This window comes from Bos indicus x Bos taurus, chromosome 9 (assembly GCF_003369695.1).
Source record: "Bos indicus x Bos taurus breed Angus x Brahman F1 hybrid chromosome 9, Bos_hybrid_MaternalHap_v2.0, whole genome shotgun sequence".
Lineage (NCBI taxonomy): Eukaryota > Metazoa > Chordata > Mammalia > Artiodactyla > Bovidae > Bos > Bos indicus x Bos taurus.
The window spans coordinates 33,756,815-33,900,993 of record NC_040084.1 but is presented as its reverse complement, the minus strand read 5'-3'; the positions used below and the strand labels follow the sequence as shown (position 1 = coordinate 33,900,993).

At 38.5% G+C, this 144,179-nt stretch overlaps 1 protein-coding gene across 1 annotated transcript; it reads left to right on the top strand.

The window, feature by feature from the left end:
• Positions 1-38,697: 38,697 nt before the first annotated feature.
• RFX6 (regulatory factor X6) lies at positions 38,698-91,861 on the top strand. Its single transcript, XM_027551135.1, has 19 exons — positions 38,698-38,965; positions 39,228-39,384; positions 42,094-42,217; positions 43,948-44,009; positions 57,546-57,623; positions 58,691-58,718; positions 68,695-68,802; positions 72,562-72,639; positions 72,757-72,870; positions 74,957-75,006; positions 77,355-77,514; positions 78,668-78,812; positions 80,108-80,217; positions 81,183-81,300; positions 82,747-82,869; positions 83,677-83,883; positions 85,293-85,805; positions 87,099-87,311; positions 90,430-91,861. The coding sequence occupies exons 1-19, from the start codon at positions 38,746-38,748 to the stop codon at positions 90,603-90,605; spliced, it is 2,784 nt and encodes a 927-aa protein (XP_027406936.1). The 5' UTR covers positions 38,698-38,745; the 3' UTR covers positions 90,606-91,861.
• The last annotated feature ends 52,318 nt before the right edge of the window (positions 91,862-144,179 follow it).

Genomic DNA, 144,179 nt, shown 5'->3' with positions numbered 1-144,179 from the left:
CCACTAAGTATGTGGTAAATATTATTTTTAATGAGGTGTGGCTGAAACATTTATTTTGAGCGTCATGGTTCTGTCTTGGTGTTTACCTAACAATAGCATAATATGTCCATCTTGGAAAATGCAAAAGATCAAACATTTGGCTTCAAAGACAGTAAAGGACAAACAGGAAAAGAACAATCATTGACAGTTTGCAACTTTTGAACTCTGTCACTCTCTCTTACTTGGTGTGTTTCCACACATCACTTTCATGCTTAGTTTAAAACTACTAGAACTTGCTTTAGTAAACAAGACATGATAAAAGCATTTTCTTTTGATTATGAAGTAAACCAAAAATTTAAACTCCACTTAAGAAAATTATCTTCCAGGAGATACAAGAAAAACAAAAAGCTTGTGAGTTAGAGTTTCAATGAATGATAGAATGCTAGCAAGAGAGGTGTCTGATGACTTCCTAGTTCAAGTACTAGGAAGATCGGGAGGAGAATTTTATGTGAGCAACTAGAGCCTGGAGAATCCCAGGGACGGGGGAGCCTAGTGGGCTGCTGTCTATGGGGTCTCACAGAGTCGGACACGACTGAAGTGACTTAGCAGCAGCAGCAGCAGCAGAGGAAGAGAAAAAATAAAATCTCCAGGTCAATGCTTCCCAAACTTACTTAAGATGTTAATAGTTGTCCTTTGATAAAAGGATTTTTATTTAATTAAATGGGAAACTTTGAGTTAGACTAAGTAAGCATCAGTTCAGTTCAGTTCAGTTCATTTCAGTCACTCAGTCGTGTCCGACTCTTTGTGACCCCATGAATCACAGCACGCCAGGCCTTCCTGTCCATCACCAACTCCTGGAGTTCACTCAGACTCACGTCCATCGAGTCAGTGATGCCATCCAGCCATCTCATCCTCTGTCACCCCCTTCTCCTCTTGCCCCCAATCCCTCCCAGCATCAGAGTCTTTTCCAATGAGTCAACTCTTCGCATGAGGTGGCCAAAGTACTGGAGTTTCAGCTTCAGCATCATTCCTTACAAAGAAATCCCAGGGCTGATCTCCTTCAGAATGGACTGGTTGGATCTCCTTGCAGTCCAAGGGACTCTCAAGAGTCTTCTCCAACACCACAGTTCAAAAGCATCAATTCTTCAGCACTCAGCCTTCTTCACAGTCCAACTCTCACATCCATACATGACCACAGGAAAAACCATAGCCTTGACTAGACAGATCTTTGTTGGCAAAGTAATGTCTCTGCTTTTCAATATGCTATCTAGGTTGGTCATAACTTTACTTCCAAGGAGTAAGCGTCTTTTAATTTCATGGCTGCAGTCACCATCTGCAGTGATTTTGGAGCCCAAAAAAATAAAGTCTGACACTGTTTCCACTGTTTCCCCATCTATTTCCTATGAAGTGATGGGAACAGATGCCATGATCCTCATTTTCTGAATGTTGAGCTTTAAGCCAACTTTTTTTTTTCATTTACTTTTTTATTTTATTTTATTTATTTATTTTTTTAATTTTATTTTATTTTTAAACTTTACATAATTGTAAGCCAACTTTTTCACTCTCCACTTTCACTTTCATCAAGAGGATTTTTAGTTCCTCTTCACTTTCTGCCATAAGGGTGGTATCATCTGCATATCTGAGGTTATTGATATTTCTCCTGGCAATCTTGATTCCAGCTTGTGTTTCTTCCAGCCCAGCATTTCTCATGATGTACTCTGCATATAAGTTAAATAAGCAGGGTGACAATATACAGCCTTGACGTACTCCTTTGCCTATTTGGAACCAGTCTATTGTTCCATGTCCAGTTCTAACTGTTGCTTCCTGACCTGCATACAAATTTCTCAAGAAGCAGATCAGGTGGTCTGGTATTCCCATCTCTTTCAGAATTTTCCACAGTTTATTGTGATCCACACAGTCAAAGGCTTTGGCATAGTCAATAAAGCAGAAATAGATGTTTTTCTGGAACTCTCTTGCTTTTTCCATGATCCAGCGGATGTTGGCAATTTGATCTCTGGTTCCTCTGCCCTTTCTAAAACCAGCTTGAACATCAAGAAGTTCACAGTTCACATATTGCTGAAGCCTGGTTTGGAGAATTTGGAGCATTACTTTACTAGCTTGTGAGATGAGTGCAATTGTGCAGTAGTTTGAGCATTCTTTGGCATTGCCTTTCTTTGGGATTGGAATGAAAACTGACCTTTTCCAGTCCTGTGGCCACTGCTGAGTTTTCCAAATTTGTTGGCATATTGAGTGCAGCACTTTCACAGCATCGTCTTTCAGGATTTGGAATAGCTCAACTGGAATTCCATCACCTTCACTAGCTTTGTTCGTAGTGATGCTTTCTAAGGCCCACTTGACTTCACATTCCAGAATGTCTGGCTCTAGGTCAGTGATCACACCATCGTGATTATCTGGGTCGTGAAGATCTTTTTTGTACAGTTCTTCTGTGTATTCTTGACATCTCTTCTTAATATCTTCTGCTTCTGTCAGGTCCATACCATTTCTGTCCTTTATCGAGCCCAACTTAGCATGAAATGTTCCCTTGGTATCTCTAATTTTCTTGAAGAGATCTCTAGTCTTTCCCATTCTGTTGTTTTCCTCTATTTCTTTGCATTGATCGTTGGAGAAGGCTTTCTTATCTCTTCTTGCTATTCTTTGGAACTCTGCATTCAGATGCTTATATCTTTCCTTTTCTCCTCCCTTGCCCCAGCCAAGTTCTCTGATTTCTCAGCCTTTACCCTAGAGAGGTACAGACATACAGAAATATCATTTATAAAATGCACCTGCTAAGTACTTTGTCCATTTGAAAATAGGGTTGTTCTTTTTCTTAAGGTTTCTTTATAAATTCTGCTACATATATGAATTAAAATTATTTTATAACACTCTATATCTTGTCTTCTCAAACCTCTCTCTGTTGTTAGTCTCTAGAATATTGGAGAAAAATAATGTCCCATTTAGGTTAGAATGACGAGTTCAAGGAAACAACTTCATGGGTAAGTCAGGAAAAGATGGTTCTTTTGTTGCTAAACTGAAGTTTCCATAGATACCAACTTCAAAAATGAAGTCTCATTTTCCATAAATGCCACAATGAGACTGAAGCTGCAGATTTATTTGAACGCTGTAGTTTGGCACTGGGTTAGATATTTGCTGGTTTCACTTCATCTTTAGGATATTTAGTCAGAATTGACTCCTAGGATAAAACATAGACCATCAGTTGTCAATGCAGGAGATGTAAGAGACACAGGTTCAATCCCTGGGTGGGGAAGATCCCTGGGTGGGGAAGAAGGGATCTTCTTCATTATTTTTGCCTGGAAAATCCCATGAACAGAGGAGCCTGGAGGGCTATAGTCCATAGCGTCAAAAAGAGTGGAAAAGTAGGACACAAGTGAAGCAACTTAGCACACACACAGGCTTGCAAGCAAAACATAAGAATCAACGAAGGCAGAGATGAAATTCTGTCTCCACCATCTAATAGTTGAATGAAACTAGCTAAGTAACTTAATTCCTCACTTCTCTTATCTGTAAACAGAGCTAATAATATCGACCTAATACCAGAGCACCTGACTTGCCTCTTTAGAAACCTATATGCAGGTCAGGAAGCAACAGTTAGAACTGGACATGGAACAACAGACTGGTTCCAAATAGGCAAAGGAGTATGTCAAGGCTGTATATTGTCACCCTGCTTATTTAACTTATATGCAGAGTACATCATGAGAAACGCTGGGCTGGAGGAAGCACAAGCTGGAATCAAGATTGCCGGGAGAAATATCAATAACCTCAGATATGCAGATGATACCACCCTTATGGCAGAAAGTGAAGAGGAACTAAAAATCCTCTTGATGAAAGTGAAAGTGGAGAGTGAAAAAGTTGGCTTAAAGCTCAACATTCAGAAAACGAAGATCATGGCATCTGTTCCCATCACTTCATAGGAAATAGATGGGGAAACAGTGGAAACAGTGTCAGACTTTATTTTTTTGGGCTCCAAAATCACTGCAGATGGTGACTGCAGCCATGAAATTAAAAGACGCTTACTCCTTGGAAGTAAAGTTATGACCAACCTAGATAGCATATTGAAAAGCAGAGACATTACTTTGCCAACAAAGATCTGTCTAGTCAAGGCTATGGTTTTTCCTGTGGTCATGTATGGATGTGAGAGTTGGACTGTGAAGAAGGCTGAGTGCCGAAGAATTGATGCTTTTGAACTGTGGTGTTGGAGAAGACTCTTGAGAATCCCTTGGACTGCAAGGAGATCCAACCAGTCCATTCTGAAGGAGATCAGCCCTGGGATTTCTTTGGAGGGAATGATGCTGAAGCTGAAACTCCAGTACTTTGGCCACCTCATGAGAAGAGTTGAGGCCTGGTGTGGTGGGATTCATGGGGTAGCAGAGTCGGACACGACTGGGCAACTGAACTGAAATGAACTGAGGGTTGCTATGAGAATTTGTTGTTGTTGTTCACTCGCTCAGTTGTTTCTGATTCTTTGCAACCTCATGGACTGCAGCATGCCAGGCTTCCCTGTCCTTAACCATCTCCCAGAGCTTGCTCAAACTCATGTCCATTGAGTCAGTGATGCCATCCAACCATTTCATCCTCTGTTGTCCCCTTCTTCCCCTGCCTTCAATTTTTCCAAGCATCCGGGTCTTTTCTAATGAGTCAGCTCTTCACATCAGGTGGCCAAAGTATTGGAGCTTCAGCTTCAGCATCAGTCTTTCCAATGAATATTCAGGACTGATTTCCTTTATGACTGATCTCCTTGCAGTCCAAGGGACTCTAAAGAGTCTTCTCCAACACCACAATTCAAAAGCATCAATTCTTTAACGCTCAGCCTTCTTACCAAATTTGAAGAGCACCTAATTTAGCACCTGGCACTTGTAGTTGCTGCTGCTGCCGCTGCTAAGTCACTACAGTCATGTCCGACTCTGTGCAACCCCATAGGTGGTAGCCTACCAGGCTCCCGGGTCCCTGGGATTCTCCAGGCAAGAACACTGGAGTGGGTTGCCATTTCCTTTTCCAGTGCATGAAAGTGAAAAGTGAAAGTGAAGTCGCTCAGTCGTGTCCGACTCTTAGTGACCCCATGGACTGCAGCCCACCAGGCTCCTCCGTCCGTGGGATTTTCCAGGCAAGAGTAGGGTGCCATTGCCTTCTCCGCCTGTAGTTGCTAAATAGCTACTATTAGTGAAAGAAGTAGAGTCAGATTCTATCGTATTTTTGACATGTGGATCAGACACAGGCACTTTTTCTTTATTTCTATTTTGTAATTCACTGTCAAAGTACTGGGTCCAAAATTGAGATGAGACATTGATTTAAAGTCCACTAAGCAGCCCAGAGGCAAGACACTGACCTTCCAGTGACTGTACCTTCCTCCTGGAGCTCTAAAGTTCATATTCTAAGCTGAACCCAATCTTTTTTTTTTTATGGTTATTTTGAATACTTAAAAAAAGTTATTTGTAAATTTTGAAAAAAAATTTCCATTAATAAGAGATTTTGTAATACGGTAGGGAAGTTCTTTATTCGTAGGCTTTTTTTTTTTTTTTAAGTCAGGAACAAGGCTTGTGACATCCTAGAAAAATATTGTTCAACATCCCCACCTACTGGTAACTCTAAATAATGTTATTCAATTAGTGAAAACTGAAAATTCTTACTTTTAAAGAAATAAAGTACTACTAATAATAATGATTAACATATACTAAGCGCTTTAAGGTTGTGGAGAACTTATCAAGAATTTTATGAAAGGGCAAGTGATAGAATAATAAACTATTTTTTGGATTGAGTCAATATAACCTAAGGAAGAAATAATAATTTTCAACATTATCATTAGGCAAGAGGACAAATCACGGACTCAATCCAAAGCAGGATTTTGGGTCCACATCATCTTATGTGTGCAAAACCACACAGCCTCCTAAATGACCTCTCAGCCTCCAGTTTTTTCCCCAGGTGTATCCATGCAGTACTGTGACATGTATTTTCTCATACAGATTAAAAACAAAGGAAAAAAGCTACTGGATGGACACTTTCAGCAGCAGCAGCATTCCATCCTGATTAGAATTAGAGCTCATAGACTGGGGGAAATGGGAGATAGGGAAAGATTGTGATGCAGATAATGAGACCCTGGAACTTAGCCTGAGCCTGGTGCTGTAAGGGGATGATACATTTTGGAATCTGGGGAGAGAGGGAGTGTATTTTACAAGTGAGAGGCATGTAAGTAATCTGTGGTCACAGAATGGACTGTAGTGCTTGTCATACATTTTTTGACACTTGTCACCAAGAGATGGCATGTGAGATCCATGGCCCCTCTCCTTGAATCTTGGCTGGTTCTAGAATTTTTTTGATTGATACAATATCACAGAAGTGACACAATGCAAATTTCCAGGCCCAAGTCTTTAGAAATGGGCACTTCTTGATTCTTGGAATAGTCTGGGAGCTCTGAGGCTCCATGTAAGACTCTCACACCAATATTACCCTATATGTATAATTGTTCTTTTCATGGTGATTCTATGGTTCGATACAAGCACCAGATTTCTTAACAAAGCATTATAGTGTATCTGTTGAATATCTAGTTTGAAATACATTATTAATTATCTTTCTTTTAAATATGTGTATACTTATCTCTGAACTTCTCTAGTAAAGTGAGTATTACAAAATATTTCTTATAACAATGGGATGTGGAGGTATGGGTTCATAGGGCTGAGAGCCACTGGTACAAGTGTGTATAACACAGACCCTTTGCTGGTAGGAGGTCTAGCAAGCTTGCTATTGTATTGATAAGACTGTGAACCTTTAAATCAAGCCAGGCTGGATTCGATCCTGATTCCTCATTTACTAACCATGAGACCTCAGGCAAGTAACTTAAATTCTTTGAATATCAGTTTTTTCATCTGTAAAAAACTCATGTTTTCCTCTATCTCATAGGATCAGTGAGGATAAAACCATGTAACAAAGTACTTAACACAGTGGTCACCACATTCGTGTTTGGTATGCATGTTTGTGTGTGCTAAGTTGCTTCATTGGGTCCGACTCTTCGAGACTCTATGCACTGTAGCCCCCCAGCATCCTCAGTCCATGGGATTCTCTAGGCAAGGATACTGGAGTGGGTTGCCGTGTCCTCTTCCAGGGAATCTTCCCGACCCAGGGATTGAATCCAGCTTTCCTGAGTCTTCTGCGTCTCAGGCAGATTCTTCACCACTGAGCCACAAGGGAAGCCCTGGTATACAATGTAGTATTATTAAAACTCCCAAAGTTTATTAATCCCTATAATGAATACTGAATACCAATTATAAGCAAAATGCTATGTACTGTTAATGATACAGATATTGACAAATGTTTTGTATTTATTCTTTCATTCCCGAGGAACCTGTGTCTCCATTCTGGCTTAAAGGATTCAACGTGCTGTCCTTCTACTGTCTGTTTTTTTTCCAAGTACAAACAATTCTACCCCTTTCAGTTTATCCTAGTTATTTCTTCTGGATCTTGAATTTGCATTCAAATATATCAAAATCTTAGTTTGGGGATTTTTTTGTATTTCCTTTTCTCTCATTCTCCATAGTCTCATTAGCATCTCTTATTTCCCTGCTGGACATCAGGACTACACACAGGTGAATGTGAGGTTCAGCTCTCTATGTCATCAGTCTGTGCACAGAAGAGATCACTCTGTTGTGTGAGGCTAGGCAGCCTGCTTCCTCAGCAAGTCTGGGTGTGTCCTCTTAAGGCAAGAATCAAAGTGCATCCCTGAGAAGGAGGGAGCCTTGCTTCCTACAAAAGGGTAGGGTTTTTCACAAAGCTACCCCTACAGAGAGGGCTTCATGCCTGCTGCTCATAGAATGAAGCAGGGAAAACATCATATCCTTCCATTCTCTGGCACAATGAATCTGAAAACTTCAGAATGTCATGAATTTGAAAAAAATGACTTCACAATCTTAACTTTTAAGTTAAACTCAGGATTACATTATCCAGGACATGTATTCATATCCCTACAGATTTTCATTTTCTAGCTTAAAAATTTGGGCTCATTCCCATCAAAGTGGATGATAAAATAATTGAAAGTCTAACATATGCCTGCAGTTGGCACCATGGAATTACTTTTTCACTCTATAGGCTTGTAATTATCAACATACCGGAACAGGGTCAAAACAGAAATCATCCTTACTATGACCCTGACTCTACTCAAGTCCATCTTTTTACCTTAATCACTTCCTGTCTCAACTATTGGTATTTCTTTTTTTATTTATGGTCTTATTTGATCCTTTTATTTCTAACTAAGTGAATGCTGAAGGCAGCTGGTAATTCATAGATTATTTAATGGAAACTCTTTGCAGGAGAATTTTCCATTAGTTTAATTCTCCTTACGTGATCCTCCACCAAGTCATATAATGACCTTGACGATTTGCCTAGAATTTCTGGAGGGACCAATTGACTTTTATGTCTCCTATGTCTCCCTTCAGAATTAACTCATGATTAGAAACAGATAATCAACCACCTTTTTAGTAGTTACAGTAGCTATGCTGTGAGGATGAAGTGGCTATTTATTCTGTTCATAAAAGTGACGCTTATTTCACATTTACTCTAAGTTTGTGACTAGGTTTAATATACACTTTGCTTTTACGTCAGATTTTATGTTGCCTTACTTGTTAATGAATTAAGTTTCTAGAGATGTGAACAAACAGAAATTACTGATAGATCAACCTAAGATGTGTAATGGTATGTAATTGTGTGTTTTCCATGTTAGTGTAAATGTTACTGTAGTGTACTTTACTACTGTGCCATTTAATTTTTTAAGTTGTATTATTTTCAAAGTGGTAGATTTTCTGATTTACTTTTATGCATACAATTTATGTTGAAAGACATATTGTTAAAATTCAACATAGTTGACTTACCGTGTATATAGATATACATTTTTAGTACTACAGAGTTTAGGAAAATGATCCATAAGGCTTTGTATTTGAAACATTAATCACTTGATGTTTTTAGCTGTTTTGATTTTATAAAGTTAATATCAAAGCCACTTTTTTGCTTCTCTTTCTCTGATTAATTCCTCCTCCCCTTCACCTTTATTTATTTATTTTAACCTGAAATGCATGATTCTTTGTTTGTTTGCCAACATGATTAGCAGTTTTCATCCAAGGATAAAAATGGGTTCTATCACCTTTATATGTATCTTGCATTTTTAACGCTATAGTTTATACTTCTTTATTTTATGTAGAAAGTAAAAATTCTCTTGAAATTTCACTTCACATCATCTGTGCATGTGTGCATGGACTCCTCTGTCCATGGGATTCTCCAGGCAAGAATACTAGAGTGGGTTTCCATTTTCTCCTCCAGGGGATCTTCTCAACCCAGGGATCAAACTTGTGTCTCTTACATCTCCTGCATTGGCAGGTGGGTTGTTTACCGTTAGTGCCACCTGGGAAACCCTCAAATCATCTATATATGGCTTATCAAAAAGATAACATATGTAACATGCTTTCTGATACAATAATTTTTTTCTATCTTTTATTTAAATATTACAAAAATTTTTTACAATGTTGTGTTGGTTTCTGCCATACAACAAAGCAAATCAGACGTAATTATACATACATCTCCTCCCTCCTTAGCTTCCCTCCTCTCCCCGCATCCCATCCTTCCAGGTCATCACAGAGAGCCAGACTGGGCTTCCTGTGCTATACAGCAACATCTCACCAGCTTTCCACGTTTCCATCTTACATCTGATAATGTGTGTGTGTGTGTATATATATATATAGAGAGAGAGAGATAGAGAGAGAGAGAGAGAGAGATGCTACTTTCTCCATTCGTCCCACTCTCTCCCTCCCTGACTGTGTCCACAAATCCATTGTCTACATGTGTGTCTCCATTTCTTCCCTGCAAATAGATTGATCAGTACCATCTTTCTAGATTTCATATATATGTGTTAGTATACTATATTTGGAGAAGGCAATGGCACCCCACTCCGGCTCTTGCCTGGAAAATCCCATGGACAGAGGAGCCTGGTAGGCTGCAGTCCATGGGGTCACTAAGAGTCGGACACGACTGAGCGACTTCACTTTCACTTTTCACTTTCATGCATTGGAGAAGGAAATGGCAACCCACTCCAGTGTTCTTGCCTGGAGAATCCCAGGGACGGAGGAGCCTGGTGGGCTGCCGTCTATGGGGTCGCACAGAGTCAGACACGACTGAAGTGACTTAGCAGCATACTATATTTTTTGGTTTTCTCTTTCTGATTTACTTCACTCTTTATAACAAGCTCTAGGTTCATCCACCTCATTAGAATGGGCTCAAATTCATTCTTTTTTATGGCTGAGTAATGTTCTATTATATATATGTACCATATCTTCTTTATTCATTCATCTGTTGACAGACATCTTGGTTGCTTCCATGTTCCGGCTATGGTAAACAATGTTATTATAAACATTGAGGTACATGTGTCTTCTGTGATTATGGTTTTCTCAGGGTATATGCCTAGTAGTAGGGTTGCTGGGTCATATGGTTGATTTATTCCTAGGTTTTTTTAAAAGGAATCTCCATACTCTTCTCCATAATGGCTGTATCAGTTTGCATTCCCACCAACAGTATAGGAGGGTTACCTTTCCTCCACATCCTTTCCAGCATTTATTGTTTGTAGATTTTTTTGATGATGGCCTTTCTGACTGGTGTGAGATGATACATCATTGTAGTTTTGATTTGCATTTCTCTAATAATTAGTGATGTTGAATGTCTTTTTATATGTTTATTAGTCATCTGTATGTCTTCTTTGGAGAAATGTCTGTTTAGCTCTTCTGCCCATTTTGTGATCCTGCTGTTTTCCTAATATTGAGCTGTATGAGCTGCTTATATATTCTAGAGATTAATCCTTTGTCAGTTGTTTCATTTGCAATTATTTTCTCACTTTCTGAGGGCTTTTAATTTTGTTTATTATTTCCTTGACTTCCTACTTTTGCATTCCAGTTCCCTGTAATGAAAAGGACATCTTTTGGGGGTGTAAGTTCTAGAAGGTCTTGTAGGTCTTCATAGAACCGTTCAACTTCAGCTTCTTCAGCGTTACAGGTCAGGGCATAGACTTGGATTACTGTGACACTGAATGGTTTGCCTTGGAAACGAACAGAGATTGTTCTGTAGTTTTTGAGATTGCATCCAAGTACTGCATTTCGGACTCTTTTGTTGACTACAATGGCTACTCCACTTCTTCTAAGGGATTCTTGCCCACAGTAGTAGATATAATGGTCATCTGAATTAAATTCACCCATTCCAGTCCATTTTAGTTCACTGATTCCTAAAATGTCGACATTCACTCTTGCCATCTCCTGTTTGACCACTTTCAATTTGCCTTGATCTGTGGACCTAACATTCCCGGTTCCTATACAATATTGCTCTTTACAGCATCGGACTTTACTTCTATCACCAGTCACATCCACAACTTGGTGTTGTTTTTGCTTTGGCTCCATCTCTTCATTCTTTCTGGAGTTATTTCTCCACTGATCTCCAGTAGCATATTGGACATCTACTGACCTGGTGAGTTCACCTTTCAGTGTCCTATCTTTTTGCCTTTTTATACTCTTCATGGGGTTCTCAAGGCAAGAATACTAAAGTGGTTTGCCATTCCCTTCTCCAGTGGACTACATTCTGTCAGACCTCTCCACCATGACCCACCCATCTTGGGTGGCCCCACACGGCATGGCTCATAGTTTCATTGAGTTAGATAAGGCTGTGGTCCATGTGGTCAGATTGGTAGTCTTCTGTGATTGTGGTTTTCAGTCTGTCTGCCAGATGTTCAAGCTGGTTTTAGAAAAGGCAGAGGAACCAGAGATCAAATTGCCAACATCCGCTGGATTGTGAAAAAAGCAAGAGAGTTCCAGAAAAACGTCTATTTCTGCTTTATTGACTACGTCAAAGCCTTTGACTGTGTGGATCCCAATAAACTGAAAAATTCTGAAAGAGATGGGAATACCAGACCATCTGACCTGTCTCTTGAGAAACCTATATGCAGGTCAGGAAGCTACAGTTAGAACTGGACATGGAACTGGTTCCAAATAGGAAAAGGAGTACGTCAAGGCTGTATATTGTCACCCTGTGTATTTAACTTATATGCAGAGTACATCATGGGAAACTCTGGGCTGGATGAAGCACAAGCTGGAATCAAGATTGCCGGGAGATATATCAATAACCTCAGATATGCAGATGACACCACCCTTATGGCAGAAAGTGAAGAGCCTCTTGATGAAAGTGAAAGAGGAGAGTGAAAAAGTTGGCTTAAAGCTCAACATTCAGAAAATGAAGATCATGGCATCTGTTCCCATCACTTCATGGGAAATAGATGGGGAAATAGTGGAAACAGTGTCAGACTTTATTTCCGGGGGCTCCAAAATCACTGCTGACGGTGACTGCAGTCATGAAATTAAAAGACTCTTACTCCTTGGAAGGAAAGTTATGACCAACCTAGATAACATGTTGAAAAGCAGAGACATTACTTTGCCAACAAAGGTCCGTCTAGTGAAGGCTATGGTTTTTCCTGTGGTCATGTATGGATGTGAGAGTTGGACTGTGAAGAAAGCTGAGCACCAAAGAATTGATGCTTTTGAACTGTGGTGTTGGAGAAGACTCTTGAGAGTGCCTTGGACTGCAAGGAGATCCAACCAGTCCATTCTGAAGGAGATCAGCCTTGGGATTTCTTTGGAAGGAATGATGCTAAAGCTGAAACTCCAGTACTTTGGCCACCTCATGCGAAGAGTTGACTCATTGGAAAAGACTCTGATGCTGGGAGGGATTGGAGGCAGGAGGAGAAGGGGATGCCAGAGGATGCGATGGCTGGATGGCATCACTGACTTGATGGATGTGAGTCTGAGTGAACTCCAGGAGTTGGTGATGGACAGGGAGGCCTGGTGTGCTGTGATTCATGGGGTCGCAGAGTTGGACACACTGAACTGTAACTGCCCTCTGATGGATAAGGATAAGAGGCTTATGGAAGCTTCCTGATGGGAGAGACTGACTAAGGGTGAAACTGGGTCTTGTTCTGATGGGTGGGGCCATGCTCAGTAAGTCTTTAACCCAATTTTCTGTTGGAGGGTGGGGCTTTGTTTCCTCCCTGTTATTTACCTGGGGCCAAACTATGGTGGAGGTAGTGAAGATAATTGGGACCTCCTTCAAAAGATCCCACGCATGTACTACTACACTCACTGCCCCCAACCCTGCAGCAGGCCACCACCAACCCACGCCTCCACTGGAGACTCCTGGACACTCCTGGGCAAGTCTGGGTCAGTCTCTTGTGGGGCCACTGCTCCTTTCTCCTGGGTCCTGGTGCACTCTGGGTCCAGGGTTCTGTTTGTGCCCTCCAAGAGTCTATTTCCCCAGTCCTGTGTAAGTTCTGGCAGCTCCATGGTGGGATTAATGGCAACCTCCTCCAAGAGGGCTTATGCCGTACCCAAGTCTGCTGCACCCAGAGCCCCTGCCCCTGCGGCAGTCTACTGCTGACCTGTACCCCCACACAGATGCTCAAATGCAGTTCTGTCTGTCTCTGGGTCCTGGTGCGTGCAAGGTTTGTTTGAGCTCTCTGAGCATTTCTGGTGGGAATGGGGTTTGATTTTAAACACAAATTCACCCCTCCTACCATCTTACTGGGGCATCTCCTTAGCCCCTGGAAGTGGGATACCTCCTCAAAGTTGCTCCAGCCCTGTGCAGCCACCACTCCAGCGTTTACCATCTTGCTGGGGCTTCTCTGACCTTGGACGTGGGGTGAACAACAGTACGTGAATCGTGAACTTCCAGATTTTCAAGCTGGTTTTAGAAAAGGCAGAGGAACCAGAGATCAAATTGCCAGCATCCTCTGGATCATCGAAAAGCAAGAGAATTCCAGAAAAACATCTATTTCTGCTTTATTGACTACGTCAAAGCCTTTGACTGTGTGGATCACAACAAACTGTGGAAAATTCTGAAAGAGATGGGAATACCAGACCACCTGACCTGTCTCTTGAGAACTGTGTATGCAGGTCAGGAAGCAACAGTTAGAACTGGACATGGAACAACAGACTGGTTCCAAATAGGAAAAGGAGTATGTCAAGGCTGTATATTGTCACCCTGCTTATTTAACTTATATGCAGAGTACATCATGAGAAACGCTGGGCTGGAGGAAGCACAAGCTGGAATCAAGATTGCTGGGAGAAATATCAATAACCTCAGATATGCAGATGACACCACCCTTATGGCAGAAAGTGAAGAGGAACTAAAGAGCCTCTTGATGAAAATGAAAGAGGAGAGTGAAAAAGAAAAAGTTGGCTTAAAACTCAACATTCAGAAACCTAAGATCATGGCATCTGGTCCCATCACTTCATGACAAATAGATGGGGAAACAGTAGGAACAGTGACAGACTTTATTTTGGGGGGCTCCAAAATCACTGCAGATGATGACTGCAGCCATGAAATTAAAAGATGCTTAGTCCTTGGAAGGAAAGTTATGACCAGCCTAGACAGCATTTTAAAAAACAGAAACATTATTTTCTCAACAAAGGTCTATCTAGTCAAAGCTATGGTTTTTCCAGTAGTCATGTATGGATGTGAGAGTTAGACTATAAAGAAGCTGAGCACCGAAGAACTGATGCTTTTGAACTGTGGTGTTGGAGTAGACTCTTGAGAATCTCTTGGACTGCAAGGAGATCCAACCAGTCCATCCTAAAGGAGATCAGCCCTGAATATTCCTTGGAAGGACTGATGCTGAAGGTGAAACTCCAATATTTTGGCCACCTGATGGGAAGAACTGACTTATTGGAAAAGATCCTGATCCTGGGAAAGATTGAGGGCGGGAGGAGAAAGGGAGGACAGAGGATGAGATGGCTGGATGGTATCACTGACTCAATGGACATGAGTTTGAGTAAACTCTGGAGGTTGGTGATGGACAGGGAGGCCTGGCGTGCTGCAATCCAGGGGGTTGCAAAGAGTCAGACACAACTGAGCAACTGAACTGAACTGATTGTTTCCTTTGCTGTGAAAAAGCTTTTAAGTTTAATTAGGTCCATTTGTTTATTTTTGTTTTTATTTCCATTACTCTAGGAGGTGGGTCACATAGAATTGCTGTGATTTGTGATGAGAAGCATACTGCTTGTGTTTTCCTCTAAGAGCGTTATAGTGTCTGACATTACACTTAAGTCTTTAATCCATTTGAGTTTATTTTTGTGTATGGTGTTAGGAAGTGTTCTAGTTTCCGTCTTTTGCATGTAGTTGTCCAGTTTTTCCAGCACCACTTATTTATTGAAGAGGCAATCTTTTCTCCATTGTATATTCTTGACTCCTTTGTCAAAGATAAAGCACCCATAGGTGTATAAGTTTATCTCTGGGCCTTCTCTCTCATCCCATCGGTCTACATTTCTCTTTCTGTGCCAATACCATACTCTCTTGATGGCTGTAACTTTGTAGTACAGTCTGAAGTCAGGAAGGTTGATTCCTTCAGCTCCATTTTTTTCTTTGTCAAGATTGCTTTGGCTATTTGAGGTCTTATGTGTTTCCATGAAAATTGTGAAAATTTTGTTCTAATTCTGTGAAAAATACTATTGATAGTTTGATAGAGATTGCCTTGAATCTGTAGATTGCTTTGGATAATATAGTGATTTTCACAATACTGAGTCTTTCAATCCAAGGACATTGCATGTCTCTCCATGTGCTGTGTCATCTTTGATTTCTTTCATCAATGTCTTAGAGTTTTCTGCATATAGGTCTTTCATCTCTTTAGGTAGGTTTATTCCTAGGTATTTTATTCTTTTTTGTTTCAATGGTGAATGGAATTGTTTCCTTCTCTTTCCAAGTTTTCATTGTTATTGTATAAGAGTGCACGGGATTTCTGTATGTTAATTTTATATCCTGTGACTTCACTATTTTCATTGAATAACTAGTAATTTTCTCGGAGAAGGCAATGGCACCCCACTCCAGTACTCTTGCCTGGAAAATCCCATGGACGGAGGAACCTGGTAGGCTGCAGTCCATGGGGTCGCTAAGAGTAGGACACGACTGAGCGACTTCACTTTCACTTTTCACTTTCATGATTGGAAAAGGAAATGGCAACCCACTCCAGTGTTCTTGCCTGGAGAATCCCAGGGACGGGGGTGCCTGGTGGGCTGCCGTCTATGAGGTTGCACAGAGTCGGACACAACTGAAGTGACTTAGCAGCAGCAGCAGCAGTAATTTTCTGGTGGAACATTTAGGATTTTCTATGTATAGTAATTGATGCTTTTGAACTGTGGTGTTGGAGAAGACTCTTGAGAGTCCCTTGGACTGCAAGGAGGTCCAACCAGTCCATTCTGAAGGAGATCAGCCCTGGAATTTCTTTGGAAGGGATGATGCTGAAGCTGAAACTCCAGTACTTTGGCCACCTCATGCAAAGAGTTGACTCATTGGAAAAGACCCTGATGCTGGGAGGGATTCGGGGCAGGAGGAGAAGGGGACGCCAGAGGATGAGATGGCTGGATGGCATCACTGACTCGAAGGACGTGAGTCTGAGTGAACTCCGGGAGTTGGTGATGGACAGGGAGGCCTGGTGTGCTGTGATTCATGGGGTCGCAAAGAGTCGGACACGACTGAGTGACTGATCTGATCTGATGTATAGTATCATGTCATCTGCTAATAGTGAGAGTTTTACTACTTCTTTTCCAATCTGGATTCCTTTTATTTCTTTTTCTTCTCTGATTGCCATGGCTAGGACTTCCAAAACTATGTTAAATAATAGTGGCAAGAGTGGGCACCCTTGTCTTATTCCTGATTTTAGAGGAAATGCTTTCAGTTTTTCACCATAGAGAATAAAGTTTGCTGTGAGTTTGTCTTATATGGCCTTTATTATGTTGAGGTAGGTTCCTTCTATGCCTACTTTCTGAAGAGTTTTTATCATAAATGGGCTTTGAATTTTGTGAAGGCTTTCTCTGCATCTTTTGAGATGATCATATAGTTTTTATCTTTCAGTTTGTTGATGGGGTTGATTTGCACATATTGAAGAATCCTTGTATCCCTGGGATAAATCCCACTTGATCATGGTGTATGATCCCTTTAATGTGTTGTTGGATTCTGTTTACTAGAATTTTGTTGAGGATTTTTGCATGTATGTTCATCAGGGATATTGGCCTGTAATTTTCTTTTTTGATGATATGTTTTCTCTGGTGGCTCAGACAGTAAAGAATCTGTCTGCAATGCAGGAGACTCAGGTTCAATCCTTGGGTCAGGAATATTCTCTGGAGAAGGGAATGGCTACCCACTCTAGTATTCTTGCCTGGAGAATTCCATGACAGAGGAGCATGGCAGTATCAGGGTGATGGTGGCCTTATAGAATGAGTTTGGAGTTTTCCTTCCTCTGCAATTTTCTGGAAAAGTTTGAGCAGGATAGGTATTAGTTCATCTCAAAACTTGGTAGAATTTGCCTGTGAAGCCATCTGGTCCTGGACTTTTCTTTGTTGGAAGATTTTTTATCAGTTTTGATTTAAGTGCTTATGATTGGCCTGTTCATGATTTCTGTTTCTTCCTTGTTCAGTTTTAGAAGGTTGTACTTTTCTAAGAACTTTTCCATTTCTTCCAGGTTTGTATAATAATTATTAAATTATTTCATTCAAATTTAAATTATGTCTTATAATAATCAAAAATACTCCACATGTAGTATTCTATTCATTTAATAGCATTCACTAGTTGACTATGGAAATGAAGACATTATCCCATGACTTCATAAGGAGCTAGAGAAAGATCTAGCAACTTCTTGGTACTAACTTTTCTATTCTTCAAAGCAGAGAACATGCAGGCGGTGCCAGGCATTGGTAACAGTGTATAGTGATATACATGCTAACAGACAGACTGTTTCCAACAGAGTGTCCCCAAGGGAAAGTATTGATTCCCCTCAGTCTCTTTTAGGGCATTCAGAGTGTCTTGTCTGCTTCCTTCTGTCTGTGAGAAGATTCACCTGTTTACCCTAGAGTGTTGGATATAACATTATCATTTTCTACATGTACCATGGTGTGAAAAAAATAGGAAAGCACTGTTGAGACTATTGAGAGATTGTGATCACCTTCTTATTCTTCAGCCTCCATATGTGTTATTATTATATTATTATTCCTCCATATGTGTTCCCGTCTCCTTTCTCCAACTCTCTCCTCCCTATTGTCATTCTAAATGAGCTGGTGCTAAATCAAATCCAGTTCACAGATCCTTTGTTATGTCTCTAAGGTTTTAGACTGTGGCTTAGGCTGAGAGATATTTTCCTCCCTCATATCTTCACAAAGCAAATCTTCCTTTTCTTGATGTGAGAAATTTATGACAGTATGTCGATAAATCTATTTCATGCAGTGATTCCCCAGTTATCTGTATATTTCACATATACTTCAGGTAATTCTGGTGCAGATGGTCCAACTTCAAGAAGTGCCATTTTAAACCTTACATTAGATCTAACAACCTATCTCTTCTTTTGGCCTAATATTTACTTACTTATTACGTTATCCCATTGTTATTTATCCTTTACTGGCACCCAAAAGCAATGTGTCATGGAAAGAGCAACATTTACTCAGCTCCTCCAATTGATAGATTGTTCCGTAAAGATGATGTATTGGTCTCAAAAGCTTTCAAACAGAATGAGGGATGAGGAATAAATATATTGTACACACAGTCTTAGAACCACAACTTGCAGTTAGTAGGCATAGTATCCACTCCACTCAGTGACAAGTTACAAAATTAGTGATTTAAGCAAAACTAATCTTGTTTAACTTGAGGAAATTACATGAGTTCTGAAAAGAGTTATTGATTTCAGTATTACATTAAACAGCAATGTATTTCATCAAAAGTACTAGTGATTATTAGTGAAATGATGATATACAATAAAGTTATTGTAATCAATATATTCACATGTTAATTTTATAAAATACAAAAATGGAAAGGTTGAGAAAAAATAAAAGCCTCAATCTTCAATATTCATGGAACAGAAATTCTAAATAAAGGAATCATTTAGCTTGTATGTCACAACTGGGCAATGATAAACAGAAAGTATACTAAGCATGCTGCTGCTGCTGCTGCTGCTGCTGCTAAGGCGCTTCAGTCGTGTCCGACTCTGTGCGACCCCAGAGACGGCGGCCCACCAGGCTCCCCCGTCCTTGGGATTCTCCAGGCAAGAACACTGGAGTGGGTTGCCATTTCCTTCTCCAATGCATGAAAGGGAAAAGTGAAAGTGAAGTCGCTCAGTCATGTCCAACTCTTAGCGACCCCATGGACTGTAGCCCACCAGGCTCCTCCATCCATGGGATTTTCCAGGCAAGAGTACTGGAGTGGGGTGCCATTGCCTTCTCCAATACTAAGTATACTATTGAACTAAGTATACTATTGATTTTTTAAAAAAATATAAGGACAAAATTATGATATATCATGTATCCTACCTTAAATTTTAGATTATTTAATTTCTTCAAAATTGTCCATGACAGTATATATAACATGACTGAAAATTCATACTTACAATGTAATCTTTTAATTATTTGTCTTGTTTTGATGAGAATATTAGGACTAAAAAGCATTTCTGGTTTTGCCCATTTCTCCCAAGTTAAACACTGATATGACATGAAGTTGTTTACTATCTTCATTTTTGGATTTTTTTGAATTAAAGTATAGTTGATTCCCAATGCTGTGTTAGTTTCAGGTGTACAGCAAAGCAATTCAGATATATATATATCTGAATTTATATATCTGAATATATATATACATATATTATATATATATATATCTGCATATATACATATCTGAATACATATATTTTTCAAATTCTTTTCCATATAGGTTATTACAAGATATTGAATATACCTCCCTGTGATATACAGTAGGTCCTTGTTTATCCATTTTATATATAGTAGTTTGTATCTGTTAATCCCAAGCTCCTAATTTATCTGTCCTTCTCCCTTTTCCCTTCTGGTAATTATAAGTTTGTTCTGTGTGTCTGTGAGTCTGTTTCTGTTTTGTAAATAAGGTCTTTTGTATCATTTTTTTTTTTGAAGATTCCACATATAAGTGATACTTACCTTTCTCTGCCCAACATATTTCTCTTATGTGATCATCTCTAAGTCCATCCATGTTGCTGCAAATGGCATTATTTTATTCTTTTTTTATGGTTAGTGATATTCCACTACATATACACATACACACACATACATACACATAACACATCTTCTTTATCCATTCATATGTTGATGGGTGCTTAGGTTGTTTCCATGTCTGGGCTATTAGTAAATAATACTGCTGTTAACATTGGGGTACATTATCTTTTTGAATTAATTTTCATCTTCTCTGGATACAGGCCCAGGAGTGAGATTATTGGATCGTATATGGTAACTCTATTATTAAGTTTTTTAAGGAACCTGCGCTGTTCTCCATACTCGCTTCACCAACTTACTTTCCCACCAACAGTGTAAAAGGTTTCCCTTTTCTCCACACCTTCCCCAGTGTTTATTATTTGTAGACTTTTTGATAATGCCTATTCTGACTGATTATCTGGGTCGTGAAGCTCTTTTTTGTACAGTTGTTCTATGTATAAGAATACACCTCTTCTTAATATCTTCTGCTTCTGTTAGGTCCCTACAATTTCTGTTCTTTATCGAGCCCATCTTTGCATGAAATGTTCCCTTGGTATCTCTAATTTTGTTGAAGAGATATCTAGTCTTTCCCATTCTGTTGTTTTCCTCTATTTCTTTGCATTGATCCCTGAGGAAGGCTTTCTTATCTCTCCTTGCTATTCTTTGGAACTCTGCATTCAGATGCTTGTATCTTTCCTTTTCTCCTTTGCTTTTCACTTCTCTTCTTTCCACAGCTATTTGTAAGGCCTCCTCAGACAGCCATTTTGCTTTTTTGCATTTCTTTTCCATGGGGATGGTCTTGATCCCTGCCTCCTGTACAATGTAACGAACTTCTGTCCATAGTTCATCAGGCACTCTGTCTATCAGATCTGGTCCCTTAAATCTATTTCTCACTTCCACTGTATAATCATAAGGGATTTGATTTAGGTCGTACCTGAATGGTCTAGTGGTTTTCCCTACTTTCTTCACTTTAAGTCTGAATTTGGCAATAAGGAGTTCATGGTCTGAGCCACAGTCACCTCCCGGTCTTGTTTTTGCTGACTGTATAGAGCTTCTCCATCTTTGGCTGCAAAGAATATAATCAATCTGATTTTGATGTTGACCATCTGGTGAGTTCCATGTGTAGAGTCTTCTCGTGTTGTTGGAAGAGGGTGTTTGCTATGACCAGTTCGTTCTCTTGGCAAAACTCTATTAGCTTTTGCCCTGCTTCATTCTGTACTCCAAGGCCAAATTTGCCTGTTACTCCAGGTGTTTCTTGACTTCCTACTTTTGCATTCCAGTTCCCAATAATGAAAAGGACATCTTTTTGGGGTGTTAATTCTAAAAGTTTTGTAGGTCTTCATAGAAGAAGCAGAAGCAGAAGATGTTAAGAAGAGGTGACAAGAATACACAGAAGAACTGTACAAAAAAGATCTTCATGACACAGATAATCACAATGGTGTGATCACTGACCTAGAGCCAGACATTCTGGAATGTGAAGTCAAGTGGGCCTTAGAAAGCATCACTACGAACAAAGCTAGTGAAGGTGATGGAATTCCAGTTGAGCTATTCCAAATCCTGAAAGATGATGCTGTGAAAGTGCTGCACTCAATATGCCAGCAAATTTGGAAAACTCAGCAGTGGCCACAGGACTGGAAAAGGTCAGTTTTTATTCCAATCTCGAAGAAAGGCAATGCCAAAGAATGCTCAAACTACCGCACAATTGCACTCATCTCACACACTAGTAAAGTAATGCTCAAAATTCTCCAAGCCAGGCTTCAGCAATACGTGAACCATGAACTTTCAGATGTTCAAGCTGGTTTTAGAAAAGGCAGAGGAACCAGAGATCAAATTGCCAACATCCGCTGGATCATGAAAAAAGCAAGAGAGTTCCAGAAAAGCATCTATTTCTGCTTTATTGACTATAACGAAGCCTTTGACTGTGTGGATCACAATAAACTGTGGAAAATTCTGAAAGAGATGGGAATACCAGACCACCTGACCTGCCTCTTGAGAAACCTATATGCATGTCAGGAAGCAACAGTTAGAACTGGACATGGAACAACAGACTGGTTCCAAATAGGAAAAGGAGTACTTCAAGGCTGTATATTGTCACCCTGCTTATTTAACTTCTATGCAGAGTACATCATGAGAAACACTGGGCTGGAGGAAGCACAAGCTGGAATCAAGATTGCCGGGAGAAATATCAATCACCTCAGATATGCAGATGACACCACCCTTATGGCAGAAAGTGAAGAGGAACTCAAAAGCCTCTTGATGAAAGTGAAAGAGGAGAGTGAAAAAGTTGGCTTAAACTCAACATTCAGAAAACAAAGGTCATGGCATCAGGTCCCATCACTTCATGGGAAATAGATGGGGAAACAGTGGAAACAGTGTCAGACTTTATTTTTGGGGGCTCCAAAATCACTGCAGATGGTGACTGCAGCCATGAGATTAAAAGATGCTTACTCCTTGGAAGGAAAGTGATGACCACCCTAGATAGCATATTCAAAAGCAGAGATATTACTTTGCCAACAAAGGTCTGTCTAGTCAGGGCTATGGTTTTTCCAGTGGTCATGTATGGATGTGAGAGTTGGACTGTGAAGAAAGCTGAGCGCCAAAGAATTGATGCTTTTGAACTGTGGTGTTGAAGAAGACTCTTGAGAGTCCCTTGGACTGCAAAGAGGTCCAACCAGTCCATCCTAAAGGAGATCAGTCCTGGGTGTTTATTGGAAGGACTGATGCTAAAGCTGAAACTCCAGTACTTGGGCCACCTCATGCAAAGGGTTGACTCATTGGAAAAGACCCTGATGCTGGGAGGGATTGGGGGCAGGAGGAGAAGGGGACGACAGAAGATGAGAAAGCTGGATGGCATCACCAACTCTATGGACATGAGTTTGAGTGGACTCCGGGAGTTGGTGATGGACAGGGAGACTGGCGTGCTGCAATTCATGGGGTCGCAAAGAGTCAGATACAACTGAGCAACTGAACTAAACTGAACTGATTCTGACTAATGTGAGGTGATACCTCATTGTAGTTTTGATTTGCATGTCTCCAATTATAATAGCAATTTTGAGCATCTTTTCATGTACCCATTGTCCATCTGTATATCTTCTTCAGAGAAATGTCTATTTAGGTTTTCTGCCCATTTTTTGATTGGGTTACTTGGTTTTCTTGTTATTGAGCTCTATGGGCTGTTTGTATATTTTGGAAATTAAGCCCCTGTCTTTCACATTGTTTGTGAATTTTTTCTTCCTTTCTGTAGAGTGTCTTTTTCGTTTATGGTTTATTTGGCTGTGCAAAAGCTTATAAGTTTGATTAGGTCCCATTTGTTTATTTTTGCTTTTATTTATTTTTTTGCCCTGGGGCACTTTATTGTCTTCATTTTATTTACTACACATTATATTTTGAAAGTAAATGTTGACTAAATAACATATTTTTACATAATTTATTTATCTGAAATAATAGGCACTTCAGCTGCAAGGCCACTAGGAAAATGTGTGGTAAGTATAATACTGTAACAAAAAGTTTTCAAATGAATAGAGTTTGTTTAGCCCTCAAACGTGCTTAATTTATTCAGAGGGTTTAGTGTGCACACTTATATTTTTCTGCATATATCCATAGAGTGTGTCTCTGTACAGACTGTTCACTTTGAAGAAGCAAGTGCAGAATTTGCTGGTTTTGGGGATGGAAGGAGATGTGCCTCTGAAAATTATATTCCACTTGTAGCCAGAAACTTTACAGAGCTGTTTTACTGTACTGGGCACTCCATATTGTTTCTCTGGAAAATGGGATGCATATGTAGATCTCTCTGTGTGTTTAGTGTGAATTTCCTTAAAAAGTCAAGTAAAAAAATAAAATATGTATAGTTTGCATATGTAGACTTGTAATGGTTATTTTTCATTTGATGTTTTTGTGTATATTTTTGAATTTAATCTTTATTTGAACTTTTTGAAGTAAGTTTTATTACTCAAAATCTCCCTCACCTTTGAGTTCTATTCTTCCCTATCTTAAAAAGAATACACACAAACCAAAACCCCATGAAAACCAAATAATAAAAATTGGTCCACATATACTAGCCAAATCGCTTTTCCCATGCGCTACTGCTACTTCTAAAGTATCTAAAAGTTCAACCAACTTTTGGTGATATGCAAAGCTATAACCAATCCATCATTAAATCAGCGAGTTTTTGATGTGTAGCAAACCACCCCAAACTTTACTGGCTTAAAGCCACAATAGTTTATTAGTGCACAAATTTATAGGTCAACTATTTGGGTTGAGCTCAGCTGGGCTGGACTTCATTGAGACTCACTCATGAAGCTTCACTCAACTGGCAACTTAGCTGGAGACTAGTTACCTCAGAATGGCTTCTTTTGGATCACTTACATGTCTAGCAGTTGGTTCTTGTTATTAATTAATTCTGGGTGTCACTGGAGTGATGGGTCTGACGTGTCTCCAGCAGGCTAGCCTGGGCTTGGCCATGTGGTGTTGTTTTAAGGTTTCCAGCATCATCAGGAGAAGTGGAGATTCAATATATATTAAGTGCTTTTCAAGTCTCTGTTTGCATGTTTGCTAATAGATATGTTCAGACTCAACATAGGAGGGGATTTCCCAAAGGCATGAATGGAGAATTCATGAATCATTAGGAGCTAATACCGTAAAAATTCTATCACCATCACCATGTATGCATCCTCAATATGTTCTTGAATCACTCCTTTCTTTTCTGTTTTCACTGCCATTTTCCTAGTCCAGACCTTTGTTTTATCACCTGGAATAGCAATCCTCATTTCCGAGAAAATAGACCTTAAAATAAAGAATATTACAAGAGATAAGGAAGGGCACTACATAATGATCAAGGGGAAGACATGTTATGTCTTCCTCTTCCAAGAGGAAGACATAACAATTGTAAATATCTATGCACCCAACATAGGAGCACCTCAATACATAAGACAAACACTAACAGACATAAAAGGAGAAACTGACAGTAATACAATAATAGTAGGAGATTTTAACACCCACTCACACCAATGGACAGATCATCAAAACAGAAAATTAATAAGGAAACACAAGTCTTAAATGACACATTAGATGAGATGGATCTCATTGATATCTTCAGGACATTCCATCCAAATGCAGGAGAATACACCTTCTTCTCAAATGCACATGGAACATTCTCCAGGATAGACCACATCTTGGGTTACAAATCAAACCTCAGTAGATTTAAGAAAATTGAAATTGTACCATGCATCTTCTCTGACCACAGTGCTATGGGACTAGATATCAATTACAAGAAAAAAACTGTAAGAAACACAAACACGTGGTGATTAAACAACATGTTTCTAAATAACCAACAAGTTAATGAAGAACTCAAAAGGGAAATCAAAAAACTCCTAGAAACAAATGACAATGAAAACATGACAACTTAAAACCTTTGAGTACAGTGAAAGCAGTTCTAAAAGGGAAGTTTATAGCAATACAATCCTACTTCACGAAACAAGAAAAACATCAAATAGACAACCTAACTTCACATCTAAAACAAGTGGAAAAAGAACAACAACAAAAACCAAAATTAGTATAAGGAAAGAAATCATGAAGGTCTGAGCAGAAATAAACAAAAAAGAAATGAAAGAAACAATAGCAAAGATTAATAAAACCAAAAGCTGGTTCTTTGAGAAGATAAACAAAATTGACAAACCTTTAGCCAGACTCATCAAGAAAAAAAGAGAGAAGAATCAAATCAACAAAATTAGAAATGAAGAAGGAGAGGTTACAATAGACAATGCAGAAATACAAAGGATTATAGGAGACTATTATGAACAACCATATGGCAATAAAATTGATAAACTGAAAGAATGGACAGATTCTTAGAAAAGTTCAATTTTCCAAGACTGAACCAGGAAGAAATAGAAATTATGAACAACCCAATTGCAAGCACTGAAATTGAAACTGTGATCAAAAATCTCCCAAAAAACAAAAGCCCAGGACCAGATGGCTTCACAAGAGAATTCTATCAAACATTTAGAGAAGAGCTAATGCCTATCCTTGTAAAACTCTTTCAAAAAATTGCAGAGGAAGGAACACTTCCAAACTCACCCTATGAGGCCACCATCACCCTGATATGAAAATCAGACAAAGACAACACAAAAAAAGAAAACTACAGCCCAATATCACTGATTAACATAGATGCAAAAATCCTCATCAAAATTTTAGCAAACAGAATTCAGCAAAACATCAAGAAGCTCATACACCATGATCAAGTTGGGTTGCATCCTTTCATCCAGGGATGCAAGGATTCTTCAATATACACAAATCAATGTTATACACCATATTAACAAATTGAAATATAAAAACCGTATGATAATCTCAATGGATACAGAAAAAGCCTTTGACAAAATTCAGCACCCATTTATGATCAAAACTCTTCAAAAAATGGGCGTATAAGGAACCTACCTCAACATAGTTAAGGCCATATATGATAAGCCTACAGCAAACATTATTCTCAATGGTGAAAAACTGAAAGCATTCCACTTAAGATCAGGAACAAGACAAGAGTGTCCAATTTTGCCACTATTATTCAACATAGTTCTGGAAGTCCTAGCTACAGCAATCAGAGAAGAAAAAGAAATAAAAGGAATCCAGATCGGAAAAGAAGTAAAGCTCTCACTCTTTGCAGATGAAATGATACTGTACATAAGAAACCCTAAAGATAGTATCAGAAAATTATTTGAGCTAATCAATGAATTTAGCAAAGTTTCAGGATACAAAATCAATACACAAATCAATTGCATTTCTATATACTAATAATGAAAAATCAGAAAGAGAAATTAAGGAATTGATCCCATTCACTATTACAACAAAAAGAATAAAAGATCTAGGAATAAACTCACCTAAGGAGACAAAAGAACTGTATACAATTATAAGACACTAATGAAAGAAATAAAAGATGACATAAACAGATGGAGAGACATTCCATGTTCCTGGGTAGGAAGAATCAATATTGAGAAAATGACTATCCAACCAAATACAATCTGCTGGTTCAATGAGATCCCTATCAAATTACCAATGGCATTTTTCACAGAACTAGAACAAAAAGTTTCACAATTCTTATGGAAACACAAAAGACCCCGAATAGCCAAAGCAGTTTTGAGAAAGAAGCATGGAACTGGAGGAATCAACCTTCCTGACTTCAGATTATACTACAAAGCTACAGTCATCAAGACAGTACGGTATGGCACAAAAACAGAAATATAGACCAAAGGAACAAGACAGAAAGCCAAGAAATAAACCCATGCACCTATGGGTACCTTATTTTTTATTAAGGAGGCAAAAATATACAATGGGGCAAAGACAGCCTCTTCAATAAATGGTGCTGGAAAAACTGGACAGCTACATGTAAAAGAATGAAATTAGAACACTTCCTAACACCATACACAAAGACAAACTCAAAATGGATTAAAGACCTAAAGACCAGAAACTATAAAACTCTTAGAGGAAAACATAGGCAGAACACTCAATGACATAAATCAAAGCAAGATCCTCTATGACCCACCTCCTAGGGTAACAGAAATAAAAACAAAAGTAAACAAATGGGACCTGATTAAACATAAAAGATTTTGAACAGCAAAGGAAACTAAGCAAGGTGAAAAGACAACCCTCAGAATGGGAGAAAATAATAGCAAATGAAACAACTGACAAAGGATTAATTTCCAAAATATACAAGCAGCTCATACAACTCAATACCAGAAAAACAAACAACCCAATCAAAAAGTGGGAAAAAGACCTAAACAGACATTTCTCCAAAGAAGACATACAGATGGCTAACAGACCCATGAAAAGATGCTCAACATTGCTCACTATTCAGTTCAGTTCAGTTCAGTCACTCAGTCGTGTCCGACTCTTTGTGACCCCATGAATCGCAGCACGCCATGCCTCCCTGTCCATCACCAACTCCCGGAGTTCACTCAGACTCACGTCCATCGAGTCAGTGATGCCATCCAGCCATCTCATCCTCTGGTGTCCCTTTCTCCTCCTGCCCCCAACTATTAGAGAAATGCAAATCAAAACTACAATGAGATATCACCTCACACCGGTCAGAATGGCCATCATCAAAAAGTCTACACACAATAAATGCTGGAGAGGGTGTGGAGAAAAGGGAATACTCTTAGATTGTTGGTGGGAATGTAAATTGATACAGCCACTATGGAAGATGGTATGGAGATTCCTTAAAAACTAGTAATAAAATCACCATATGACCCAGGAATCCCACTCCTAGGTGTACACCTGAGAAAACCAAAATTGAAAAAGACACACGTATCCCATTATTTATTGCAGCACTATTTACAACAGCTAGAACATGGAAGCAACCTAGATGTCCATCAACAGATGAATGGATAAAGAAGTTGTGGTCCATATACACAATGGAATATTACTCAGCCATAAAAATGAACACATTTGAGTCAGTTCTAATGAGGTGGCTGAAACTAGAATCTATTATACAGAGTGAAGTAAGTCAGAAAGAGAAAGATAAATATCATATTCTAATGTATATATATGGAATCTAGAAAAATGGTACTGAAGCATTTATTTACAGGGCAACAATGGAGAAACAGACATAGAGAATAGACTTATGGACATGGGGAGAGGGGAGGAGAGGGTGAGATGTATGAAAAGAGTAACATGGAAACTTACATTACTGTATGTAAAATGGATAGACAACCGGCATTTGCTGTGTGGCTCAGGAAACTCAAACAGGGGCTCTGTATCAACCTAGAGGAGTGGGTTGGGGTGAGAGTTGGGAGGGAGGTTCAAAAGGGAGGGGATATATGTATATCTATGGCTGATTCCCATCACTTCATGGGAAATAGATGGGGAAACAGTGGAAACAGTGTCAGACTTTATTTTGGGGGGCTCCAAAATCACTACAGATGGTGACTGAAGCCATGAAATTAAAAGACACTTACTCCTTGGAAGGAAAGTTATGACCAACCTAGACAGCATATTCAAAAGCAGAGACATTACTTTGTCAACAAAGGTCCATCTAATCAAGGCTATGGTTTTTCCTGTGGTCATGTATGGATGTGAAAGTTGGACTGTGAAGAAGGCTGAGTGCTGAAGAATTGATGCTTTTGAACTGTGGTGTTGGAGAAGACTCTTGAGAGTCCCTTGGACTGCAAGGAGATCCAACCAGTCCATTCTGAAGGAGATCAGCCCTGGGATTTCTTTGGAAGGAATGATGCTAAAGCTGAAACTCCAGTACTTTGGCCACCTCATGCGAAGAGTTGACTCATTGGAAAAGACCCTGATGCTGGGAGGGATTGGGGGCAGGAGGAGAAGGGGACGCCAGAGGATGAGATGGCTGGATGGCATCACTGATTCGATGGACGTGAGTCTGAGTAAACTCCGGGAATTGGTGATAAACAGGAAGGCCTGGCGTGCTGCGATTCACGGGGTCGCCAAGAGTCGGACACGACTGAGCAACTGAACTGAACTGATGGCTGATTCATGTTGAGGCTTGACAGAAAACAACAAAATTCTGTAAAGTAATTATCCTTCAATAAAAATAAATAAAATTTTTTAAAAACATAGGTCAACTTTTACTAAAGATAAAATTTACCCTGCTTCAAAAAAGTTTTTTTGAAACAGTTTTGATCTAGAAAAAAATAGAGTAACGTAACATGTATCTATGTACTGTCTATCCTGGCATTTTTACCTTTCCAAACTACATATTGAATAAGAAATAAGCATATTTGCAGGATTTATAGTATGGAGAGTTACAAGGCAAGAAGAACAACCCTAAGGAAAATCTAGGGACATGTCTAGACACTTGAATGTGGTTGAGAAGCACTCTCTCAGTAGAGTCACTTCTGGTTCAGGACTGAGTTATTAGCTCTTAACCTCAATTCAAGCTTAATCACATCTTTGGAATGATAGTGGTAAAAGAGTTAACTGTTATTTACAAAATTGTCTGGTAACTGTCTTTGGCAGTAGCTACAGTGAGTTCTGGCTCAGAGTCAAACAAGAAGCTGAGTGACTATTTTACATAGAAAATACCTTTTATTTTCCTTCATAGTTCCTAAAAACTGCAACCAGGAAAATAACATTTCTTTTTCATGCAAGACCTGTCACGAGGCAATGTTAATCCTTCCTTTAAATAATATTGCATGCTAAGTCACTTCAGTCGTGTCCAACTCTTTGCAACCCTATGGACTGTAGCCCACCAGGCTCCTCTGTCCACAGGATTCTCCAAGCAAGAATACTGGAGTGGGTTGCTATGCCCTTCTCCTGGGCATCTTTCCAATCCAGGGATTGAACCCTGGTCTATCGCATTGTGGGAGGTCTCCTGCATTGCAGGAGGATTCTTCATGGACTGAGCCCCCAGGGAAGCCCTTAAATAAGTAGTGTGTGCATGCCAAGTTGCTTCAGTTATGTCTGACTCTTTGTGACCCCATGGACTGTAGCCCACTAGGCTCCTCTGTCCATGGGATTCTCCAGGCAAAGATACTGAAGTGGGTTGCCATTTCCTCTTCTGGGGCTCTTCCCAACCCAGGAATGGAACTGATGTCTCATGTCTTCTGCATTGGCAGGTGGGTTCTTTATGACTACCACTACCTGGAGACATTAAATAAATTAAATGGAGATCAAATAACATTTTGTTGTTGTTGTTCAGTCACTTAGTCATGTTCAACTCTTTGCCACATGGACTGCAGCATGCCAGGCTTCCCTGTCCTTCACCATCTCCCTAAGCTTGCTCAAACTCATGTCCATTGAGCCGGTGATGCCATCCAACCATTTCGTCCTCTGGCGTCCCTTTCTCCTGCCTTCATTGTTTCCCAGCAAAAGTGTCTTTTCTAATGAGTTGCATCAGGTGGCCAGAGTTTTGGAGCTTCAGCTTCAGCATCAGTCCTTCCAATGTATATACAGGATTGATTTCGTTTAGGATTGACTGGTTTGATCTCCTTATGGTAATTCTGCAAGGAACTCTCAAGAGCTTTCTCCAGCACCACAGTTCAAAAGCATCCTCAGCCTTCTTTATGGTCCAACTCTCACTTCCATACATGACTATTGGAAAAACCTTAGCTTTGACTACATGAACATTTTCAGCAAAGTGATGTCTCTGCATTTTAATATGCTGTCTAGGTTGGCCATAGCTTTTCTTCCAAGGAGCAAGCGTCTTTTAATTTTATGGCTATAGTCGCCATCTGAGGTGATTTTGGAGCCCAAGAAAATAAAGTCTGTCATGGTTTCCATTGTTTCCCCATCTATTTGCCTTGAAATGCAAATGCCATGATCTTGGTTTTTTGAATATTGAGTTTCAAGCCAGTTTTTTCACTCTTCTCTTTCACTTTCATCAAGAGGCTCTTTAGTTCCTCTTCACTTTCTGCCATAAAGGTGGTGTTATCTGCATATCTGACGTTATTGATATTTCTCCCGGCAATATTGATTCCAGCTTGTGCTTCATCCAGCCCAGCATTTCGCATGATGTACTCTGCATATAAGTTAAATAAGCAGGATGACAATATATTGCCTTGACGTACTCCTTTCCTAATTTGGAACCAGCGTGTTGTTCCATGTCCAGTTCTAACTGTTGCTTCTTGACCTGCATACAGGTTTTGCAGGAGGCAGGTAAAGTGGTCTGGTATTCCCATCTCTTTAAGAATTCCCAGTTTGTTGTGTTCCACACAGTAAAAAGCTTTAGCATAGTCAATGAAGCAGAGTAGATGTTTTTTTCTGCAATTCTCTTGCTTTCTCTATAATCCAATGGATGTTGGCAATTTGATAACATTAGTATCTGCCATTTACCTTATTTCCAAGGGCACATTCTCTTTCCCAGTCCTGATCACTGCTCAGATGAAATCTCGTTATAGTTTTCTTGAACCCCCTTACTTGGATTTTTCCCAATTAATTGGCATCTTATATTGATTTGCAATTGTGAAAAAAAAAAAGTGGTTCTGCCTACATGTAAAGAGGAGTAATCTACAATGTTCTAACCAACTGGACATATCCTTTTTCTTTTTTTTTCTATTTTTTATTTAAATATTGAAAAAAAATTTTACACTGTTGTGTTGGTGTCTGACTCTTCGCAACCCCATGGACTGCAGCCCACCAGGATCCTCCATCCATGGGATTTTCCAGGCAAGAGTACTGGAGTGGGGTGCCATCGCCTTCTCCAGTTTCTGCCATAGAACAATGCAAATCAGCCGTAATTACACATACATCCCCTTCCTCTGTAGCCTCCCTCCCCTCTCCCCCAGCGCATCCCTCTAGGTTATCACAGAGCCCCAGACTGGACTTTCCGTGCTGCACAGCAACTTCTCACCAGCTATCCATCTTATTTCTGATAGTGTATATATGTTGATGCTACTTCCTTCATTCATCCCACTCTCTCCCTCCCCTACTGTGTCTACAAGTCCATTCTCCATATCTCTGTCTCCATCCTTTCCCTGCAAATAGATTCATCAATATCGCTTCTCTAAATTCCATACAGAAGTCAATGGCACCCCACTCCAGTGCTTTGCCTGGAAAATCCCATGGATGGAGGAGCCTGGTGGGCTGCAGTCCATGGGGTCACTGGGAGTCGGACCCGACTGAGCAACTTCACTTTCACTTTTCACTTTCATGCATTGGAGAAGGAAATGGCAACCCACTCCAGTGTTCTTGCCTGGAGAATCCCAGGGATGGGGGAGCCTGGTGGCTGCCGTCTATGGGGTCACACAGAGTCAGACACGACTGAAGTGACTTAGCAGCAGCATCAGCAGTGTTAATATACTATAATTGTTTTTCCCTTTCTGACATACCTCACTGTTTAACAGGCTCTAGGTCCATCCACTTCACTAGAGCTGACTCAAATTCATTCTTTTTTATGGCTAACATTCCACTGTCTATATGTACCACATCTTCCTTATCCACTCATCTGTTGATGGACATTTAGGTTGCTTCCATGTCCTGGCTATTGTAAGCAATGCTGCTATGGTCAGTGAGGCACATGTGTCTTTTGATTATGGTTTTCTCAGAGTATATGCCCTCAATGGGACATATTATCTCTTTGTTGTTTTTACTGACTCCCTCAATCCTCTCAACCATTTCTTGACCCTTCTTTTTCTTTCTTTCTCTCCTCCATGTTCTTTGTTTTCTAGTACTTCTTTCTCATCCTACATGCAATAAGGACAAGAAAGAAAGAGAGAGAGGAAGTGATGAAGGAAGGAGGGAAGGAAGAGAAAAAGGAAGGTAGGAAGGAAAGAAGAAATAAGATTAACCTGGCATAATCAAGACTGAAGGACAAAGGAATTAAACTTGAAGAAATATGTAGACATAATTGATTGAAATCTATAGGACGGTAGCTAAAGAAATAGCTCATATTTTAAGAATAAGCCTGGGAAGTTTTTCCAAACTTTCAGTTTTCTTCATAGCAAATTTTGGATTAAATAGTCATTGTTATCTGGTAAGGTATCCTTATAACACTGAACTTGCCTATTTAAATTTTTTTCTTTATTGAGATAAAATCCACCATTTTAACCATTTTGAAGTATATGATTCAGTGTTTTTTTTTTTTTTTTAGCATATTCACAATGTTGTGCAACCAACTCTACTAATTCCAGAATGTTTTCATTACCCACAAAGGAAACCCTATATACGTTAAGCAGTCACTTCCCAATACCCCACCTCCAGTCACTCACAATCACTAATCTACTTTCTATCTTTATGGAATTGTTTATTCTGGACATTTCATATAGATGGACTCATACAATATGTGGCCTTTATATTTGACTTCATTCATTTACCATTAGATTTTCAATTTTCACCCATATTGTAGTATATATAAGTTCTTCGTTATTTTTATAGCTAAGTATGATTCCTTTGAATGAATATGCCACATTTTATTAATCTACTCCATAGTGATAGACACTGGGTGGTATCTGCTTTGACTATTATGCATAATTTTGCTACAAACATTTGTATTTATGTTTTGGTGTTTTCTGTTTTCTGTTCTTTTGGGTAAATATATCAGAATGGAATTATTGGGTCATATAGTAGCTCCATGATATGACATGACATGAGTTTGAGCAAACTCTGGGAGATAACGACAGGAAAACCTGGTGTGCTGCAGTCCACGGGGTCACAAAGAGTTGGGCGTGACTTAGCAACTGAACAACCACGAAGAGTAGCTTCATGTTTAAATATTAGAGGGACTGCCAAACTGTTTTCTACAATAGCTGCATTTTACATGCTCACCAGCAATGTATGAGACTTTCAGTTTCTCTATATCTTACTTTCCTTTTCCTTTAAAAAATTATAACCATCCTAATGGGAGTAAAGTGCTATCTCATTGTGGTTTTGATTTGCATTTCCCTAAGGATAATGATGTTGAACATCCTTTCATGTGCTTATTGGACACTGGTTTACTTTCTTTGGAGAAATGTCTATTCAAATCTTTGGTCCGTCTATAAATTGGGCTACTATCTTTTCATTGTTGAGTTATAACAATTATTCAGATATTTGGGGTACTAGATCTTTATCAGGTAAGTGATTTTAAACGTTCTGTCATTCCATGTGTTTTCACTTTCTTGATAGTGTGTTCCTTGATGTACACATTTTAGTGCAGTTCATCTTTTTCTGTTTGTTGCTGTGCTTTTGGTATTCTATTTAAGAAATATATGCTTACTCTAAGGTCATGAAGATTTACACTTAGATTTCCTTTTAAGAGTTGTACAGTTTTAGCTCTTATATTTAGGTCTCTGATTCATTTTGAGTTAATATTTGTATATATTAAAAGTGTGAAGAAGAGCATCAAATTCAAAGCCCAGAAAGAGTCTGGGCAAGGAGCAAAATGTTTCTCAGAATCATTCTGCAATGAAAGAGAAAATTTCTTTTTCTTTTTTGCCTATGGTGCTAAAAAAGATCTAAAGTTTCAGAAAAAAAACTATTAGATACCTTTTATTGTGCTTAACTGTTCCAGTCACTGTCATAATAAAGAACACACCTAGGTTCTTTTTCACGATATTTTATTTAATTCTTACATCTGTGCTATAGTGTGGTATCTTATGTTGGCAGAACATGAGTCAAGCAGTCATCTACAAATGTGATTTTTAAGACACAGTTTTGAGAAGAAACAAGGGATGGGGCAGGACAGAGAAGAGGAAGAAGCCAAATAAGAATGTGTTTCCACAACCTAGATGTCCATCAACAGATGAATGGATAAGGAAGTTGTGGTACATATACACAATGGAATATTACTCAACTATAAAAAGGAATGCATTTGAGTTAGTTCTAATGAGGTGGAGGAACCTAGAGCCTATTATACAAAGTGAAGTTAAGTCAGAAAAAGACAAATATCATGTATTAACACATGTATATGGAATCTAGATAGTACTGGCGATCCTACTTGCAGGGCAGGAAAGAAGACATGGACATTTTGGACACAGTTGGGGGAAGGAGAGGGTGGGATGATATGAAAGAATAGCATTGAAACATATACATCACCATATGCAAAAGAGAAGACAGTGGGAGTTCGATGGATGATGCAGGGAACCCAAAGCCAGTGCTCTCTGACAACTTAGAGGGGTGGGATGGGGAGGAAAGTGGGAGGCTTTCAAGAGGGAGGGGGCATATGGATACCTAATGCGGATTCATGTTGAAGTATGGCAAAAACCATCATAATATTGTAAACTGATTATCCTTTAATTTAAAAAGCTAATAAAAAAAAAGGAAAAAAAAAAAAAAAAAAACAGGCTTCCAGAAATAGTCCAGCAGATGATGCTTCAGCCTGATCCCACAGAGGAACTTTGGATTGTAAACTGCAGCTTGTATTTATCCACCACGAGGTCAATGAGCTAGGCTTTTATTTTCCTTAATCATCAGTCATTGGCTAAGGGCTATCCAGGGGATGTATAAACACTGAGGTACTGGGGCTCTGCCTATGGGCAAAGGTGGTCTGGTAGCCAAGGGCAGTTCCTCCAAAGAAGAGTCTCAGGTACCTTCAGGTGGTGGGTGGTAGAGCTGGTTACTGGAAACAAAAGGAAGTTGAAGCTGGAGAAAGGGTGGTTCAAAAATGTAAGGGGGACCCAAGAGGATCTGAGAAAGCACCCATGGGTCTGCTACAGATAGTTACTATTTCTTCCAGTTTAGAGAGAAAGGAACAGAAAGGTTAAGTGCCCAGAGTCACTAGGAGAATGAGTACCAGTGTATCTGACTCCAAATTCCTTTCCCCTTTAATGTGGTACCTCCAGTCATGAAGATACGCTCATTTGGGAACTTTCAAGAATCTTCTTTCTCGTATATCGCTGGGCTGTTTTATTCAAACAGTAAACTTTTTCAGGTATTCTTTGAGATCTGTAATGCATACAGAATTCTGTATGTGTGTGTATGTGAGTGTATGTGTGTGTATGTGAGTGTATGCATGTGCTTTTATCTTCTGGGAAGAGAATCTATGGCTTATGCAAGTTTCTTAAAGGAATATAAGAAACAAAATGTTTAGAAGCATTATTTTAAAAGATCATTTTCTATATTTACCTATTTTCCTGCCTAGGATTTTTTTTTTTACTTGCTTATCAGTCTTATGTCTCTAAATCATTGTTCTTAGGAGCTCAAATTATAATAATCACAAATGGCAATTTAGGATGATAAAGCTTTTTATTTCCCTTCTCAGAGCACCACTCTTATTGCGTCTGAGAGGGATTGGTATGAACTCTTTTTTAAACATTTGATATAATTCAGCATTCAAGTCCTCTTGTCTTAGGCTTTTATTGTTGGAAATGTTTTTATTACTGATTCAATTTCTTTACTTATGGTAAGTCTTTCAGGTTTTTATTTCTGACCAGTAGCACACAGAACTTACATATTATTTTGTTAGGGGGAAAGAGTTTACTTAAAGCAAAAATTCACTTGGGGCCTTAAATGGTTTGTGTTTCGCTGATCAATTCAACTGGATAATTGCCAGATATTCACTTAGTGTCCGTATGACATACACACACACATACAACCTGGCCATCAAGTGATATTTTTAAAAAGCTATTTTTAAATCCTAGTAATTTTCCTTGAATGTTTTTCTTCTGATTATGTGATACAAGTGGACAGAGTCTTTCTGTGTACACTTAACCACTAGGACTTCTTTATAGAGTGAGTCTGAGGGTGTTTCTGTAAAGAAGGGACATGCTAAACTTTAGCATTGTAGGGCTGAGCCCCATGGACTGAGAAAACTCTGAGGCTTTGCAGAGAGGGGGTACTGGGTAGAGGAGACTGATACTGAAGGTTGTAGGGAGTGATGGTGGTATAGACTTAAAGCTTTGGGTACCTGGATAGATGGATTGCCCCAACCTAGATCCAGGCTCTGGAGGTACCAGAAGAAAATCTCTGACAGAGAAGTGGTGACTTTCCCATAAGTTATGCTGAAAAATGGGTAAGGGTCAAATACACTCATAATCTTAGCCACTTTGACAAAGTAATACTCTTAGATTGTTTTACTCCTGCCTATAATCCACCCTTCAGCCATCCACCACTTTGGGTCCCATTTTGCTTTTTCCATGTTATATTTGGATATAATATAGTTCAATATTGTTAAATTTCAGGAGTGATCTATCTTACTAATGTTCTAAATGAGGATGGCAGGCTGCAGGTTGTGGTGAAAAAGTGTGAATGAAAGCAAGATATTTGCTCTCTCTGGAGAGCACCAAACATATAGATAGTAAGCACAGGGCAATATCTGTCAAAAGAACAGAAGATGGAAGGAAGGAAGGATTCTGTGTCAATGGGGCAACACATAGCCCAAGTCTACTGATTTCTTCTTAAAGAGAGAACAAGATATTTTCCCCCATACACGACTATCTCGGCATTTTAGATTGGAAATGAAATGTGGCAATCTCATTTTTTCATTTCCGCAATGGTCCATTGCACTACCACCAGGTACGAGGGGTGAGGAATCGTCAGGGACGCGTTTAAATTACAAAATATGTAGAGACTGGATGCATCTTTTCCTCTAAGCTCAGAGCCAGATCCCCAGAGCGCAGAGAGGCAGGCATTCTGCGCTGGGGAGCAAGGCAGTCTCGCCACTTGTGGGCCGAGATGGCGTCTGTCCCGGTCACTGAGAAGACCCCTCACCACCCCCCGCCCCCCACAGCCCAGGATTACTCTGGGAATAAATCAACCCAGGCCATGTTATGCAAAGACTGAGCGGTGCTCTGAGGTCCCCGTCTTCCGGCCTGGGCGTGCAGATTCAGGGCTGTCCCCTGAAGCATCCTTGATGTCATCTGAGAATAGAGGTGGGGAGAGTTGCTTCTCCCCTCCCTCGGCATCCTCCCCGCCACCCCCTGCACCCCCGCCACCCCGAGATGACAGTGTCGCTTTCTTGGTTCTTTGGAGAGCTTTGGGTGTGAAAAGTGTCCTCAGTCACAGCTCAAGATGGGAGAAGAGGAAACAGAGGGAAGGAGATGTGGGGAAAGGGACTTCATTGCTCAGGCCTGACTCGCGCAGGTGAGGAAGTGAGTTCTGAGCAGAGCATCTGTCAGGATGGCAGACAGGTGGAGACAGGCAGTCCCGCCTCGGCCCACCCGGTTCCCTGGGCGGTCAGAGCTGCACCTGGGCCGGGCCTTCCTTCTCCGCGACGCCCGGGGGATCCCGAGCCGCGGCCTCCGTCTCCGCCCCAGCGGCCCCGGGTCCGCAGCCCCGCCCCGCCCCGCCCCGCCCCGGCCTCCCGGCTCCGCTGGGCGCCGGTCGACCGCCGGGCGCCCAAGTCTCGGCGGCCAGGAGGATGGCCAAGCTCCCGGAGCTGGAAGACGCCTTCCTGCAGGCGCAGGCTTCTCCCCCGGTTTCTCCCGAAGTCCAGGAGTGTTGTGTGCAGCTCCTGGGCAAGGGTTTGCTCGTTTACCCCGAAGAACGGGTGTACCTGGCGGCCGAAGCGCAGCCGGGGCGCGCGCTGGGCAGCGGGGAGAAAGCGGACGACCCGGAGCTGCCCGGGGGAGTTAAATCCGGTGAGTGCTCTGCCCTCCCGGGACGTGACTGGGACTCGGATGTAGTTTTAAAAGGGCCTCCAATAATAAAGATAAACACATCGCAAACGTACATGTGTTTCCCCTAGGAAAATGCTGGTCGAATAGAAATTAAGTCAAAGGGATTTTGTATAACTCCTCCGAACCCCCATAGGCCACCCCGTTTGACCCCAAGATACATTTAGAGCTAATTAATTGATTTTATATTCTGTTTTCCTTTATCATCTTTTCAACTGGCAATCAGAAATGCATTTAAGCAATGGTAACTTTTCCTCCGAAGAAGAGGATGCGGATAATCCAGACAGCAAAACTAAAGCAACCGATCCACACCTCTCACAGAAGAAAACCATCACGCAGATTATGAAGGATAAAAAGAAGCAGACCCAGCTCACCCTGCAGTGGTAAGGCTCCCTCAAGGGTACCTATAACACCTGTTGAATTTTTAAAGTCAGTATATTCAGATTCTTTGCTTTTCTCCACTTGGTTTTCAAACTTTCTTGGAGGAGTTTAAAAGACCAATTAGAAATTCATCCAAAAATTGTTTTCACTGAATGTTTCGTATAGAGACATATCCTGGTACGGGTGAAAAATGATCTGCAATGCAAATAAAAATCATCACTTTGTTCACTATTGGCTAACTTCTTTGTAATTTCTTTGTTGTAGTTTCATTATTGTAATTTCTTTGAATGTAAGCAATAATGAATTTTTAATAACTTATTTGTTCAACATGCAATCAACTCATAAACTTTTATGTTTATAAAACATGAATCTTAAAAATAACTTAAAAAGAGGAAGGATCTTAACATTACCTTTTACTATAGAGCGCAAATTCAAAATTGTGTATCAATTGTGTATCAGTTCAGCCATATGATGAAATATGTTTGAACTAGAAGACATAGATCAATCAGTTAAAATGGTGCTATTAACTTAAATAAATATTCAACTATTTTAAAAGTAGCTTTTATATATGATTTATTACAGTGAATATCACTAATTAGATTTTGTGGAAAATCTTCTAAAACCAAGAGTTTATCAATAGGCTCTCTAAGGTCCTACAGAACCTTTTATAATATTGTTTCAAAAGGAGGAGGAATCTAAAGTAGAAACATAATATTAAACTTCCCTATGTAGGGTAAAGAAATTTCCTCCCAAATTCCAAATAGGATGCAAATAAGTTAAAATGTCTATTTGCTGATAAGTTACACAATCTGTTTATATGTAAAATGTGATCTAAATCTTAGAAAAATACAATAGAAAAATCAGTATCTTAATAAAAACTAGTACATTTTATTTCATTTAAACATTGAATTATAATTTGCATATACTAAATGTTTGTGATTGTGTCCTTAATTCTTCCAAACATTTGAAGTACAACCTTAATATCCTTCTAAAATTATGGCTAATCTATCGAAGTTGATGTCTCATTTATTAGTTAAGAATATACTAGAGCAATAAATAATTGAGCTAACTATCTTAAATATTTAGGAAACAGCTATTTTCTTTAGGTTAATTGGGGCAAAAAGGTTTTGACTTCAGATATATTATGAAGGTTTTTTGAATGATCACTTCCATTCAATTTGAGTGAATGGAAACAAATTTGGGTTTTTATTTTATAAATATAAATACATTACAATTAAAGAAAAAAGTCATATCCAAAATTAAGATTGTATTTATGTCTAGGATTAGTCAGTATTTTGAAGACAAAAACAATGCCAACACCGGGTGAAAAAGTGGACATTATATGTGTCATTTAAATATAGTTTAAATAGTTGAGTATTTCTCAGTAATTTTCATATGTTTTGAGGCTATAAAATGTCATCATTTTTGTTTGAACTTTCCACACTCTCACCCCCTCCCAAAGAGATATATAGTTTTTAAAAAACCTAGTGGAGTTATTCACCTTTTGATAATTTTCCCTTACGATTACAGATTATAGTGGGGATGTTAAAAATTAGAATTAAAAATTAAAGTGAAAAAATCTGCCTGAGTAGCTTCAATTTTCACTCTTAGCTAGGTGTTTGGTTTTATGTATGCAGATTTTACTTGGATTTCCATCTTTCTGTGACAAAGGATAAAAGGAACCAAATCCCAGGAAACACATCTTGTAGCTTTCATCTCACGCACCTTGGGAACATGTTAAATCAGAGATCTTGAAGAGTTTCACTCAGTTTTAACCTAAATGTATATTCTATATTGCATTGCTCTTGTATAGTAGTAATTATGATTTTACTGTACATAAAAAGAATGTAAGTAAATTTTAGCCATTATTATCTACTGAAAGGGTAGAAGAATTGAGAGTAGAATCCACAAGTTCTGATTTCTTGATGGCTGTTCAGGTATTTGTAACACTTAAATATATGTTATTACATTTATATAAATTGTGTGCAGTTGCAATTGCTGGTATCCAAATTAAGTGGAATTATTTATAAATTTTCAAAGATTATATGATTATGTTTATAATATAGAACTGAATTTAGTGTCATGTTTGGTGGCATCTATAGAGAATAACATTATGTTTTGTGAGTACAGGATCTTTTAGGTAATTATAAGTACTGATTACAGCAAAAAAGGGTAGATAGAAATAAATCGGTACTATTTCAAACTTAAAGTTAATGTATTCTTATGTATTTTGCAAATAAATGTGTCACCATACTTCCCCAACTATTCAATGTTCAGAGCCAGTTTGTGAGTGAGTAAGAGATTGTAGGCATTCGCCAACCTGAAGCCTCTCAAGAATGTTATTTTAAAAATCCATCACCTTCAATTTCACTATTCATATTTGGTTATCACAGAGCAAAGCCTGATGAACAGTGAAGATTTACTCAGAAGTAAGGCTTATTTGGGCACGTGGACCAGGCAGAAGTGATTTTGTCTTAGCCATGGGTGTTTTAACTGCACTAACAGGTGTTCATTGAGGTTCTTGTTCTTCTAACTTTAATCCTTGTGATTATATTTTCAATATTATCCAGAATAAAAGAAGTCTACTTATGTCTGCTCATGAACACATTTATATAGAGTCTGTGTTCAAAAGGAGCATTAAAACAATGTGAGGGGGAAGGAAAGAAGAAATAAAGAAAAGGTTTGAACTAATTCTTTGCCCTTTTTCTTAGGCTTGAAGAGAATTACATTGTATGTGAAGGAGTTTGCTTACCACGGTGCATCCTTTATGCACACTATTTAGATTTCTGCAGGAAAGAGAAATTAGAGCCAGCCTGCGCGGCCACCTTTGGAAAGGTAAATAACACATTTTGACTATACTGCCTTACAACTAAAGTCATATGAGGCAGACAGTATGGAAACAAACTTAACTGTTCAAGTTTTCTTACAGAATATTAAGAAATCTGTTTGTAAATGAAATCTCTTAAGGACTGCATTTGAAACTACTCTATGTTTAATGTAGATTTTACCTACTATGTGTTTTACCTTGAACTGTAATTCTATATGTTTTAAATATTAGAACCCTGGCTACCAGATTTAATGTGACCTTAAAAGAAGCTTCAGATAAGTTCCATTCCCTTCAAAGAGGGATACATTAAAAAGAATGATATGGCCTGTACTGAGAAGCAAAATTAAGTGGAAATGACAAGTATCTTGTTAATATAATTGGTGATTGCATTTATTCTATCTCATAAACAGTTCTCTTAATTCTCCATTTGCTCTTATGTATATTTATACCCCAAACTCCCGAGATGTTGTGACAGGATTGGTTAAATTTCTCTCCTTTAAAAACATTCCTTTTTACTGAACCTGTGTGGTTAGGATGGGAATCGCTATAACTGATTGCTACTGTATTTACATACATGGGACTCATTTTAGGAATTTGGAAACAGTATCTATCTCTTGAGAAAGTCTTGTTTTTTGAGATTCTTGTCCTGCTCTATTGTCTTAAAAAATCTCAGATATCCCAGAAAAATTGGAACTTTAGATCTCAACTATTACATCTCTTATCAACTGAAATCCAAATTCTAACCTGTAGAGGGACTCATTGTATTAGAAAATAATGATGACTATCGTCTGGCTTCTCAGTTTTTTTTTTTAATAAAATAATTTATGAATTTATTTTGAAAACTTATCTGTTTACAGCACACAGTATGATAAGGGCATGGTAATCCAGTGATTTTGGTTCCAGCCTAGGCTCTAATTTGTTGGGAGACCTGAAAAGCACTTAACCTCCTGAAAACTCAGTTCACTCATTCTATAAAATGAGGAGGTTGCATAAGACGACTTCTAATATCCATTTTAGCTGTAATATTTTACTAGGCCTCCTTATGATAGTAATTCTTAACTGTTTGGGGCGCCATGAAACACTGAAGATATGATAAGAACTACAGAACCAGTCCTCAAGAAATTGATGCACATTAAAGCATAAAGTCTGCCATGGAGTCTTTAGAAGATCATGTCTAGATCTCCTAAGATTCAGGTTAAAAGTGCTGTTTTATGCAGAAGAGATTTTTGTTCATGACTCAAGCACTAATTTTTAGTCAGTTTAGAGAAAAAGAATTTAAAACACTGAAATTTGAAACCAAAGAAAAGAAAAAATTTAAAACACTGCTGTGGAGATCTGGTAAGACAAAGAAAATTTCCATGTCCTTTCAGAGCTGGAGATAGATATTTAATTTGGGTGAATCTCTGCAAAGAATTACTATAAAGAAACTCAAAATTTCCCACAAAGTATATAAATAAAGTAATAATTGTTCTAGTAATAATATCAAGCAAGAGCACATATTGGTATAATCTGCTTTGGAAATTGAGAAAAGGGCAATGGAACAATATCATCAAAAAAAAAATACCTCTCTCCCTGTGCAGATGTGTCATTATGTATCAATATGTGTATGACATTATTTTTTCCAGACTAAATATTTACTCAAAGCTCAACATTTGTTTTCTAGAATTAATTGATCATGGGAGGCTTGCAATAGAACCCCACACCTTCTAAAAACTAAAGTAATTGACTTTCTTTTCAGACAATTCGTCAAAAATTTCCCCTCTTGACGACTCGGCGGCTCGGAACAAGAGGCCATTCAAAGTAAGGCACATGAATAAGCGCATTTCAGATCTGTACACATGGTACCTTATACATGAGGACTAACACAGTGTGAAACAAGGATTGTCTTTATCGGTGAATAGAACTAGGTATTCTCTTCTTGATAAAGCAGAGAACTGCTTTACTAACTATTAAGACCTAAAAAGAAAAAAATAAATGGATTTTAGAATAATGTTTAAAAAGCTAAATTTACACAGAAAAATCATTTTTTTCTGGTGAAATAATCTTTATTTTATTTTACATTATTATTTAATTTTGGCTGTACAGGATCTTTGTTGCTCTCGGGCTTTTCTCTAGCGAGTGGGGGCTACTCTGCAGCTGTGGTGCACAGGCTTCTCATTGCGGTGGGCTCACTTGTTGCAGAACACAGACTCGAGGGTGCATGGGCTTCAGTAGCTGTGGTTCCTGGGCTCTAAAGCACAGACTCAATAGGTGTAGTGCACAGGCTGTTGCTCCATGTCATGTGGGATCTTCTCAGACCAGGAATCGAACTTGTGTCTCCTGCATGGGCAGGCGGACTCTATACCACTGAGCCACCAGGGAAGTCCTCTGGTGGAATAATCTAAATGAATCATTTTTACAACCTTAAAGCCATGGCTGAAGGTACCAGCATCATGAAAAGGAAATGCAAATGGATGCCTAAGTGACTGGGTGGAATCCACACACTTCCAAAGAGCAGGAAGGGGAGGGAGGGATTGAACATGGTCCAGGTTCTTCCTCTGTTTTTTTTTTCCCAGATAATAATTTATTTATATCGCCCTGTTTTCCATTCAAGACAAATGACAGGCACAAATGACTCAATGGAAATATAAATATAAAATGAACAGTCACGTTTTCTCTCTGTTGATAACGTTAGCTTTTGCTTATCTCCTGTGACAATCTCTGCAGAACCTTCAGCTACAGGTTCCTGTTCATCCATTATTTCTTTTGTCCACCATTTTTTTTTAGTTTTTCCTTTCCTAATGTCTACAAACATATTCAGATCTCTTCTGTGTTGATAAAAATAAAATTATCTCAAACCTGCTATACTCTTCAATATTGCTGTTATTTTTCTTCTCTTTGCTATTTCTTGAGAGTAGCTATCTGTTCACTTACCTTACCACTGATCACATACCTCTGTCTCGTCCATTTCTTTACCTGGACAAAAACTCAATGGCTCGTTTTTACTGTTGCTGATCTTCCTAGGCACCTGTCTAGAGTTTGAATCCACTGATAATGTCCTCTTAAAATAAATAAATGCATAAAGCTTCCTCTATGGCCTTTCTGTCACACCACTATCAAGTCTTTTTCCCTCTTCTGCCGTTTATTTTCCAGTTTATCCAGTGTCTCTTTCTGCCCTAACATCTAGTCCAGCGTAGTCCAAAAAAATCCAAAATTTTCTAGAAGCCACGTTAAAAAAGTAAGATGAGACAGATGAGATTGATTTTAATATTTTTTTAAGCCAACATATCCAAAACATGATAATTTGACCATATAAAAAATAAAATTATTGATGAGATATTTTACATTCTTTCTTTTCTACCAGTGTTTGAGATCCCATGTGTATTTTATAGCTACACTACATAGCAATTCAGACTAGTCACATTTCAGATGGCTCAGTAATAGACATGTGATCTGTGGCTATTCTCTTGGCTAGCTCAGCCTTAGTCATTTGCCGAAAAAATAGATACTATTTTATTATGAATTCTCTTGAATCTGTGTCTCTCTCCATTCATACTTTCAAAACCTGACCTTGACCCTGTCTTTCTAGTCTGTTCAGTACAGTTCTCATCTTGACCTTGTGAAGTTCAGATTCAATCTTTTCTCTGTCATCCTCAGACACTTTCACCTGCTCTTGACAAACTTTTCTAACTTCGACATTAAAGGCCCATTACGATTTAGTGCCAAACCATTTTCTTACCTTATTATCTGCTCCTCACTTTTCAGCATGCAGCCTGTGCTCTCACCAGTTTATTGATCACTTAGTTCCCTTTGCTTCCCTCTCAACTGCCACTGTTTTGTTCTTACTGTCTTCCTCCATGGAAGATCTCCTTTTCCCTAGAAGGGAACGGAACCCCTATCCGTTTAAAAGAATGTCTCCTGAACTTCCTCTTCTTTTGAATCTTTTCTTTGCCTCTTGACATTTTGTAGGCTTTTTCTTTGCACCCTCATGGGAGAAGGCAATGGCACCCCACTCCAGTGCTCTTGCCTGGAAAATCCCATGGATGGAGGAGCCTGGTGGGCTGCAGCCCATGAAGTCGCTAAGAGTCGGACATGACTGAGTGACTTGACTTTCACTTTTCACTTTCATGCATTGGAGAAGGAAATGGCAACCCACTCCAGTATTCTTGCCTGGAGAATCCCAGGGACAGGGGAGCCTGGTGGGCTGCCGTCTATGGGGTTGCACAGAGTCGGATACGACTGAAGTGATTTAGCAGCAGCAGCAGCAGTTTTTGATACCTATCCTAGTGGGAAATTAACTTATCTCCTCCTCTCAAAAGATAGTGTTTTGAAGATAGAGACTTTGTCTCACCCATTCTTGTATTCTTCCTGTGGTCTGCTATGTAATAGATTGGACTCCCCTGGTGAAAGTGAAAGTTGCTCAGTCATGTCCGACTCTTTGCAACCCCATGGACTGTTCAGTCCATGGAATTCTCCAGGCCAGAATACTGGAATTGGTAGTATTCTCCTTCTTCAGGGGATCTTCAAGCCTGGGATTGAACCCAGATCTTCCGCATTGTAGGTGGATTCCTTACCAGCTGAGCCACAAGAGAAGCCCAGGATTCCTTGCTGGATCAGTGGTAAGGAATCCACTGGCCAATGCAGGAGATGTGGGTTTGATCCCTGGGTTGGGTAGACCCCTCAGAGAAGGAAATAGTGACCCACTTGAGTATACTTTCCTGGGAAATCCCATGGACAGAGGAGTCTGGTGGGCTACAGTTGAAGGGGTAGCAGAAGAGTCGGACACAACTTAGCAACAAAACAAAAACAATATAATAGATTATCAATTAATATCTATTTCACTGATTCCTGTTAATGTTAATAGTATTGTGACCTGAGAAATGAAATGCCAGATTGAAAAAGACAAAGTTGGCTCATTCCTTCTAACCAAATCAGCTTTTTTTCAAAGTTGAATCAGTTTAACTGGCTAATTTCTACTGAATTTGATTCCTGCTGAACTGTGTAGGGAGATAAAAGATTAAATAGTGTTTGAGGTAAATAGACAGTGGAAAAAGAGGCTAAGCAATGCAGAGAAATCCTCTTCACGGGGTCTACAAGAGGACAAGCAGGCAGGCTGCAGAGAAAGTCAATTAATCCTAGAAGGAGCCTTTAGGATTAGGAATGAATCATTAACCTTGTCCATTGTGACAGTGAGGCTCCCGTGTGTAGGTTTATGTTGTAAAACAATATGTAGTGACTTCAGGGAGTTTGTTTGGTATCTAACAGCTGATGCCCAAGAGCATAGCATTAACAATTTGAATTTGTTCCTACTTTGCTGATATGCCATTTGCTTTTTATAAATTGCATATTATACTTTTGGTACTTGATATCATGGGGACATTTTTTTCTTTGTATCAGCTAAGTATGTTGAAAGATATGGCAAGCTGTAGAGTTTGTGTATTTTGTCATTGTTCATATTTTGATGTAATTATTCTTAGTGAGATGATTTTCCTGACTTTTTCATTTCCAAGAAATACTCTTAGACTTTTTTTTAATCTTAGAAGATAATATATCAAGAGGTAGAGTCACCTAGTGGTCAGGATTATGAGGTTTAAAGTTGAACAAATCTGAGCTTTAATCCCATATTCCCATATATAACTGGGTGAGTTGTTCAGCTTTTTATCAAGAAATTGGCTATGCCATTAGCTATTGGATTTGGTATGAGAATTAAATGAAAAAAGTATAGAAATGAATGGAGACATGAATATGCTTTCAACCTCACTATCCTTAATAGTAAAGAATTATTATTAATAGTAATATGAAATTAATAATATATTATTCACAGTGCATCCAAAAATCAGCAATGCAACTAAAAGTTATTACTTATCGAGCACTACACACACATGCACACATACACACTCACTCTCTAATCTTTACGATGACAATACAAGATTGGAATTACTGTGTTTTGCAAAGGAGGAAACTGCAGTTCAAAGATCACTGACTTGCCCAAGGCCATGTAGGTACTATAACATAAAAATGTTGGCATTTAAATCAAGGTTTATTTGGCTCTAAAGTTTGTGCTTTAACAACTGATAAAATTTCTTCTCTCCAATATGTCATATCAAAAAGTTGTATAATTGAACTTTTGAGATTTTGAGGTATACATTTTATTTATTTTTTCTGATATAGCAGTTGTAAATGTTCATTAATATATTAGACTCTTCTTCAAAGAGCTAACAACATTTCTCAAGCATCAAAATAAGGCATTTAAAATTATTTTATATTTATTTAGACATATTTTTGTTTTCTATAAAAGCAAATTTGTAGCACAAACAGTTTTACATTCTGCTTTGAATTTTTGTCCAAAATTTCTCTATGTTGGCATATTATCTTTATAATCATCGTTTCTACTGGCTGTTTAATATTTCAAAAATTTGCCTTTTATGAAAAAATATTTTTATGTGTTTGGAAATGTGAAAAATTGATGAAACAAATATAAATGAAGAAGTAAGCATGTTTTGGAGAAACAAGATTTATAATTTCTCCCAATTTTACTAGTAATTTTGGAAAACTTTTTGTTGTCATTTTTATAATAGTGCCCAGAATGTATAATCATTAAATATCTATTAAATTATTTCTAACATATGAATAAATTTAGTATTAATTTATTTATAAGTAAATAAATAATAAACACAGTCCTCCGTCCTTCCATTCACTCTCACCATCTCCTTCCTGCCAAGGAAACTAACAATCCCAATGGCAGTTTCTGCATGTTCTCAATACCAGTATAAAAACTGACTTTGCTTTTGAGGTTTTTTTCTCTCTTCTCTTTGATTCACCACCAATGTCAATAATATACTTTGATTTTCTTTCCTGTGCAAAATTTTTAAATTTAGATTTTGAATAAATAGAAATGGATCAAAATTCTATAGGTACAAAGAATGTTTAATGAAAAGTAATTTCTGCCTATTTTATATCATGAAAGTATTATTTTGAATATAGTATATTATGGATTTTTATTGATTACAAAGCATGGTGCTAAAGAGTTTTAGACAATAGTAAAATAGGGTACATACTGTCAAAAAACTTTCACTATTAATATTCATGTATTCAGTAAACATTTTACTGTGTGTCCTGGTGCTGACTAAGCCCTAGAGATACAATGATTAGCAAAAGAGTCTGTGTCCCACCCTTGCTCAAAACCGCTCAGCAGGATAAGGGAAAAGACAGGGGAGCCCACTGAGCAGATTTCATGAGACTTCATGCACACAGTAAACTGTTTGATTTGAAGTTACATTTTAATTTCTTGTAGACTTTGATCAGTCAAATCTTGGTTTTCAGACATGACAGATAAAAGCTATTATCTTATTTATTAGTAGTGATTTAGTGGGTTAATAAAACTGATATGGCAGCTGCTCTTATCATAGTAAGTTATTGCAAGGCCCTGAACAGCTTAATCCCATCATTTCCTTATCAGTTATCATTTGTCTAATGTAAACTAACATCAGGGCTACTAGCTCAGTGGGAACATATGTTTCAGGAATTCTATATAATGACAAAATGGAAAAGAAGACTTATAGGTGTAGGTATAAACTGATCATCAAATGAAGGAAAGTATTGGACACAAAGTAAATATTTTAGTACTAAAAACAGGAGCAATAATTTCATTTGTCCTATTAAAATATAACGCACTCACTTTAAAATGTGGACATAAAAATTAATGAATAATTTTTCATCATTCCTAAAATGTAAATGATGTCTGTCACCTAATACAAGGCAAAGGACAGTTGATGCTAATGAATGAACCCAATTTTGTTAATCACAAGGACTACTTGTATTATGCAAATGTTTTATTAGCTAAATTAGGTAATCATACCCAGGATTCTTAAGCAGTCATCATATATCTTTTAGGATAAAAATGGATAAAAATCATATAGGGAGAAAGAACTGTGAAATATTTGGAAATAGAGTAACCTACAGGATAGGCATTGTCTATTGGTATATAAGTTAAAAAAACTATTTATCCCATAGTGAGGCAAACCTCACTTTTTTATTCAACATTTACCTGTATGTATTCTGATTATGTTAGAATATTTCTGGCAAATATTTCCTAGCAAGATTTATTTTAGGGTAATATTTTAACAACAAATAATGATATAAAATGTTGCAAGTGAGATGAAAAAATTCACATATGTTTTGTTTGAAATTACTCTCCCTTGTTTATGAGTTTTATCTTCAGCTGTTAGGAAGACAGAGAGCTGCTCAATTATCTCTCTCAAAGACACTAAATCATCACTCAGATGATAATATGTTCCTAGTTAGACTAAAAGGAAGATTAAAGGGGAAAGATTATTTTACTGGCACTAGAAGAAACTGGATATGAAGTGTGCTAAAGCATTACAATGGTCATTGCAAAATATTGAGATTTATATTTCTAGCAATTTCTAGCCTTTTCACCTCAATACACTGACTGTCATGTCCTTTATATACATTGTTCAGATATACAACTTTTGTTCAACTCCAATATTTTACCAGTAACCTGAAAAGGCACAGTCTTAGAAAGCAGTTATTGAAAACTATTGGCTTTAAGAAAATGTGTGTTTTATCAGTTTCTAGATTTCTAGCAGAACACATTGACTGGTCCAATAAATGAGGATTTTTCTATACATTAATTTCTAAAGGGGAATACAATGAAGGGAAAGATAAAATTCCCTTCCTCTAAATCTTACTGGTCAGTAGGAGAGAGAAGCTGTGTGTGCTCATACCAGTAGTACGAGATACAAAGCTACATGGGATAACTGACCAAGAGTTCGAAGGACAGAGAAATTAATTTTACCTAAGATACCGTGCAAAACTTGCTTGAATCATGGATAACAAGTGAGGACGTGTAGGAAGAAGGCATTCCCAGAGCAGAGCTCAACAAGATAAAAGCACGAAGGGAGGAAAGCACACATTCTTTAAGGAAAGCAAGGAACTCAGAAAGAGAGAAATTGTCTTTATTATTATTCAGTATAAATAGCTACCACCTATTAAGCGACTATTACATGTAAAGAACTTTACGTATACTTCACCTTGAATTTCCACAGCAGCCTGCAAGTAAAGTAATATTTATTTTACTTTACTTTATAGGTAAACTATATATTCAATAAATGTAATAGTTTATTATTATTATTCACAAAAGTGAAAGTGAAGCCTCTCGGTTGTGTCTGACTCTTTACGACCCCATGGACTGTAGCCTACGAGGCTCCTCCATCCATGGGATTCTCCAGGCAAGAATACTAGAGTGGGTTGCCATTTCCTTCTCCAAGAGATCTTCCCGACCCAGGGATTGAACCCGGGTCTCCCTAAATCATTCAGTACTTGTGGTAGAGTTAAAGGAATTAGTCAATTTCCTCACGTCACATTAGACAAGAGATTTTAAAATCTCTATCAAATTTTAAATTGTGCTGTGTTTAAGTGTATGATACTGTATGCATGCCCTTTATTAACAAATTCTTGTTTTTAACATTTTCTTTATGATATATTGTTATTTTTAACTTTTTTCATGTGATGAATTTATTTATTCAACAAATGTTTATTACCTTTATAGGGAGCTTATATTCTAGAGGGTATGTTTGTTTACATATAGAATTTCAAATATGAAACATTCAGACCAATGGTATTGTTCTTAATGATTCAAGTTAGCTATTAATTCTTAATGATTAATGCTGAAGTTGGAGAGGGAATGTGTCTGCTGAGTGCAAGCGTGTTTGAACTATATTTCATCTAAGAATTTCTAATTATAAATTAAATTAAGATGCAGTGTAATTTTGTATCATGAGTATGGAGGGAACATGATCTCACAGAGAGTGCTCTGTGGAGCTTCGGGTTTGAATTTTGTCTTCAAACTCATAACCTTTCACACAACTCATTCAAAAAAATCACATAACCTTTTTGAACTTTGCTTTGAAATGGAAATATTACTTTATCTGCAGGCTGCTGTGGAATTTTGAGGTGAAGTATAGGTAAAATTCTTTACATGTAATAGTTGCTCAATAAGTGGTAACTGTTTATACTCGTATTGACTATCACCTGCTTCAGTTTTAACACATGTTAGTTTGCAATTCTTTCTTTGCATGCTTCCCCCCGCCCCACAAGACTACCCACTCCCCCAGGGCGGAAACCCTCATCAGTATCTTTTTGAATCGTTAGCTCCTAGCACACAGTAAGCCTTGGATACATGTTTGAAAGAGTGTTCACTCTTTCACTAGTTCCTTGTTGGCCAGCATATTTATAAGGTTGTGCTCATGTAACATGCTCAAGTACATCAACATGTCTCAATTATGAGACATTGCTAATGAGAAAAGGGCTGGCTGCTTCTCCCTTCTAGAGTCTTCAGGTGTCAATGTATATCTGGTTGATGGTGTCATTTATATGTGACCTATGAATAAAATACATTACTTAAAAGATTTTTTTTTAGATATAACATCTTGATTCTCATTGTAGGTGGAGGTATTAAATACTTCTATTTTTAAGGATGTGTGTGTGCTTAGTTGCTCAGTTGTGTCCGACTCTTTGCGACCCCATGGACTGTAGTGAGCCAGGCTCCTCTGTCCATGGGGATTCTCCAGGCAAGAATACTGGAGTGAGTTGCCATGCCCTCTTCCAGGAGATCTTCCTGACCCAGGGATCGAACCCAGGTCTCCCGCATTGCAGGTGGATTTTTTACCATCTGAGCAACCAGGGAAACCCATTTTTAAAGGTATTCTGTCTTAATGATGAGAAGGGAGGAAGCAAAATAATAGCTGTTTTATAAAAATAAGGAACAAATGAATTGTGTAATAAAAATATCCTTTCCTTAAAAATATAAAGTAAAAAAAGAATTACAAATCCGTTAGTATTTTGGGGGGTCCTAAAGGATGTTGCAATTTTTACAAAAAGTGATCATCAAGTGATATTTTTAAATGGAAGTAAAGTTTGCCTAAGGGTTTTTCAGTGTGGTCGCTGCTCTGTGACTGGCAGGCAGCTGGGCTCAAGAAGCCATGAACCAGGGTGAAATGCAGAAACATATAGGTTCCTGGTTGATTATCCAGGTCTGGTTTTTAATCATTGTGTTGACAGCTCACACGGTGGTCAGGATACAGTGTGCCAGCTAATATTTGCTGAACTCATGGTTATCCCTTTGATTTGTCTTACAAATGTTGTCTACCACATGTGAAGGCAAGTAGTTTCTTCTCAGTTTACATGGCAAAACATTTCATCATGGTGTAATATTACTTACATGTTGAAAAAAGGATTATAAATGAGAAACAAGAAGATCAAATTATATAAAAGAATGAGTGCTGAGTGCTAAGTTGCTTCCATTATGTCTGATTCTTTGTGACCCTATGGACTGTAGCATCCCAGGTTCCCTGTCCATGGGATTCTCTAAGCAAGACTACTAACTAGAGTGGGTTGCTATGTTCTTCTCCAGGGCATCTTCCCAACCCAGGGACTGAACCCATGTCTCTTAGTCTCCTGCATTGACAGGGGGATTTTTTTTTACCACTAGCACCACCTGGAAGATCAATCAGCTTTAAACCAATGCTTACTATGTATTGCTTCAGACAGTGGCTACAATGATGTTTGTATTAATTCATTTTTAATTGGAGTATAATTGATTTACAATGCTGTGTTAGTGAAGTTATTTGAACTGTGGCATCTATAGAGCAAAGAGCAAGCTTTGCAAAAGATCGTGAAATTGCAGTTTATTTTCACTGTAATAGTTTCTCTTGTTCTCAGGCATCTCTTGCTTTATTTAACCCAATACAAAGTCATTTTCTTTTGGTATCTTAGTTCTAAAACCTAATAAAAGAAAAATAGTTATAATTATTTCAGACTTATGTTCACTAATCCTAATATGCTTGGCTGAATGTCATCTAAATATGTCCATTTGTTATGGTTTTTAGGTATTTACCTTATTATTTTCTATTACTATAGCTGATTTTGGTAATGTCTTTATCTATGATTTAAATAGTTTTCTTCTTTTAGCTTCTAATTAGAGACAAATGAACTCAAAATTTTGGAGTTTGCTTAAGTTTCATATTTCCTTCATTTCTCTCTTTGTCCCAATATACCATAGAGGTGCTTTTCCCTTATCTACCAGAGGGTTATTTTCTTACTGTAAAAATGGAGCTTATTCTCTTTAGGTTAATAGACTGATTTTGTTTTTCTTCCAAAACTGAAGGCTTGAACGCTTATTCCAAGTCTGCTACACTCATAACATATCTTCACTACCTTGATCAAATAGAACAGCTCTTTCTGAAGCATTTCTTATTATAATTATGTATTTTTTTCATATTTAGAAACACTTTCTTTTTCATCTCAAATGGCCCAGCGTCATTAGAGGCATCTTCTCTACCATCATACTGCCCTTGAAACCTAATGGGTGAGAAGCCATCTCTGGGACTCACATTTACAGAGGGCTCTGTTTCTGCCCTCTTTCAGCTGGTCTCCTCAGGAGACAAGGAATTCACAGCCCACATGGATGTGCCCACCTGGAGACCACATGCCCCTTCCAGCCCACATTTTAAGTCCATGGGGCCCAAGAACTCCAAACGGCCTCAGGCCTGCCTCCTGGGCCTATGTAGGCCTCTTCCTTCATCCATCCTCAAGAGACGTAGACCTCCTGGGCTGCTCGGGGGCACCTGTTCAGGTGTGTGTGAGGGTGGAACTTGGATGTGGAGGTTGGAGTGGTCTCGAGCAGCCCCTCACAGTGAACAGAGGAGCAGAGGCTGGGGGAGAAGTGAGGTGGGGATGGCTCTTCTCACACCACCATGTTTCCTCATGGAACTTCAGGAGGCCAGGCATTCTACATTCAGACCTACCTGCCAGATCATTATGGCGGTATGCTGTCACGACAGGACAGGGACATTTTGTTTCACAGTGTGTTCACTCGATTTATCTATTTTAAGTAATTAGGTATAAGGCCTGTGGGCCTCCATTTGTACTCTTGTCCTGAGACTTGAAAACATTTAAGGTTAGAGTTGCTCTGCCAAGTCCCATCTTTATTATTGAGGTCAGCAAAGGGGCCTTGAAGCATAGATCCTCCATTGTCTTCTCCACTTCAAACTCAGATGGCAATGCTAAGAAATGAATTTTTTAAATATGATTACACTGAAGTCTACTGGAAGCCCCCTTATCCTTTTATTTCATTCCTTCCCTAATTTTAGATGAATGCAAATTGAAATGGTAGATAACCAAATATTTGATGGTGCTACATGGTAGGCAGAGAAGGGAAGGGAAAGTGAAGGCAGAAATGAGCAGACTTTGGCCACCCTCACTAAATACCCGCTGTCCGATTGGTGTTTGTGGCCCGTGTGTAGCATTTGTACTTGAGTGTAAAGTAAGTCAGGATTCTGCAGTTGAGGAGAATGGGGTACAACTTGAGATTCCATGGGATGCTACATTTGCCTGTGTCTCCAGTTCCATGGAGAAGGCAATGGCACCCCAGTCCAGTACTCTTGCCTGGAAAATCCCATGGATGGAGGAGCCTGGTGCACTGCAGTCCATGGGGTCGCTAAGAGTCACACACGACTGAGCGACTTCACTTTCACTTTTCACTTTCATGCATTGGAGAAGGAAATGGCAACCCACTCCAGTGTTCTTGCCTGGAGAATCCCAGGGATGGTGGAGCCTGTTGGGCTGCCGTCTATGGGGTCGCACAGAGTCGGACACGACTGAAGCGACTTAGCAGCAGCAGCAGCCGGTTCCATAGAGACACTGATAACAAACTGTTCACACTGTTAATTCCATGTTTCATATTTCCACTGATTCATCACATAGTTGTTTTCTCCCCACTGTTGCACAAAAACTTGAAGTGAAAATGACAGTGAATTGGGCTTTTCACTCCTCCTGAGGAAAATAACTTTTAAAGGGTCATATGCTTTTGTACATATTCTTATACATGACATCATTGTCTTCCCCACACATAAAGTCATATTCTTCTCCATTCAATAAATGTACTACGAAGAGGACCCACTGTTTTCTGTTTCAGTTGACCACATTCAAATTGAACCAAGCAATTTGTAGATCGTTACACTGGATATACTTAGAGCCAGTGTCTACATTTACAAATTTAAGTGCCTACAGTTAAATGCCTGCAATTACATTTTTTTTTCTTTTTATGCCTTTTGAAACCTAATTTTTTAGAGGTTTGAGGGGATTGGCAGTAGATGATTTTCCTTCTTTTTCAAGCTTAGAGCCAGAAATAGGACCATAAGTTGGGTTCAGTTCAGTTCAGTTCAGTTCAGTCACTCAGTCATGTCCGACTCTTTGCAACCCTATGAATCACAGCACGCCAGGCCCCATCACCAACTCCCGGAGTTCACTCAAACTCATGTCCATTGAGTCAGCGATGCCATCCAGCCATCTCATCCTCTGTCGTCCCCTTCTCCTTCTGCCCCCAATCCCTCCCAGCATCAGGGTCCTTTCCAATGAGTCAACTCTTCGCATGAGGTGGCCAAAAGTACTGGAGTTTCAGCTCTCAGCATCAGTCCTTTCAGTGAACACCCAGGACTGATCTCCTTTAGGATGGACTGGTTGGGTCTCCTTGCAGTCCAAGGGACTCTCAAGAGTCCTCTCCAACACCACAGTTCAAAAGCATCAATTCTTCAGCACTCAACTTTCTTCACAGTCCAACTCTCACATCCATACATGACCACTGGAAAAACCATAGCCTTGACTAGACAGATCTTTGTTGGCAAAGTAATGTCTCTGCTTTTCAATATGCTATCTAGGTTGGAAATAACTTTCCTTCCAAGGAGTAAGCGTCTTATAATAATCATGGCTGCAATCACCATCTGCAGTGATTTTGGAGCCCCCCAAAATAAAGTCTGACACTGTTTCCACTGTTTCCCCATCTATTTCTCATGAAGTGATGGGGCCAGATGCCATGATCTTCATTTTCTGAATATTGAGCTTTAAGCCAACTTTTTCACTCTCCTCTTTCACTTTCATCAAGAGGCTTTTTAGTTCCTCTTCACTTTCTGCCATAAGGGTAGTGTCATCTACGTATCTGAGGTTATTGATATTTCTCCCGGCAGTCTTGATTCCAGCTTGTGCTTCTTCCAGCCCAGCATTTCTCATGATGTACTCTGCATAGAAGTTAAATAAGCAGGGTGATGTACTCCTCTTTCTATTTAGAACCAGTCTGTTGTTCCATGTCCAGTTCTAACAGTTGCTTCCTGATAGTTACTGTTAAAGAAGGATTAAACACATTAAGATGTTACTTGAAAAAAGTCGGGAGAGGAAGATGATGATCAAGCGACTGCAGTTCTTATCTGTGATTCACTTCAATTCTACTTTAGTTTTCCACTTCAAAAAACTATATTAACACAGAGCTGGTTCTTGTTCTAGGTATCATTATTATGGGATTGGCATCAAAGAGAGTAGTGCATATTACCACTCCGTTTATTCTGGAAAAGGCCTGACAAGGTAGAGTCCTGCTATCTTCAAGACAAGTTCTCTGAATGTCTTTAAATAATATATATTGAATAAAATGACTTGCTAACTTTGCTTATTGAAATGTTTTCCTTTAAGCATCAGACCTTAATTTTAACTTTGTACGGACACTTACAATGACTGGGCAATTTATATAATTTGCAGTCATTAATGAGAAATTACTGGTGAGCCAGGTGTCCCAGAGAGATGTAAAAGAGAAACCAGGGAAGCAGAATTACTTTTAAATTAATATTTGCTTCTAAGGCTAAATTGATTTTCAAGCTAGATTCAATAAAATAAAGGCAGAAAATGTATTTTTTTCTATGTGATAACCTGCTTTAAAGATGCTTTGGCCAGTATCTTATGAGAATGAAAAGCTTATTCATCTCTAGTCACATATGCTCTGATATACCAGCTTACTTTAGTACGATAAAGCTTCTGACCCCAGCTACTGAGTCTCTGTGAAGGAAAAAATACAAACGAATATAAAGAACATGTTGCTCTAATCTGCCATCAACTCTCAGGAGGATGTTATTGACAAGTAAGGTGGCATTGAATGAAACCAGTGATAATATGCAATTATTATTTTTTAAAAATTAGAACTCTAAACGATTAGATCTGCATCTGAAATTTCTTTATGGTATGATTTACCAAGAACTGCTCTTAACTCTTAAAAGAATGATTTATTTTTAAAAGTAAGATATCTTGTGGAAAAGCAAATAACTTTAGTCACCTAAGTCATACTAAGATGAAACTCAGATACTATAGAGAACATTATGGCAGCTTATTAACCACTGCTTGCTGTGAAGTGAAAATACAGGCTAGAACACACAATGCTTCGTATTATGTGCCTTCCTTGTCTCAATTCTTACCTGACTGCTCAATATCCTTTATTCTGCTTTCCCTTAGAGGCTTGGGTCCCTTTGAAAATCAAACACATTTCTCTAGATTTATTTCACTAGTCGTGGTGTAGTTACTACTTTTGTAGGTCCTCTGCATTTCCTTGATAGCTATAACTGTATATGTATTTTTAATTACTGAAAAATGTTCTTATTTTTAAGGTTTTCTGGAAGCAAGCTGAAGAATGAGGTAAGAATTATTTTCATTTATATTATATATCGCTATAACATGTATTACAAGCTTAACAATAGGGTTATTCATCCTTATTAGCAAATATAGAAATAAATGTTATTTATTAAGAGTCCCTTGAATGGCTGAGCACTTCAGACAGAGTTAAATTAGATTTGGGGCAATTAACGATTCTTTACATGGACCTACTGAACCTCCAATTAACCTAGCAGGGGGAATTTTTCAATTATTCTCACCTAGTATTAGATACTAGAAAGAGTATTTTTTAAAAGACCACCATTGATCCAAAAAATTTTTATTTAAATTTTAAAAAGCCTAAAGCTGAGGATATGGAAAAAACTGGTGTTTGGAGTATATATACCTATTTAGACAAAACCTTTAATAGTTGTCAAGAACCCAAATGTTACGCTGTGATGTTTTACCGTGTATGTGTGTGATGTTGCTTCTCTCTTCTGCACTGGGGGTGATGGCAGGGTGTGGCAGAGGTGGGAGGTAAGGAGAAAGGGCCCACCACACACACAGCACACACTTTCTCACCCAACACACACTTTCTCTGTAGACTCCCCTCCCCCTTCTCACTCCCAACCAAAGAACAGGTCAACAAACTGACTTTATCTAAATGACTTAAACTACCATTAGAGACTGCATGGCTAATTAGGCACATGATCACGTCTTCATTATCCTCAAGTTAACTAATCATTAAAGGAGGTGCCACAGAACCCTGGGCCCATGACAGTGTGTTGTGTGGTCCATCTGGACCTGAGGTAAATTGTAACTCCATTAGTTTGGTGAAATGATGCAAACATATTAAGAAATAATATAAAAACCCCCAATCTTCTGAAATGGCCAATTTCTTCCCACAAGTGCTTTTAATACAGTTAATGGCTAATTACATAATAAAATCCTCCAGATTGCTTTTTTATCAATGAAATAATAGCTCTTTATTAGATAAACAGTTGTGAAAGTGCAAAAATATTGACTTAGAAATACACTTCAGTTGACTGAAGTTTATGTCAATAGGGAGTTTAAATCATTTCTCTCAGGTGTTCCTTCTACTGTTTTGAAGAGCTGGTGGTACCATCAGTCCATTAGCTGGTACAGCATGCAGGTGGCAAGCCTCGCTTTATCAAGTAAAAGAAAAATTTTTCTCATGTCTACTTCTTCCTCCTTAGAAGAGCACAATAAAAACTCGGGTATAGATTTTGTTAATAAAGTAAAAATAAATTTTCAATTATCCTATACAGCCTATTTTTCTAAAGCTACCTGAAGCAATAATAGAGTATAATTATTGTGATTATTATATAAATGAGCACAGTTAAGGGCTGTCTAAAAGCTCGAAAATATTCTTTTTGTTGTTCAGTCACTAAGTCATGTCTGACTTTTTGTGACCCCATGGACTGCAGCGTGCCAGACTTCCCTGTCCCTCACTATCTCCTGGTTGCTCAAACTTATGTTTATTGAGTCAGTGATGTCATCCAACCATCTCATCCTCTGTTGCCCCCTTCTCCTCTTGCCCTCAATCTTTCCCAGCATCAGGGTCTTTTCCAATGAGTCTAAATACTTTAAAAAAATTATGATAAGATATGTGTTTAACAAAGTTGAAATTTTTTAAAATTGTTTTGTATTTGGAGTGACCAACCATCAGTTTGCTTAGGATGTGAGACTTTCAGTGCAAATCTTCATATCCTTCAGGTCATTTAAGCATTAAGAATGGTGAGGTAGGGAAAATAGGTAATAATATTGCCAATTTACAGCTAAGGAAACTGAGATGTATTTGTTTTCTTACAAATTCAAAATAAAATTCTATTTTTTAAACCCATGGTTGAAATGTTAATTAATAGATATGTGGTATTATAGGTATGTGGGAACAAAATTGTGAATGGATAAGTTTGATCCTATATAGTGTAGCAGAAAAATGTACCTTGAGCAAGTAATCATAACTAATCATAAAGAGTGTCTTGAGGGTTAACCTAGTATAAGTGATTAAGGACATTTCCTACAGGAAGTAACATTTAAAGATAGAACTGAGATAAGTAGGATTTTAGAGGAGGAGAAGAGTGGTCCAGACAGATGGAACATAGATTAGGATTTCTCAGCCTTAGTACCACTGACATTTTAGGCCAGATAATTCTGTGTAGTGGGAGATGTCCTGTGCATTTGTAGGATATTTCAACATCACAGAGTCTCTGGTTTCTATCCATCAGATCCAATAGCTCTCCCTCCACCTCACTGTGAAAACCAAAAATGTCTCTGATGTTGTCAAATATTAAAAACCAGCAAACAGGAAGGCAAACAAAAGGAGCATCATGCTATAGATACATGGATAGTCTGGATAAGAAAATATCCAAATAAGGATAAAAGCCCAAAGGATGGAGAGAAATGACTGATTTTAGCCAGGAAGTACTGGAAGAGAAACTAGTAGAAAGAATAGAAAGATGAAGGGCTCAGTTTGGAACTTGCTATATTTTATGTTGTGTCCGACTCTTTGTGACCTCATGGACTGTGGCCTGCCAGGTTCCTCTGTCCATAGAATTCTCCAGGCAAGAATACTGAAGTGGGTAGCCATTCCCTTCTCCAGGGGATCTTCCCGACCCAGGGAATGAACCCAAATCTCTTGCATTGCAAGCAGATTCTTTACTGTCTGAGCCACCAGGGAAGCCACCAAGGAAAAGACCCTGATCCTGAGAAAGATTGAGGTGAGAGGAGGAGAGGGTGACAGAGGATGAGATTGTTGTATAGCATCACCAACTCAACAAACATGAGTTTGAGCCAACTCTGAGAGATAGTGAAGAACAGGGAAGTCTGATTTGCTGCAGTCTGTGGGGTTGCAAAGAGCTGGACATGACATAGTGGCTGAACAACAACACATATTTGATGTGTTTATAAAATATCCAGTGTATACTTGAAGTGAGCAGTTGGATATATATGACTGGATGAGAGGATTTAGGTATTTAGTTTGGTGGTGACTGAAGTCATGGTAAAGGGTAAACATATAAAGGGAGAAAATAAATGAGAAGAAAAAAACATTATGAGAAAAGAGTTGTGAAAAGTGGGAAAGAAGAACAAGAGAGGAGAATCCAGAGAGGGAAGAGAAAGGAGAACATAGTGACACAGAAGCCAGGAGAAAAGAGTGCTTCCAAGGGAAGGGAATGCTTGCTGCTATCAAATGGAGCTAAAGGGCCATCAAGACACGGATTGGAAAAGGTCTATGGAATGAGTTAAGTACAGACAATAACTTCAGGGAGAGCATTTTCAGTGCTAGGGTTTGATTGATTTGTGAGAGAGCTAGGGTTTGACTGATTTGTGAAATGAGTGGGCAGTGGAATTGAATGTAGAAAACTTAGGATAGGGGTGGGCTTGACCATTAGTTCAGAAGGAAGATTGAACTGTGGTTCTGATGTTGATAAAACATAGTCAGTAAAGAGTAGAGACTGAAGATGTGAAAGAGAATTGAGAGTACAGGGTCACTGAAGAGATGGGCAAGGAAGAGCTTTGGAGTGGAGGAAGTGGCCCTAGAGAGAAGGACATTTATTTCATTAAAACTGAAAAGAGGAATGGCTTAGTTCAGATGAAGTAGGTTTGTAGATTTTGTGGCAGGAAATTGAGATAGTTTGGTGGGTTTCGTTTCCTCTCTGAGGTACCAGCAGTCAGGTCATTTTCTGTGAGTGAAATCTTGGTAGGGGGTCGTAGAAGTCTGAAGAACTTTGAAGTCCCAGCTCTTCTCAGTCAGGATTTCCAGACAGAATGTAGTCTCAATGCCCCAAGGCATCCATTGTATGTAGGGAATGAGTACTCTTATGCATCTGGAATTGTACTAGCCAAGTGCTTTCCTTGGGAGAACTGAGAAAATGGTCATTCAAATTGTTTTCTACAGAACTTTTCTCACAGATTCCCGGTTGAGAGAGGTGGGAACAGTTTCTGGGGAAGACAGGAAAGGTAGAACATTGTAAAATGTAAATTTCAGGAAACAGCAGAAATGCAAAATATTTGGGAGTAATCAAAAGAAAAGCCATCCCTGGTGGCTCACATGGTAAAAAATCTGCCTGCAAAGCAGGAGACCCAGGTTCAATCCCTGGGTTGGGAAGATCCTCTGAAAAGGGGAATGGCTACCCTGTGTCAATTCTTCCTTAAATTTAGACATTTAATACTCTATTTAAAAATTTGAGAGGGAGGTGGGAGGGGGATTCAGGATGGGGAACACATGTACAGCCATGGCGGATTCATGTTGATGCATATATGGCAAAACCAATACAATATTGTAAAGTAATTAGCCTCCAATTTAAAAAAATTTTATATTAAAAAAATTTGAATGAGCAGTTATTTTTGGAAATTAACTTGATCTAAAAGGATATATGGGGTTTCCCAGGTTGCTCAGTGGTAAAGAATCCACCTGCCAATGCAGGAGACGCAAGGACACGCGTTCAGTCTCTGGATGGGGAAGATTCCTGGCAGTAGGAAATGGCAAGTCACTGTAGTGTTCTTGCCTGGAAAATTCCATGGGCAAAGGAGCCTGGCAGGCTACAGTCCCTGTGGTCACAATGAGTATAACACGACTCAGTGACTGAGCATGCACGCCTGCACAAAGGGTGTATAGGAAGTAATAGTTGAGGGAAGTATAAAGAAGAATACTCAAAGGAGCCATGTCTGGCAGATATCAAAATTATGACACTATTATACTAACTCAAATGTAGGTAGAACAAATCTACAGCAGAGATTAGATACCTGAAAAAAGGCCCAAGTGTATGTAATAATTTAGTGTGTAAGAAAGGACACATTATACCCAATGAAGGAAGAAGTATTTTTCAATGAATTGTCATAATTCCTTTATGGAAGAAGAGAGAGTACCAAATAAATAAGTAAAATTCTTCAGGGCTTAATGTTAGAAAAATGGTCTATTTTGGAAAAAAAAATTCTAAAGTTTATATCTGTATGAAGTTCATATAAGTTATTAAATAAAAAATAATAATTAGAAGGAAATATATCTACCTCCTTTCTGAAGGGAGAATAACTTTTTAAGCATGAAAACAATTTAAGAAATTTCAAAGGGAAAAAAATGAAAACATGAAAAATTCTTTAAATCAAAGTATCATATACAAAATCTGAAGTCAAAAAAAGACAATGGGAAGATATTAGTCCATTGTCACATGCAAATATGACAATAGGATAACATCTCTACTACGTGAAGAAATACTAGCAATTTATTTAAAAAATAGGAGGACCTCAATAACAGTTTTTTAAAAAGACATGAATAGACAAAACACACGAGGAAGAAAAGGCCAATAAATGCATGAAAATGAACTACCAAATACATTTAAATTAGATTTTAAATAATGAAATTGTCAAATATAAAAATTATTATTAAGCTGGTAAAAGTATGGTGAGATAAGCTCTTTCATATCCTGCTGGTGAAGACAGAACAAATTTTCTGGAAGATCATTGCAAGATCCATGTTCAAATCTTAGACATGTTCATACTCTTTCTCCCACTAATTTCACCTTTGTATGAATCTCACATAAAGAAAAAATAGAAAATGCAGACAAAATATTATGTACAAAATTGTTATTGACTATGGTGTGAAACATATCAATCTAAATGACTAATAATAAAAAATGGTCACATAATTTGTAAGACGTTTACAGGACTGAATATCATATCATTTATTAAAGACTTTTAATGACATGGAGAAGTGTTAGGAAGTAAAACAGGATGCAAAAACAAATATGGCTTCAAATATGTAAAATGTATAACATAAATCTGGGTATATATCATATATAAGTGATAGAGGATTAATAGCTACAAATACTATGCTATGCAGTATGGCAGCCACTAGCCACAAATGACTATTAATTACCTAAAACATTCAGTTTCTTTGTCACATTATTTACATTTCAAGTGCTGGCTAGTGAATATTGTGTTTGAACAGTGCAGATAATAGAACATTTTCATCATCCCAGAAAGTTCTATCAGACGGCACTTAGAGTGTGTTCAACTCAATAATAAAAATTGTCTGAGCCACCAGAGAAGCCCGATAAAAAGACCACCCAATAGAAATACAGTAAAGTGTGTGAACAGGCAAGTCACCAAGGTGAAAAAGAATGACACACACAGTGTCGGTGCTCACGGTGCCTGTTCTGATAGACCAGGCTCTATAATGCGTGCGTGCGTGCTAAGTCGCTTCAGTCGTGTCTGACTCTGTGTGACCCCATGGACAGTAGCCCGCCAGGCTCCTCTGTCCATGGGATTCTCCAGGCAAGAATACTGGAGTGGGTTGCCATGCCCTTCCTCAGGGGATCTTCCTGACCCAAGGATCGAACCCGTGTCTCCTGCAGCTCCCGCATTGCAAGCAGAGTCTTTACCACTGAGCCACTGGGGAAGCCCTTTATAATGTGTAGTCAATAAATATTTTGAATACCACCCTGCCAATAAATATATCTATTTTTAAAATGAAAATGAACATTAAAACCTTAATGAGTAATCATTTTACTATTACTGAACTAGCAGCAATTAAAACTATTAAAATATAGCCTTGTTAAGAATGGGAGCTAAGAAGCTTTTCTAAATGGTAGAAGGGGCAATACCTAATAAAACAGAAAGTTCACACACATTACGACTGCCTTCCTAGAGAAACCTTCACACTGTGCACAAGAAGGCATGTGTGTGGATGTTCACTGCAGTATTGTTTATAATTTCAGAATACCAAAAAATAAAAATTCCATTATGATATAGTAGGAAAACAAAATTTTATATATTTAAGAAAATACTACACTGCTTTGGAAATGAGTGAACTATAGCCTTAAGAATCAAATTAGGTTCATCTTGAATACGTAAAGTGTGCAAAAAAGCTCATTGCATGTAGAAAAATACATACTATATGGTACCAGTTTTAAAGCAATAGTATATGTTATTTAAAAGCATTTACATAAGAGGTAAATTTTTAAAGGTTTGTATAGTAATGATATAAACCAAATCCAGAACATTAATTATTCCTTATGAGGGGGATGGGAATGAAATTAGAGAGGGCAAAAGAGGCCACGATAGTATTTCAAATGTCTGATGTCTCAAGACGGTAAGTATGAGTATTTATTACTTTTTATATATACCTTCTTTTAAGTTTTAAATGGCTCATAATTTAAAAGTGAACAAAATCAATGGCAACAAAAGCAAAACAAAACATGGAGAGAAAATTAAGAGTCATTATCAACCAGCAGTATGAATTTTGATTGTTTAAAATGTTTTATTCATAAATATAGTGGTTCACATTTCAAAAATATCTTAGAGAAAGTCTCAGAACCCTTTAATTGCCAGGAATAAACAAACAAATGAAACCTAGTTTTAATACTTTGTCCTGGTCGAAGAAAACTTCCTGTGAATCTTCCAGTGTGGGTCCAATTTTGTTTTCAAAATTGGCTCTGGTAATGAAGTTGCCATTATTTCCTAGGGAATAGTCCCTTGATTTCATACATTTCAACCAGGAAGTTTCCCTGATAGCCTTCTCCTTAATATCAACCATTCACGACCAGTTTAACAACTTTGTACCAAGATAAATAGCAAATCCTCCCTCCTTGGTATATGCTTTTCAAATATTTGTAGACTGTTATCATGCTCTCTTTTAGTCATCACTTAACCAAACTGTGCAGCTTAAATCCTTTAATCTTTCCTCATAAATCAGACCCTCTTGCTTCTAATCATATTGTTTCTTTTCTGTAGGTTCCTTCTTGTTTTCTTTTGGAAAAAAGATTCCTAATCGTTCAAGAGTAGTGAAGTCATCAGTTGAGAGAAAAAGAAAAGAAAAAGAAACAGACCTCTATAGCTGGTCTAAGATTTGGCACCTCATTTAGTGCAATTAAAATAGAAAGCCTACTAGTGGAATTAAAATGAACATCTAATTTTTCCCAGTTTATCAATCTCTCCTTTCTTTTTGTGTTATAGGTTCTAGACAGAATATTATCATTTGATTTATACCAGCTTTGTACACACTTGTTAACATATCCAGACAAATTTAATTTTTGACTTTTTTTCTTTAGGCGCTCTTCCCCCTGTTGATGTTTCATATGTGTTGCTGGCTTCTATCACAAAACTATTATTTATCAACATGAGAATTTTAAATAATAGTCAAAAGACATATACTCTGTTCCTTAATATGTGTTTCCATAGCACTCCAACATTTTTATTGGGAAATGTATTATTGTAACACATGCACACACACGGAGTTTTTAAAATAAGCCTAAGATAAAAACTCATAACCTACCTCATTGTTTAAAAGAGAAAAGTCCTCTTTGTGCCCTCACCATAATCACTTCCTGTCCCTACCAAACATTACTGCTCACAGAATTTGGTGCTAATTACTCCTTTGTCATTCATTAAAGTTTATCACTTATGAGTGTATACCATCAATATTAAACAATGTAGTGATGATTGTACTTAGTACCACTGAACTGTATCTTTTAAAATGATTAAAATAGTTAATATTATATATTGTTTATCATTGTCCAATTTACCACCAATGCATTATTTATTATTGTTCCTACATAAAAATGGATTCACTTTTTCTATGACTTTCTGGTTTCATTCAACATTGAGTGAGTGAAGTCGCTCAGTCGTGTCCGACTCTCTGCAACCCCGTGGACTGTAGCCCACCAGGCTCCTCCGTCCATGGGATTCTCCAGGCAAGAATACTGGAGTGGGTTGCCATTTCCTTCTCCAGGGGATCTTCCCAACCCAGGGATCGAACCCAAGTCTCCCGCATTGCAGGCAGACACTTTAACCTCTGAGCCACCAAGGAAGCCCATTCAACATTAGGTTTTGTAATTCATCAATGTTAATATATGTAGGCATTCTCCACAAACAAAACCAACAATCAGTTGTGACCTATGAGTGTGTGCGTGCATGTTCAGTCATCTGACCCTTTGCAACCCCGTGGATTGTAGCCCGCTAGGCTCTTCTGTCCATGGGATTTCCTAGGCAAGAATATTGAAGTGGGTTGCCATTTCCTCCACCAGGGCATCGTCTCAACCCAGGGATCCAACCTGCGTCTCCTACACCTCCTAACAGTGCTAAAGGCAGATTCTTTAACACTGAGCCATCTGGGAAGCCTTTGCTAAGGCTCTGGTTCCACCATGACTATGTATTCTTTCTCTCTATGTGTAGGTTTCTTGTAGGTACATTAGAATTGCAGTATTATATGTTACTTATTTGTCACTTTTTCTGATTTTCGGGAAACTACCAGAGGGTGCTTTGTGGCTCAGTCATGTCTGACTCTTTGCAACCATTTGGACTATATAGCCCACCAGGCTCCTCTGTTCATGGGATTTTCCAGGCAGGAATACTGGAGTAGGTTGCTATTTCCTTCTCCAACCTTTGAAGGGTGCTTTCCAAAGGATTCAAAATAAAACAAGTACCTGAATTTGGCAGAGGGAGGGAGGTTGAGATGGGAAAATCCTGAGTACTAGTTTGGGAGTCTGAAGAGTTAGGCTTCAATCACAATTTTACCACTAATTATTTCTGAGGTATAATAAATTAAAACTTCTTACCATCTCATTTATTTAATCCATAAATGATTTGGTAATTCATAGATGAATTTGGCAATTTCTGACCCTTTCATAGTAAAGTAATTTCAGTAGCCTAAAAGTAGCTCTTTAAAACATGTCATTAACAAATGTAAACTTGTGAACTAAAATTTCTAAAAGTTGTGAAAACTGAAAAAGTATTTAAAACTAAAATCCGAAGTAAAAGAAAAAGGCCCCAACTATGAAACTATGTATGATTTGGCAACAGTAATTCTGCTGAAATATTAGTTTATCCAGGTATTTGATCTAATAAACAGTTTACTCAAACCTCCTGACTTGTTATGGTTTGAAAGATAAAGAAGAATGAAATTTTGTAGGTTTCTATATTGTTAGAATTGTATATTGTAGAATTCTCTGTCATTATCAAATAGTTGATAATGATTTATTTCTTTTCATTTTTTAAATTATAGGGTGGCTTCACTCGTAAATATTCACTTAGCTCAAAAACTGGAACACTTCTTCCAGAATTCCCCAGCGCTCAACACCTTGTGTACCAAGGATGCCTTTCTAAGGACAAGGTATCAATTAAAGATACTTCTCTATTGATTTTCTGATATGTTGGTTCCATATCTCAATTTGCTGGGAATCTCATGGCACTCGTGGGAAACAGAAATCTGCATAATCAAACATAATTGACTGATTTATAGGAGGGACAAATGTTTACTAACATTGATTCAGGACTTTCCAATTAATTATTTACCATCTCCCTGATAGTATATTATCAGAAGGTGGTAAAATAAACCTCAAAAGACTAAAGTTTATTTTTTATTTAAAACTCAGTATCAAGGAAGAAAATCCTAGAATGTGCCTATCATATGCAATTTCTTTCATTTTAAGTGTGGTATTTTCTACTAGCACCATTTCATTTCAGTAATTGGTCATCAACCACTTCTCTAGGACAGAATTTTTTCCTATCATTGAGGGGGTGATACCTTACTCGAAGATTCCAAAGATTCTTCTCAATTATGAAACTTTGTGCTCTGTGGCAAAATTTTTTGAAAGTTAAAGAAGAAACAGTTTCCTGAAATTCAGTTTATAAAATAAATTGCATTGCTTATGTAGTAAAGTCTAAAGCTAAATGCTCCCCTATTTCTAAACTTCTAGAGGCATTTGCTGGGTATCTGCTGGCTGACTAATAGCAGGATCCACTATTATATCAGAGCATAAAGATTTCTACATTCTTTTCAACTAAAGTTCATTTTCTATTAGCATTTGAGAAAATATCTTTCAGAGTATATTTAAGTCAGTTCATATTTTTAAGGTGCAAAGACAGATGAATATGATTAACAATGTCCAGCTGTGTTTAGTAATGGGCATTTGTAGAAACTGGAAATAAAAATGACATGCTGTTAAAAAGGTCTATTCATAGATAAGTAGAGATGCACAGTAACTTCATTGTAATTCATAATACTGACAGACTTATTTCCCAGTTAGGAACAGGCAAAATATTGAAGGTAGTTCCCAGATCCAGGCAAGCCTCCTGAAGTATGTCCACTTCCTACTATGCTCCTCTCCCATCACATTTCTCAAGGTCATCACATCATCTTTTAACCTTATGGAAATAATATGATATTATCACTTCAGATTGGAGACACTTCCAGTAAATGTTAACATGTGACAATTTGTGGGGGAACTTGTGGAAATCTGCGGGACCTTGGGGAACACAGTTCTTTGGGGGAGGGTATTATTGGCTCACCTTTGTGGAGAGGATGGCTCACATGCAAACATATCAAGAAGATGTTTACTATGTAAATATACCAGGTGAGGAGGGTAGACGGAGAGAGTAACAAAGAAAAAAAGAAGTGAGGAACATGTTCCAGTAGTTTATTTCAGCCTTCTCTAACCTCCAAGGAATTCCTTATCTGTCAACTTGAAAAACTGGTCTGTAGATCATTTCTCACTCAGTATTCAAGATGCTTAAATAAGCTCTGGTTTCTAAATTCATTCCCAGTGGCCCCCATCATGAGCCCCATACTTCCCTTTGTCCTTTGAGGACAGCTGGGCCCTGCCTTTTACCTACCTAGACAGTAGCCAAGTTCCCCAGGCAACATGTCAGTTCATAGAAAGAGGGGTGTGGCTGAAGCGGAACACTTTTAAGCACCTACTTTCTTGAGGCAGATATGATGGAGGCTGCCTAGTGGGAAGCTGACCCCAGTGAATGGTGTTTGCTGAAGCTGAGGGACCTGCTTTTTGCCCCCATCAGAGCGTCACTCAAGACAGGTGCTACCCCCTCTCTTGCTCACTGACTTTACTAGAGCGAAGACTTGCCTCTGATTCTACCCTCTATAATGTGATGTATGTTCTCAGGAAATTGAGCAAAATTATGTTTATAAAGACTGCAAAGTATGCTACAGTGAAAAGTTCTTACCCTAAGACTGTGTAACTATTAAATAAGCAAAGTACCAATGATAAGATTTACAATTTTTGATGCTTTCTGTATAGAAGAAAACAAAATTGACACAAATAAATGGAAACACTTGTGAAGATAAAAGTTCACTTGTTCTTTAGTGGCTTTCAGGGGTCAAAGGGTTAATTTTTGACAACAGTTATTATTTCCTTTCTATCATTCATGCTGTTCTTATCTTCATTTGAAACTATGTCTTGCGGCCCATCTGAAAATCGTTGCTTAAGGTAAAGAGCATATTTCATTTGCATCAGTGGTGACATATCCTGGCAGAGGTGTGTAGTCAGCATACCTCCTTAGAGGTAGATTGGTAATTTGCATGCCATCATTATACAGCTTTACACTAAACCACAAAGATGTCTGATGTCGGTGGGCTGCAGGGATAAAGGTTGGAGAGCAAAGAATTGGAGTAGGACATCCCTGTCACCATCACCACCCTAGATACTATAAAGATAAAAATAGTTAACCATAGTATTGTATTATGGATTACTCCAGCCACTTTCATGTGTTAATTTATTTAGTCCTCATAACAACCCGATTAGATATTTACTGTTTTTATGATCTCCATTTTATAGATGAGGAAATTAAAACACATAAATGTTAAGTACTTTGCCCGACATCACATAGCTACTAAGTGGCAGATGAGAGCTAGCATTCAAATCCAGGTATCCTGCAGGCAGAGTTCACACCTCTAACATCTAAGCCTGTTCCTCTGTTCACATAGAACACACAACCTGTAACAGGTAGCAATATTTCTAGCTTATAAAATAAAAATGTTTTGAACGTGGGTGTTCCTAGTTTCCCAGAAGATTAACAAGTTCTGCTGCTGCTGCTGCTGCTGCTAAGTCGCTTCAGTTGTGTCCGACTCTGTGCGACCCCATAGACGGCAGCCCACCAGGCTCCGCCGTCCCTGGGATTCTCCAGGCAAGAACACTGGAGTGGGTTGCCATTTCCTTCTCCAATGCATGAAAGTGAAAAGTCAAAGCGAAGTCCCTTAGTTGTGTCCGACTCTTAGCTACCCCATGGACTGCAGCCTACCAGGCTCCTCTGTCCATGGGATTTTCCAGGCAAGAGTACTGGAGTGGGTCACCAGTGCCTTCTTCAACAAGTTCTAACCTTCTGCAAATTGTAAGATGTTTAAGATTTTCTATCTGTGGATACAAGTATTAGTGTATACATGGAAACAGAGAATTTTTGTAACAGACATTTAATGTTGAAATCTTTTTTGGCCAATGAGTCTATTTAATATTATTAGTAATTTGAGGTAATACAGTCAGATCTTATACTTTGCATGAGGAAAATGGTTCCATGTGCAGCACGTCTTGTTTTATCTTCTTCAACACCTTATAAGTAATATGTTATTACTACTTGAAGATATAAAGCTTGGGATCAGAGACAAAGCAACCTGTGCAAAACAGTGCAGTGGAGCCTGTTCAGTGTTAGCTGACTCCATAGCCGAAACTGGAAACCCCTGCACCACGCTGCCCAAGCACCTGCTTAATAAAACTGTGGGAAGAGTTCATGTATGTTATCATTTTACATTTATTTCTCCAATCAAAGGAGATTTCCTTATTAAGCAGAAAATTACAATGTCACTTTGACTGATAGTTCCCTAAACAATCACTTTTTTCGTTTTTCTTATCACACTGTCCTGCAACTATCCATTTGCTCGCCTTTGTCCCTTCACAAGGCAGTGTGCGCCTTAAAATAAGAATTACGCCTTCACCTTTGTTTCCTCAGCATTGAGCACAGTGCTTGGTACATAACAGGAATTTTAACCATGTGCTTGAATATATGAACAAATGTATGCATGAACAAAATGAAGGCAGCATTGAAAGGGTGCTTTTGTTAAGATTTTTCTTCCTCAATATAGGTTGATACCCTAATAATGATGTACAAAACTCACTGCCAGTGCATCTTGGACAATGCAATAAATGGGAACTTTGAGGAGGTAAGAGTAACAAAGAACGCTTTGCTGACTGTATTATATAAACATTCTTTTCTTGTTTTTCATACAAGTTCATGTTAAGGAAAAATGTTAATGTACATACTCTTTGTTCTCAACTAGATTCAGCATTTCTTATTACACTTTTGGCAAGGAATGCCTGATCATCTTCTTCCCCTGCTTGAAAACCCAGTTATAATTGACATTTTCTGTGTTTGTGACTCAATTCTTTATAAGGTAAGCTCTTTAGGATGACTTAAACATGTATTTCTCATTCCATCTAAACTTTTCAATATGTTTTCAGTAAAACTTGTTATTTCTAGCTGGAGATGCACTATTAATTTTTTCTGATTAGAAAGCAATCAGCTTAATAGTATGTAATAGTGAATGTATTTTAATGTAAATTTATATTAAGTAAAACAAAAATCAGTTTCTGTTTACAGCTAAGAATGATTCTAAATGTGACACACTTCCATAAAAACTTACATAATTTTATTAACTGTCTAAGATGTTTTCAGAATAAATAGTGGCTTTTTCACAGTATCAGAGTTTGGGGAAAAGCAGAATTAAGCACTCTTACAGGACTAATAACTTGAAAAATCTGGAAATCTCTAATGTTAATGCATTAATGATGAATTTTGTTCTTAAGCCAAACAAGAGTCCCTAAGTGTCTATAGAAGGATCAGGAAGGATATTGAAAGCAAAGAGGAGATGGTTGGCCACAGAACCAGCCATTCAGCTGGAAACAGGGTAAAGCTAATTCCCCCAGGAATCTGTTCCCAAGTTAGAGCAGATACAGGTCCAAGCTGAGGGAGAAAACTGTGCTACAATTTGGGTATTTTGAATTGAGTCTATCTGCATTAACCTGTTAAATTGTCATAAGGAAAAACAAAAGCTTTCCTTTTAAAACATATTAATAATTTGGGTAAGCAAGAAAACCCAAGCTGGAGCCCTCTTAAGTATTTTGGAGGAAAAATCCGTCTTAGTTAGTTGCTGCTATTACATTTTCAACTTTGCAGAGAAGTGAAGCAAACACTGAACAGTCCAGAAGCAACTTTGTACGTCGAGAACCAGTAGGCGGGCTTGACCTAGGATGAGGGAGTCCATATTTTCATCCTCTGTCCCATTCTTCCTTACTGCAGGATAAGAGAATAGAGTAGTGCTGTATATTCTCTACCTTTAATTAAAGTTGAAGAAAAACAAAGGAGGGCAAGGATTGTCTCATTTTTCTGGATCAAATAAGAATATCATCATCCAGAGAGAAATGGTTCAGTTTGCACTAAGTGATTATCTGCAACGTTTAAGACATGAGGAAGTAATCGGAAAGGTGAAAGCAGGTGGTTCCAAAAGTAGGTATGAGACCTGGGCTCATACATGCACATTTACCAGCAGCAAGGAAAAGCTGTTCCGACTGTCTTTCAGACCTCCAAAAAATATCCGTAAAGCGTGGCTTTCCCCATTGCCAAATGGTCTATTTCTTTGCCTTCAGCACAAAAGTCCAGAGTTTAAGTACCTTTCCATACACAAAGTTTTTCCCACAGTGAGCACTGTAAAGAGAGTAGTGTATTGTAACACGAGCTTTGGCAAGACCTTCATCCCACCTCTAGAGATTGGTCAGCTTTTAGTCCTTAAAACTGTGCATAATTACCAAGGCCAGTTCACTGGTGACGAGCATACTGGGCATCTACAACAGTCTGGCTTTAGTGTTTCATATACGTGGACTACATGTGCTTTTTGCTAGTAGGCTACACAGGCCTTTGCAGATGAGTGTTTACTCTCATTTTGAAATATCTCCTGAAGCCCTCTTGGTCCTCGTCCCCAGGCTGGCCCACTCAGTTTATGAGCCAGCCCAAGGGGTCCGTACTATTCATAACCCTTCTGATTCCCCATCTCCTTGATTTATCCATTTTTCCTGAGCTGGTATCAGTTAGCACTAATTTTTTCTTTCCACTTGTTCTCATCAAGGTCATCCTTGATGAGAACCCATCTCACCCATGTTTAAGGTACAGTCAGCCTAGCCCTTTCTTTTCAGTGTTCCTTATGTTCTGAAAACTAGCACTCTGTACTCAGTATATTCATGTCACCTGCTTAACTGGCATTGCAATATTTCTATAGACCCTTCCCCTTGCCTTTTACACACACACAAACACACATACACAGCTCACATATACATTCATTTTAGAGATAAAAGTACAACTTTCAGAAATGAGTTAACATATTATTCTCTGGAAAGCTCGGAATAAAAAGTAGCTGACAAAGAATAAGTGTGTCTATAGAAATATTGAGTAAGGTTTTATGTTAACTCTCTTTTGCTGTGATTAAGGTTCTTACAGATGTACTTATTCCTGCCACAATGCAAGAAATGCCTGAAAGGTAGGTTCAGTCAATAAAATATACTTGCTTGTAAAGGGTTTAACCTTATACATTATAGTAAAGCAAAACATTCAGTAGAAATTCATTCATTCACCAGTATTATTTTCCTGCTCCTGCCCGTTTGTATTAGCTGAAGAGATATGCCCCAATCTTTATATTTAAACCTCAAGGAACAAAATTTGATGGGACAATCCTGAAATCCCTTTGAGAGCTGCCCAAGTGAAAAATAAATATTTAAGTATAGTTGACCTTTAAGATACTTGAGGAAGTTCTTCAATGGAAACTGGCTAGAGGGAGATAAATGGGATAATTTGTGGAAAATAACCACAATAATAAAAACATAAGGAAAATTGTTTTATATTTATTATACTTTAGTCTTAATTTTGAAAATCAGAAAGGAACATAATGGAATTATTACCTTCTTTTTAACAAAGGAGTAAGATCTCAAATGGAAATGATGCTTGAAGATTTTTCACAAAGTCTTTTCTGATGTAAGAACAATAGAAACTTGAAACAAAGCCAATTTAAAAAACAATAAATTCTAATAAAGTAATGAAATTTATTTTAGTATTTGGGGATACAAATATACATAGGCGGGGATAATAGGTTCTCAATAAATACATGATGATTGATAAAACAATCTTTATTTTTTATTTACCTTTTCCTCTAGACTGGTTTGTTTATTTAAATAGTAGTTGGTCTGTCAATAGTTTCTTGTAATTATTGTTATATAGTCTTTAAACATCTAATCTGAGCTCTGAATTAGGTAGACAACACTTCTGTGTCACAGCAAAATGGCTATGCTTACCTAGTGACAGGCATTCAGTCATGGGCTGTGTGTGCTGTGCTCAGCCGCTAAGCCGTGTCCAATGTGACCCCATGGACTGTAGCCTACTAGGCTCCATGGGATTTTCCCAACAAGAATACTGGAATGGGTTGCCATTTCCTTTTCCAAGGGATCTTCCTTATCCAGGGATCAAACCTAAGCCTCCTGCATCTACTGCACTGGCAGGCAGATCTTTTACCACTGAGCCACCTGGGGAGCCATTCAGCCATGTAGCTAACAAGTAGTAACAGCTGAATTTTATTAAACATAGTGTGGGAGTTTAATCTTACCCAAATTATTTCACCTAATTCCTACAACCAACCTGAAAAGTACTATTTATATATTTCTCTCTTAAGTATGCAAGTAGTTTGTATTCATTTAGAAAATGAAAAACATGCATAAGTGCACTTAAAAAATCACTGATAATCTTAGATTTTGAATGTCAGGTTATGATCTCACAAACTTTTTTCTAGGAATGTTAAAAAATGGAGTTAGAGTACACATACTATTGCAGTATACTGTGAAAATCTTCCCATATCAACAAATACAGATGAGCATTTTTTAAATGATTGGATAGACATCCAGCATCTGAAAAATACTATATTTAATCAATTCCTTTTCATTGAACAATTGGATTTTTTTTGAAAAACAACCTGTTACAGTATTCCAAACTGTTATGATCCCAAAGTCACAAAGAGGAACCCGGAGTACAAAGAAGTTAATTTATTTGCCCAAATTAGTAGGAAGCAGAACCTAGATTTTAATTAAGGTCTGTTTAACTCTAAACTCTGCCTATTTTTATTCCTTTACCATGTCACTGCTCCCCAACATATGCCCCATCCTAAATATATTTAGATCAGTTTCATTACGATGTCATATGTAGGTTGTTGACTGACATAAATTTTTGTATATTCTCATAATATATTTATACAACCAACATTTGCAATTTTCTAAATGAGGTCCTATAATTTGTGGTAATTTATTCTATAGTTATATTTGAATTATAGGAATTATTAGGAATTTGAAATATAGGAATCATGTAGAATTATAGGAATATATTACTAGAAACAAATATTAAATACCTGAAATGCATTGTGATCCCAATGCATGTCTCTCAAGAAGCCAAGATATGTACAATCAAGTGCACACTTACCTTTTCCCAGTACTATTTTACATAAGATGATTGAATTATCAATATTAATAATAAAGTATATCTTTATTGATCACTTTCTGCCGTCCAAGTTTTAACCCAAACACTTTCCATGAATCATTTCATGTAGTCCTCATTATAATCCTGTGACATGAATACTATTCTTATTCCCATTTAACAGATGAGGAAATTAGAGTTTCAGGAGATTGAGTATTTTGATCAAGATGATAAATGGCAGACCTAGGCTGACTTCAGTCATGTTCTTAGAATCACAGAATAATACTATACCTCTATCAAACTGCATTTATTTAATGCATTGTGAACTATTTAGTATTTAATACAGAGGTTTTTGTTCTTTGGGAATTTTTATAGCTTATTAGCAGACATAAGAAATTTTGCTAAGAATTGGGAACAATGGGTTGTTTCATCCTTGGAAAATTTGCCAGAAGCTCTAACTGACAAGAAAATACCTATTGTGAGAAGATTTGTATCATCTCTGAAACGGCAAACATCTTTCTTACATCTTGCACAGGTACGTCAGTCAGCCAAGGGTATCTGAGTCACCAAATCAAAATTAAATCATTTGTTAGCAAAGACTGAGGAACTTTAAGAGACTGAGGACAAAGTGGACAGCAATTAAATCCAATGTGAGATCCTAGAGTGAATGCTAGAACAGAGAAAGGACATTAGTGGGAAAATTGATGAAATTTGAATTATGTCTGTAGTTTAGTTACTAGTATTGTACTCATGTTGGTTTTCTGATTTTGGTAATATACAATGGTAATGTAAAATGATGACATAAGGAGAAGCTGGGTAGAGAGTATATGGAAATACTCTACACTATTTTTTGCAACTTTTTTGCAAATTTAAAATTATTTTAAAATAGAAAGTAAAAAGAGAAAAAACCTTTTGAATATAATGTAAAATGTAAAACTCTTATTTGCCACATGAATTCTATTAATAAATAAATCCAATTAATAAAATTAATAGATTGTGGGGAATGAGACCATCTGATATTTTGAAACCCACAACACACTTTAAGTGAAAGAAAGTGAAGTCGCTCAGTCATGTCCGACTCTTTGCAACCCCGTGAACTGTAGCCTACCAGGCTCCTCTGTCCATGGGATTTTCCAGGCAAGAGTACTGGAGTGGGGTGCCATTTCCTTCTCCAAAGGATCTTCCTGACCCAGGGATCAAACCCAGGTCTCCCACATTGTAAGCAAATGCTTTACCATCTGAGCCACCAGGGAAGTCATTTTAAACTACTTCTAATTTAGTTCTCTTAAATAGGAGGAAAAAGTAATTCCTAAATTAGAGTTATGTGTTTGTATATTGTTAAAATATACTTCCCCTCTCCTCAAATTTTCCTTTGTTTTATGAAGGTCATCAGCCTCTGAAATTTTGAAAGACTTGCTTAGGATAGTTTCAGATAAGAAATATAACATTGTGAAACTCTTATTTTATGACCATGGGTTAAAAAAAATATATTTTCTTATTCCAAAAATAGTTTTCAAACCTTTAACAGAGATGACCATGAGTCTCAGCTACTGCTTTTAGTTTTAAAATAAGAAATGAGTTATTTAGAATACATTTCTCTCAGAGAATTATTTCTCTAGAAGCTAAATTTTTCTTTAGATGGAAGATCAATGACATAACTTAGTATCCTTTTTACTTTCTTTATGCAGATTGCCAGACCAGCTCTCTTTGACCAGCATGTTGTGAATTCTATGGTATCTGATATTGAAAAGGTTGACTTGAATAGCATCGGATCTCAGGCCCTTCTCACCATTTCGGGCAGCACAGACACTGAATCTGATATCTACACTGAATGTAAGCCTTCTCTCTCTATTTAGAGCAGGGTCTCTCAATCTCAGTGCTATCCATGTCTTAGACTGCATAACTGTTTGATGGGGCAGAGACTGTCTTGTGTATTGAAGGATGTTTAACAGCATCCTGGGCACTATCCCCTGCATGCCAGTAGCAGCCACCCCAAGTTGTGACAACCAAATATGTCTCCAGACATTCCCAAGTGTCCCCTTGGACTACACAATCATTGAGAAACCTTAGTTTATAGAAATACTTTTAATTTGAAAAAATTGTTCTCTATTTTAAAACAGTTGTACTTACTGATTGTGAAAAACCTGGAAAATATAGAAAATGTTAAGAGGAAAATAAAAGCCATCTATAATCTCATTGTCTAGAAATAACCCAAATGGAAAAAATCCTAGGAATAATCAAAATGGTTTTGAGTTTTCTTCCAGTTTTATATTACACACATATGCATTTCCATGTTTTCCACTCTTGGCATTATATGGGGTACAATGCATATCAAAATGGTATCTCAACGCAATCATGTTTTACAAAGCAGACGTGCCCTGCTTAGGTTTGGACAGTCTGACATTTACCAAGCCAGTATATGTGACCACACAGCCAAGCTCCATTTCCCAGGGATAACAACCAACTGTTTTTCCTACCATTTCTCTCTGAAAACACCAAAAAAATGCAGCCTCCTATAGGCTATAACTCACTGCTCTCTCGGGACAGGCCAACCTTAGTCCTGCTTTATGTTTCCTAACAAAATTATATTACCCTTTGGGATTCAGTAAACCTCAAACTGTTTAATAAAATGATAGTCCTAAACTGCCCCTTTAACTTTTACATGATAAAAGATTATTCATTTAAGTGGCTCATTTCTGCAGGGCAGAATTTAATTTTTGCTAAAGATAAAGGGTATTTCAGAAAGCAGGAAATCAACAAGTCTAGCTTAGTTCATTCATTAACTTTCAACTAATCCATTGCATTTAATGAAAGCATTGCATCCAAAACGAATTATCATCTCTATTGACAACTTATTCCTCCCTAGTGTATAATATATAAACCTGCATTTCAGTATATACCAAGACATATACACTTGTGACTAAAATTTTGAAGAGTCATGAACTAAGGACTTTTTGTTAGTTTCCAGGATATGAAATTCATTTCTTTAACACATTTAATTTAATCTACCTGCCTTTCCCTTTTATACTATAAAATTACCAGTTATTCTAGTTTTAGGTTTTATCTTAGGTTCAAAATAGAATACAATATTAGGCTTTCTTTTTTTTTTTTTTCTTTTTCCATGGTAGATGATTCTATCACAGTGTTTCAAGAACTGAAAGATCTCCTTAAGAAGAATGCCACTGTGGAGGCTTTCATTGAATGGTTGGATACTGTGGTGGAGCAGAGAGTTATTAAGGTATTTTTCAGATATATTCAGAAAATAAGATTTTGTTAATAGAAAATGCTAAACTGACTATAATTTCTTGAGTGGTGGGGAGTGGTGATAGGATATGTGTAATAATGCTTTGAAAAGCTTTTGAAACCCTACCAATAAGTTAAGTCAAATATCAATATTAGAAATACAGCAGATTTGAGAGCATTGGACATGAATTGGATTTTATTTATTGTTTTCTGACAGACTACAAGCCACTGTGCCTTCGCTATCAGTCAATAAGTTTACAACTGAGTAACATCAGTAGTGAAAGATAAAACTGGAAAGATCTGGCCCTTTTCTTTTTTCTTTTTTTGGCCCTTTTCTTAAAAAGCATGTTTTCATAAAAGGTGACAGAAGATATAGTTTTAAGTAATTTGCATTTTTTAATTCCAGGAGCTCAGTATTTTGTGTTTTGTATGTGGTTTCTTCAACTCTTTCAGTTAACCTTCAAGTCATCCATCACACAAGGCCATAAGAACAAATATATCCATCACCAATTGGTGTTAACCATTCCATATCAAGGAAACTAGTTATAGTGAGGAACTTTTTTTTCTCCTGGAAGGAAAACAGATTAACATTCAGGACCAGAGAAGTCAGTTAATCATTCACAGAAATATATAACCCTTTCTTCATACTTTGCTTCTGCTCTTTTTAAAAGCTCTGTCAAAGGAAAATTGAGAGAAAATATTTTGTAAATTATTTCATTTTGTTGTCCAATTCTGTTAGGTAACAAAACCATACACAATAAAGATCTATGAACCTGAGAAATGACAGCAAAGACAGATGGAAATTAAAATCCCTGGACAGATCATTTTATTTGATGACATAAAAGGCATGCTATGCCATCTGTCCATCTGTCAGTTTATCTACCTCTTGATCTTATGTACGAAGCATGTAGTGATGAGATAAGAGATTTTATATTTTCATTTTTGTTGCTTTACTTACAGACCAGCAAGCAAAATGGGAGATCATTAAAGAAGAGGGCTCAAGACTTCCTGCTGAAGTGGAGCTTTTTTGGTGCTCGAGTAATGCATAATCTCACCTTGAACAATGCATCCAGTTTTGGTATCTTATGTGCTTTATAAAACTCTTCTTAGATGAATTACATCATTCATTCCTCAGTCACATTTCCTATCAATTATTAAACGTGTGGCACTGTCACTTCTCCAATCTGACTATTAAACCAGTGGACAATGATTGTTATTAGCCTGGGTATTAGAGTCAGACCACTTGCAGAGTTAAATCCTTACACTCCTTTTCTTTGAGTTTGCTTTAACCCAAGCTAACCTGCTCATTGTAGAAACGGGAGAATACTTCTTTCATTGGGTTACATGGGCAATGGAGTGAGGTGATATATATAAAAATACATTGCCAGCAGTTGGCATACACAGTAAATAGCAGCTGTAACCATTACGTTCCATCAGTGCTAGGATAAATTTCCTTTGTTAAACAAGCAAATAAACAATAATCCATACATTACTTTCCAAAGGCGCTATTCATTACAGTATGGTAAATGTCTGCATCTTTTCCAGGAACCCACATAGCTGTATTCCAAAAGTCAAAGAGCTGATTAGAAGACATGCTATCATGTTTCTGAACCATCTTTCCTGATCCATATGACTTATGAAAAAATTGAGTCAAGTTACCTTATTTCAAAGTTGAATACCTTCTTTTTCCTAAAATTTCTCAGGTTCTTTGTTGGTAGTTATAATGCTATCTACTGGACAGTACTTCTGTACTTTGTAATTGCATTTTGCAAAATCTTCACATATAAAATAGGTTACAATTAAGTAAATTGTCTTCATTTAATTTCCAACAGAATTAGATTAAATTAGTGAACCTGTATTGAGGCATGAACAAAACATATTGTCTATTGTCTGAAATTTGTTGCTTATGCTTAAGGTTTCTTAAATTATATAATACTTAATCCTGACTTTATTATGAAAAAAGACTCATTGGGAAATCTGTTGAATAAAAGTTTAAGGTTTTCCAGGATATCTTCCACATGAAAATTACTTTTTCTTTTTTTTAATGAAAGAACATTTTGTTTCAGGAGAAAAAGACATCTTCTCACTTGATACTTTTTTCAGACCATGTTGGCTATTGTCTAATTATTTAGTCCAAAGTAAACAGAAATAGAGAGAGTAGAGCTCATTCTCCCTGGGTTAAAGCTTATCACACTCCAGTGTATGCCCTCTTAAAGCATAAAGCATGTCTCACTTTCATCCGTATTTTCCTTTGATGTAATTAGTGGCCAAAGAGCTGGCAGGACAGTACACACAGGGAGCTGGGCAGGCGGTGCACAAAAAGATTAGAGACCCCAGTTAAGCATGTTGGTCTTAGCAGGTCATTTAAAGTCCAACAAGTATTTGTTTATTTCAGTTGCTCCTTGTAAAGTGCTGCGAGATGGTCACAAAGATAACTTAGACGTCTCTCTTTTTTCTTTCCGTCTCTTTCTTTCCCTTATTTCATCTCGCAATGCCCTCTGCTCATTCCTCATCCATAAACAAGGTTCTTTCCATTTGATCCGAATGCTTCTTGATGAATACATTCTGCTCGCCATGGAGACCCAGTTTAATAATGACAAAGAGCAGGAGTTACAGAATTTATTGGACAAGTATATGAAGAATTCAGGTAATATAAAATGTACATCTTATTTTGCATCTTTCTTTGTGGAAACCTAATTTCAGGAATTTGTAAGCACACCTGTTAAGTGGATTGATAGTAGACTCAGATTTTTCCCCACCAAATTGTCACTACTGATACAGGATACTAACACTAAGAGAGCCCTATTTCGTCTTTCCTCCATTGGTACATAGAGTAGTCAAGTAGTCAACTGGAAACTCTGAAGAATAAAATCGGTATTCTTAACTTCCGAGAACTTAGATAAAATTGGAGAAATGACTGTAACACAAAAATAACTGTAATTCAAGATAACATGTCTTATAAATGGTGCAGAGATGAGTTCTATAGGGATTAGAGAGGGAAGGAAAGTCATCTATTTGGCATGTGATTATTTGCATTTTGAAGGCTATTCACTACAGAGTGGATTATTTAGTGCCCCTAAGAAAACACCTGGATGGCTGGATGGCATCACTGATGCAACAAACATGAACTTGAGCAAACTTTGGGAGATGGTGAGGGACAGCAAGGCCTGGCATGCTGCAGTCCATGGGGTCACAAAGAGTTGAACATGACTGGGCGACTGAACAAAAACAAGAAAATACCTATACCCACAAGTATATAGTTAGCAAAACCCAGCACCTCTGCCAAGACCAAAGGTCTGCCTGTCTTATTTTCCATGGAAAACATTTCTCAAAAATTTCCAGATTTATGACACAGCCCTGGTACATTTACAGTGTGTTTTGTTTTTCACTTGGGCTTATCTACTAGGAATGTGGCAATGATGTTAGCTTTCGTATTTTAAAAAAAACTTTCCAGATGCAAGTAAAGCTGCCTTCACTGCTTCTCCAAGTTCGTGCTTTCTGGCCAACCGTAATAAAGGGAGCACTGTTCCCAGTGATACTGTGAAGAATGAAAGCCATGTGGAGACAACGTATCTTCCTCTGTCATCTAGTCAACCTGGAGGCTTAACCTCTGCTCTGCACCCGTTCCCTGCTGGGAATACAGACAACATGCCGCTTCCAGGTAGGCTGTGAGACAACCAGGAACATCACTTAGGCTTCAATATGTCTCACAGGAACCTATTCCTTTGTTTTCTTAAAGCTAATAACCTCCAGGTGTTCCAAGAATAAAAAGGCTTATCTCCAATGACTTCTAATAAAGCGTTATAATATTTTGTGATTTTCAACATTTGTCATTCATATTTTATCAACACTATTTTAAAGATAGACATCACACTTTAACATACTCTTCTAGTTATATCAGAAGTCCAAATACTTGGTTATTCTCACTTGGTGGAAGAAAGAAATAGATTAGGTGTCCACAAAATCCTTAAGATGCTTTGAAAGTCAAAAAATATGAGCTACTTACTTATTTATGGATTTTGAGGAGACTTTATTTGTCCTCCATTATAAAATAGATTCAGGGGACCTGCAACTAAGACGTGATGCAGCCAAATAAATTAAAAAAAATTTTTTTAAGATTCAGCTATTTTAGGATAACCATCACAAAAATTTTTCTCTTTGGTCTGTGGTTCCCTGTTGGTCTGAATGTTTATGGCTTAAACTAGCTACTAGATAATACTTTAACTCCACTTATTGCCTTATGTCTTCCTTGAAATCCTTCTATAGACCTTATTTGTTGGATACACAGAATTTTAACCCTGGAAGGGCCTTATAGTTCAGGGGCCTAATTCCAACAATGGAAAGCTAGAGGCCCAGGGATTTGGTAGCTTTCATAGCTCACTGCTCATCAGTGGGGTTTGCATGGAGTTTTGAATTGGCTGCTTTGAAGCCATGGTCTTTTTGACATTATTGTGTTTTTCTTTCACACTATACATTGGCTTCCCAGGTGACGCTAGTGGTAAGAACCTGCCTGCCAGTGCAGGAGAGAGTTGCAGGTTTGATCCCTGGGTTGGGAAGATACCCTGGAGGAGGGCATGGCAATCCACTCCAGTATTCTTGCCTGGAGAAGAATATCATGGACAGAGGAACCTGGTGGGCTATAGTCTATAGGGTCACAAAGAGTTGGACATGACTGAAGCGATGGGATCTACAATGTCCCTTCTATACATCAAATCATTTAGCATTCAGTGCGTTTTTTTAATTACAGAGAAAGGTAAACAGCAGACCCTTTGCCCTTCCCAAGCTTGAGCTCTAATCATCTTTATACAGATGGAAGGATGAAGCCATCCCAGGCTCTTCTCCATGGTCAATAACTCCAAAAGTTGCCACTGTTGTGAAATACATACATGTTACAATGATATTTTTAAGCCTAGAGTTTTGTTGTTTCCCCAGTCCTGTTATTTTTGGAGGTTAGAAATGATCTAAGTTGGAAAAAAGATATATTAATAAATCTTTTGCATAATTTTAAATGTTGTGAGCCCATCTGTTTTTAATCTGCCACTAGTGAATGCTCCGGTAACTTTTTTCCAGGTCAAATGGAGCTTTCCCAGAGTTCTGGACATCTGATGACACCACCTATTTCTCCAGCTATGGCGAGCCGAGGAAGCGTCATTAACCAGGGGCCAATGGCAGGGAGACCCCCGAGTGTGGGCCCAGTACTGTCAGCCCCATCACACTGCTCAGTATACTCAGAGCCTATTTATCCGACTTTCCCTCAAGCCAGCCATGACTTTTATGGGACCAACTCTAACTATCAGACTGTGTTTAGGACACAGCCTCACACCCCATCAGGACTCTATCCTCATCGCCCGGAGCATAGTCGATGCATGGTTTGGAGTGATCAGCAGCTTTCTAGAGACTTCTTCAGTGGCAGCTGTGCTGGGTCCCCATATAATTCTCGGCCACCTTCCAGCTATGGACCATCCCCACATGGCCAAGATCCACATAGTCTGCAGTTTTTAAATACAGGAGGCTTCAATTTCCTGAGCAATGCAGGGGCTGCCAGCTGCCAAGGAGCAACGTTGCCTCCTAATTCACCTAATGGTATTGAAATTTTTAAAGAATTTTTCCTTTCCTGAGATGACAGTTAGGCAAAACCAGACATTGAGTTCCACCTCTGGTGAACAGCACGTCATCCTGTGTAGAACTTCCTCAAGATTGTGGAATCTTAGACATTTGGAGCTAATTTCAGCCATGTACAAGCGTATCCCTGGGCTTCCTGGGTAGCTCAGCTGGTAAAGAATCCACCTGCAATGCAGGAGACCCCAGTTCGATTCCTGAGTCAGGAAGTTCCCCTGGAGAAGGGATAGGCTGCCCACTCCAGTATTCTTGAGCTTCCCTGGTGACTCAGATGGTAAAGAATCTGCCTGCAATGCAGATTCTGCATTTGCAGAATCTGGGTTTGATCCCTGGGTTGGGAATATCCCCTGGAAGAGGGCATGGCAACTCACTCCAGTATTCTTGCCTGGAGAATCCCCATGGACAGAGGAGCCTGGCAGGCTACAGTCTATGGGGGTCACAAAGAGCCAGACACGACTGAGTGAGTAAGCACAGCACAACACAAACATATCCCTAATTCTTGTGGCTTTATTACAGCTGTCCTTCTAAATGCCACACAGGGTGAAGACATTGTCAAACCATATGTTAGCCCCAGAGAAGAACGTTGTGTCCTTTGAAGATATTTTTAGTGAATAATGTTTCTTCCAGAGAGCTAGCAGCAGATCTTAAAGATTAGGACCCAGACAGTGCTTCCTGTTGGTCTGGTAAAACACGTAAAGCTCTGTGGACTTATTCAGCCACCAAAGTGGCTGCTCTGTTCCCCCTCTCCTCAGCAAAGACCAGTCCTCCTCCCAGAAACATCAATCTGTAAATAAAACTGGTACTTGATAAGTAATCTTTGTGAAAGGCTAATAGTGCTTTTTTTCTTCATAGGCATCATAAGATCTTATTAATTTAGAGAAGGGAAATATGAGAGAGGTGTAGTCTTATATCTCAAAATTAATAATATGATAACTCCTACGTATTTTAAAAACAAAAAACAACAAGTGAACCATATCCATGGGTTTGGGTGGACTCCGGGAGTTGTTGATGCACACGGAGGCCTGGCGTGCTCTGGTTCATGGGGTTGCAAAGAGTCGGACACGACTGAGTGACTGAACTGAACTGAACCATATCCATATATAAGCACATCAAACTGTATTGTAAATGTTGATGTCAATGTAGTATTTACAGTAGGGTATCTTGAGGGATCTCTCCTATTACCTTGTTCTTTCATTTTTCTTCCTGAATATTATTTGCGATAAGTTAACTCTACTTTCTCAACACTTTCTGTCATAGGGTACTATGGGAGCAACGTCAACTACCCAGAGTCTCATAGACTTGGATCGATGGTGAATCAACACGTTTCCGTCATCAGTAGTGTGCGCTCCCTGCCTCCATATGGCGACATTCATGATCCGCTCAACATTTTAGACGATGGTAGCAGAAAGCAGACCAGCTCCTTTTATGCAGACACACCACCTTCTGTTGCATGTCGAACTCCCGTAGTAGGTAAAATATATTAATAGTTTTTGAAAATATTTTTAAAATGTTGTTAACCTCAGGTATACAGTATTAACTGGGCACTCATGTTCCCAACCTTTGGTTTATCAGTTTAGATCTGAAGTTATGTTTTTGAATCTGTTAGGAACAGTCTTACCATTTTTCAATTTATATGTCAATTTATTATTATATTATATTATATTATTATTATAATTATATTATATATATATATAATATAATTATATTATTATTATATTTCAATTTATATGCTACTGCTAGATCTGTTATTCTTTCCAAAAAGAATCGCTGGCATCTAATTTTGTATGAAAATATTTCATATAACCTATCAAAAGTAGTCTAAAAAACTGTAAGGGCAATAATGATATATTTTTCTCACTTTTTCTTATTCGCCGTTGGAAGCAGGGCCACTGACAAGAACTGTCTTTGGACACCATAATCTCCATCAGTATCATAAAACCACTCCAGGTTTTTAAAAATGGTGACTTGTGAGGAAGGTTACTATCACTTTCTCATTTGTAAATAAAATATGATTAGACAACCTGTAGAAAATGTTGTTTTCTTAGTCTATAATGTACATGTTAAGTAAAAATGAGCAAAACTGTATGTTTTCCATGAAGTCGCCTAGCATCTTATTCCAACAAAGTTGCTGTCCCTGAGAAAATACCACGACTTTTACTAGATGATTCGCCAGCCCCCAGCAAAGTGTCTGCCATGGAGTAGGATCTCCATGTAGCAGTGAAATGAAAAAAGGGAACAGAAAAAAAGGCATAGATTTAGTCTCTAAACCCACTAATAATGTAACACAGGCAAAGTATATATCCATATAAGTATCAGGGCAGGTGCAGTGTTAATGTTTATATGAGATGATTGAAATCTTCCAGTGGAATTGATTTCAGATTAGTGTTAAGTAGAGAAGGAAATGGCAACCCACTCCAGTGTTCTTGCCTGGAGAATCCTAGGGATGAGGGAGCCTGGTGGGCTGCCGTCTATGGGGTCGCACAGAGTCGGACACGACTGAAGCGACTTAGCAGCAGCAGCAGAGGGTATCAACACCCAAACAGAGCATAAGGGAAAACTGAATAAAGTCCATTCTCCTCTCTCAGTGTGTTTTTCCAATAATTCAATAGGAAGCACTTCTTCCCTTCCTATGACCATTACAGATGCTCCTGAGCAGAGTCTGCCAGCTCATCTCATGCTATCTGCATATGGTCATTGCGTCTGTGTTACTCTAATGAAGCAGAAAATTCCACTTCAGGAAGTTTCCTTGCTGTGAGACTAAAAGGACCGTGTTGCTGTTGTTACTATTAGTTCTGTTTACTTACAGAGATAGTAGACACCTTGATGGAACATAGTTTGGATATAGGAGAGACTCTAAGCTTTAGTTGTCTGAGCTGGCTTATAAGTGAATTGCAAAGAAGACTTCAAGGTGAAAAGAGGGAATAGAGTAAGCTGAGTGAGTACCACAAGGAGTGTGTGCGTGTGCGTGCTCAGTTGCTCAGTCGTGTCTGACTCTTTGTGACCCCATGGACTGTAGCCCACCAGGCTCCTCTGTCCATGGTGTTTTCCAGGCAAGAGTACTAGAGAGGGTTGCCATTTCCTTCTCCAGGAGATCCTCCCCACCGAGGGATTGAACCTGAGTCTCCTGCACTGGCAGGCAGATTCTTTACCACTGAGCCACCTGGGAAGCACCACAAGGGAGTTACTGCTGCTACTAAGTCACTTCAGTTGTGTCCGACTCTGTGCGACCCCAGAGACGGCAGCCCACCAGGCTCCCCCGTCCCTGGGATTCTCCAGGCAAGAACACTGGAGTGGGTTGCCATTTCCTTCTCCAATGCATGAAAGTGAAAAGTGAAAGTGAAGTTGCTCAGTCGTGTCTGACCCTCAGCGACCCCATGGACTGCAGTCTTCCAGGCTCCTCCATCCATGGGATTTTCCAGGCAAGAGCACTGGAGTGGGGTGCCATTGCCTTCTCCGACAAGGGGAGTTAGGACCTATAATTAAATGTCCTTAGTTATGAACCTGCTTTTTAGTGACAGAGATGATGGTACTTAGAAAAAGAAGAAAAACAGTACTAAGAAAGCAGCAACCAAAAATGCAGGAAATGTAGTGCTGGTGAGCCAGTTAGTGAACAATTTTGAGAACCTACTGTGATGTGCCAATCCTCATTTTAGATGTGCAGTTACAGCAGTGATCAGGTCAGAGTTCCTGCTTGTAAGAAGTCTACATTCTAGTAGGGAAAGATCAAGCAATGAAAATATTTTTTAAATGCATTAAAAAAGATAATTTCAGATACTCTCAGGTCAATTAAATACTAAGGTAAATGACAGACAGTAATGGATGAGCTGTTTTAGCTAAAATAGTTGGGAAAGGAATCCTGAGGCAGAAACATTTGAGTTGAAAGCTGAATGATGAGGAGGAGGAAATGTGAAAATCTGATGGTGCAAGTTCTAGTCAGAAGGAATGGCAAGTTGCATAGCCTCTGAAATGAGAATTCTTTGGCTTCAATGGGTAGAAAGAAGGCTCATGTGTTTTGAGCATGGTGAATGAAGAGAGGGGAGTAAAATAAATCAGAAGACAGAGGCCAGTTCACCTAGGGTATTATGAACTAGAGCAAGGAGCTTGGATTTTGTTCTAAGAGTAATGGAAAGTCATTGTAGCATTTGAGCAGAGGGACAATTTGATGTCCACTTTGGCAAGATTATCCTAGCCACTCTCTACAGAGTAAAAAGTGAAGCAAACAAAGGCGAGAGTCCTGAGACTAGTTAGGAGGCCTCTGTGTTAGTCCAGGTAAAGAGAAGATGGTGGTTTGAACTCCAATTGTGGAGATGCAGATAGAAAGAGGAAGTAGACTGGGGGTACATTTTGATGATCAAGTTGTCTGAATTTACGTTTGAAATTGAGTTTTCTTTGTGAAAGATGTTGAAGAAGGAAAATGCAAGGGGAGAAATAGAAAAGATAAGAATTGCTCTGAGAAACCATACACACTCAAATTTAGTACAAATATATATGCTAAATGCACAAGTAAGTATGAAGGCTTAAAGTGAGTGGCACAGAAAAAAGAAAATGTCCGTCTTTTTTCAATTGCTATTTATATTTTCCCTTACAGCATCCAGCCTGCAAACCCCAATTCCTTCCTCCTCCTCCCAGTGTATGTACGGAACTTCCAATCAATATCCAGCTCAAGAACCCCTGGACTCCCATGGAGCAAATGGAAGAGAAATGGTGTCCTCTCTACCACCAATCAACACTGTGTTCATGGGAACAGCGGCTGGAGGCACTTAAAGCAACAGTGTTGGGTGGGGTGTGAAACTAAAAAATCTCTACCATTCACATCCTATCTACTCAGACTGCCATCAGAGAAAGAAAATGGACTATCCAGTGGCAGGATATTGTTTTTCAGGTCACTGGCATAAAACTATGGACAACTCCATAGTGAATGGAAATACTTGTGGAATTTGCCTTGCAAACAATTTGTTTAGAATGTATGTGGTCTCATTATTAATTATAGCATCAAACATTATCAAATGAACCAGTGGAGGTTTGAAGATGCAGACATTTCAACCATGAAGATTTAATATTTCTCTTCTTAATTTATTGAAAATCTGTGTGCTGTTTCATTTTTGGTTTTATAAAAAGAGAAACATTTATTTAATGCTTTTAAAATACTTTTAATTTATTAGGATCACAGAATCATTGTTTACTATCCCTTATTTGACAACAGTCAAATGTGTATGGCTACCTCCTATGGAAATGTTTACAGGATCAAGACTTAGTTCAATTCAGCCTCAACCAAAGATGCTTGACTTTCAATTCCTGTGCATTAGTATGAAGATTTATGTTACATAGCAGTATTCTGATTCTATGTAACTGAATGGAGATTAAAAATGCTTTCCTTCTTTATTTAAAAAAGATAGGAAGAAATAAAGTATAGAAATATTTTTAAAGGCTTGGTTGCTCTCAGGGCTGGTACTGTTTCTAAAGAATTCTTGGGATTTGCAGGCAAAGTTCCTTGGTATATCAAATTAAAAACAGTAATTCTAGAATATTTGCATATCAGATCCATGCATATAAATACAAAGAAATTGGGACTTGTAGACTGTTTGAACTTCTACAGTTATGGAAGCAGTCTTTAACTGAGTACTTTGCTTAGAAACTGAGAGTGAATGAGTATTTAAGGATCATCTAGATGCAAAAACAAACACAGAAATGAAGGATTCATTAAGTATAAACCAATACAATTTGATACACCATTTATCTAGCTGAATCTTTTCATATGTCTTAACTGGAAAAGTCTGTTGTTAAGACTTGTGGCCTATAGTAATGCGAAACTTTTATCAACTTTACAGGTTTTTCCTATAATCTTATGACAGGTGTTCTATTATTTTTATTAAGCATAGGGTTATACTGTAGGTCCTAGGTACATCATTATAAAAGGATCTGTAAGCCCTAAACACCCATTTTACATCATGATGTAATTTGGTAAAGACCAACTGTGGAATTGTTTTCAGCAAGCAATAAACAATTATCTGTGGACTTGTTGGGGTGTTGCTACCATTTGCTAGTATGTAGTTATGAGCTAGTTAATTAGCAGAAATATTTTGCAACAATAACAAATCATGAGAAATCTAAGTGTCCTATTCTTTGCTATGGTAATATCATGAGTACAAAGGAAATAAAATTAATAAGGGCTTGGACTGAAAGAGAAAACAAAACAGCTTTAAGAAGTATTTGGCCATGAATATTAAAACTTAAAACCAAATTTCCACTGTATAGTAATTAAATATATTTTCAGCATCTTGTTGTGTGTCAGACACAATGAAAATACAAAGATGAAAAAGACAGTGCCAATATCTTTAGTAAGTTCTGATGTAATGAGAAAGGAAAGATAAGTAAAATCTCAACTGAAGATTTTTGATTAAAAAGCAAGGTGGGGAAACAATGTTTAGGGAACATCTAGCCTAGTGAAGAGGAACTAAAAAGCCTCTTGATGAAAGTGAAAGAGGAGAGTGAAAACTTGGCTTAAAACTCAACATTCAGAAAACTAAGATCATGGCATCCGGTCCCATCACTTCATGGCAAATAGATGGGGAAACAGTGTCAGACTTTATTTTTTTGGGCTCCAAAATCACTGCAGATGGTGACTGCAGCCATGAAATTAAAAGATGCTTACTCATTGGAAGGAAAGTTATGACCAACCTAGATAGCATATTGAAAAGCAGAGACATTACTTTGGCAACAAAGGCCTGTCTAGTCAAGGCTATGGTTTTTCCTGTGGTCATGTATGGATGTGAGAGTTGGACTGTGAAGAAGGCTGAGCACTGAAGAATTGATGGTTTTGAACTGTGGTGTTGGAGAAGACTCATGAGAGTCCTTTGGACTGCAAGGAGATCCAACCAGTCCATCCTAAAGGAGATCAGTCCTGGGTGTTCTTTGGAAAGACTGATGCTGAAGCTGAAACTCCAACACTTTGGCCACCTCATGCGAAGAGTTGACTCATTGGAAAAGACTCTGATGCTGGGAGGGATTGGGGGCAGGAGGAGAAGGGGATGACAGAGGATGAGATGGCTGGATGGCATCACCGACTCGATGGAAGTGAGTTTGAGTGAGCTCCGGGAGTTGGTGATGGGCAGGGAGGCCTGGCATCTGTGATTCATGGTCACAAAGAGTTGGACAAGACTGAGCCTAGCCTTAGTTGCAGGGAGGAAGTGGATTTAGGAAAGGAATTAGCGTAAGAATGGGCCACTTAGAAGGCTGTTTCTTTCATCCAGACGCCCAGCTGGTAAGTGCGAAGGCAGTGGGGAAGAATAATGAGGGAGAGACAGAAGTATAAGCACCATTTCAAAGAAACATGAACATCATTTCAAAGACTGCGTTGAAGGGTTGGTGATTGACTAGATAGAAGGAATAAAAAGGATTATGTCACTAGCAGCTCTAAAGTTTTCCTTAACACTTTGCAGAGAACATCAGTGTAAATGAAACTGAAGTGAAAGTTGCTTAGTCCTGTCTGAGTGTAGCCCACCAGGTTCCTCTGGCCATGGAATTCTCCAGGCAAGAATACTGGAGTAGGTAGCCGTTCCCTTCTCCAGGGGAATCTTCCCAGCCCAGGGATCGAACCCAGGTCTCCCACATTGCAGGGGTATTCTTTACTGTCTGAGCCACCAGGGAAGCCCCCAGTGTAAATAGTTGACCGTATAGTGATACTGTCCTCTTAAGGTGACAGAAAGTGATCGGAGCAAGGAGAAGTTCAGAAGCAAGGGAACAGTGTCTGGGTTTCAGGTGCATCAAAAAGGTGCTAAATTTTGACAAGAAGAAGACTAACTTGCTGTTTCCCCTAGGTAGTGGACTTAGGCTTATCACTATTACAAGCCCAATTGTATTTCTTGATGCAAGCACCGTTGGCTTTCAGGTAGGACAGTTCTTGGTTTTGTAGGACTATTCTGCATCTTACTAAGATTTATCATTCCTGACCTCAAACACTAAATACCAATGCACTCCCCCAACACAGCCTTGTGACAAACAGAAACATCTCCCATATCTCCACATGCCTCTGGAGAGGCAGTGGCATTCCAGCATGAATTACAGGTGACAGCATCTTTAATTTTACCAAAAGGAGCTTGAGACGTTTAATACCATCAGCTACCTCTATTGTTTAAGAATTGTTTCCTGGAACTTCCCTGGTGGCCCAGTGGTTAAGGATGCCTGCCAATGGAGGAGACACAGGTTCGATCCCTGGTCCAGGAAGATTTCACATGCCATGGGGCAAGGAAGCGCGTGTGCCATAGCTACTGAGCCCAAGCTCTAGATCCCATGTGCTGCAACTACTGAAGCCTGTGTGCGACAACAAAGACCCAGTGCAGCCAAAAATAAATTGATTTAAAAAATTTTGTATAAAAATGCTATCACAAAATCCATTAGCAAGTGCATGGCTAAGGATAATACAGATGTTAATACCTGTGTGTAGTAATTCAGTAACCTACATTACTTCTGCTTTGTGTCATTCTGTATTCATCAGTTTCCTACATTTTCATAAGCCATCAATAAAAATGTCTTCCTATTAAACTAAAAAAAAACTTTTTAAAAAAGACTTTTATCCTTCATGGATCTAAAGTTTGGCGGTTTTCCACACAAAATGCCTTAAGCAGCTAAACTTTAGATCCATTAAAGAACTAATTTTAATGTAGTTAACTAATTTTAATATAGTTAAGAGAATCTTGCCTAGATTTTTATGTTTATGAAAGTAAATTATTCTTCAAAACCTGTTAGAAATTGTGGAATATCAATTATAAAGAGGTGATCTGTTCAAGCTAATGCTTATGTGAATTACAAAATTAAGGTTAAAATTTTTAAATGGTAGGTTTATAACTCAATTTTGGGGGTACTATTTCATGCAAAGATGGGCTCAATAAAGGACAGAAATGGTATGGACCTAAGAGAAGCAGAAGATATTAAGAAGAGGTGGCAAGAATACACAGAAGAACTGTACAAAAAAGATCTTCATGACACAGATAATCACGATGGTGTGATCACTCACCTAGAGCCAGACATCCTGGAATGTGAAGTCAAGTGGGTCTTAGAAAGTATCACTACGAACAAAGCTAGTGGAGGTGACGGTATTCCAGTTGAGCTATTCCAAATCCTGAAAGATGATGCTGTGAAAGTGCTGCACTCAATATGCCAGCAAATTTGGAAAACTCAGCAGTGGCCACAGGACTGGAAAATGTCGGTTTTCATTCCAATCCCAAAGAAAGGCAATGCCAAAGAATGCTCAAACTACTACACAATTGCACTCATCTCACACGCTAGTAAAGTAACGCTCAAAATTCTCCAAGTCAGGCTTCAGCAATATGTGAACCGTGAACTTCCTGATGTTCAAGCTGGTTTTAGAAAAGGCAGAGGAACCAGAGATCAAATTGCCAACATCTGCTGGATCATGGAAAAAGCAAGAGAGTTCCAGAAAAACATCTATTTCTGCTTTATTGACTATGCCAAAGCCTTTGACTGTGTGGATCACAAGAAACTGTGGAAAATTCTGAAAGAGATGGGAATACCAGACCACCTGACCTGCCTCTTGAGAAACCTATATTCAGGTCAGGAAGCAACAGTTAGAACTGGACATGGAACAACAGACTGGTTCCAAATAGGAAAAGGAGTACATCAAGGCTGTATATTGTCACCCTGCTTATTTAACTTCTATGCAGAGTACATCATGAGAAATGCTGGGCTGGAAGAAGCACAAGCTGGAATCAAGATTGCCAGGAGAAATATCAATAAGCTCAGATATGCAGATGATACCACCCTTATGGCAGAAAGTGAAGAGGAACTAAAAAGCCTCTTGATGAAAGTGAAGTGGAGTGTGAAAAAGTTGGCTTAAAGCTCAACATTCAGAAGACGAAGATCATGGCATCTGGTCCCATCACTTCATGGGAAATAGATGGGGAAACAGTGGAAACAGTGTCAGATTTTATTTTTTTGGACTCCAAAATCACTGCAGATGGTGACTGCAGCCATGAAATTAAGAGACGCTTACTCCTTGGAAGAAAAGTTATGACCAACCTAGATAGCATATTGAAAAGCAGAGACATTACTTTGCCAACAAAGGTCAGTCTAGTCAAGGCTATGGTTTTTCCTGTGGTCATGTATGGATGTGAGAGTTGGACTGTGAAGAAGGCTGAGCGCCAAAGAATTGATGCTTTTGAACTGTGGTGTTGGAGAAGACTCTTGAGGGTCCCTTGGACTGCAAGGAGATCCAACCAGTCCATTCTGAAGGCGATCAGCCCTGGGATTTCTTTGGAAGGAATGATGCTAAAGCTGAAACTCCAGTACTTTGGCCACCTCATGCGAAGAGTTGACTTATTGGAAAAGACTTTGATGCTGGGAGGGATTGGGGGCAGAAGGAAAAGGGGACGACAGAGGATGAGATACCTGGATGGCATCACTGACTCGATGGACATGAGTCTGAGTGAACTCCAGGAGTTGGTGATGGACAGGGAGGCCTGGCGTGCTGCAGTTCATGGGGTCGCAAAGAGTTGGACACGACTGAGCAACTGAAGTGAACTGAACTGAACTGATAACTGAATTTTGGGGGTACTATCTTTGAAGTCTTAAGGTGGTTACTACATATACATAACATAAAATTTTATGTTTTAGTTAATTTTCTGGATCCTTTTACAATTCAGAGACCAAAGGCCTGTTTTGTAACAACTTGAAGAAAAACTAAAACCCAGCTGAATCATTAACATAGACCCACAGATCAGAAGGGGTCTGGTTTAGAAGGGATCTGGTTTATCTTCTCTCCAGGTGGCACTGCCATAAGAAAAGTCAGAACTATCATCAGTTATATGTTCCCTAGTACACTTTCCAGGTTGCACTAGTGGTAAAGAACCTGTGTGCCAACGCAAGAGACTTAAGAGACCTGGGTTTGATCCCTGGGTTGGGAAGATCTCCTGGAGGAGGAAATGGCAACCCACTCCAGTATTCTTGCCTGGAGAATCCCATGGACAGAGGAGCCTGGCTGGCTGCAGTCCATAGGGTTGCACAGAGTAGGACATGACAAAAGCAACTTAGCATGCATACAAGTACACTTTCAGGTCAGAAGGAATTTTTTTGTTTAATAATTTAAGCTAAATTTCAATTACAGTTGTGATATAGAATCTTTCTCTTTCTTTCTCCTTTGCAAAAAAGAAGTCCATAAGACACTCAAGGTAGCCCAGGTCATAGTTTGGAAATGGTGAGGGGAATATTTTTCATTGGCATGATGCTTAAAGAGGGCCGGTCCACTGGCATGTAGTATCAGGACCAGGGATATGAATACTCTGCAATGTATGGGAGAGATCTGAAGAACCGTCCCACTTCAAAAGCCAAACTGTGGAGAAATAGAGGTAAACCAGTAGGCTATGAGGGGATTGTCCCAAAACTTTTACCAATAATGGCAATCTGTATTAAATGTTCCTATGTCCATGAAATTCTCCAGGCAAGGATACTGGAGTGGTAGCCATTCCCTTCTCCAGGAGATCTTCCAGACCCAGGGATCAAACCCAGGTCTCCTGCATTGCAGGCAGATCCTTTACCATCTGACCCACCAGGACAGAAGAGCCTGGCAGGCTATAGTCCATAGGGTCACAAAGAGTCAGATACAACTGAAGCAACTAAGCACATTAAATGTTATTTAACCCAATCAGATCATCTCTTAAGGAACAGTGACTGGGAAACTCATACACTTAATCTACAGAAACAAACAGGCAGAGGAGTAGAGCTAAAAGCAGAGGAAAAAAAGAGAAAGCAGCTGAGCTGGTACAGGAGTTCAGAAGGCAGCAATAGGCGGATCCCTCTAATGGGACATCGAGGTGGCAGGTCCTCAGACCTGATGTAGAACCCCGGCTCTGTGACCGTGCCATCCTGACCACCAGGGAACAATGCCAAATCCTCCTCTCTCCATTCAATTTGCTGGGAGCTATTAATGGACACGGGCTGCATTTAGCCATCCAGAGTATAGCTGCTCTGACCACACCACCAAATCCACAACAGCGTGTTTCCTCTTCTTCAGAAAAATTTGATAGGCAACACATTACAAGCTTACCGATTGTGCTTTTGAACCACTAATTCATGCTCGTACAAATGCAGTCCACCAAAAAAGGACAAAGAATCATGCCACTCCTTGAAAGTCAGCCCAGATGATACATTCTCTTTCCCTCTACCTCCCTCCCTCAAGAAAAAAAAAAAAAAGGAAGAAATAAAACAACTTTGAGATAAATGAATTCTAAAATCCAAACCCAGAGTTCTACCTTTTCAAAAAAGCAGGAGGCAGATGAGAGTATGCTCAAACTTCCTGGAAAGGGATATTACAGGTACTCAGATTTCTTTATAAACCTGAGTATAAAGGGAGTGAAATTAATTGTCATACAAGTCTCATAATAACAGCTATGAGATCTTATAAGGCCTGGAGGAGTAAACTGTTTATACTGTATTTTAAAGGCAGATTTATAATCCTAGGTGAGTTATAGAAATTTAAACAAAAACCTTCCAGAAAAGTAAACAATAATGATAATGGCATACAGGACATTTTGTGCTTTGGAAAAGATAAGAAATGATGAATTTATATAAAAGGTCATTATATTATCTCATTCAATTATTGAATTCTAAATTAAATCCTTGAGTTTGTAAATGGCAGAGAACACAACCTGTCTGTTCCAAAAGCACACTGATTAAATGAAAAGAAAATAAATTTCAGTTACTCTGTGATATAGACATTAGCAATGGCTGGGAAAGACTGATAGTTTTAAGTAGACTCCAATGAAAAATCTATTTGCTAAATTTTGAGATCTCTGACTACAAAATAAGGTCTTGTCTCTGTTCTGATTGGTAAAAAATGTCTGTGGTTAGTTTTCTAGTATCAAAATCTTATAAATAGTGTTGTTCCATTTTCATTGATCTTGGCTACATAATACTATGGTAGAAATGTTTCCTATTTTAAAAATAGTCTATTTCCAGAATGAGCAAGATAATTTATTTAGTTTTTTTTTTTATAGAATCTAATCTAGTTGGAGAGATCTCTGATTTTCCCCCAAATTTCTCTTCTAATGTCTATAATTTCAATCATATTCATGCAGATGTTTAGGAAGATAAAATTGACCAGTCATTAGTTTGACCTTTTTTTACTTATCACATCAGGGGTTTTGGTAAAAGACTCTCTGCTCATTCAGTAGCATGGGAAGTTTTTTTTTTTTTTTTTTGAGAATACCATATTATTTACTTCTCTGGAAAATAATAACAGTTATTCACTAATCAAAGAAAATCAAAACATGAAGAGCATAATACTGCTATATTTCTAAATAGCACAACTAACAACATACTTATAGATTCCAGCTCCTATTAAAACTTTATCTCAACATTTACAAATATTTCATTTACACTAAAGACTTAAAATTTACTTATTGCATCAATTAACATGGGGTACATGTGTCTTTTTTGAATTATGGTTTTCTCACTGTATATGCCCCATAGTGAGATTTCTGGGTCATATTGTAGGTCTAATTTTAGTATTTTAAGGGACTTCCATACTGTTCTCCACAGTGACTAATCTCCACAGTGACTATACCAATTTACTTTCCCACAAGCAGTGCAAGAGGGTTCCCTTTTCTTCACATCCTTTCCAGCATTTATTGTTTGTAGATTTTTTGTTGATGGCCATTCTGATCAGTGTAAGGTAATGCCTCATTGTAGTTTTGATTTGTATTTCTCTAATAATTGGTGACGATCAGTATTTTTTCATGTGCCCCGTGGCCATCTGTATGTCTTTGTTGTACAGCAGAAACTAAGGAAACATACAGAATTACACTCCAATAATAAAAAAATTGGGCTTCTCTGGTGGCTCAGCGGTAACGAACCCGCCTGCAATGCAGAAGACATGGCAAGAACTGCGAGTTTGATCCCTGGGTTGGGAAGATCCTCTGGAGAAGGAAATGGCAACCCACTCCAGTATTCTTGCCTGGAAAATCCCATGGACAGCCTATGGGGTCGCAAAAGAGTTGGACACAACTTAGTGACCAATCAACAGCGACAAATAAATAAATAAATAAAAGTATATACATAAAAATTATAAGTGATAGCATAAGCTAAAACATCAATTAAATCTACAGGGAAAAAAATTTTTTTTTAATTTACTTATTGCAAATTGCCAACATCCACTGGATCATGAAAAAAGCGAGAGAGTTCCAGAAAAACATCTATTTCTGCTTTATTGACTATGCCAAAGCCTTTGACTGTGTGGATCACAATCAACTGTGGAAAATTCTGAAAGAGATGGGAACAGAGCACCTGACCTGCCTCTTGAGAAACCTGTATGCAGGTCAGGAAGCAACAGTTAGAACTGGACATGGAACAACAGACTGGTTCCAAATAGGAAAAGGAGTACATCAAGGCTGTATATTGTCACCCTGCTTATTTAACTTCTATGCAGAGTACATCATGAGAAACGCTGGGCTGGAAGAAGCACAAGCTGGAATCAAGATTGCCGGGAGAAATATCAGTAACCTCAGATATGCAGATGACACCATCCTTATGGCAGAAAGTGAAGAGGAACTAAAAATCCTCTTGATGAAAGTGAAAGTGGAGTGTGAAAATGTTGGCTTAAAGCTCAACATTCAGAAGATGAAGATCATGGCATCTGGTCCCATCACTTCATGGGAAATAGGTGGGGAAACAGTGGAAACAGTGTCAGACTTTACTTTTTTTGGGCTCCAAAATCACTGCAGATGGTGATTGCAGCCACGAAATTAAAAGACGCTTACTCCTTGGAAGGAAAGTTATGACCAACCTAGATAGCATATTGAAAAGCAGAGACATTACTTTGTCAACAAAGGTTCGTCTAGTCAAGGCTATGGTTTTTCCAGTGATCATGTATGGATGTGAAAGTTGGACTGTGAAGGAGGCTGAGCGCTGAAGAATTGATGCTTTTGAACTGTGGTGTTGGAGAAGACTTTTGAGAGTCCCTTGGACTGCAAGGAGATCCAACCAGTCCATTCTAAAGGAGATCAGTCCTGGGTGTTCTTTGGAAGGAATGATGCTAAAGCTGAAACTCCAATACTTTGGCCACCTCATACAAAGAGTTGACTCATTGGAAAAGACTGATGCTGGGAGGGGTTGGGGGCAGGAGGAAAAGAGGATGACAGAGGATGAGATGGCTGGATGGCATCACCGACTTGATGGATGTGAGTTTGAGTGAACTCCAGGAGTTGGTGATGGACAGGGAGGCCTGGCGTGCTGCAGTTCATGGGGTCGCAAAGAATCGGACACGACTGAGCGACTGAACTGAACTGAACTGAACTAAGTGTTTTTAATGGTAGTGTTCTCAGTCTTTGTTAGGTTTTGTTAATGCAATAATGTGTTGAAAGTGGCAAGATATACTCCATTTTATCCCACGTTTTGATAAATATGTCTGCTCACACTGGTGGTAACAAGAATAGACAAGATCCGTCCCTCAAGGAACTTATACAACGGGTTACAGTTAAGAAGTAATTAGCTGAAATTGTGAAAAGAAGTGAAGGATCTCAGAGAAATTCAAACAAGAATTGAGCTCCTGGAGATGCATACAGTGCAGGGATATGATGGGAAGACCTGGTCAGGGAAACTTGTTGAAAAAAGTGATATACTGAGATTGAAGAAAAAGTGAGAAGGGATGCTGAGGAAGGACATTGTGGTGGGGAAGGGATGAGCAGTCAGGACAAGTTCGGGACAGGACAAGGTCCAGCTCATAAGGAACCTGGAAGCAAAAGGTGAAAAGGTGTGGCAGAGCATGGAGAGCTTGGAGGAGTGGCTAGAAAGGCACTCCTGAGGCTTTCATGACTGTGGTGGTTTGTTGATAAAGCATGAGAGACATAAAATTGTAAAGATCTATAAAATATAAGAAGAGACTGGTAAGAATGTCAAGCTGCGATGTTTATAAACTCTGAAGTGCTAAAATATTTTCACTGTGAGAACAGCATTGCTTTCCTAGAGTCCACTACTAAAAATAACCTTTAGCCCCTTCTATGTGTTCCATAACAACACATAATTAAAAAACTTAACCTCATGGTTTTCTATTGGAACATGTTTGACATATAACACTGTATTAGGTTTAGATTTTGGTTTTCTTCATGAGGGTTTTCATGAGGGTCTCTTTTTAAAAAATGATAATCTCAGCCAATAAAACAAGTTTTAACAGAACTCACTATTCTTTTTCTACAAATTCAATCCCAGACTTCTTCCCTTGAACTATCAGGGAAATATTTAAATCTCATGGAAAAGTAAACTATGTTAATGCTTCTAAGTAGCATTTTTCTGTATTGCTGATGTGATTAATTTTAACCTTAAAGTTGAAGGGAACTAAAGGTGACGAGAAGGTCAAAACCAAGATTTCTCACTGTGGTGTGGTGACTTTTCTTAAAAGAGATGTAGAGTCTTCGAGTAAGAATTGAGGAACACACTTACAAAGGTGAAAAATTAACTACTCAATATGATACCTGCTCTAAAGTAAAGAGAAACCATTGTTTTTATTAGTTAAAAACAAGGATGGTGTTCTTACCAATCAATAGAATGAGGGTCAGAGATTTACAGCCCTCAAGCATCTTTAAACACACCGAGGCAAATATGAGCTCCATGGGCAGTTAGTTAATCAAGATTTGTCATTTGGCTTTGTGTACTTTAGCTTATTAATGCTTTATACATGACCTTTATGGAAAACAGAACTGTTTCCACATCTTGTATCGTAAAATGGCAAGATTTCTTGACTTTGAATTTTGGAGGTAATGTTTTGTATTATTTTCCACCTCCCCTCCCAATTGTTGTATTATTTGTTTGTATTATTTGCCTCCCCCCGCCACCCCAATGAACTATTGCCTGAGTATCGCTACCATTTATAATATTCATTTTAACTCTCCACTCTGCAAAGAAACTTCACCTAGAATATGTACCTAAAGATCGTTCCTGATGTGTTTTCACAGGAAGCTGAGAATTCAGTTGCCTAAGAAGTTGGAGGCACTTGGACATCAAACTAGCAGAGAAACCCCCTCTGAGGGTACACTGATCATTCAGTAAAAGAGAACTCCTTGGCATATCAGCGTTCTCTCACAACCTGATGCTCCCCAGAGAATATAAGGGCACACTGGCCAAGAAGTAACTAGTGAATCCTGGAAACCAAAAAGAATAGCTTGTCTTTGGCACATGCTCCCATGCTAAGTGACTCACCCTAGTGAAACTCCTGTAGAGCTTCTTGTGAGCTCCTTACATTTGAACACATATGACCATCAAAGATTCAGAGAGTCCAGCAGGGACTCAGAAGGATCAGGATAACGTGGGATAGATCTGAATTATCCTAGGAAAGGCACCAACCCAGGAACCACAGAGTTATCTTGACCTGGTTGTTCAAGTTTTCATTAAACTATGAAGATAAAGTTGAGAGAAAATATGTAGCAATTTAAAACACTTTCTACAGAGTCAGACAAATCTGTATTTGAAGCCACAGAGCTCAACTGTGCTATGTATGATGTTAAATAACATCTCCAAGACTCATTTTCCCCTGATACAAAGGAACTGACTTACAAAACAGAAAGAGACTCACAGACTTTGAGAACAAACTTATGGTTGCTGCAGGGAAGGATGAGGGGAAAGGATAGTTAGGGATTGGGGGATGAACATGTACACACTGCTATGTTTAAAATGGATAACTAACAAGGACCTACTGTATAACGCATGGAACTCTGCTCAGTGTTATATGGCAGCCTGAATGGAGGGGAGTTTGGGGGAGAATAGATACATGTGTATGTAGGGCTGAATCCCTTCGCTGTTCACCTGAAACAACATTGTTTGTTAACTAGCTATACCCTAATACATAGTAAAAAGTTTTTTTAAAAAGGTTTTTTTTTTCTCATCTGTAAAATAGGTTTAATTATATTATCTACCACAAAAAGTCTTTTGTGAAGATTAACTCAGCTAATGTTTATGAAATATTTAACATGATGGTTTCTGACACATTACACAGACTCAGTAAATGGTAACTGAGGTTAATTGTCATTATTATTCAAATCACATAGAATCAGTAGTATTATTGAAAGCAAGGCAAGTTGTTCCTGTGTGTCCTTATCGGTAATGTAGACTGCTCTATTGCTAGAGCTGTTCAGCAAGATAACCTAGCATGGTGTGATTAAATAAGAATTTAGTACCTAAAAGTAAAGGAAAAAAGCAAAATGTGGTAAATCATTAACTACTCCAATATGGTTTTATAGAAATGACATCCACAGAATGCAATATGGTCTGATTGTTGGATATGAAAACATGATTACAAGAAATATTTCAAAATAATTTGTTTATACATATTTTGGTAGTTTCATACAATGATGCAGATTCTTCCTCTATTGATCAATAATTCTGGGAGGACACTTTCAATGTCAATATTTCAGTCTGATTGTTTTCAGACCTATAATATGCAACCATAAAAAAATGAGATTTTTCTGTGAAAATTTCTATTAGGAAGAAAATAGTTTCCACTGATTAATTTGATTCTACATTAAAAGTCAGTTAAATTAGTATTTTTAAAATGTAAATAGCTAAATTTATAATCAGAAATTATTAAAGTGTTAAATGTTTTTAATACCTTCAGAACTGCAAAGTTAGGGATAAGCTTTCTCTTGTCTGTATTATTATTGTAAGCAGAACTTTTACCCCAGCCAAAAGAACTCTCCCAAGCTACTAAGCTGAACATCCAGTTGTTAATTATTGAACATTTCCTCAAAGATGTTCTGCGGGAACCCAAGGCTCAGCATGTACGCCATTGGCGTCATTGTATTCTCTCCAAGTTTTCCCTCTCATCATTATAGAGAAAAGCAAGCCAAAAACCTAGAAAACATTCCAAATTCCCTTTCAGTCCCTGTATTCCTTCTGGTTATCTTCCTGAGTTCTCATCTTCTCATCCTCAGAGACAAGATCCCAGAGCAGATTATATCCTTAATAGGATTATGGTATTAGCTCCAACTTGATCAGTTCTCCATCACTTCCAGACAGAGTTTCCTTCAACACAATCTGCACTACTCAAGATCATCCTCTCTGGCTCCTTTCTGACCTTGGAACAGGGCCTAAACTCATCAGCATGGCTCTAACGCTTTTTTTTTTTTTTTTTTTGGCTTTTCCTGCTTGTACCTAATGTTAATCAATATAACATATATGCTCTTTGGAACTTTGTCTGCAACTGGAAGCTTCAGAGGATTTTTAGATGTCAAAAATAATCACTGTGTAGGTACTGAGATTTCCTTTATGTTCTGTGGCAGAGTAGAAAGTGTAGAAATATGAGTGATAAATGGTCAATAGAGATGAAATGCTTATAAAAATCAATAGATTTAATGGCTCTAAAATATTTCAGGATGTTAGCATCTGACACAAACAACATTGAAGGAAACCTTATTTAATGGAATATCTTGGCTCATGTATCAGTCTTCCTAATGTATGACAAAGTGATATTGAAAGACTGAGGAAATAGACTTTGATGGACCTCAATGACATATAGGCAGATCGCTTAACTGAATTGAAGCTTGAGATTTTTAAAAAGTTAATACACAGAAATTTAATAAATGCAATAAACTCTCTTCTACTTTCTTCTGCCTCTTCTTCTTTGACTGATTCTTACGAAACCTTCCAGTACAGATTTACAGTCTCTAAGAAATCATTCCTGAAACTCCAAAGTTCAGGTTAAGGTCCCCTGTATACATTCTTTTCAAGTCCTATACTTCGCCAGCATGACTCTTATCATGTTAGTTTGCTGTCTTCTGTCCTAGACTATTAACTCTGGGATGGCTAGGCAATCGTTAGGCTTTTTGATGTATTTCCACAGTAAATATATGTTTAATTAAAATTGCATAATAAACATCTTCAAATTCAGAATGAATAATCACCTGTAGGTTCAAGATGCTGTGTATCAGATAACATAATGAGGTCAGAGTCAGGCTGTTCATCTAACAGGGGCCCAGAACTGCACAAAGAATGAAAATTTACTGAGGTTGGGTTTGTCCTGGCAGGTACCAATCAGAAGCATTCCTTGGAGAAGAAAATTGTGTTACATTTTGTCTTTAGATTTTCTTTTCAGTCACAGACTTGAAACACAAGTGGATTCTGAGAACTAAGGTCTAATAGTTATCCACTTTAATAGCATAAGCCCTCAGTAAATGAGTAATTCATTCATTAATTCATTGATTAATTCATTGAATGGTTGATTGGGAAGGCTTTCAAGTTGCCATTGTAAGTCATGCAATCCAAATATGCATCCTAAATAAATTCTTGTGTTTTGCTCAAGTAGAAAGATGGTAGGATGTTCTTAACAGCATTATTTGCAATAGGAAAAAAATTGGAATCAACTTAAATGACCGCCAATAGTTGAATGGATAAGAAAAAAAAAAGAATTCATGCAATGGAATACCATATTCAGGCAAAATTAGTGCATTAAACCTACACATATTAGGAATAAGTCATGAAAAGATCATATTAAGTGAAAAAAGCAAGTTTAAAAGAAAAAATATAATATTTATGTAAATATAAAACCATAAAACAAAACTATTTCTTTTTATGTATGAAAGTGAAAGTCACTCAGTCCTGTCCAACTCTTTGTGACCCCATGGACTATACAGTCCATGGAATTCTCCAGGCCAGAATGCTGGAGTGGGTAGCCTTTCCCTTCTCCAGGGCATCTTCCCAACCCAGGGACTGAACCCGGGTCTCCCGCCTTGCAAGCAGATTCTTTACCAGTTGAACCACAAAGGAACACCTTTTTCTGTATACATATGTGATAAAAATTAAGATATGTGGTTGAGAGGTATATATATTATTTTCTGTGTAATGACTACCTTGGGGGAGGGAAGCAGAGGAATAAGGTGGGATGAAGTTTCAGTAATACCCTAAATGCTGTGCTTCTTTAAAAAAGATGTGAAATAAATATGGCAAAATGTTGTATGTTGGTTAAAGTTTGGTGATAGATACATTGATGCTTATTATATTGTCTTGTGTACTTTTTAGTAAATTTAAGTATTTCATAATTATTTCTTGAATTACAATAGAGAAAAACAAATCATAAGAGGGGAGCACCTATTCAGCTTTAAAAATTAAACTTTATCCATAGGTGTTGGTTCAATCTTGAGTTGAATAAAATATGCTGTTGAGAGTCAGAGGGTTATTTGAGTCTCATTGGCAAATGTTTATATCTCTGGTAAAGTCAGTTAGGCAGTAAAAAATGGCTTTGTTAGATAAGATAGAAAAGAATGTCTTTCTTCTTTACAGCAAATAGTTTTCCTAATTACAAAAGCGAAAGATGCTCAGAAATGTAAAATAAGAGGAAGGTAGGAATACACATATAATCTTGCCTCTTATAAATAAAATCTATAAACACAATTTTTCACATGTACACATGCCTATATGCATACATGATTTAAGGGCATCTCTCTGTGCATACTGGTTTGCACTTAGTATTATATGATGAACATATTTTCTATGCTATTTCATTTTGTTTTACTGAAGATTTTTGGTAACTGTGTAGGATTTCTTCAGACATGCTATCATTTGCTTAATCAGTTCCCTACTATTGAATATTTAGGTGGCTTCTAGACTTTTTAAAAAAAGAAAAAGATAATGAATTCCGGGTTCACTGGAAATAATATGATTTCAAATGTTTTCTAATTCAGCATTGTTTTCATTGAACCCCAACATGTAAATACATGCATTTGATTTTTTTCTGACATAAGGAATCATCTAGACGATGAACTAAATTTCCCATCTATTTTCAGCATGTGTAATATCCAGGAGACAAATCCACTGTAACATCCTCGCCAGCTCTTAGCATGTCTAGGGGTTGGCATGCTTAGGCTAGGACAATATTCCCACAATGATTTTTACCTGCTTACTTTGGAGGTGAGGAAAAAGAATGTCAAACATTTTCAGAGTGTTCAAAATCAAATTCTTAAGAAAGGACTAAACTGTTTAAATATTCTTAAATGGAAATTATTTCCAAAATATTAATAATACAGACACTGGATGAGTTCTTTTAATCCCCACAACAACCTGATATAACATATTTAATGAAATAAATTTCTGGACCCAAGATGGAGCTGCTTCTGCCCAGGGAGCCATGTCAGCAAACTGAAATTTAGATAACTTCAGTGTCCCTGTAAATATTCTACTTGACCGGAAACACAATATAACCAGTCAGTCAATCCCAAAACACCAAGTCAACTCTGAATTCTATACTTTGTTCTATAAAAGCTTCCTATATGTTCTCATTTTGCAGTTTTCAGAATGGAGACTGTCCACTTCATGAGTTGTTAAGTAATGCTTGCTTGTATCACCTAAATTGTCATTAGCTATTTTAAACATATTACATTAACCTTTAAGTCGAATGTTAGAAGAAACTGCTTTATGATTCCTTTAAGATAAGTGAAAGTGAAGTCGCTCAGTCTTGTCTGACTCTTTGTGACCCCATGGATGGTAGCTTACCAGGCTCTGTGGTCAGTGGGATTTTCCAGGCAAGAATCCTGGAGTGGGCTGCCATTTCCTTCTCCAGGGGATCTTCCCAACCCAGGGATCGAACCCAGGTCTCCTGCATTGCAGACAGACGCTTCACCGTCTGAGCCACTAGGGAAGCCCTCCTTTAAGATAAGACAATCACAAAACAGTCCTAATTGCCGAAAAAGACCTCTAAAACACAAACACCCATGTTCACATATCCATACAGATGTGGCAATAGTCTAGGTAAGAGACATGAACTCAGTGCACCTTGGGGAACACAAGCAAGTAGAACTGAAGTGAGGCAAAATGCCATTAAGCAACCACACAGTGGAATTCAGACACTGTGGGGTCATGATTTGATCCCCTATCAATGCCAGTGTCACAATTCACTCTTTCAAGTTCAGTTAATATTGATGAGGTTATAAACACATGGCTTCCTCCCTTGAAATTATTTATCTATGCAAACACACCTCTCAATAGCCTAGCAACTCATCTGCCCTCTGCTTTCAAGGATATATGTGTCACATGTTCTGTTATATAAAAGAGATGATTCAGACACATCTTCTGAATGTCTCTGTGAAGAAATAAAATCCAGTTTCGGTCCAAGTCAGTGTAAGCAATAATGTTCAATAATCAAGGACTTTTCTAAGTTATATTATCATAGTTTTATTAATATGAGTATATATATATTGGCAAAGGAAATGGCAACCCACTCCAGTATTCTTGCTGGGGAAATCCCATGGACAGGGGAGCCTGGCAGATTACAATCCATTGGGTTGCAAAGAGTCGGACACGACTGAGTGACTAACACACACACACACACACACACACATATATATAAAACTTTTGCCTCAGAAGACAGTCTTCTGAGGCAGATCTGTGGGTTTCTGGGTCTGCTAGAGTAAGGGAACTTATGGGAGGAAGCCCCATGTGTCACATAGGAGCTGTGCCTGGAATTCCCTGGTTACTACAATCTGGGTAATCAATGAGGAAGATATTACAATATTCCAGGTTTAAAAAGATAGCTAAGGCCTCAACTCTTGTCATTAATTCATTAGGTTGAAAACAAGACAAGACTTGATTAATTAGATATGGAGGATGGAGGTGGCAGTAAGTGTGATGGGAGTGAAAAGGTCTGACGCAGAAGATTTGATATGTGGTGATGCCATTAACCAATTAAGAAATGTAGGAGTAAATGCAGTGCTTATGTGAGGGATATGAAGTTGAAGTGTGACAAGAAACATAATCATCTTATGCACATTAGTTTTGAGGTGCTTTTGGAGTATGTCTAGGTTGGCTTATTTCTGGTCTAAAACTCAGGGCAACAGGAAAGCCTGGAAATATGCCCTTGATGGTTTAAGATAAGGTGTTAGTTAAAACTGTGTCAGGATGATTGCCCAGGGAGAATTTATAGACTAAGCAGAGCAGTGGGCCCAAAAGAAGGTCCTCAAGAAAATCCTGTGCTTAAAGCGGAGACACAGAGAAGGCAAGCATGAAGAAGACTGACAGTCAGAGCTGAGGGCAGAGAAAGGGGAAAGTCAGGAAGTGGAGAGTTTCAAGACTATGTAATGATCAATAGGGGAAACAGAGCATAAACGTATGAACACATCATGAACATGCAAACACTGCATAAATGCTCTACTAAGAAAAGGTTTGGATAATATCTATTGAGTTTGGCAATTTGGAGATTAGTGGGCTCTCCAAGGGCTGTTTTTCAACTGAATTGTAAACAGAAAGTGAGAAAAGGAAGACAATGAGTGTGGAACACCCTTACAAATGTTTCCTTGCTGGATTAAAACAAGGCTATTTGTTGTCCTTCTTTTTGACTTGGAAACATTTAAGGATACTTAGAGACCACAGTCTTGGGCTCCAAAACCACTGCAGAGGGCAACCACAGCCATGAAATTAAAAGACACCTGCTCCTTGGAAGAAAAGCTATGACAAAGCATGAGAGCATATTAGAAAGCAGAGTCACTACTTTGCCAACAAGAGTCTGTATAGTCAAAGCTATGGTTTTTCCAGTAGTCACGTATGGATGTGAGAACTGGACCATAAAGAAGGCTCAGCACTGAAGAACTGATGCTTTTAAACTATGGCATTGAAGAAGACTCTTGAGAATCCCTTGGACTACAAGGAGATCAAACCAGTCAATCCTAAAGGAAATCAGTCCTGAATATTCATTGGAAGGACTGATGCTGAAGCTGAAACTCCAAAACTTTGGCCACCTGATGCGAAGAACTGACTCATTTGAAAAGACCCTGATGCCAAGAAAGATTGAAGGCAGGAGGAGAAGGGGACAACAGGGAACAAGATGGTTGGATGGTATCACCAACTCAATGGACATGAGTCTGAGCAAGCTCCAGGAGTTGGTGAAGGACAGGGAAGCCTGGTGTGCTGCAGTCCATGGGGTCGCAAAGAGTTGGACACAACTGAGCGACTGAACAACAATGAAGAGACCACAGAGAAACACCAGAGAGGAAGACACTGAAGGTAAAGGAGCGATGAAGACAACAGATGGAGTGACATACTGGAAGGGGTGTCCTGATCCAGGCTTGGCTGCATCAGTGGGATGTACTGATTATTGCTCTAATTCTTTCCCTCTACCCTATCAGGACACTCTTTTACTACATGACTGATTCACATACCTCAGCAGGATCTGCAACCAACTCATCCATCTGTGAGCCTTGCTCTTCCACGTTCTCAAGCAAAATTCTGGAAGAAGAAAAAAAACAAAATGAACCTGGTGGTTGAAAGCAGAATTCAACCAGAAAGAGTTAATAAAGTGACCTCATAATTGGGTTTTCTTCATCCAACAGGCAGTCTCAGTTATTAAAACAACACAGCCACAAAATCTTCATGATAAGGTAGAGATTTCTGCAAAATCCAAGTTATTTCTGCAAAATCCTGGACTTCCCTGACTGCCTGAATTGAATTAGAGTATATTTTAAGCCACTGTGTTACACATACATACACAGAGATCCCACAAAGATATGCTGTTCTCCTGGTCACTAGATGAGGTTCTGATGTAGCAATAACAAGCCGTAGACAGGTTCAAGCAGGTCTAAAGGCAGATAATAAGCTTGCAGGTTTTTAATTTCCTAGTAAAAGGCACAGTAGGCATTACTACTCCATTCCTGACCCCCAGCTCATCTCTCAGGCTCAGTCCCCACCTCCAAGTGAGACCCGAAGGTCTCACTTGGGTGAAATACGGTAAGGTGTCCCACTATGCCTATTATGTAGTAATTCTTACAAACTGAAAACTCAATGCTTTGTCTTTTTAATGTATATAAAATTTAAGATGGTCATTATGTGAAAATAGCAACATCAAAACAGCCTTGTGAGAATGACAAGTGACTTCCTTTGCTTCCTTTCTCTGTCTTCTCGTTCCTAATAATCTCACTTTTTATCAATGCCCATCTCCTCCTATCTTTCTCTTCTGAAGTTCATAGCTGATATGACAATTTTTTATCCACTGCCCTCGCCCCATGGCCAATTATCCTTACCTTCCAAAAGCAGTTCTAGAAGTTTCTATTCAAGTAATCAATGTGTCAACCAACATTTACTGTTAAGCTCCAGACATTATTATCCTGAGATGTGGTAACACAGGACTTCCAGGGTGACCCACCATTGGCAGGTATACCTCATTTTATTTTCTGGTGCTTAACTTTACAGAGAACACTACCAGAAATGAAAATCTCAGCCCTGAGCCCCAGAAACAGCAGGAAGAATCAAATATGGGGAAGAAAGGTGCTTGCGGTATCAGAATGGCCTGGCATCCCAATGATGTTTAGTAAGTGTTTTCATCAGGAAATTGGAAAATCTGATGTATCAATGTCTCTGAATAGTTTGCATCTCAAAAAGAGTCAGAATTCATAGACACTTCAATATACTGTAAGCATTTTTCTTGGGTGCTGGAAGAAAAGTATTAGAATAGCCACTACCTAAGGAACCCTAGAATGAGTTTCTCTCCTTTATCATTCTTCACAAATGAACACTGTTTGTTCTGAAAGTTATGATTACCAAACATATACATGCTTTGGTGTTTCTTGATGTAGTCCTGAGATTTTTGTCCTCCACTTAAAATCCAAAAAGGAAAAAAGAAAGATATCTGCAAAGACAACAATGATGATGTAGAAGTAAATTATAATGAAAATAAGCAAGCAAACCACAAAAGCAACCAATCTATGGCTCTTTTGATTCACAGAAATCAAAACACTTTCATTCACAGGGTGGCAGTCCCTGCAGATGCATATTCAAATCAACTTTAAACGTTCAGTTCCTGTTGCATTCAGCTCCTTTATTTCTGTGAGTTTTTTTCATTCTTAATGATGGCGCAGATGGACTCACAACTGGAGAGCGTGTAGAAAGATTCTATGTCACAGATGAGCTAGGAAAGCTGACCTGCCTTCCTCTGGGCTTGGTTGATCATTACCCTTGATCAAATAAAAAGCCACATGTTCCAGCTGCCCTTATGCCCTGGTTACCCCAGTGAGAAAAAGAAAGGAGAGAAACAGAGAGAAACAGAAGGAAGACTTGGGACAAGATAGATAATCCTTATATAAATTTTCATATCACCTGAATACAAGCATGTTTCATGCATTTAAATTCTTCATTTTTTCAACAAACATTTAAATGGAATGAAAGTGGCTCACAATAAATCATTTACTCTTGCTGTGATGGAAATGATAATCTCCTGCAATCAACCAAGCTTTTAAAATGTCATATAGCATGTACTTAGAGAAAAAAATGTCGAGATGCTGGATTAGATGTGAAGAAGAGAAGAGTGAGGGCTGAAAAGAAGGGAATGGAAAGAAAGCCAAAGAGCAGTTACTCCTCCTGACTTCATATTGAATCTTTGAGGGTGTAGACATTTGGTAGATATTTGGAGTTACTTTACACTAGAGATTTTTGAAGGCAAGCATTCTACAAAATGAGGTGTCTTTTCCCCCTCCAAAATGAATTTTAAAACCTAGTGCTCTTCTGAAACACATGGAAACATCTCCATGTGGCAGAAGTTGGTGAAACAAATTATAAATTAGTATACATGATACCACATTTCTTGTGAAAACATATATTTTGGGGGGTATAAAAATAGAACATATAGGGAGGGGTGCATGTGTGTGTGCTAAGTTGCTTCAGTCGTATTCGACTCTTTGTGACCCTGGGTTATGGACTGTGGCCCACCAGGCTCTCTGGCCGTGAGATTCTCCAGGCAAGAATACTGGAGTGGTTTACGTACCCTCCTCCAGGGGATCTTCCCAACCCAGGAATCAAACCATGGTCTCCTGCATTACAGGTGGATTCTTTACCAACTGAGCCACCAAGGAAGCCCAAGAATACTGGAGTGGGTAGCCTATCCCTTCTCCAGGAGATCTTCCCAACCCAGGAATTGAACTGGGGTCTCCTGTATTGCGGGCAGATTCTTTACCAGCTGAGCTACCAGGGAAGTGCTATTAAGATTTAGACATTGGTAATTATGATTATAGTAAATATCCCAAAAAGTGTTGAATAGTTTGCTGGTTGAATAGTTGGTTAGCCAGAGGTTAATGTAGGGCTTCCCGGGTGACTCAGTGGTAAAGCATCTGTCTGCTAATGCAGAAGAAGCAGGAGACGAAGGTTTGATCCCTGAGTCGGGAAGATTCCCTGGAGGAGGAAATGGGAACCCAATCCAGTATTCTTGCCTGGAAAACTCCATGGACAGTGGAGCCTAGCAGGCCGCAGTCCACAGGGTCACAGAGAATTGGACACGACTGAGCGACTGAGCACGAGCATAAGGGGCTAATATGTGTTTTCTGGAGAATTCTGTTATGGAGCAGACCCTGTTTGAACTTGATGAACCAGCTGTGTGGACAGAAAAACCCTGAATACTTGCCTTGGTTTTTAAGGAATCTCTGCATTACCTCATTTTATTGGTCCCAAATCAAGGAGAAATGATAGGCATTCTATTGACTGATGACAGATTTGCACACAGTAAATTTAGTGATATGTAATTGCTCAAGGCAAAATGAAAATCAACATATAGCAAATGATGTGTACTTTTCCAACTAAAATCAGAATTAAAACAGTAGCTATTTAATTTGGTTGAGGAAAAGTTTCTGGAAAATGTGTTTCAAGGAAGTAAATAACCCTAGAATGTGAAGAGCTCTCAAATTTGAATGACAAGAGAAGCAGGAATGAAGAAAGGGGGGTGAGAAGCAATAAGCCAGCCCTAGAGTGACATCACCCTGAAGGAGATATTATACTTAAAGGTAAGTATACCTGAAACTAACACAATATTATATAAATCAACTATCCTTCAAAAAAAAAGATAAGTGCAACTTCTTTCAATTTTTAAAGAGAAGTGAAACGGAAAAAAAGACTTCAGTTTTATTCGTTAACTTTAAAAGATGAAAGACTAAGGCTTTTAAGTACAGCATGAAAGAAATGTGATTGCAATGCCCTTTTTCCTGATACTCTGGGGCTGTTGACCACCATGCAATATATTGACCTAAACGTGAGGATAAAATTCAAAGTCCATTCATCTGACATCAAAAAAAGGCATTTACTCAATTCTTATAGTTTAATTTCAAATCATAAAGAAAAAGTCTTTGTATTTTATGGCAACTTGAAGCCACACACCTCTTAGTAAAGATGAATAAATCAGTAAAGTGACATTTTTCCTTGTGTAGTTATTGGCCAAAGTGAAATCAGAATCTCTTTCCTAAATCATAGGGATAGCAAAGTTCAAACTGGATTTTTAAAATTTGTATCGCATGCCTGCAAATTAACTCTCAGTCATCTGATTTCTATTATTTTGCTCACCTTGAACAACTCAAGCAGGACCTGTTCTGGAAAGAGGTGGAGCATATTTAGCTGCCTGAGTGCCAAGTCTTTCTAGCATGCTAAGTCAATTCAGTCGTCTCCAACTCTTTGCAACCCCATGGATGATAACCCGCCAGGCTCCTCTGTCCAAGGGATTCTCCAGGCAAGAATATTGGAGTGGGCTGCCATGCCCTCTTTCATGGGGGAATCTTCTGGACCCAGGGATCAAACCTGTGTCTCTTTACGAATCCTGCATTGGCAGGTGGGTACTTTACCACCAGCGCCACCTGGGAAGCCCAGACTTCCCAGCTACACCTCCAAATGAATCTATACAATTTTAATGACTTATGCAATTGTTACTTAGTTGTTGCTGCTAAATTTTAGGGGGGAGATTTTGCAACAGGGATCAATAGATGTGTTTCATTTCTTAGTTGCCTCATTTCTGGGACTCCTTGAAACAAGCATATGCCAGCTAGAGAGACAGCTTTCAGTGTAATCATGGCTAGAAGGCAGCATTTCTTTAGTTTGGTATTATCCGCCATCTCTGAGAAAAGCACCTGCAACTGGCTTTGTCAAATAGAGTCAGATAGATAGAGATCAAAGCTGCAGCCTCTGTGACTGGTTGACTGGCAAGATGAGCACGGCCAGAAAAGAACAATCGGGTGGCTATGCACAGCTGATGTGTTCCCGAGCTTTCTCTCACATCTGGTTTACCTCGTTTTATCTATGCTGATAAGAACAAGAAAAGTATCTGAACTGGACAAAGGCTAATGATAGCGTACTATTGTATGTTAGTTGCTCAGTCCTATCCAACTCTTTGCAGCCCCGTGGGCTGTAGCTTGCCAGGCTCCTCTGTCCATGGAATTCTCCAGGCAAGAATACTGGAGTGAGTTGCCATTTTCTTCTCTAGGGGATCTTCCTGGCCCAGGGATTGAACTCAGGTCTCCTGTATTGCAGGCAGATTCTTTACCATCTTAGCCACCAATGTATTAATAATATGCTATCATTTTTTAATATGCTAGTAATAAAAAGTGATAGTGTATTATTAATACATTCAAATAAAAATCAAAAGGATTACTTATAACTCCCCAAACAGTATCAGATTGATCTTTAGGTTGTGAACTTGTGCTGGCCACACAGTTTTCCTCTCAGGAGAATTTTGAGGCTTTCCATCTCATCTCTTTCTACTTCCCACGCTCCAAGAGGAGTTTGTCCATAGCTCAAGGGGGCACCATTGATCTGTTGGCTAACAGATGGCTAACATGGTGGGGAAGGCTAGATGCTGGTTCATAGGTTCATAAAAGCACTGATTTCTCAACCAAGAGTATTTCCTACCCACAGGAGTTGTAAATCAGAGCAAGTTTTAAAGAAGATAGAAATTTGCCTTTGTTATTCAGGGTTTTAGAAAGTATTTCTGAACAGATTACAGAATGTGAAATAGGATATTTTTTATTCTGCAGAATGTTCATGCAGTTAGAAATCTCAGTAGTTGCCAAAATAATTTCCATTGCCTTGAAATTATTTTCCTTGCATTAGCTTTAGTTCCTTTTCAAGCCTACACATTTGTACATTGTTTTTTTTGTTGATTTTCTATGAATTAGAACAGATATATCCTAATGTGTCCCTGGATTATGAGTTTATGCAATACTTTTTATAGGTACTAGAATTGGGGCAAATTATTATAAATACACTTATAAACACTTATTATAAGCTCACTATCACTAATGAAAAATAAAATCATATATATAATCATATATATGTGTGTGCTTATATCTATATACAGAGATATAATCTCTTCTTTTCCTAAACATAAATAGGATAAAGTTTATGATGTTTTTGCTAGTCTTTCTATATCATTTTAAATAAGAACCACTATATAAACAATCTCTCATAACCATGGTTTCAAAAATAAATTCTATTGATGATACAACTCAACTGACTACACATTGCTTAAGACGTTTTCATATGCCTAGCAGTGTGCAGCTAAAGGTAAATTATTCTTCATCTTAAGGGTCATTTACCTAGGGGCTGTTTGGCATAAGCATGGTTTTAATAACAGCTTCTATTACTACAACAACTCCAAATAAGAAAAAAAAAAAAAAAACCAATCCCTGAGTTTGGCAGAGAATGAGTAAACTTGTGAAAGAAGCTGGATGCTCTGAATTATTCCTGAAACTTCATGACCCCAGTGGCAACTCTCTTCTGTTGAACTCCAATGTTCAAGGCAGTCATCACATAACTATGGGACGTTTGCAATCATAGTAAATCTACTGAGTGTCTGCTATGTGCCAGACACGGTGCTAAGATTATATGAGTTGCCTTTGGAAATCTTTACCTCAGCTCTATGAAGCAGCATTTTCCAAGCAGGAATACTGGAGTAGGTGGCCATTTCCTTCAAGAAATCTTCTCTACCCAGGGATCGAACCCATGTCTCTTGCTTCTCCTGCATTGGCAGGTAGATTCTTTACCTCTGTGCCACCTGGGAAGCCCAGGTACTACTGAAAACCGAGAAAACTCCGTATTGGAGACATGAGGTGGGTTCCCCCCAAAGTTACACATGAGTGAGCAAAAGAGTTAGGAGTTAACACTAGGTGTTGTAAGGTCACAGTGTGCGTCCTAAGATCCTATTTCCTGCTTTTCTGTAATTTATATTGCTTTGAAATTATTTTCCTCCTGTTAGCTTTAATTCCTTAAAGGAACTAAAGATCCTAAAGTGCATCCTAAGAGCCTACATCTGAGCCTACATCTGACCCCACCCACTCTCCCTTCCCCTCACCCTTATTACATCCCGTCCCGGGTCATAGTCTGGTCTTGTTGGCTTGCTCTCAGCTGTTGGGGAGGAATTTCTGAATAGGGCCTTTTGCTCAAAGTCTTCAAATTACTTGAATAAACAGAAGAAAAAAAGAAAAAGCTTTAAGTTAATAGTGAATTTTGTGATAGTTGGCAATTATTCCCATTTTGTTTCTCTCCCTAAATGGATGTATATAGTATTAGTTTGTTCAAAAGTTTATTCAGATTTTTCATAACTTCTTACAGAAAAACTCAAATGAACATTTTGGCCAACCCTATAGATGTCAGCCAAAGAGAACTACAAAATTACTCATGTTATTTTTATTGACAAACTATACTGAAACTTAGAGGTGAGATGCCTCAAGAAACTATTTCCAGGTCCATCAATGAATTGAGATACAGACATTGTTTTCATTATGTTTTCTGTTACCACAGTATTTTATAAAGACCCACAACAACACTGTAACAGGGTACTTCTATTTTCACTATTTTTGTGGAGGAGGGGACCTCAGCTTGGGAGGTTAAGTAACTTCCTCAAGCCCACAAGCTAAAAAGTGGCAAGACAATACTGTGGGCCGTACTTTGACTCCAAAGTTCATATTTTAAACTCTTTTTGCTTCATTTCCCAAATGCAAAGGTGCAATTCACAGTTGTTCAGACATCACTCACATACCTTGTGTGGGGGTAGGGTGTGAGATTGATCCCATGCCCTTTAAAGAGGTTTATCAGAGTGCCAATTAGGCCACCCTTCTACATCTTTTTCCTGGGAACAGAAAGGCAGAGGGCCTCCTACAGATTCTACATCGCTACAAAACCAATATATTTAATAAGCCACTCGTGTTAAAAATGTTTTCCCTTCTCTGAACCTTCTGTTTGTGTTGCCTTACCTGCTGCAATTAGCACCGCACCACCCATGGCACAGGCACGTTTTTACAGTCCTGACAATATCGGGGCAAGTTAGCAAAAAGTTTCCAACACTATGAAACATAGCCAAACCAGTCTTCAGTACGATCCCATTCATCCGCTAATAAATTAATAATATCTCCACGTGTGGACAGGAAACAATATCCTTTGGAAAAAGAGCAGCAGGTAAGAAGGTACTTTCATCTGCATTTATTTTAAATTCTATGACAGGTGTCCTTTTCCATGACTCACAGAGAATTTCCTCCTTTTTTTCCTATTGATATGTTTAGTAAATCAAGGACCTAAAATCACAACTGTGAAAGTTAAAAAAAAAAAAGCCTACCGTAGATTTTTTCTTTACCTTGAAAAAAAAAAAAAAAGTTTACCCTCTCACCACAACAGATGGTTTTAAATGCAGTGATTACAAAATTCTGAAGGTAAAATGGTTTAATTACAAAGTCAATACTGCCTCCAACCTGGGCTAAATCTTTAGCGAAAAAACAACAGACGGAGCAGTGCAAACGCTAAGGCAATGTTTAACCAGAACTTTGCATAGCTACTGCAGTCGGGTTTTCCATGAGGCTTTAGTAAACTACAGTTCACGATTCTGGGTTCGTATTCACTGAATGTCCTCAGAGGATGAAGAGTTACAGAGGAGTATGTATCTCACCACGCGATACATGTACACACACAAACAAGTCTGATGAAGCCTGCTGGAACCCCAAATTATGAGTTGGGGTTCAATTTCAGCAAAAATGGGCAAATAGGAAAAGTTAAGAATACACAGAGAAGGATTTTGTCACAGGAATGAGTTTGCAATTCATTTTAAAAGGACATCATTCTGAAATTACATGTTAGTAAGTCATTTTCCAAACATTAAATGGTCAGTTTTGGCTTAAAACATAAGAAGTGATTCAACTGCTAGATGTTTTTGGATGTTGGTTTTGTTTGTTTGTTTGTTTTTTATCTCATGAGAGGGCAAAATTTAAGTTGGATTTCTTTGTAAAATTATCATCTGTTTTTCCAAAACAGAAATGATCAGAGGACACAAAATATTATTTATGGGTTAAATCTTGATTCTAATTAGATTTATAATATGAAAATGAAATCAGAGTGCCTGGGGAAAACCTTCTATATGCTAGCAATACAGTCAGACATAACAAATGACTCAGTGAAATTAATTTCATTTTATCCATTAAATGGAATTAGAATGATCCATGAAAGCTTATGGAAAAGAAAATCACATGCCTTTTCCTTAAGCTGGCGTATTCTTGCTTCATGTTCACTAAACATTTAATATAGGCAATTACAGGATAGTTAGGGTCACTGAGCTGAGCAGGTGTGGGAGGATCTAAACAGTTAAGTAAAATAAACATTTCTGATGGTCTTATCTCTGCACCTTCTGAACTTAATAAATGTCACGAGGATAACCTAAAACAACTCTTCTAGCAGCTCCATGGGGAATTAAATTCAGAAGCATTTTGTGATTTCTAATCTGCTCAGGTTGCTCTGCTAGGGAAAATGCCTCATTCCACTAGGAAGTACCTAGGGTTACATTCAAAGACATTTGGAAAGGTTGGTGTTGAGATTAAAACGTAAAGAAAAGAAAACAATAAAAAAGAGGTAAGCACTATGTTCTAAAAATACAAATGGCTTAAAAGGTGCAATTTTACAAACATTACATGAAGACAAAGTAAGTAACTTCTCAGTGATAATTACCACACATTAATTTCAGCTTGGGAGAAGTATTAAAATTTAATTACCCAAATTTATAGTAATAAGACACATCTAGTTGCTTACTGAATTTCATTCTCCACCATAAGTTTTCTAAAAAGCTCTAAATAAGCAAAAAGTCTCAACTTCTAAAAGTCATTAATATAATTGAGAAATTCTTTGGTAATCCTTAGTAACAAGTTCTTGAAAACCACACATTGGAAATTCATTCTTTCACTCTCATTTCCTTCTGGATAGGCAACCATTCCAATACGCTTAATGTCATTTAATGTCTAACCTGAAACAAACACTCTGCACTGCAATACCATAGAGAAATAGACCATTCCACTTGTCTTAACTATACATCTTGGTGAATTTTCACAAATTGAACACAGCTGTGCAATCAGTCCTATGACCAAGAAGCAGATGTTGCTAGCACCCCGTAAGACTTTCTTGCACCCCTCTAGTCTGTGTCAGCTCAGGGGAACCATTTTCCTGACTTTTAGAAGATGTTCATTTTGCTTGTGTTATACATTACATAAACAGAACCATCCTATTTACACTTGTATGTGTCTGGCTTCTTTAGAAGCTTAGTGTTGTGTTTTTAAGATCCATTCCTATTTTTGTGTAAATTGAAGATTGTTCGTTCCTATTGCTCTATGATAGCCCATTTTGTGACTCAAACACTGTTAGTGATGGGCATTTGGGCAGATTCCACTTTTGCTCTTGCTAATAGGGGTGCTAAGAACATTCTGGCTCATCTTTTGGTAAACACATGTCTATATTTCTGTCAGGTTTATGCCTAGGATTGGAACTATAATTCACAGTATGTTATTGTTCAGTTGCTAAGTCATGTCTGACTCTTTGCAACCTCATGACCTACAGCATGCCAGGCTTCCCTGTCCTTCACTGTCTCCCAGAGTTTGCTCAAATTCATGTCCAAATTCACAGTATATAGAATATTGTATAATATGTTCAACTTTAGTCAATGCAGCCAAAGCTGTATCACAAAATGAGCTTTTGGTAGGAGCCCTTGGCTTTTATGTCCTTGTATAGTATGAATTACTGTTTTGCATGTCAATGTTTCTATTTATATAAATTGTTTTATGTTATACATCTCATTTTGTTTCCTACATTTTTCCTCACTCAGGATTATGGACTTAAGACTGATGCTTGCAGCTTGTGAACATCAAGTCTGTTACTTCTAACTATACAATACCACACGATGGATAGTGACACTTTTATTAACAACAGAGGAAGAGTGTCATCTTAAAATCAAGTTTTTAAAGACTGTGACTATTTGATTCTGTGGGAAAAGAAGGACATAAAACTATAAATTGTGGTCCAAATTTTATTTTGAAATATATATCTGAAAGGAAATATACCTGATATAAATAATGCTTACTATGATAGAGGACTTAAGGTGCTTTTAAATTTTTTTCCTGTATTATCCAAAGATATTATAGCCAAGAAAAAGTAAGTAAAAAAAGAAAATATAAAACCTATGAGTACTGTCTACATGAGTTAAGTGCAAACATTCTTATTTTTGGTAGTTTGAACATTTGTTTTCACATCATTGTTTTCATTATCGTTATTTGCAGTTGATGCTAAGCCTGTCTCTTCAAATATTACCTTTTGTTTTTCCTCGCTATTTAGTTTCTTTTATTTTTCAACTTTCTTCACTAGAAGGGCCAACTAGAAGTCAGCACATCCCTCTCTTCTCAAGGGAGCAAGCTTCTTCCTCCCAAAGCTAACAGTTGAGAGTTTCCATAGAGTGTTACTACAAAAGCCTACATCCTCTAGTCTTATTTTAAGATAGCTTTTCTCTTCTTAAACTTGTTTCTTAATTAGCTCATTCATTATACCTAATCCACACTGAGAATATCTTAAACTATAACTGTTGGGGTTACTAAATAGAAATAGGATCTCATACAAGACAAGAGTCCTACATTTTTTTTTTTTTTTGGAGAATAGTTGCTTTACAATGTTGAGTTAGTTTCTACTATTCAGCAAAGTGAATCAGCCACACATGTACGTATGTCCCTTCTTCCTTCGATTTCCTTCTTCTTTAGGTCACCACAGAGCACTGAGTAGAGTTTCCTGTGCTATACAGTCAGTGCTTATTAGTTTTTTATTCTATACATAGTAGTATGTGTGTGTGTATATATATATATATATTTGTCAGTCCTAATCTCCCAATCCATTCCAACCACCCCTGTTCCCTTGGTTTTGTTTTCTACATCCGTGGCTTTATTTCTGTTTTGCAAATAAGTTCATCTATACAATTTCCTAGATTCCATATATATGCATTAATATACAATATTTGTTTTTCTCCTACAATTTTAATCCATGGATTCATGTTACCCAATTTTGCTTCTACTTCAAACTATCCCTTTATTCTCAGCTACAAACAAAAATGTCATTGATCATTCTCTTAAACAGGAACAAAACTCAAAACTAGGGTCAGAGAACTTTTAACAGATTAGAAAGGACAGTAGCGATTATCTAATTTCAGTGGTAACCTTTTCTTATGTTCACTTATCAATGAATTAAATTATTATATTTAACCTACATTGATCATAGTTTAAAGAACAGACTAAAATTTGGCTTCATCAAGATTGCCGGGAGAAATATCAATAACCTCAGATATGCAGATGACACCAACCTTAGGGCAGAAAGTGAAGAAGAACTAAAGGGCCTCTTGATGAAAGCGAAAGAGGAGAGTGAAAAAGTTGGCTTAAAACTCAACATTCAGAAAGATAAGATCATGGCATCCAGTCCCATCACTTCATGGCAAATAGATGGGGAAACAATGCAAACAGTGACAGACTTTATCTTTGGGGGCTCCAAAATCACTGCACATGGTGACTGCAGCCATGAAATTAAAAGACGCTTACTCCTTGGAAGGAAAGTTATGACCACCCTAGATAGCATATTGAAAAGCAGAGACATTACTTTGCCAACAAAGGTCCATCTAGTCAAAGCTATGGTTTTTCCAGTAGTTATGTGTGGATGTGAGAGTTGGACTATAAAGAAAGCTGAGTGCATAAGAATTGATTCTTTTGAACTATAGTGTTGAAGAAGACTCTTGAGAGTCCCTTGGACAGCAAGGAGATCCAACCAGTCCATCCTAAAGGAAATGAGTCCTGAATGTTCATTGAAAGGACTGACGCTGAAGCTGAAACTCTAATCCTTTGGCCACCTGATGCAAAGAACTGACTCCTTGGAAAAGACCCTGATGCTGGGAAAGCCTGAACGTGGGAGGAGAAGGGGACGGCAGAGGATGAGATGGCTGGATGGCATCACCAACTCAATGGACATGAGTTTGAGTGAGCTCTGGGACTTGGTGATGGACAGGAAGGCCTGGCGTGCTGCAGTCCATGGGGTTGCAGAGTCGGACACGAGTGAGCAACTGAAGTGAACTGAACTGAAACGACTTGTCATGAGGCACTTTTCTCTTTGTTGGTCCCTTTCTCCATATAAAAATATTAAAAATTAAAAAGCATGAAAATCCAGTATGATGAGGAGGAACTGGGAGAACAAGGGATATGACCAGAAGGCTCTGTCCATATGGCTGGGGAGGCAGAATGCTCCTCTCATGAGCTGGACCACATTTATTCACCCTCTCTCTTGCCACATCCACATGGAAGTGCTCTAGGGAGCCCTTGAAAGGTCATGACCTCAAGGTTCCCCACCTACCCTGACTGCTTACCTTTCTCTCTCACAGCATCTTTTCTGTCACACAGATCATTCCCTCAGGCCCCTGTTCTCTGTATCTAGCAACTCGGAGATCAGACAGTCATATAAATAAATGTTCAGTGAAGAAGGGGCTCTGGAGGGTAGGAGTCATCTCTTCATTCTTTTTTCCCACTGTGGTTAAAAAAAAAAAAAAACCTACAAACCCTGGTGTTGACTGTGACTCTCCAGAACTGTCTGATCCACGTAGGTTGTCTGACTTGTTGGACCGACTAGAAATGACAGCTCTGGACAGAAAGCAGGGGGTCTCCCCTCTCACACACACTGAGGCAGCTGTCCACCTCGCCTGCACCCACGGCTGCAGCAGTGCTGTATAGCACCTCTACATTTTGGATCCACTGAAAACTATCTCAAAGCAGTGTGCAACCCCAGGATAAATAAAGGAGACAACTTGTGCATTTTAAAGCCTTCCCTTGGTTAACAACTTTGACTAATGATGGCAACAAAATTATTGGAGCCTGCAATAAGCCATCCAGTGGTCAAATAGGTCAGCTTATGAGCAGTATTAAGATTTAAATATCCTTTAAAATTAAACACTTTGGGGTTATTAATGTTTCCTTTCCTCTCAAAATTTTTCTGTTGAGAGGTGGTATGGGAGGAAATGTATTAGCAACAGTAGGATGTGGAGAATAACTCCGAGTACATTAAACATCTGTTGATGGAGCTATTAGCACAGTTTGTAGATACTGCCACCTGGCCCTTATTCCATTTTGCTCCAACTTTAGTGCCTGAAAATATACTGCAGCAATCATGTTCCGCTTCTATTAAATCTTTTACTACTGCATTAGGTGGAACGTAAGCATCAATCAGTCCTCATTGAGATAAAAAAAAAACACCTACTTAAGGCAAAATCAAAATGCCAATAAGAAAATGCCAAGGGTTAAACATCACTTAGCATTCAAGTTGGCTGTGTTATGATCTGTGTGAGAGGAAGTCCTTTAAGCAGTAAATGGAGGCAAAGGCACCTAAAGTTTGTATAATCACCTTATTCAGGTGATAGAATTTCAGCTCCTTCCTCTATAGGTTATTTTCAAATGCAGCATCAGATTCCTCACAGAACTAAATAAGAACTAAATAAGAAGGGGAACTAAATAAGAAGGACCTCAAAATAAAGGTCCATCTTCCTCAAATGTTAAGCCTATACTGGTTGTTCTTTTTTTTTTTTTTTTTTTTGGAAAAAGCATATGAAAAGCGCTTGTTGTGAAATCTCATTAGATTTGCAGAGTCCAAATCAAGTTACAAAAAGTTCTCTACTGAAAGGACAATTGACTTAGCCAATGTAAGGCCACTCATCCCAGGTTTTCCATAGAACACGGTCTACAAGCTACAAAAGCATTCTTCCTCGCTCTGCAACTGACGCTGGCTTCCTTGTTTGCCAGCTTCTCGGCTCCTCCTATATTACTGTTTTCTTCATATACAAAGCTACTCTACTAAAGAAATTCACCATGCTTGCAAGGGGCTTCAAGGGATCTCAGGATCTGAAATTTCATTTCTAAGCTCCTCTTTGACAGGTGCCTGTTCGGCCATTTGAAATTTAAGGCCTCGGTCTACGCATCTTTATGGAATGAAGGACACAGTGATGCACTTGAGCTTTCAGATAGACTGTTATGAGTCATCTCACCCATACTAACTTGTTCTGTGCAACTGCCGTGTGTTCTAAGTCCTGTCCGAATCTTTGTGAGCCCATGGACTGCAGCCTGCCAGTCTCCTCTGTCCATGGGATTTTCCGGGCAAGAATACTGGAGTGGGTCTCCATTTCCTTTTCCAGGAGATCTATCTTCCCAACCCAGGGATCGAACCCACCTCTCTTAGTTCTCCTCCACTGGCAGGTGGATTCTTTACCACTAGCCCACCTGGGAAGCCATATCTGCAACTGCCACAGATACATAATGTTCCTAGAAATTGTTCAGCCCTAAAACAAACAAACAAACAAAAGCAGTGTCTTTCTGTGTCCTAGATTCTATGGTCAAACATCAGCCCCAGTATTACGAGTTAGGAGTGTCCTGCTCCTGGTTTGATGCAGTGGGACTGGCTTATCAGTCATAATCATATGAAAAGCATCTGTCTACTTTCCATTCTGTGAATGGAAGATGTGTTATGGAGACATTTAAGTCTTTGACATTCTTTGATAATTCAATCTAGTTACTGCATTTGTTTTCATTCTGCTTCCTTATGTAACTGATGCTTTGGTTTCCTTCTCTGCAAAATGAGGAAGATGATGCATGGGTTATATATTTCACAGATGATAACTATAAAACGGAAAAATATATACCATGAAGTACGATACAGCTACTGAAAGCATAATCTTTCACCTTTCTCCCGCCTTCCCATTCCCAATGTCGTTACCCTAGTTTAGAAATATTTTATGCCTTACCTGCTGCTGCTGCTAAGTCACTTCAGTCGTGTCCGACTCTGTGCGACCCCACAAACGGCAGCCCACCAGGCTCCCCTGTCCCTGGGATTCTCCAGGCAAGAACACTGGAGTGGGTACCTTATCTCTATTTTGTCAATTTGAAAAACACTAAAAACAACCCCAAAAACCTCTCTCTTTCCTCTGCTTACTGAAATACCACTGATTCTCCAAGATTCAAGCAACATACTTTTCCCTCCCTGGACTTCCCGGTTCTCCCAGAATTGCTTACCTATCAAATTTTGTATTACACTATTAGCTTCTGATAAACCTGTCTTTTCATTTAAACTGTAAATTCTTTTTTTTTAATTTTATTTTATTTTTAAACTTTACATAATTGTATTAGTTTTGCCAAATATCAAAATGAATCCACCACAGGTATACATGTGTTCCCCATCCTGAACCTCCTCCCTCCTCCCTCCCCATACCATCCCTCTGGGTCGTCCCAGTGCACTAGCCCCAAGCATCCAGTATCGTGCATTGAACCTGGACTGGCAACTCGTTTCTTACATGATATTTTACATGTTTCAATGCCATTCTCCCAAATCTTCCCACCCTCTCCCTCTCCCACAGAGTCCATAAGACTGTTCTATACATCAGTGTCTCTTTTGCTGTCTCGTACACTGGGTTATTGTTACCATCTTTCTAAATTCCATATATATGCGTTAGTATACTGTATTTATGTTTTTCCTTCTGGCTTACTTCACTCTGCATAATAGGCTCCAGTTTCATCCACCTCATTAGAACTGATTCTTTGATGGAAGAAATCCTGTTTGGGTTACCTTTTCTTCTTCTACAGTACCTGGCATAGTGCTTGAAAAACTAGTTTCTTGAATTGAATTGAATCAATGGAATGAGGCTAGTGAAAAGATCTGGCTAAGAACATTACCATACTAAGACCATACATCTCTCTCCAAATTCTGTTGGCCAAATCTTTTATTCTTTATATTCAGGACCTCTTGGCAGCATTTGATGTGGCTGAGCATTTTCCTTTGTGAAGCACATTTTCCTGTGGGTTTTTAGGACACCACCCACTCCTTCTCCCCCACCCCGCCCCGCCACTTTACTATTTCTCCAATTTATTTTCTGACTCCCCTTCCTCTGTTCATATCTAAATGCTAGAACATCCCAGAATTCTATTGTTAATCGTTCACCCTCTCTACTAACTCTCCCTAGATAATATCACTTTATCTGATGCCAGTAAATATCACCAATATACTGTCAGTTCTTGTTTATATCTCCAGTTCAGAGTGCTCTCCTGAATTCTGGACTTATCCATTTTTCTTTGAGGTTCCACTGTGATGACTGATTGTCATCTTAAATTGAACATGCACAGTGCAAAATGCTTGATTTTCTTCCCAAGTCTAGTTGGTCCCCATAGCCCCTTCAAGTTGATTAGGTCAAAAGTCTAGGAGTCATCTTTCACTCAACCCTTCATAGCTTACATCAAATCCATCAGCAAGGCTGGTGACCTCTCCTTGCAAAACATATCTCACATCTGACCCCTTCTTCCATCCCCACCACTACAGTGCTAGGCCAAGCCTCCATCACCTCATGCCTGGACGTTGTGAACTTCTAACTTTCAACCTTTCCCTGAAGTCTTTTCTTCACTCTAGTGTCCAAGGAAACTGGTAAAAAAAGCACGAGTTCTTTCATGTGCATTAAACTTCTCCAAAGACTTCTTATTGGATTAGAATATAATCTAAACTTCTACCTCATCATCTGCAAGGCTCTGAACTTCGCCTAAGTCTTCTGGCTTATATCCCATACTTTCTTTCTGGAACACTCCACTCCCGCAAGGCACTCTCACTGTCAGTTGCCTGGGACATTCTTCCCTCAGATCATCACATGGTTCCTCCTCATGATTCAGGTCTCAGCTCAACATCCCCCTCAGAGAGATCTTCTGTGACCAATCTAGCCATGGTAGCCTTGCCTCCCACTCAAGAGCCCTCTACTCCATTATTTTATTTTATATTCTTACTAGAAATTAACACTGTCAGCAATATCTCTTTACTCCTTTTCACATTTAGTATTTACCTCCACCAACAGTATTCTTGGGTTTCCCTTGTAGCTCAGCTGGTAAAGAATCCGCCTGCAGTGTGAGAGACCTGGGTTTGGTCCCTGGGTTGGGAAGATCCCCCGGAGAAGGGAAAGGCTACCCACTCCAGTATTCTGGCCTGGAGAATTTCACGGACTGTATAGTCCATGGGGTCGCAAAGAGTCAGACATGACTGAGCGACTTTAACTTTCCACCAACTCCTCTTTGAATCAGAAATTTATTCTTGCTCACTATTGTAACAGTGGGCAATGCCTGACCCATAGTGAATACACAACAAATATCTGATGACTGAATGGAACATCTATTTCATGTATTCATTGAGCAAACAATCATTTTCCATGCTCTGTGTTCAGGCCCTGAAGATGCACTGCTGATATCAGTGCTTTCAAGAGTAGTAGAGGAGACAACCAAGTAAACAGAAACACACATGACAGTGGGCTCGTCCTTGATGAGGGACAGGTGGAAGCCCAGCAGCACCCAAATGAGACGTGCAACACAGGCCTGGAATGGCTCTGGGAGGTTCGGGAAGAGACTTTCTGGAAGAGAGTCTACTAGGTTTCTACTGCAGTTACAGCAGATTACAACCAATTTAGCATCTCTACACAGCAGCCATTTAGTATCTCACAGTTGTATAGATCAAAAGTCCTACTGAGGGCTTCCCTGGTGACTCAGCAGTAAAGATCCACCTGCCAATGCAGGAGACATGGGTTCGATCCCTGATTCGGGAAGATCCCCCCTGCTGCAGAGGAACAAAGCCCATGTGCCACAACTACTGACCCTGGGCTCCAAAGCCCATGTGTCTCAAACACTGAAGCCCGCATGCCCTGCATCCTGTGCTCTGCAACAAGAGCAGCTACTGCAGTGAGAAACCCGTGCATTGCAACTAGAGATAAGCCCACGCAGGAACAAAGACCTAGCAAAGCCCAAAATAAGATAAATACATAAAAAATTTTTTTAATACTTTTACAAAAGTCCCACTGGGCTCAGCTGGTTCTCATCTTAAGAGTTTCACAGACCAAAATCCTCTTGTTTTGGGGCAGTGTTCCTTTCTGGAGACTCTGGAGTTATGTGTTTCAGATCATTCATTCAGTTTCATTTCAGCCACATTCATTCATTTCAGCCACATTCAGTTTCATGGAGTCGTAGGACTGCTAGTATTTCCTCCTTGCTGTCAGTCAGATGCCAGTCTTTGTGCCTGGAAATCACATACAGTTCTTCTCAGCCTTTCCATGTAGCCTGCCTCCAATCAAGGGGCATCAACTCTCTCATACTTTGAGTCTCTGCAACTTCCTCTTCTGTGGCATCCCTCTGCTGCCTCCAGTCAGGAAAAGTTCTTCACTTTTAAGTCCTGGTGATTATAGGGGGCCTATCTGGATAGTCCAAGATAACTTTCCTTCTTTATAGTCTGTAATGTGAATTATATATCTGTAAAGTCACGTTTGGCGAGTATTGCTCAGTCACATCTGACTCTTTGTGGACAGCAGCATGCCAGGCTTCCCTGTCCTTCACCATCTCCCAGAGCTTGCTCAAACTCATGTCCATTGAGTCGGTGATGCCATCCAGCCATCTCATCCTTTGTTGTCCCCTTCTCCTCCTGCCTTCAATCTTTCCCAGCATCAGGGTCTTTTCCAATGAGTTAGTGAATATAACTTAGCATAATGACAATTTCTGGGGATTAGGATATAGACATCTTGGAGGGGGCATTATTCTGCCTACTGTAAAGTAGATGCCTAATCTAAATCTTGCAGATTAATTGGAAGTTTTCTAGGCAAGAAAACTGAGAACATTCCAAGTGAAAAAAAGAGAATCACAAATCCTTGCCAGTCATTCCACCTGGCTAGAACACTGGGATGTGAGTGTGTGGGGGAAAGGTATAGAACAAAACATCTGGCTAGAGAGGTGGGTAGAAAATAGACACTGAAGGCAAGTTTGAACTTTATCACAAGGTCAACCAAGAGCCACCAAGGGCTGGGAGTTAATGATGGGATAAATTGTTTTGTGTTGTTGTTTAGTCATTCAGTCACGTCCATCTCTTTTGTGACACTATGGACTGCAGCCCGCCAGGCTTCTCTCTCCATGGGATTTCCCAGGCAAGAATACTGGAATGGGTTGCATACCCTTCTCCAGGGGATCTTCCTGACCCAGGGATTGAACTTGCGTCTCCTGCATTGCAAGCAGATTCTTTACCCTTGAGCCGCCAGGGAAGCCCAATGGGATTAATGGAGAACAGCAATACCACACGAGGCTGAGTTTGCTCTAGAAGCAGAGGAACTTGTATGTAAAAATACGTGAACACTTCTGTGATCCAACAAGTGAGGAAGAGGAAGTGGCTGATTATGCAAAAATCTGTGTGAAATGCTCCAGGTCACCTGGGAAGATTCGGGTGCTCTGATCCTTACCAAAAAGGATCATGAAAGGATTCTCAATCCATAGTAATATGTATATATTACAATAATAATAATATATATATATATAATTATACACATTTAAAATTTTATACATATGTATTAAATATAGCTTTAAATCATTATATAAATTTGTAAGTATCTTTATAATATAATAGAATTTATTCTGAATCATCTGGATGTTCTCATCAAGATTGTCTAATCCAGTTGTCATTGGATTTTGGCCCCTACAGCTGAGTGTATGTATATGTTTCCATGGTCCAGCTCTTAATGAGAAAACAGCAAAAGCAGACCCAATGATTCATTCATGCTGAGTGAAGGCCAAATGATCTGTGCCTGTTGTCTGAATGACAGTGTCACAGTAGAACAAAGAACAGAAGTGATGGGAGATGGGAGCCTCCACATTGAACTCATCATTGAGAGTACGCTCGGCACAAAACCCACAACCCAGCAGTAGGCATCATGTCATGTTTCAAATAGAAACTTGGTTTCAGCAAAACAAAACCATCTGTTATATTAAATTAAATATTAATTTGAATAGCGTTGGTTTTATAGTTTTGTTTATATATAATTTGAACTTTCATCTTGTTTAATAAGGTTTATATCTAATTTTGTAGGTTGACACATATGTAGAGATTATTACATATAAGATTGATTTAACACTGGGGAGGGAGTTCATAAAAATAATTTTTATTTGTAATTCAAATTTCAGAAATGCAACTCCATTGTTTTAGTTATTTGACTACTATCCTTCATAGGACGGGTGATTATATTTCAGTCAGGTAATTGAGCAGAAGGTGGAAAAGAAATAGGATGACTTAGAGAATTATAGAATCAAAACCTTTCTGAATTTGAAAAAGAAATTATCTAGTTTCATAGTGGCTTTTATCTATACTGAAGAGTTCTATACTACAAGCATATATACTTCTCTTTATTTCGTTATATGTTAATTTATTTTATATATGAATGAAAAACACCATAACCTTTTTTTTTTTTTTGCTGGTTAGTATTTTTTTAAGTTGCATTTTTAATTGGAGGATAATTGCTTACCAACATTGTGTTGGTTTCTGCCATACAACAATGTGAATCAGCCATAAGTACGCACATATCCCCTTCCTCTTGAAACTGTCTCCCACTCCCTTCACCCCAGCCCTCTAGGTCATCACAGAGAACCAGGCTGAGCTCCCTGTGTTATAAAGCCACTTCCCACTATCTATCTACTTTACACATGACAATGTATATATTCCAATGCTACTCTCAGTTCACTACACCCTCTCCTTCTCTTACTGTGCCCGCAATCTATCCTCTACATCTGCGTCCCTATTCCTGCCCTGCAAATTGGTTCTTCATTACCATTTTTCTGCTGCTGTCGTTGTTCGATCACTCAGCTGTGTCCAGCTCTTTGCGACCCCATGGAGTGCAGCACACCAGGCTTCCCTGTCCTTTACCATCTCCCGGAGTTTGTTCAAACTCATGCCCATTGAGTCGGTGATGCCATCCAACCATCTCATCCTCTGTCATCCCCTTCTCCTCCTGCCTTCAGTATTTCCCAGCATCAGGGTCTTTTCCAATGAGTTGGCTCTTCAGATCAAGTGGCCAAAGTATTGGAGCTTCAGCTTCAGCATCAGTCTTTCCAAAGAATATTCAGGGTTGATTTCCTTTAGGATTGACTGGTTTGATCTCCTTGCAGTCCAAGGGACTCTCAAGAGTCTTCTCCAGCACCATTTTGTTAGTTTCCGTATATATGCGAAAAATGCCAGATTTTTGTAATGAAAAATCTGTATCTATTTTTGTGCTAAAGCTCCTATTTAGAATATTAAAACTGTAAGAATTAAAAGGACTGTTAAATTCAACTCCATCACATACACACAAACACACATACACACACCTGTCATAAAAAACAAGAAGGACTAGAGTTGGACGAGGACAACTTTCAGGACTTATGTTTTTTATATCTTAGACCCATAGTAAGTCAGGCTTGTTTATGACTTGTGCCTATAGCCCCTTATACCTCTTCATCCAACTCAGAGCAGTGGAAGTGCCCAAGGTCTGTCTTCCCTACTGGGCTCAGCTCTGCAAAGCTACAGGTCTCTTCTGCCTGATTCCTGCTGTATCCACATCGTTGAGCACATATCATTGAGAAGGAGAGGAGGGGAGGGGGAAAAGATGGGCCGAGAAATGAGATGGATGGATGGATGGATGTGAAGGAGGAAGGAAGAAGGACTGAAAGAAAGGAAGGATGGAAGAGGGAGCTAAGGAGGAAATGTAGTGGAAGAGAAAGAAACCTAGTTCAGGACTCTGAACACCCAGTCTACTCTTGTTACTATATCATACTCAGTGATGAAGTAAAGTGAACATATTAGTCACTCAGTTGTATCTGACTCTTTGTGACCCCATGAACTGTAGCCCACCAGGCTCCTCTGTCCATGAAATTCTCCCGGCAAGAATACTGGAGTGGCTGGCATTCCCTTCTCTAAGGGATCTTCCCAACCCAGGGATCAAAACCAGGTCTCCTGCATTGCAGCAGATTGGAATACATTCTTAAATGTATAGAATCCAGGCAGATTCTTTACTGTCTGAGCCACCAGGGAAGCCCAACATACTTGGTGAAACCTTAAATCTACATTTTTAAAAAAAGGATTTACATTTGAGATTACAATCTTGCTGTCATACAAAAAGCCCCACAAGAATAGATGCCAGCTTACCATGATACCATAATAGAAGAAAGCTCCATGGAGACACCCCTGCCTATATTTTACTAAACCTATATTCTCAAGCTTCACACAATGTGTAGCATTTAGTGTGTTTCCAAAAAATATTTATTGGATAAATGTATGTAGGTATCAGGGAAAGAATAAGGAAAAATGTTGCAACTAATTCATAAACATTTGTAAGTCTCAGTCAAAAGATTCATCTGTCTATTTTTATAAGAAAATAAAAATACCTCCTAAGCAAATGGATTACAAAAAAAAAATGTCTTGAATCTGATGTTGTAAGATGAGAATTCTCATTTACAAGGGAGAATACATCTAGAGGGAATTATTAGGTTGGCGCAAACTAGCTGCAGTTTCAGACTGTGAATTTTAAATCATTATCACTAGGCTCAAACACATCTTTATTAATCAAAATAGGAACCATTGCAATCAACACATTTTTGCCAACTAGAAATGAGTTTGTTTACTCCTGTAGCATAAAACTCCATGCTTTGGGATTCACAAGCTCTTGTAAAGCATGTTATGCATCCTGCTAGTTGTGGAAGCATTTCCCCTGTAAAAAGTTGTCCAGATTCTAGAAGAAGTGGTAGTCGGGTGGTGAGAGGTTAGGTGAATATGGCAGATGAGGCAAATCTTTATAGACCAATTCACTCACCTTTTAAAGCATTGGTTGTGCGACATGTGGTTGGGCGTTGTCACGGTAGAGAATTGGGCCCTTTCTGTTGACCAATGCTGGTGGCAGGCGTTGCAGCTTTGGGTGCATCTCATCGATTTGCTGAGCACACTTCTCAGATATAATGGTTTCACTGGGATTCGGACAGCTGTAGTGGATCCAATAGGCAGCAGACTACCAAACAGTGACCATGACCTCTTTTTGGTGCAAGTTTGGCTTTGGGAAGTGCTTTGGAACTTCTTCTCGGTCCAAGCACTGAGCTCGTCATCACCATCTGTCACATAAAATCCACTTTTTGTCACGCATCACAATTGGATTGAGAAATGGTTTGCTGTTGTTGCATAGAATAAGAGAAGACCACACTTCAAAATGATGATTTTTTTTGACTTGTGGTCAGCTCATGAGGCACCCGCTTTCTAATTTGTTTCAAATGCCAAAAAACTGTAGGATGGTCGATGCTGGGTTCTTTGGAAACTTCTCCTATAGTTGTAAGAGGATCAGCTTCAATAATTGCTCTCCATTAGTCGTTGTCCACTTCTGATGGTCAGCCACTGAGCTCCTTATCTCCAAGGTTCTCGTCTCTTTTACTAAACTTCTTGAACCATCACCGCACTATATGTTGGCAGTTCCCAGGCCAAATGCATGGCTGATGTTGCAAGTTGTCTCTGCCGCTTTATGACCCATTTTGAACTCAAATAAGAAAATTGCTCAAATTTGCTCTTTGTCCAACAACATTTCCATAGTCTAAAATAAATATAAAATACATAGCAAGTAACGTCATTAACAAAAAATAAATCAAGCAATGTGCATTAAAATGATGTATAACATAACCACACTTATTTAAGTATGTATCCCAATATTAAAGACAAATTTCAACAATGCAAAAATGGCAATTACTTTTGCACCAAAAATCAGGTTAAATATTTTAGTAAAACATTAGAGAAAGAAATTTGCTTCCTCTAAAATAAAGATTAGACAGCTGACAAGAAGACACAATGATCTCTCCCAATGGAATCAAGTACATAGAAACTGCCCGAAGAATGAATGAATGCTCTTAACCAGTTGTGCTGCACAAGGTCACATGTAAACGCTGCAGATCCAGCAAGCGTTTAAAAAAAAAAAATCGGTGGAAAATCAAGCAATAGGTGAGACTGGAGAAGCAGTCAGGAGTCAGGAAATCTTGCAAGGAGCCAGCGGTGAGATGAGGGATCTCAGTTTTCGCAGCGGGGAGTGGTGAAGAGGGTCCAGGCTTTGAAACTGACAGACTTGGATGCGGGCACTCACCATCTATCTGACTTTGGATAGGTTACTTGCTCTCTTTGAGCTTCAGGTTTTTTATGTGCAAAATAAGAGCAATGCTATTTGCATTAGGGTTAGAGTGTATAGAGCTACTGGCCTACAATAGGTTCTCAACAAGTGGTATTTTAAATTACCATCATCATTATTAAAATCATCCCAGATCTGGGACCTCTGAATATACAGAGGAAAACAAAAAATAAAAACACTTGGATGACTTCACTTTTGCATTTCTAACAAGCTCCTAGGTGATGCCAAAAAGGGCTTCTCCATGGACTATACTTTGAGAAACCAGGTTAGACCCTTTCAGAATCTCTGGCCCTCCTCCAGAACTAAAGTTCCACAAGGTCTCCAAGTGATTCCCATGCGCAATGAAGTCTGAGACACACTAATTGATAGTGTAGATTTTCTGATGCAAGATCAGAGGATGAGGTGGGGAGTTCTTTCTATAAAAGAAAGTATGAGGATGAATTTACATTGCTCTAAAAAACAACAGCTGAAACTCCAATACTTTGGCCACCTGATGCAAAGAGCTGACTCACTTGAAAAGACCCTGATGCTGGGAGGGATTGCGGGCAGGAAGAGAAGGGCACGACAGAGGATGAGATGGTTGGGTGGCATCACCAACTCAATGGGCATGAGTTTGAGTAAACTCCAGGAGTTGGTGATGGACAGGGAGGCCTGACGTGCTGCAGTCCATGGGGTCGCAAGGAGTCGGACACGACTGAGCGACTGAACTGAATTGAAAAAACAACAACACTTAATGGGACATATTATGTCTAGAATTTTCTTCTGAGTTCTGTAGGAAGAAAGGCCCATTGAGGAGGTGGCTGATGACCAGGAGGGGAGACCCATCTTCACTCTCACCATGGAAGCTATGCCAGTGCCAATCTCCTTTGCTTTTTATAGAATGATGGTTTGGTAGAGCTGGGCTGTGGTGTTCTTAGAGTGTTACCAGCGAGGCCAAAGTAGATCAGCTGTTACCAGGGTCCCATAAGCCTTTCTGTCTGTGGTTTGGTTCATCTCCAAAGGCAGCAAGTAGAAAAGGCACTAGTGTTTCAGCCTGTGCACAGAGCTAACTGCCCCTCCCTTTGCACAAAAGGCACTGACTCTAACCTTGCCTTTGCAATATCCCCGATCTTTATCAGGGGGGCATGTTAAGGGATCACTGGTTGGAAATATTTTATTGTCCAGGCTCTGTCCTTAACCTAAAGTGGGCAGCCCAGAAATGCAGAGTGGCTCCTACCTCACCACTGACCAGGCTCTGAGAAAATAGAAATCAAGAAGGAAAAGGGATATGGGAAAACTAGATAAAGGGAGAGAATTTAAAGGATATTTCTTAACTCTGAAGAGGATTAGTATCATGTGAAATGAGAATCTTGGCTTCGTGTCCCCTGGCTCTAAATTACCTCAAGAATCTTCCTATGACTGTGGGGTTGGAACAAAATAGGATCTGCTTCTGGATACTCGGTTATCAGCCTGGAGCTCCAGGGTCTGTAAAATAAAGGTAGAGGAGGAAACACTCTTAAAGGAACAGTGTGTCTAAACACAGTCTGTCTGACCGAAGCAGCCTCATCCTCTCTGGGGTCTGCAAATCCATGGTCACTGCTCCCTCTACTGGATCTTGAGGTTGTTGTTTCGTCCAGAGTCGTGTCTGACTCTTCATGACTTTAAGGACTGTAGCCTGCCAGGCTCCTCTGTCCATGGGACTTTCCAGGCAAGAATACTGGAGTGGGTTGCCATTCCCTTCTCCAGGGGGATCTTCCAAACCCAAGGATCAAACCCTCATCTCCTGCATTAGCAGGCGGATTCTTTACCACTAAGCCACCAGCGAAGGTCTTGCTGGATCTACCAGAGGAGATTGCTTGATTTATTAATTCCAAAATCCCTCATTCATTCAATCCGCCCTCCAAGCAACTGCTCTGAAGTGCAAAACAATATTTTGAAGGTATGGGGAGAATAAAACCAGTTTATATTTTCCAGACAGTCTGTTACTGGATGAAAAAAAAAACATAATTTATTTTCCACAGGAAAGAAAATTATAAACAAATGGCCCCTGGTGGAGACATATTCTAAATAGCATTGATATAAATGTTGAGGTATGGCAAAACCAATACAATATTGTAAAGTAATTAGCCTCCAATTAAAATAAATATATAATAAATAAATAAATATATTCTTAGAAAAGATGAATAAACATTCTCTATGTTCTAGAGAAGCAACACGAATGCAAGTTCCTCTCCTCTTTTGCTGTCCCACCAACCCCACAGCAAGGATAGTACGCGGGCCTTTCCTCTTTATGGTGAATGGGCTTCAATGGCAGGTGCTCCGTTATTGAAAAAGACTCAGAAAAAACAGTAAGAATGAACAGCTTACCACGGACACAACATAATCTACTAAAAACGTTTCCCTCTTTCTACCTCTTCTTTCTTATTTTCCATTTCTAAATAGAAAGGAAGATTTCCCTTTCATGAGATCATTTTAATATGGATAACTTCAAACCTATACAAAAGTGAAAAAATCAGTACTCACCGTCCTATACTCCCCACAGCTCCCACAGTTATCAACACAAGCCAATCTTGTGTCTACCCTCACCAGCTTCCCCTTGTACTATTAGCATCAAGTAACTTTCACACATATTGATTCATTCACAAGTCTTTCAGTATTTGTTCTAAAAGATAAGAACCATTCCTGACCATAAATATATTATCATCATTACACCTAGAAAATTAATAAATTCTTAATACTGGATACCGAGTAAATGTTTAAATTTGAATTGCCCATACATGCCATTAAGTTTTTAATAATTTGTTTGAATTAAGTTCCTAATAAGGTCCACACATTGGTTTGGTTGATATGTCTTTTAAGGTATTTTAATCAATACATTGCCCCTTCTTCTTTTTCTTGCAGTTTATTTTTAATGAAACCAAGTTTTTTGTCCTATAGAATTTCCTTCATTCTGAATTTTGCTGATTGCATCTCCGTGATATAGCTCCATAAATTTGGGCTTCCATATTTTGGTACTTGGACCTAGAGCCTTGCCAGATTCAATCTTTTTTTTTTTTTTTTTTTTTGAGCAAGACTGCCTCATAGGCAGTGTGTTCTTCCATCCAGAGACATCTAATGTCTGTTTATCACTCCTTTAGTTCTGTTATCAGCTGCTGATGCTCAATGCCTAAACCATTAATTCATTGTGATATTCTAATTCTATATTTTCTCATTCATTTCTTAACTGGAATTGTTCTATGGAAGTATACTTCTACTTGATTACCCAGTGATATAGTTTTCATAGGAAAGGCAAGATAAATGACTGATTTTCTTTATTTGCCAGTTATCAAAATAATGCTCCAAAGGTGACTGATTAGTTTAATTCTACTCATGTGTCCTTAAACAACCTCTAAGACTCATCTTTGAATGGTTGGGTTTTGACACTATTCACAGGTTACCAGAAACTAGGTATAGATTTGCTTTTTCCATTATTATTCTATCAATTTTATAGTGATATTAATTTTCAATCTTTCAGTTGGCTAGGTCTCTTTTTTCATCCAGCTTGGGTTTACTTGTTCTTTCTTGCATAACCTTGAATATTTATTCATAAGCAGACTTTCTCTCAGTCTCACACATAAGCCTGCACACTCGTTTATTTATTTGTTTATCCATTAAACAATGTCTGTGTGTATTAAGTCGCTTCAGTCATGTCCAACTCTTTGTGACCCTATGCATTGTAGCCCACCAGACTCTTCAGTCCATGGGATTCCCCAGGCAAGAATACTGGAGTTGATTGGCATGTCCTCCTCCAGGGGATCCTCCCAACCCAGGGACTGAACACTTGTCTCTTATGTCTCCTGCATTGGCAGGCTGGATCTTTACCACTAGCACCAGCTGGGAAGCCCGAAACAATGTTATTGAGGGTCAACTACTTGCCAGGCAATCCCTTTCTTCTTGAATTACTTTCCAAAGTGGAAGACAGGAATCACAGATACACAGACACAAAGACACACACACACACACACCCCACGCAATAAAAGAAATTTCCCATTCCTGTTTTCAGTTTCAGTGTCATCCTCTTAGTCTTGTTTGCCTTTTTTCCCATGAGGGTTGGCATCAGTTATAAAGCCTTCTTAGTTATAGGAATGAAATCGTGTTTTGGTTAGAAGTTAGCAGGAGAGCAACTCCTGCAACTGTGAATGTATGTGTGTCTCTGCATGAAATGTTTCACATACTGCTGTGCTTGACCCAGCCCACGGTTAACCAGGGAAATTTTTGGACTAGAAACCATGTCTCTGACAACAGCAGCACAGGCCAGGTGACAGAGACTAGTCATCACTAGTGTGCTAAATTCTTTGGGGCAGGAGTATACATTTTGTTATTGGGAATACTTTATTTCTGTACCTCCAGTAGCTTATCTTTTTTAAAAATTTTTTGCCACACAGCAAGTGGGATTTTCACTCCCCGACCAGGGATCAAATTCTTGTCCCCTGCATTGGAATCATGAAGTCTTAACCACTAGACCACCAGGGAAGTCCACTGGCATTTCTTAACATGATGCATATTTGAATCTCCTGGGGAGCTTATAAAAATGACTGATGCCAGGCCATAGGTGAATAAATCAGAATCTTTATCAGGCAGTGGGTATGGGGATTGTTTTTAAAAGCTTCACAGATGCTTCCAATATGCAACCAGGATTGAAAACATAAGCCTGAATTTACAGGCTTTTTACTAGGTAATGAGAGCCATGACCAAATGAAGCAAGTTCCCCAATATTGTCAGTAGAGGGCAGCATGGCCCCAATAATTAAATAATCCAAACTTCTGTCTCACTGGACTAGCCCATAGATTTTTTCAGCATTCTAAATTAAATATTCTGCTTTCACAAAATTGTGAAATACAAGCTTTAACTATATTTTGTTATTATATAAAATTTAAATTAATTTAGAAATTAAACTACTAATATAAATTCTGAGTACAATTCAGCTGTTTCAACAATACTGAGGTTATTTTAAACTACATTATTTTACAGCAACATTATTTCAAACTACAGATAAAATAACTTTAAGTGATGCCAGAATAAATAATTATTAGGATTTGATGAAATTTATGGAATATATTTCTGGATTTGGTAAATTATTTTTTAAAATTTTAATAATAAGAGTTGTCAGCATGATTGATTTTCAGCCTAGAAGATGAAACTAAATATGTTGGCAGGAATATCTGGAAAGAATTCCTAGGAATGTAATTCACAAAGCTATGTCAGTATCAGGATAACCAATAAATGTTTGCTGTATTAGATTCAGCAGATAGGAGAAGTCCTGAGTCAATAACCCAGTTTCGTCTTACATAAAGATTCTCATTTATCTGAAACATAAAAATACGTGCTACTTTTAAATGGCCTTTACATCTACCTTGTATTTAACGTGAATGGGGCCCATTTATAAGGTGGTGGAGAGTGCAGTCCATCTGATAAAGACGAGGTTGAAAGGAAATAATCTTCTTTGGGAGGCGAGTTAGTTGGGAGTCATTTACTATTGGAGGAATAATATCAGGCTTCTTACACAGATTTTTACAGCACCAAATGGATCTTCTTTCCTTCTTACTTTCACTCATTGTGAATATATAATAAGCTTTAACAGAAGAATCACTTCCAAGAACTAAAAATCCCATAATAAAGGTCTAAAAATCAAAGGCCTAGTTTTACAATGGAATCTGTTATCAGCCCTATTGCTCTGTACTTTGTCACATTTTGGTACCATTTCGGGTGAGTACTAAATAAATCTAGCTGTGTGAAGAATTAATACAGCTAAATCCAGCAAAATGAACACATTCTCATATTCATATATATATATAGTCATTTGCATATTTAAAACATCCTCATCTATAGACACATGTGTACAAACAACCCCACACCCTCTGTACCCATTGACACTGGATTTCAATAAAATCATATTTCTATTAAAATTTCAGTTCCAGCCATAGACTATAGTGAAATACTCTCATTAATGTAAAAATAGTAATTCAATAATATAGCCTCAAAATTCACACAAACTGCAGCCTTTTACTTCAGCAGTCCTGACATATATGCATTCAAGACTTGAGACATCTTGTTTTATCCTTACCACACTTGAACTAGACAGATGGAAGATTATAAACTAGTCACACCCACCTTTATTTGATAGAAAGTTGTTTAAAGAACAATTTTTAAAAATAGCAACCATCAGGGTGGGATGGGGAGGGAGATGGGAGGGAAGTTCAAAAGGGAGAGAACATGTGTATACCTAAGGCTGATTCATGTTGAGGTTTGACAGAAAAAACAAAATTCTGTAAAGCAATTATCTTTCAATAAAAAAAATAAATTAAAAAAAGGAGCAACCATCAAAGACAGCTTCTTTCTTATAAATAATATCTTGTCTTCTTGAGCAATATAACTTTGTACCTGACACCTCTAATGGAGATGTCATTTTCATCTTTAGAGATGCCAAATTTGCTGTCTGTGTACATGTGACACTCACATTTTACCTTGTATAAATGAACACAGGACAAAGTCCGATACTAACAGACACGACAGACTTCCACATAAGGGTACAAGGATGATGAGCACTTTCCACTCCCAAACCCGCTGGTCTCTTTTCCTATAGTCATGAGGGCTGTTGGTCATTTTGCTTTAGTGGACAAAAGTCAACTGACTGCCCACTGCCTGTGCCACAGGCCTGCAAGCTTAGGATGGAAAACAATTTCGACATTTGCCACTTGGACTCCCGCCCTCAGCAAGCACATTTGTTGTTCCTACATGGTCTTTTGGCTGCCTTCTCTCCCAGCCATCTGTTAAGAGAGGCATTGTGCCTGCTCAGATGGGATGGTGCCACACTTTCCAAGAGACTCTCACAAAATACGTGTGTCTTGACTACCTTGACTTCACGAAGTTCAAAATATATTTACCAACCAGAACTGCATTTTGAAACTCCACAGAGCTGAGCGCTAAAGGACTGAATTCTGTGTCCAGATAAATTGTGAGATCCCAAAAGAATTATTCAAGACTTAGTTTCAATGGGTGGATAATGAAATCGAATGCTGCATTTTCCATGATTGAACACCGGATATAAATACAGCTATACACATCACTGCTTTCTCCTTCATGTGACCAGCTCTGAGCAGACAGTGACTGTACACCTGTTATTCCCTCATCTTCAGGGCCACACATCTCATTGATTCACAGAGATGTTTATACACTTGGAATAGTTGATTTGCACACGATTGATTATGGCTTAGTCCGTGTGAGCCCAACTGTCATTAGCAAGGCTGTAGTAGTGATGATCATAGATTTACTCTATGAAACCCAGCAAGACAGAGACCACCTTTCCAAAGAAGATTGGGTTGAGCTTTTTTGTACCTTTCAGCTACTACATTTTCAAGTTTACATTTCCCCTCAAGGTTTAAACGTGCCTCTTACCAGATTCTTATGCATTTCAGAATGGAGTTTGATCCCATCTGCAGGTCTTTGACAAGTTTCTTTCTCTGACATTTTCCCACCAGATAAGTCACCGTGTTTTGCACCCAACTTGTGTATCCTGAATTTGGCTGATGGTCATTTCACACATCCACCTCTGGATCAGAAAGCAAAGCCAATTTGGGATGGAAGCCTAACAAAGGCAACCAAACACCACCTGAAGGAGCTCGAGCTCTGATTAGACAATAAATATTGTTGTATACGCATACTACCAAATTTCACCATTTCTAAGTCTCTTTCCTCTAAAATTCTAGTTAGAAAAATAATGATTGTTTGGAGTATAGTTGCTTTACAATGCTGTGTTAGTGTCTGCTGTACAACAAAGTGGATCAGCTGTCTGTTTACATAGATCCCCTCCCTCTTCAGCCCCTCTCCCACTGCAATCCTATCCCACCCATCTAGGTCATCCCAGAGCACGAAGCTGAGCTCCCTGTGCTAAACAGCAGTTTCCCATTAGCTATCTATTGTACACATGGTGGTGTATATTTGTCACGACTAAAAGCTAACAGTAAAGAATTATTTAAAACTATTCATTTAAAAAAATTGCCTAATTTATATCTGCTCAAGACTAAATAAATAATAGAAGTTTGGTTTTATGTAGAAAAAGTCTGGTTTTATGTATACTTTTTTCCCCAAAGGATGCTGTAAGTAATGAAAATAAACTATCACACTTGATTCAGGGAGGGTTTTGTGCAAATGATGGGCAGATTTGAGTGAAGCGGTTACATTGTGTGAGAGGGGCATTCTGCCCAGAGAGGCTGGTGAAGTAATACAAACCTGGACGAAGGATAATTTGAATGGAAAGGCCAAGCAACAGAAGGAAG

What these genes read in the sequence shown, in the direction of transcription:
- RFX6 (XM_027551135.1), top strand. Translation starts at nt 38,746, where the DNA reads ATGGCCAAGCTCCCGGAGCTGGAAGACGCCTTCCTGCAGGCGCAGGCT. An exon ending in GTGACTCAATTCTTTATAAG is followed by an intron (nt 72,871 to 74,956) that starts GTAAGCTCTTTA and finishes GCTGTGATTAAG; the next exon opens with GTTCTTACAGATGTACTTAT. An exon ending in ATGTCGAACTCCCGTAGTAG is followed by an intron (nt 87,312 to 90,429) that starts GTAAAATATATT and finishes TTTCCCTTACAG; the next exon opens with CATCCAGCCTGCAAACCCCA.